Source organism: Pezoporus flaviventris, unplaced genomic scaffold (assembly GCF_033815535.1).
Source record: "Pezoporus flaviventris isolate CSIRO_AGI_PZ_B2104156 unplaced genomic scaffold, CSIRO_AGI_Pfla_v1 ptg000107l, whole genome shotgun sequence".
Lineage (NCBI taxonomy): Eukaryota > Metazoa > Chordata > Aves > Psittaciformes > Psittacidae > Pezoporus > Pezoporus flaviventris.
In genome coordinates this window covers 188,843-323,856 of record NW_026892655.1, presented here as the reverse complement: position 1 = coordinate 323,856, position 135,014 = coordinate 188,843, and the positions used below count along the sequence as shown (strand labels likewise).

General features: G+C 48.4%; 11 protein-coding genes across 13 annotated transcripts; all 11 read left to right on the top strand.

Moving 5' to 3' along the window:
• The first annotated feature begins 6,046 nt into the window (after window positions 1-6,046).
• On the top strand, window positions 6,047-21,387 carry LOC133281866 (keratin, type I cytoskeletal 14). Of its 3 annotated transcripts, none has more exons than XM_061477721.1 (8): window positions 6,453-7,319; window positions 18,669-18,751; window positions 19,063-19,219; window positions 19,479-19,640; window positions 19,730-19,855; window positions 19,965-20,185; window positions 20,519-20,568; window positions 21,077-21,387. In XM_061477721.1, exons 1-8 carry the CDS (start codon window positions 6,798-6,800, stop codon window positions 21,172-21,174), a joined length of 1,419 nt encoding a protein of 472 aa, XP_061333705.1. In that variant the 5' UTR covers window positions 6,453-6,797; the 3' UTR covers window positions 21,175-21,387. The 3 variants fall into 3 exon arrangements, with proteins under 3 accessions (XP_061333707.1, XP_061333705.1, XP_061333704.1); XM_061477720.1 differs by lacking the exon at window positions 6,453-7,319 and adding an exon at window positions 16,239-16,945; XM_061477723.1 differs by lacking the exons at window positions 18,669-18,751; window positions 19,063-19,219; window positions 19,479-19,640; ... (2 more) ...; window positions 20,519-20,568; window positions 21,077-21,387 and adding exons at window positions 8,678-8,760; window positions 9,305-9,461; window positions 9,977-10,138; window positions 10,228-10,353; window positions 10,463-11,772 and having other exon boundaries at window positions 6,047-7,319.
• A 4,334-nt stretch (window positions 21,388-25,721) lies between these two features.
• LOC133281771 (keratin, type I cytoskeletal 19-like) lies at window positions 25,722-30,366 on the top strand. Its single transcript, XM_061477578.1, has 7 exons — window positions 25,722-27,323; window positions 27,689-27,771; window positions 28,042-28,198; window positions 28,297-28,458; window positions 28,797-28,922; window positions 29,042-29,268; window positions 30,174-30,366. The coding sequence occupies exons 1-7, from the start codon at window positions 26,796-26,798 to the stop codon at window positions 30,259-30,261; spliced, it is 1,371 nt and encodes a 456-aa protein (XP_061333562.1). The 5' UTR covers window positions 25,722-26,795; the 3' UTR covers window positions 30,262-30,366.
• Window positions 30,367-37,421: 7,055 nt separating this feature from the next.
• LOC133281880 (keratin, type I cytoskeletal 13-like) lies at window positions 37,422-42,666 on the top strand. The gene is made up of 8 exons (XM_061477752.1): window positions 37,422-38,153; window positions 39,095-39,177; window positions 39,685-39,841; window positions 40,072-40,233; window positions 40,652-40,777; window positions 40,892-41,118; window positions 41,416-41,561; window positions 42,308-42,666. The coding sequence occupies exons 1-8, from the start codon at window positions 37,569-37,571 to the stop codon at window positions 42,331-42,333; spliced, it is 1,512 nt and encodes a 503-aa protein (XP_061333736.1). The 5' UTR covers window positions 37,422-37,568; the 3' UTR covers window positions 42,334-42,666.
• Window positions 42,667-47,145: 4,479 nt separating this feature from the next.
• LOC133281881 (keratin, type I cytoskeletal 13-like) lies at window positions 47,146-52,455 on the top strand. Its single transcript, XM_061477753.1, has 8 exons — window positions 47,146-47,860; window positions 48,720-48,802; window positions 49,628-49,784; window positions 50,183-50,344; window positions 50,790-50,915; window positions 51,070-51,296; window positions 51,768-51,889; window positions 52,162-52,455. Exons 1-8 carry the CDS (start codon window positions 47,372-47,374, stop codon window positions 52,185-52,187), a joined length of 1,392 nt encoding a protein of 463 aa, XP_061333737.1. The 5' UTR covers window positions 47,146-47,371; the 3' UTR covers window positions 52,188-52,455.
• Window positions 52,456-57,861: 5,406 nt separating this feature from the next.
• LOC133281882 (keratin, type I cytoskeletal 13-like) lies at window positions 57,862-63,664 on the top strand. Its single transcript, XM_061477754.1, has 8 exons — window positions 57,862-59,489; window positions 59,845-59,927; window positions 60,480-60,636; window positions 60,888-61,049; window positions 61,364-61,489; window positions 61,663-61,889; window positions 62,441-62,751; window positions 63,231-63,664. Exons 1-8 carry the CDS (start codon window positions 58,845-58,847, stop codon window positions 63,389-63,391), a joined length of 1,872 nt encoding a protein of 623 aa, XP_061333738.1. The 5' UTR covers window positions 57,862-58,844; the 3' UTR covers window positions 63,392-63,664.
• Window positions 63,665-71,020: 7,356 nt separating this feature from the next.
• On the top strand, window positions 71,021-75,959 carry LOC133281695 (keratin, type I cytoskeletal 10-like). Its single transcript, XM_061477477.1, has 8 exons — window positions 71,021-71,764; window positions 72,435-72,517; window positions 72,945-73,101; window positions 73,696-73,857; window positions 74,212-74,337; window positions 74,561-74,787; window positions 74,900-75,258; window positions 75,638-75,959. The coding sequence occupies exons 1-8, from the start codon at window positions 71,021-71,023 to the stop codon at window positions 75,661-75,663; spliced, it is 1,884 nt and encodes a 627-aa protein (XP_061333461.1). The 3' UTR covers window positions 75,664-75,959.
• A 3,232-nt stretch (window positions 75,960-79,191) lies between these two features.
• LOC133281696 (keratin, type I cytoskeletal 13-like) lies at window positions 79,192-82,218 on the top strand. Its single transcript, XM_061477478.1, has 7 exons — window positions 79,192-79,650; window positions 80,431-80,513; window positions 80,697-80,853; window positions 81,037-81,198; window positions 81,434-81,559; window positions 81,651-81,877; window positions 82,038-82,218. Exons 1-7 carry the CDS (start codon window positions 79,192-79,194, stop codon window positions 82,183-82,185), a joined length of 1,362 nt encoding a protein of 453 aa, XP_061333462.1. The 3' UTR covers window positions 82,186-82,218.
• A 6,103-nt stretch (window positions 82,219-88,321) lies between these two features.
• On the top strand, window positions 88,322-91,731 carry LOC133281762 (keratin, type I cytoskeletal 16-like). The gene is made up of 8 exons (XM_061477566.1): window positions 88,322-88,792; window positions 89,189-89,271; window positions 89,422-89,578; window positions 89,735-89,896; window positions 90,132-90,257; window positions 90,349-90,575; window positions 91,099-91,190; window positions 91,494-91,731. The coding sequence occupies exons 1-8, from the start codon at window positions 88,322-88,324 to the stop codon at window positions 91,511-91,513; spliced, it is 1,338 nt and encodes a 445-aa protein (XP_061333550.1). The 3' UTR covers window positions 91,514-91,731.
• A 7,976-nt stretch (window positions 91,732-99,707) lies between these two features.
• On the top strand, window positions 99,708-105,117 carry LOC133281691 (keratin, type I cytoskeletal 19). Its single transcript, XM_061477471.1, has 8 exons — window positions 99,708-100,357; window positions 101,996-102,078; window positions 102,396-102,552; window positions 102,782-102,943; window positions 103,065-103,190; window positions 103,313-103,533; window positions 104,302-104,330; window positions 104,825-105,117. The coding sequence occupies exons 1-8, from the start codon at window positions 99,911-99,913 to the stop codon at window positions 104,860-104,862; spliced, it is 1,263 nt and encodes a 420-aa protein (XP_061333455.1). The 5' UTR covers window positions 99,708-99,910; the 3' UTR covers window positions 104,863-105,117.
• Window positions 105,118-109,539: 4,422 nt separating this feature from the next.
• LOC133281684 (keratin, type I cytoskeletal 15-like) lies at window positions 109,540-114,676 on the top strand. The gene is made up of 8 exons (XM_061477463.1): window positions 109,540-110,591; window positions 111,041-111,123; window positions 111,595-111,751; window positions 112,203-112,364; window positions 112,512-112,637; window positions 112,774-112,994; window positions 113,837-113,862; window positions 114,311-114,676. Exons 1-8 carry the CDS (start codon window positions 109,992-109,994, stop codon window positions 114,388-114,390), a joined length of 1,455 nt encoding a protein of 484 aa, XP_061333447.1. The 5' UTR covers window positions 109,540-109,991; the 3' UTR covers window positions 114,391-114,676.
• A 3,272-nt stretch (window positions 114,677-117,948) lies between these two features.
• Window positions 117,949-128,578, top strand: KRT23 (keratin 23). Its single transcript, XM_061477462.1, has 8 exons — window positions 117,949-118,551; window positions 122,131-122,213; window positions 123,383-123,539; window positions 125,123-125,284; window positions 125,373-125,498; window positions 126,229-126,449; window positions 127,349-127,380; window positions 128,047-128,578. The coding sequence occupies exons 1-8, from the start codon at window positions 118,135-118,137 to the stop codon at window positions 128,148-128,150; spliced, it is 1,302 nt and encodes a 433-aa protein (XP_061333446.1). The 5' UTR covers window positions 117,949-118,134; the 3' UTR covers window positions 128,151-128,578.
• The last annotated feature ends 6,436 nt before the right edge of the window (window positions 128,579-135,014 follow it).

Genomic DNA, 135,014 nt, shown 5'->3' with positions numbered 1-135,014 from the left:
ACACCCGCTCTGTGGAGCCGCGCCGTCTGCCGCCAGCAGAGGGCGCCCGTGCGCAGCGGTTGCGCCCCCCAGCGCCGCCCTGCGGATCCCGGCAGAGACCCGGGGCCGGTCCCGAGAGGCAGCGATGCACCGAGAGCAGCGGGGCTCCTGCCGGCCATGCAGCCCCAGCCCTGCAGCCCCAGCCCTGCAGCCCCAGCCCTGCAGCCCCTGCACATTGAGCCCCTGGCCACGCAGCCCCTGGTCATGCAGATCCAGCCATGCAACCCCTGGCCATGCAACCCCTGGCCATGCAGCCCCTGGTCATGCAGACTCCAGCAACACAGCCCCGGCCATGCAGCCCCAGCCATGCAGCCCCTCTCCTGTGCTATGTGGTGCCATGAGAGGCGGATGAAGCTCAGTCCTGGCAGTTGCTCCTCCCTGCAGTGAGTGGTTGAGCACAGTTATTTGGATTAAAACCAAACAATAACAGGGGCAGAGGAGCCGATCCCAAACCTGCAGCCTATAATTACTGTTACAGATCGGGCGCTTCAGGCGCGCTCCAGGCGGGAGGCAGGCAGCGCTGCACCAGGCCCGGGCAGGCAGCACCGGCTGCGCTTTGAACTCCGGCAGAAAACCATTAGCGCAGCGGGGTGGAGCGCAGGCTGTGAGCCAGGAGCGCTGCGGGGCACGGCACCCCGCGGGTGCTGCGGGGGGTCCCAGTCCTCGGGGGAAGCCGGGGATGGGCGGCGGGAGGTCGCAGCGCTGGGGCTGGTTGGCGGGCGCGGGCGGCTCCAGCGTTGTCAGTAGCCTCAGAACGCTTCCTGCCGGGTAGGGATGAACGAGCGGGCAGGTAATGACCGTCATGGGGGAAGCTGCCCAGCACAGCGGCTCCATCCACTCCCCACAGCCACAGGGGATTCCTGGGAGATCCCCCCCCGCAATGTCCTGCCGTGGGCACAAGGTGATGGGCACAGCGGGAGCCTCGCCGCCTTCTCACAGGCAAGATCCATTGCAAACGTCAGCCCTCACGTAGCAAGACAGGGAGTTGGAAGGGGTAAATCCCGCCAGAGGGGCCACCTCAAAGCTCTCCTCCAGAGGGGACCAAGCTAAGAGCCAGGGTCCCACCCGGAGAGGGGCTTCTGCCTGGGAGAGTGCCAGGAAAGCACAGTTCATGGGGACCGTTCCCACTGCTTGTGCCCATTGTCCCCTGGCATCAGGGCTGTGTGTGCAGGGTGAGTCTGCACAGAGGCCAGGATGGGCCCTGGAAGTGGGAGGGTACTAAAAGCCATCAGAAGCTGTCATGGGGCTGGTGGAGTCCCTGTCATCAACCCTGGCTTTGGCACATCCACCCAGGCTCCTTCAGAATGACCGGCCAGGAGGAAGATACAATTCCTGCCCTTCTGCAGGCATGAGTGTCTCCAGTCTGATTCAGTACCTGCCTCACCCCGCTGCCAGCAACAAGGGTGTCCCCAAGCCAGGATTCCCATCAGTGGCTTGGAGACCTGGCCTGGAGTCACTGTAGGTGCAGTGGGTGTGGGCAGTGAATGGATGCGGGAGCTGCTGTTTGCCTGCCGTCAGCATGGGAAAGTATGTGTGCAACTCCCTGCCTGCTCTGCTGGGCGCAATGAGGGGAGAGGAATGAGCAGACAGGGTGTGATTGTATTTCCACACTGATGGAATGAGACACGAGGAGATGCAAGAGCTGCTTGCTATCTGGAAGACAGACACTGACAAAACAACGTGGGAAACTCCGAAGGTTGGAGTTGGCTGTGGAGATAGAGCTGAAGTAATTTGTGATAGCTTGGGAGTCTGGCTCTGCTCAGACACAAAAGATACTCATAGAATCCCAGACTGGTTTGTGTTTGAAGGGATGCTTAAAGCTTATCCAGTCCCAGCCCCCTGCCACGGGCAGGGACACCTTCCATTAGAGCAGCTTGCTCCAAGCCCCTGTGTCCAACCTGCCCTTGAGCACTGCCAGGGATGGGGCAGCCACAGCTTCTCTGGGCACCCTGTGCCAGCGCCTCAGCACCCTCACAGGGAAGAGCTTCTGCCTAAGAGCTCATCTCAGTCTCCCATCGTTAGTCTGGAATACTGACGCTGGCTGGAATGGGTTCCTCATTCGAGCCAGGCTTTGGAGACAAGACTGTGATTGAAAACTGTTCAGTGTCTATTGGTAGAAGTGCAGCAGACAGCAGTGCTCAGAGAGCTGCCAGCACTGCAGGAGGTCACAGCTCCTGGGAGGCTGCGAGGATGAGTAACTGCAGCTGGTCCAGGGGAAAGAGCTTGAAGGATCTGTTTAAACACTGCCTAGTGCCAGCCAGGTCTGTGATCCCTGCAGCAGCGCAGAGATAACCACACCGCTCTGCACTGCCCAGCCATGGCTGAGCTGCTCCCATAGCCAAGTGAACCGGCTGCACTCACAGCTGATTCATTGGGAATCACTGCCGTAAGGGGAGCTCCTTGGCACACCTTGTGCTGAAACGGGCAGAGCGGGTCCCAGGCCACGGGGCAGGTCTGAGCTCCAGCAAGGTGCTGATGGAGGTGGCTCCTGAAGCACCAGCTCACACAGGGCCAGGCCTTCGCCTGATGCTCTGCAAACAGGTTATGGCTTGGGCCATCGTGGAAGAAGCATCACCCTCTTCCACATTCACCGAGAGGAAGTTCAGGTTAGATGCAAGGAAGAAGTTCTTTACTGTGAGGGTGGTGAGGCACTGGAACAGGCCGCCCAAAGAAGTGGCAAATGCTCCATCCCTGGCAGTGTTCAAGGCCAGGTTGGACAGAGCCTTGGGTGACACGTGTGAGACACCCCTGCCCATGGCAGGAGGTTGGAACTGGATGATCCAACACAAACCATTCTATGATTCTAAGAGGAGAAAAGGGCTTGTTGAGGACTCAGCGTTGCCCTGACCCAGCCTGCCAAGTCCCACAGGAAGAGCGAGGTCTGTCTTTGCCATTGCAGGACCCAGTTTGAGCCCAGAGAAGGACAAATGAGTCCCTCCCCTTCTCTCCAAGCAGCCCTTCACCCTCCTGCGCTGTCACTGCCTCCCCCTTGTGCAGCTGAAGGAGACCTGGCCGTGCTGCCTGTCTCCTGCACCCTGCAGGCATCCCAGTGGGCAGGAGGGGTCAGACAGGGTGAGCATCGCCCATCACCCTGCCTTTGGGCCCAGCCGTGGCTGCACTCGCTGAGCTCCTGATGGCAGCTTGCCCTGAGCCTGCCCCACAGGAGTTTCCATTGCATACACACCAGAGAGTTTCCTTTCATGGTAAGAGATCTAGGATTGCTTTCCTCCAGATACAGGGGGGTCTGTCAGGACATGTCCTAGCAGATGATAATCAGCAGCTGAGATAGAAGCAAAGACAGCATGTTTCACTCCACACCTTGATATATTTGTTACCCATTTTGGTGGTGTTCAAACCTTCAGAGAGAACCCGTCAGCAGGGGTAAAGCCGGTGCCTGACATTCCTTACAGGCAGGAGACGTCTCTCCCAGGGTTGCATCCTTCAGCTGGTTTCTGCTGAGCTGTGAACTGCTGCAAGAGGCACTGGGGAGAAGCTGGCCCACAGGGAACCCCAGTGATTTCTAATTAGCTCCGATTCATGCCATTAAAGCACAATTAAGTGCTATTGTTTGAGGGAAATGCACCACACTGGCCTGGCCTTTTCTCACCACCCTCACCACAAGGGGTTACTGCGGGTGCTGCCTGTCCACTCCTAACGTATAATTTCATTCACTTCCCTTCCTATGTGAGTTCAGCTCTTCCTTTCCCCCTGCAGCACAGCAGAGGCAGAGATAGCATCTACGGCATGCTTCTCGTTGGAACAGCCCCTGATACCATCTCCTGAGCATTATGACACGTTTTGTTGGGGTTTTCAAAATTTATCTCAAGGGAATTTATTGCGGGTGAGCGTTTCAGCAGAGCCTGGGAGCCTGAATTCTTCTGGTAACATAAAATAGCTGAAGTGGGGCATGTTCTGCTCTATAATCCTGCCCTGTCGAGCCAGTGCAAGGGGAACTCTGCTGAGGGTTTCTCACGTCAGAGCAGGGCTGGTCTGGGGATTGCTGCTCAGGAGCTCAGCCATCGGTCAGGGGTAAAGCTGACCAGCAAGAACATCCATTGGGAAAGACCAGAAAAAGCTGATATTGCAGGAACCTCCAGATCTCCTCTTAGGCTCCTGTGCCAGCTGTAATAAGGGAGCTCAAATGTGGGCTGAGGTTGTGAGAATACAGAGAGAAGAGCCCTAAATCCAGGCATTCCCTGCCTGTGGCGGGGCTTTGCCTCATTTCAGGGCAGTTGTCACCTTCAGGCTGTCTTTAACTCGCTCTAAAACATGGGGGCAACCTGAGCAGGAGGACAGAGCTCACAGCAGTTTCTGGTCCACGTGAGGGGCTCACAGCCAACATGGGAATTGCCTGGAGCAGGTTTGCTAGAGCAAACATGAGCAAAGCAAGCACGTCTGGGAGAGCCCGGAGCAGGGGTGGCCAAGGGATGGCTCCTGAGCAGAGCTCCCCCATGGCGGCTGTTGGGCAATGCCGTACCCCCCACCACGGAGGGCAGCGGGCCAGGTTGCCCCAGGACTGTGCTGGAAGCCTGGTACAGGCGGCTGCAGGCTCTGCCCTTTGCCAGCGGTGGGGTGCTCGACATCCCCCCCCCATTAACCAGCTCACTGAGGGATGGGGCACGTGCACATCCCAAATCCCAAGAGTTTGCAGCTTGCAGGGGGGTCAAGAACCCAAATCTGAAGCCGACCAGGTCTGAGGCAGCGCTGCCCAGAGCCTAGAGCCCTCCGCTCAGAGGTCTCTTTCCGGTTAAGCATCTTCCTTGGTGGCCACCCAGGAAGATCACACCACCCCTCCTGGAGCTGCTAAAGAAAGAGAACGTGACTCCCTATTAAGTCCTTGAGATCTAACAGTGATGTAGATAAAGCGCTGTTGTTATTGTGTCCTTCAGGGAACAGATGAAAGCAGGGAGGCACTATGAATTACCAAGGGTGAGGCTCTGGGAACATCAGCAACTCCAAAACCAGTTAAGTGCATTAGAATGTGAAAACAGCCAGAAGTGCCCCGGGAAGGAAGGAGATCACAACAGGAGGGCGAACACAAAAGGCTTCCTAATCCCTCTAACTCTTTCACTACCTCACAGGCACCTCTGCTCAAAGAAAACATAACTCCTCTTATCCGAGGATGACATGGCTGGAGCCAGGCAGGCCGGGCTGGGCGTGCGCTTTCCACTGAGCACTTCAGCAGTAAAGGGATTGGTTTTTCCCAACAAAGAACACAACAGAGCAGTGTCTCCTTTCCTGGTTTCTGTTGCCTTTTTCACGCTAATACCTGTCCGGCTGCATCACTCTAATCGCTGTGCTCAATCCTTTAATAGCCCGGCGCAGGCGTGGCTATGGGGTGGCTGCGCTGCCTAATTCTGCACATATCCTCTGCATTGTCCCGTTTAAACTCCGCTTTGCAGGTGCCCACAGTGCTCTAACCCCTCACTAGTCCATGTCTTGCAATATGACCCCAACATAAGAAGGACATGGGGCTGTTGGAGCACGGCCAGAGGAGGCCACGAAGATGCTCAGGGGCTGGAGCAGCTACTGTATGGAGCCAGGCTGAGAACACTGGGGCTGTTCAGCCTGGGGAAGAGAAGCTGCGTGGAGACCTCAAAGCAGCTTCCAGTGTCTGAAGGGGGCTATAGGGATGCTGGGGAGGGACTCTTCATTAGGGACTGTAGGGACAGGGCAAGGGGTGATGGGTTCAAACTGAAACAGGGCAAGTTCAGGTTGGAGATAAGGAAGAAGCTCTTCCCTGTGAGGGTGCTGAGGCGCTGGCACAGGGTGCCCAGAGAAGCTGTGGCTGCCCCATCCCTGGCAGTGTTCAAGGACAGGTTGGACACAGGGGCTTGGAGCAAGCTGCTCCAGTGGAAGGGGTCCCTGCTCATGGCAGGGGTTGGAACTGGGTGAGCTTCAGGGTCCCTTCCAACCCAAACTGTTCTATGATTCTAAGTCATCAACTGCTGCAGTGGAGTTCTCGGGATGTGATGTAGCAAAGCAAACACTGGGAAACATCAGGCACCTGCCTTTTAAACTGAGTGAAAGCCCCGGTTGTGGGGACTTTCCAGTCTCTGTATAGAGATTCACGCCAGACAAGTATGCAAGCAGAAATTACTCAAGTTTCTTTTCTTTTGAGCTACAAGATTTCTGCCAAAGGTAGTATCATCAGAGCATAAATACCTCCAGGTCTGTGCTTGCCCTGGGACAGAGGTCCTGACGGGAAAACATCCATCTGGCTTTACACTGGCCCGTATAAAGATTATGGATATGCCGAGCTCTTAAGTCAGCAGTTTTCATTGGCTTTAGACTCCTTAAGAGCAAACAAATAGATTTGTAGATTTTTAACTATATAAGGCACTGGCAGGCGACTTGGCATGACAGAGGAGTCACTTGTGTTACTTCATGGAGGAGCAGTGGGGTGGAGCTGGAGCGAGCACCTCTGCGTCTCAGGTGCAACGGTGGAATGCTAAAACATAGCCATGAGCGAGGAGCCTTGGGTCTGAGTCACGCCGGGTGCTGGGAACCCCAGCGGAAGGAGCGGATCCTCCGTGTGCCTGGTGCTCCCAGTGGGATGTGACAAAAGACATGAAATCAGGGAGAGAGAAATGATGATTCTGGAATTTGGCTCTGGCTGTCACGGGTGACGAAAAGCACCGGCAACGCCTCCTGCCCGGGCTATAAAGGGCTCCAGGCCAGGGGGGAGCCAGCACTCGCTGCCTGCGCTGCCGAGCCTCTGCCTCTCTGCAGCCCTACAGCCTCCAGCAGCCTCGGCCATGAGCACCACTGTCAGGCAGTACTCCTCCTCCATGTCCCTCAAGGGGCCCGGGGGCCTGGGTGGGGGCTCCACCAGGCTCTCCTCCGTGCGGGGGAGCACCGGCGGGTACAGAGCCCCCAGCGTCCACGGAGGCTCTAGCAGCTACTCCGTCTCTTCCCGCATGGTCTCAGGCTTCGGGGGTGGCTATGGGGGCAGCTACTGCAGCAGCGTAGGAGGGGGCCTCGGCGCTGGCTTTGGGGGCACCTATGGGGCTGGCTTTGGGGCTGGCCTTGGAGCCGGCTTTGGAGCTGGCTTTGGAGCTGGCTTTGGAGGCGGCGATGGCATCCTCCAGGCTGGCGAGAAGGAGACGATGCAGAACCTCAACGACCGCCTGGCTGTCTACCTGGACAAAGTGCGTGCCCTGGAGGAGGCCAACACTGACCTGGAGGTCAAGATCAGGGAATGGTACAAGAAACAGGCACCTGGTCCCGAGCGTGACTACAGCCCCTACTACAGGACCATCGAGGAGCTCAGGAACAAGGTAGGATGCTGTGATTAACAGTGGATGTCTGTTATCAGGGAGGAAGCAGGAACAGCGACTGCTACCTGTGTAATTAGTAAGCACTAACTAGGTCATAAAAAGTGTGTGAGATGCACATGCAGATTGCCAGGCTGGAGGTTCAGAGATGTCTCAATGTCAGCTTTTGATTACATCCCTCCGGATGGAAAAAACAGCAGTTTTCACTGGAAGAAGCAGACGTAAAAGGACATAATGCAGAAGTGAAGAATAAAAGACAAGTCTGAATTGATAATGATTGGTTTGGGGCAGTTCAAATGAATGTTCAGGGCAAGCTGTAGGTGTGGGCAGGCTGTGAAACATTGATGTCATATTGGGAAACATTCATCAAAGCATTTGCAAACTTGCTTTAGCTCCTTAGTACTGAGGTGATTTACATGCTAAAGAGAATAAAGACCTGACCCATAATGAACTTGTTGCCTCCAGAAGTAGCCCCTGCCCCAGGACCAGGCTTGATACAAACCCATCCACCCAGGCAGCTCTGGAGGGATTCCTCTTGGATCCCACCACCCCATTTAGGGAAAATACTCGAGTTGACTTTGTTCTTCTCTGTTGGTGCTCATGTATGAATTGTCTCCAGTAAACATGAAGGAGGGCAATGTACAGTTTGAGCTGCAGGAGTGCTGGCAAAAGGTGCAGGGAATCCATTTTCCTTCCCTCTCCTTTGCCCCATAATCAACGACCTCCCAGACTCTGACCTGAATCTTCTCCCAGGGTGGATTAGCTGCTCCTGGCTTTGTAATACAAAACCTCAGAAGATGTAGGCACTTCCTCACTGCCTTGTTCTCCATTTCTGCAGTCAACAAGGCAGAACCACCCCAGACCAGGACAGGTTGGACAGGGCTTGGAGCAAGCTGCTCTAGTGGAAGGTGGCCCTGCCTGTGGCAGGGGGTTGGAACTGGATGAGCTTTGAGGTCCCTTCCAACTCAATCCATTCCATGCTTCTATGATGCTGTGAAACACCCTGCTGGTCCATCTGTTCTGCCTGCTGTGCATGAGGAGCAGGTGGCTCCTCACTGACTCTTTGCACCATCAGCACCCACATGGGAACAAAAGCCATCATCAGATCTCACCCACCTTATGTGCCTTCATGCTGTCTTTTGAAATACTTCCTGACAGATTCTTGGGAAGAGATGTCCCAGAGTAACCAGCCCCTTCCTGCAGCCAGTCCCACCTGTGCCTCCCTTGCCCTGGTTCAATACACACTTCTGCTAAGGATATTACTCCTCTCCTGATGGTCTTACTTGTGCTCCATCTCTTGCTAAGCCAGGAGAAGTTCCTGACACTCATTTAGTGCTTGTTCTTTATCCTCCACACTCCAGGTCCTGGTGGCCACAGTGGACAATGCTAACTTGCTCCTGCAGATTGACAATGCCAGGCTGACAGCTGATGACTTCAGGACCAAGTAAGCCACTTTCCCTGGAAAAATGGAACAAAGTCTCCATAGGCGTTTGATGAAATGAGGAGAAAATCCCGTCCAACCCCCAAAAAGGGAATATGGAAACAAAGCCTTCAAAATGAAGGTGTAATTTCCAAAGCAGATGGTTATCTAACACTTACAGGCCCTTAGGGATTGTTTTGTTTCCATCCAAAACTTCACTGAGTGGAAACTTTTATTCCCACTGCTTGTTCCTGTGTGGTACAGCCTCTCCTGTGCAGAGAACCTGGACTGTGCTTCCGCTGCTCATTTAACTGTGTGTGCGTAGCAGAGCAAAGCCCAGCCCCAGTAACAAAGCCCACTGACACCAGGGTAAGGTGATGTTACAGGCTCAGATGGACACTGGTTTATCAGTTGTTTGCTAGCATTCACCATCAGAAGGGTGTCCTGGGGTCAGGCAGTATTGCCACGATGCCAGCAGCAGCATGGAGGAAGTGAACAACAAACCCAAATGCTCTGTCCCCAGCTGGGCAAGATCCGGTGCAGCTCTTCTGACTGTTCCTGTCCCCAGGTTTGAGACGGAGCAGGCTCTGCGCCTCAGTGTGGAGGCCGACATCAACGGCCTGCGCAGGGTCCTGGATGAGCTGACCCTGGCCAGGGCGGACCTGGAGATGCAGATCGAGAACCTGAAGGAAGAGCTGGCCTACCTCAAGAAGAACCACGAGGAGGTGAGCACACAGACAGGCTCAGAAAATTCCTCCCTGGGCCCAGAAATACAAGGTGTGGTTCAACCTTTAAGACTACCCTGAGTTTGGAATTGCTGGGAAGGAAATGAGAAGTGCTGGTAAGGAATTAGGGATGATTTGCTCTGGATGACAGCATCCTCTCCAGACCCTGTATAAAATCCATCCAGCACTTGTCATTTCAGGAATGTCCACTGTAGCTGTTAGAGATGTATTAAAATCCTAGCAGCTTCAGGCCTGGAAGATCTGTCTCCTGAGAAATGAAGCCAGCTCCAGGCTCTGATTTATTATCTAACAAATTAACTCAAGTGCAGATTTATTAAAAATTTGGATTCTTTGATTTCTGACTGTGGAGCAAAGGCCCCAAATCATTCCTGTTGATCTCCCTCTGAAACACCCATGGAAGGATGCTACCCTTCCTGGAGGACTCTGTCTTGAGATGAACATCTTTATATGCCGGTGGCTGGGTTGTATGAAGATGTGTTTCTCTTTTGTGCCAGGAGATGAATGCCCTGCGCGGGCAGGTGGGCGGCGAGATCAGCGTGGAGATGGATGCTGCCCCTGGAATCGACCTCACCAAGATCCTGGCTGAGATGCGGGAGCAGTACGAGAGCCTGGCGGACAAGAACCGCCGGGATGCTGAGCAGTGGTTCTTCAGCAAGGTGAGCTGCTCGACGCTGGGGCTGTGGGGCTGGGGCTGTGCCGCTCACCGGTGCTCTAACGGCACGGCTCTGGTTGTGCCTTGGTGCAGACGGAAGAGCTGAACCGGGAGGTGGCCATCAACACGGAGCAGCTTCAGAGTGGCAAGACAGAGATCACGGAGCTGCGCCGCACCATCCAGAGCCTGGAGATCGACCTGCAGTCCCAGCTCAGCACGGTACGAGGGGCCAGGGGCACGCGGGGCCACGGGCAAGGGGACACGTGGATGCTCCCGTCCCTCCCGCTCCCCATTCCCCCCTGAACCCGTCCCTCTGCTCCACATGCAGAAAGCGGCGTTGGAGAGCACCTTGGCTGACACAGAAGCCCGCTACGGCACCCAGCTGGCCCAGCTCCAGGGGCTCATCACCAGCGTGGAGGAGCAGCTGGCTGAGCTGCGGTGCGACATGGAGCGCCAGAACCAGGAGTACAGGGTCCTGCTGGACGTCAAATGCCGCCTGGAGCAGGAGATCGCCACGTACCGCCGGCTGCTGGAGGGCGAGGATGCCCAGTACGTAGAAGGGCTTTGATGGGAGGGCAGGAGATGGGGATTAGCGAAGGAAATAGAAAATGAACCACCTGCATTCCCTGGAGGATCCTGTGAGCCCCTCTCCTGACACGTGGAGTGCAACAGGGTCTCCCTTTTCGGTCATACGAGTCTAGAACAACCCAGGGGTTATCACAGCACTGCAGCATCCCTGGGATCCATCCCCATCCCTCCAGTGTCTGTGTGATCCTGTGGAAGGAGCAGGTACCAGTGCTGCTTATTGCAGCTGCCTTTGTGTCTGAGTCACTGTGGCACACACGTTTCCTTCTCGTTTCCTTCCTTACCATTTTGACACTAGGCCCTTCTCAGAGGCATTTTAATCACATGGCGGTACAAGAAGAAAAGTCAGGGGGGTAAATAATGATTTTGTCTCAGATTACTGAGTTTTTCCCCTTTTTCTGACCACTCTTTCTCTTTTCTCCTCCTGTAGCATGTCTTCTCACTTGAAAGAAGGTAAGAACATGTCTTGGCTGAAGCACTGACCACAAATTGCTCTGTCACATCCTTAGTGACCTTCTTAGCACAGTCTTTTTACTAATTTGCTAAAATCACTGTTTCATTACGTTTTCAAAACGTGAATTGACATAAACCACTGAGGATTTGCCAAAACATGTTTCAGAAGTTCCTCTGTGCAGACTGAACTATGTAATGAAGCGTGTAGGGGTAGGAACATGGTGGTGATGCTGGGTTTCTAAGGCAGCTGTTGGTAATAACATGGAGATCTTTAAGACGCTTGCTCCTTGGATCCCTGTAAATAATGGTTCCTTCCTTCTCCACTGCAGTGCCGGTCACCACCCGCCAGATCCGCACCATCTTTGAGGAAGTCCAGGATGGGAAGGTGATCTCCTCCCGTGAGCAGATCACCCAGGCAGCCCACTGAGGCGGCTGCAGGCTCGCTGCAGACCTCGCCCAGCAAAGCCAAAGGAGATTCCAGCTTCTGTGCTCCGGCTCTGAGATCACAAAAAGCAGCTTCTCTTTTCTCACATCCACTGCCCTCCCCCTTTCTCACAGCGCTTAGGAATCAAATAAAGCTCTTCTTCACACTCGTGCAAACCTGGCTCTTGTCTTGGCGCTCTGAAGAGCTGGGCTGTCCCACTGCTGGAGCTATAGGACAAAGCTCCTCTCTGGGGAGAGAAATATTGTCTGTCTTTGGTACCTAGAGAGTGGGAGCAGGTCACCTACACTGCTATCATACCAGAGCCCTGGCTGCTCAGCAAAGACAGCTGATGTGCTGGAGGTCTAGAAAAGAACCGATTACATGGGTCATGGGAGGTGGAACTTTGAGAGTCTGTGGGTACCCTCAGATGTGGCACGATGACCTTCAGGTTGGGCAAAGTGCCCCTTCCCCGGTTGCAGTGTACAGCCACAGCAGAGCTGAAGCTTTGAACTTGGAGAGCCCGAGCAAGGAGGTGAACAAAACCCAGGTCAGACAGGACCTTGCCAAGAATTCCCTTCCCTGCTCTGCTCAGCAGTTCCCCTGTTAAACAGCTTTGGGGTCACATGAATTAAGCAGAGGAGGTGGCAGGATGGGCTGGCTGATACCCCTCCAGAAGTACAGCCTCAGCTCAGTTTAATTCTCACTTCCAAAGGCATTGCTAAAGGGTGAGGAAATGAGTGCTGGTGACTGCTGGGTATGGTCTATCCAAGCAAAAAGATGGAAAGTCTCCCAGGCTGCCAGGGCTGGCCCTGGCACAGCAGCTCACGCTGCCGTCAGCCGGCCCAGCCGTTCCTTGAAAGCCAGTTCAGACGCATTCTTGGCTGGATTCCACCCCAGTTATTACTTCATAAATCCAGCTCCTAAATCAATGGGATGATTCAGGGAGACACCACTGAATGTGCACAAGAACAGAGCTGGCCACAGCACTTTAAGACCCATGTCCAGATAATCTGCTTGAATTTTATGGGCTGATAACAGAGAATTCTTTGGCAGGGTTTAAACATTGAAAGGCTCCCTCCAATGCATCACCCACACCACGAGCTGGGGCAGCCCAGTGCATGGGCTTGAGCTCTGTGCAGTGTCAGTGGTGGCTGTATCCCCCCGTGCATGAAGAACAGATCCCCACTGATCCTCAGCCACCCCAGACCGAGCCACCTCTAAGCACTGCACGCCCGACTTGTGGTAAACACGGCTTTGGTTCTGAAGCTTACCACTGACCAGCAGTGATCTCGTTTCCACCCACATTCCACCAAAGGACATGTAAACATGGCCCAGTGGTCAGGAGAACGGCTCCCACTGCTCAGCTGCTGCACACCCTCATGGTGCAGCCAGGACAGGCCACGGGTAAACACCAGGCACAATTCCTGACCCGAGGCACTTCCAGGCACAGCATCCCTGCAGTGCTATAGACTTGTGCTGCCTCTGCTCCCAGCCCCTTGAAGGAGGGAGCCCTGCACATCCCGGAGCCTCTCCCCAGGCTCCAGTGTGGAGCAGCCCAAGCTGAGATGCCTGGGAAGGGCAAGGACAGACTCAGCCGGGGCTCCCCAGGTCACCTCTTAGGGACACGCTGTTCTCCCCATTGGTGGTGCAGGGGCCATCAGCACCTCTTGCAGCTCCTCTCCAACAGCCACCTTTGCAACACCCACCGTGGGAATGCTAAAGGTACCCCATGGCTTTCCCCCGGAAGAGTCCAGGCACACAGGTGTTGCCATAGAACCAAATAACGCTTTGCTAACAAACCCCCCTGTTTTAATTACTTCTGGTACTGCAAATGGGCAGTCAGGTGTGGAAAATACACCTTGATTCTTTCCTGCCTTAAGCATTAATAATTAGGCCTGTCTTCAAGAAGGCGCTGAGGAGGGAGCTGCAGGTGCTGGCTTATGCAGACAGGCAGCGGCAGCTTGAGGCAGGTTTCAGAAAGTGGGATTTTATTCCAGAAAGATGGTTTGCCTCTCAGGCTGCACTGAGATAACCTGACATAAAGGACCAGCAGAAGGAAGCACTAAGGGGTGATTGTTCTAGGGAACCTTCCTATGATAATGTGATACCAGGGCACATTTTATAAGCTCATTAAAATAAGCAGAGAGATATTTTTGTCCGGGTAGTTTCACCTACCAGATCTACTAATAGGTATGTCTGGAGCCAGAGCCTCACCTTCGCTTTCCTCTTGAAGTAAGACAGAATTGCATGTTCAACCACCAATGTGCTGCCATGAAATCACTGTTACGCCACAGCACTGCCATTCTGATTTTGAAATGTATAAAGAAGAGGCTCGGAGTGTGCATGTACTCACGAAACAGAGGCAGAATCTGAGTTAATAGTCAGCCTTTTACTTAAAAGAGTGTGATACAAACAGCATGCAGTCATTTGTGGTTGTTTTCAATGGGAGGTCATGGAAATCATGTCTTAGAATTTTTCATGTGGTTTTAAGTCTTAATTAACACTTCATGACTTTAATTGCTGCCTTGTGGTATTATCAACATAGCGCAGATATTTTGAGCAATGTGTATTTTTATGACACAGCAGTTAAATAGGAAACAAAAGATAAAAGAAAAGGTAATTTCATGTAAAGGATGAATCCAGAATGATAGAATTATAGAATCCCAGCCTAGTGTGGGTTGGAAAGGACCTCAAAGCTCCTCCAGCTCCAACCCCTGCCACAGGCAGGGGCACCTTCCACTGGAGCAGCTTGCTCCAAGCCCCTGTGTCCAAACTGGCCTTGAACACTGCCAGGGATGGGGCAGCCACAGCTCCTCTGGGCACCCTGTGCCAGCGCCTCAGCACCCTCACAGGGAAGAGCTTCTGCCTAAGAGCTCATCTCAGTCTCCCCTCGGGCAGGTTAAAACCATTCCCCTTGTCCTGTCACTGCTGTTAACCTTGTGCATTGTGACAGTTACTCTTCCTACAGCCGACCAGTGGGAAGACAATCACTCCCTCTGGCTGGCTGGCCCGAAAGCCCTTGCCCAGGTCAAGGTCTGGGCTTCACGAGGGCTCTGAGCTGGTTTTGTCACTGACATTCCCCTTTCCCCGTGCCACTGACGCACTCTGCCAGGACAACCCCAAGTTCTGCCCCTTTGCATCACCCAGGTGAAGGTGAGGAAATGCAGACAGGGGAACGCGTGCTCCTTGGAGCTGCCGTGCTGTTCCCATCCTCACCGGGGAGGACGAGCAGGGAGTGGGTGCCCGCAGGCTCCGCGCTCCATCCCCTCGCACTCATGTGACAAGAAGATGCTGTTGCCAAGAGACTGAACCCATCCTCTGGCCAGAGCAAACACAGCCGAGATTCCAGCTCTCCAGGTCTCCAAGTTGTACAGACTTGTCTCTATTCATGGCCAACTCCTGATATTCCCAGGACTCTTGTATCGCTTCCAGCTTTCTTCAGATAAAGTGGAGGGAGTCATGCCCTTTAAAGCTACTTACAAATGTACCTTTGCTGCTTATTTCCATGTTCTTTCCCCCCTCCTTTGGCAAATGATCTAAGGCAGAACTTGGCTGTTGGGAAGGGGCTGTTGGGGCCTGTCTGTGAAGACAGTCAAACGATTCACCATGTACACACTTGAGAAATATCTTCTCCTCCACACCCTGCATTACTAGCTAGTGACACTTGAGATGTGGTTTCTGCCCGTGACGCAGGTCAGTGCAGACAGTAGCCAGAGGAGCTTGACCATGCTGTGTGCACTCATTCTTTGAGCCGCTTCGCTCCTCAGAGGCAACCCGCGTCTCTCCTTGCAGCTCTATTTACATGGGAGCTGAAAAATCCAGACTCACACTGAAGTTTGTGCTCCCTGGTCACAACTGAAATGTTCACCACAGAAAGTATCATCAGCATTAGCTGCTAAGCTTTGTCACTGTCAACTCCGTGCTCTTGTTCACTGTGCTTAGAGAGCAGGAGCTTTGCTCTTTACATCCTTTATCTACTTTATGCTATTCCACGTTATTTCCTGGAGCATCTCGTAGGTTTTACCTCATGCCAGCCAGTAGCCATACCCTGCCTTCTTGAATGGTCTGCTGGGCTCTCATTCACAAAGAGCAACACAAAACATCCACTGCCTATTGCCTTTTCATATTCCTCCACTCTTGGGTGGTCTCTGAAGCAAACTGAAGAACTGGATGAGCCCTGAAGCATGAATTCCCTTCTCATTGCTTTTTCATTACAGAACATCCCTCTCCCTGTGGATAAAAAAGCGGACAGGTCTTTCCAGGATTGGTAGCCAAGTTCCTTCTAGCACCGCTGTACTTACAGGATGGGGATGTACATTCAGGGCTTCACGACACAGTGGTTGTCCCTGCATGTGCTGTGTATAAAGCCTAAATGGAGACGGGAACTGTAGTAGCTGGGACAAAAAGACATAGCAAAAGGTGCTAAATTACTCTGTTAAAGCGCTGCCTCAGTAGCTGTTTCAGAGCTAACAGTACAAAGCAGTATTAAAATGTAGCCCTGAGCGAGGAGCCTCCTCCTTTGAATCACACCTGAATATTTACTTGGAAACGGAAGAAGCATAAAGACGCCCTTTGTGAGATAAAACATTTCTATTGGAATACGGCAAAAAGCATCAACAGAACAAAGGCAGAAATGATGATTCTGGAAGTTGGCTCAGATTTTCGGAGTGATGAAAATCATCGGGAATGCAAGAGGAAAAAAAAGCGCGGGCAACGCCTCCTGCCCGGGCTATAAAGGGCTCCAGGCCAGGGGGGAGCCAGCACTCGCTGCCTGCGCTGCCGAGCCTCTGCCTCTCTGCAGCCCTACAGCCTCCAGCAGCCTCGGCCATGAGCACCACTGTCAGGCAGTACTCCTCCTCCATGTCCCTCAAGGGGCCCGGGGGCCTGGGTGGGGGCTCCACCAGGCTCTCCTCCGTGCGGGGGAGCACCGGCGGGTACAGAGCCCCCAGCGTCCACGGAGGCTCTAGCAGCTACTCCGTCTCTTCCCGCATGGTCTCAGGCTTCGGGGGTGGCTATGGGGGCAGCTACTGCAGCAGCGTAGGAGGGGGCCTCGGCGCTGGCTTTGGGGGCACCTATGGGGCTGGCTTTGGGGCTGGCCTTGGAGCCGGCTTTGGAGCTGGCTTTGGAGCTGGCTTTGGAGGCGGCGATGGCATCCTCCAGGCTGGCGAGAAGGAGACGATGCAGAACCTCAACGACCGCCTGGCTGTCTACCTGGACAAAGTGCGTGCCCTGGAGGAGGCCAACACTGACCTGGAGGTCAAGATCAGGGAATGGTACAAGAAACAGGCACCTGGTCCTGACCGTGACTACAGCCCCTACTACAGGACCATCGAGGAGCTCAGGAACAAGGTAGGATGCTCTGATTACCAAGATACCTTCATTAAAGTCACTTTTAAAAAGATGAGCCTGTTTCTAAAAGCTGAAGGGAAGAGCATTAACAAAGGACAGATAATTGGCCTGAGATGGGAAAACAGAAGGAGCACAGCTGGAAATAATAGTCATAATTTATGGTGAGCAGTTTCTTGATCATATCCTCCAGAAGGCACAAAGGTGGAGTTTCTACTGGCTGTTTTAATGCAGGGAGAAAGATGGGCAGGAAAGCAGGAGTCAGGAAAGCAGGAGCAGGCTCTCAGACATTGGTCCAGGCTACGTGATGCTCCGGGGTTCATGCTGCCACAACACTCATTTCCTGCCTTCCCTAGATGCTACTTATACCCCAAGTATGTGCTCCCTTCGCCAGGCTCCTGATTAAGCACTCTGCAGGCAGGGACACGTTATCTCTTTGGCAGAAGTTCCCCACTGAATGATATGCAAATGGAGATCCAGGCTGTTCTCACGAGCATCCTGCAAAGCAGATCTTTTTGAGCCTGTTAGGAGGCTCAAGGTAGAGGTTCATAAAGAAAGAAGCTGCACTATGGGATGGCTGCACTTTGAGAGGTGCAAACAGATATTTGTGAAATCCAGGAGTCAGAACACACTGGGCTGTGGTAGGTGGCTTCAGAGATGTTGAATAGAGTGCGTGCCCTGCTCTAAATGCAGTAGATGAAATCACGGCCAAGCTCGTTTCTCTGCTCTTAGCAGCTCTGGCTGATTTTAGGCAAAAGTCTTTGAACAAAAGCACCAGAATCCTTCCCTCCCTATCCTGTCACCACTGTCCTTCCTCTGCTCTCATTACTCATCGAGAGCTGATTGCCTGGTCCTTCACCACCACCTACACGAGGTGACAGCATTCTTAGTAAGCTCAGGTTCCACAGGAGGGGATGGAGGGGTGGGGTTGGGTAATGACTGTACCTGCTCTGTGAGAGTAAATGCCAGGGAAAGGAGGCTGACAGGCTCAGGGGTCAAGCCCTGGGGAAATCCCATTTCTGGAACCTTTCAGCTGTGGGGCTTCACCCTGGGGTGAAGGGCTCCTGCCTGGATGCACAAAGCTTCTCTTCACCTGGCAGCTTGGCAGGCGTGCTCTGATCTGGAGCACAGCAACGTGGAGGCAGAAGCTGTCTCCAGGTCCGAGCAGTCAAAGGGAGGCAGACCCTTCCCTCCCCTCCCGCACCACGTCACTGTTCCCGGATTACTGCTTGGACGTTCCCCAAAGCACCAGAACTCAGTGAGAGCTTTCCATTAGCCTGTGGCTACAGGAATTACCGCTCATTAAATGGCCAATCATTTCCAAAATCCCAGAACAAATATTTGCACCTCGGGTGTTGTTTCGAAAGCAGAACAATGCAGGCACCAGACACTCCTTCCTCAGCCCTTTTTGACTCCTCGGCTGGGCTGTTCATTGCCACACAAATCCCAGGGTGCTGCCAGGACTCCAAACATGGTGTGAGTGCCTGCAGGTGCCACTCTGAAAGGGCAACAGGCCATAGCATGTGCCCGTGCCACTGTCTTCACACTGCATCAGTGCAATGGGAGACTGAGCATGAGCATCCTGCCTCTATCCTTGGAAGTCCAGCCCAGCAGGCAGGAGATTCAGTGCTGCTCCCGTCCTGCTCCTGAATGGGAACACAGGCAGCAGTGTGTTATTTCTTGGAACTACTTTTTCACTCTTTTGATTTCTTTTATCCCCTGCCAGATTCTTGCTGCAACTGTTGAAAATGCCAACATCGTCTTACAGATTGACAATGCCAGGCTGGCAGCGGATGACTTCAGAACCAAGTAAGTCCAATGCCTTGGAGAGCTCTTATGAGAAAGAAGGAGAAGCCAGCCTGTTTGAGGCTTTGCTTTGCTTTCTGCAATTGAAATTGCTCCAACCAGGTCACTTCTCCCTACAAAGTGTGTCCTTTGGGAAGTGTACATCTCTCCCTGGACACAGCGTTGTCCTGACATTCCTGCACTGTGGAGAGCTGTGCACACAGGTTTAGGAAAAGATGCTCGGCAGAAACACATATCTGGGGAAGGAAACAACATGGAAAATCCCTTTTCAGCTGGGCTGGCATGCAAGTTTGTGTGTGTGTGTGTGTCCCCAGGTTTGAGACGGAGCAGGCTCTGCGCCTAAGTGTGGAGGCCGACATCAACGGCCTGCGCAGGGTCCTGGATGAGCTGACCCTGGCCAGGGCGGACCTGGAGATGCAGATCGAGAACCTGAAGGAAGAGCTGGCCTACCTCAAGAAGAACCACGAGGAGGTGAGCACAGAGACAGGCTCAGAATGAGACCTACAAAATGTACCTTGTTCTCAATGGAAAGGGTTCAGGGAAAAGTGCAAGAGCATCTCTGCAGTCAGGCCTGTCAGGAGACACTCCAGTGGGCAAGGGGAAGGGAACCAATCCTTTCTGACAGGACCTCCAGGAGGGGTCTGTGGGCTGGGTGCAACCAAGGTATTTGACATGATGGCAATATACCAACTGCACTCTGACGTGTATCCCGCGTGTCTTTTTGTGCCAGGAGATGAATGCCCTGCGCGGGCAGGTGGGCGGCGAGATCAGCGTGGAGATGGATGCTGCCCCTGGAATCGACCTCACCAAGATCCTGGCTGAGATGCGGGAGCAGTACGAGAGCCTGGCGGACAAGAACCGCCGGGATGCTGAGCAGTGGTTCTTCAGCAAGGTGAGCTGCTCGACACTGGGGCTGTGGGGCTGGGGCTGTGCCGCTCACCGGTGCTCTAACGGCACGGCTCTGGTTGTGCCTTGGTGCAGACGGAAGAGCTGAACCGGGAGGTGGCCATCAACACGGAGCAGCTTCAGAGTGGCAAGACAGAGATCACGGAGCTGCGCCGCACCATCCAGAGCCTGGAGATCGACCTGCAGTCCCAGCTCAGCACGGTACGAGGGGCCAGGGGCACGCGGGGCCACAGGCAAGGGGACACGTGGCTGCTCCCGTCCCTCCCGCTCCCCATTCCCCCCTGAACCCGTCCCTCTGCTCCACATGCAGAAAGCGGCGTTGGAGAGCACCTTGGCTGACACAGAAGCCCGCTACGGCACCCAGCTGGCCCAGCTCCAGGGGCTCATCACCAGCGTGGAGGAGCAGCTGGCTGAGCTGCGGTGCGACATGGAGCGCCAGAACCAGGAGTACAGGGTCCTGCTGGACGTCAAATGCCGCCTGGAGCAGGAGATCGCCACGTACCGCCGGCTGCTGGAGGGCGAGGATGCCCAGTACGTAGAAGGGCTTTGCTTGGGAGGCTACGTCGGGAGGGGATGGGTCACAGACACAAAATGCTCCCTCTGGGGATTCAGTGCAGTTGCAGCTTTCAGGGTTCATCTTCATCCTCGACCACGCTCAGATGCCCAGTGGCTCTGTCCCTGGTTTCTGCTGTATGTGATGCTGTAACAGGCACCTTGCCCTGCTGGAAGGGACACTGGTCCCTCTACCTCTGGGAGAGGAGCAGTAGTTTCAGCCTTTTCTGTTTTCCTTCTGCCTGAATACAGAGCCTGTGTAACAACAAAAGACCGTCCCTAACTTCTCTTTGTTTTCTCCCTCTCGTGCAGCATCTCTTCCCAGTACTCCTCCGCGATGTCCTCACACTCTGGCAGAGATGGTAAGAACTGACCTCCTTACACCAAAGGCTTTGAGACCTGCCCTTAGAGCAGTGGCCACACTGATGGAGTGAAAACCACCCTTGGGGTGTGCTGTGCCACCTCTCTGGCTGAGCCAGACTGACAGCTGTCAGGAGAGTTTGTGTGCACTGTACAACTGCTCAGCACGGGACAGAGCTGTCAGGAAGGGCAATTCCTGGCACTCCTTGACCACAAGGATTTGTCCTCAACGGGCCTTGTGATGTTACAGCCAGTGGTCTGAGTTTATGGAGACCTGAAAAACCAAGTGACACCACATATTTAAGGAGTGTGCCTGTGGCCTTCTTGAGCTTTCCCATCAGCCTGGCTCTTCCCCCTTCCCAGCCGGCATAGGGTTGCATAAAACAAGGTTTTCCAGTACCTTGTGGAATTTCTGACATCTCCTGAAGCACACGTGATATCTGATAACGTGTTAAGTAATTCCCATCTTTCCTGCCCCAAGAACAATGATTCTCTGCCTTCCTTTCGCAGTCATGTCATCGTCCCGCCAGGTCCGCACGATCGTGGAGGAGGTGCAGGACGGGAAGGTGGTCTCCTCCCGGGAGCAGGTTGCACTCACCACTCGCTAGGAGGGCGAGCAGCTTCCACGGACCCTCAGCCCTGGGCTCAAGGGAACTTGGAGCTGCACCAAGCACCATCTGGGCCACGTGTGATGGGGCTGGGTCACAGAAAGTGTCTGCTTCAGTCTCCTGCTCCTCCTTCCCCTATTACCCCAATTACCCGTGGGTGCCCCCGCGCACTCTGTACACATTTAATAAAGCTTTTTCCCCTTGTTCTAGCAACTGCAAACTTGTCTGTCCCTGGTATGTGATCCCTCCAAGCCTCCGGCTTGTGTGCTCATGTCAGGGAAAGTCCCAAGAAACCACAAGAAGGAGCAAGAGGAGGGGAACAGAGGGCTATGGGTTTCACCTGGAGCAAAAGTAAGGTGATACAGCTTTCAATACTGAACTCACTGCTTGTAAATACACAGGACCGAGACACAAACCGGGTAGGTTTGATAAAAAATGAAGGCAATGATGGAAGGATGATGTCTGATACCAACGTGCCACATGACTGATAAATAAAGCCAACAAAATAAAGCTCGGTTCTCTAACTCTTGGTACCACAAAGAATCACTTTCTCCTGTAAACTGAACTTAAATATCTTCAGCAGGACTACTACGTACCATCCCAAGACATGCACTCAATGTCAGGCTGGTTGGCAGATCTCATACATACATCCTTCTGTCTTACTTGTCTGTCTTTAAATCACATTATTGTGCATGATGAAACTTTATACAGGCCTTTTCATGCTGCCTGAGGCTGCATTAACAGGTTGCACAGTAGGAATTGCTTAATCCACAGAGGGATGAGTAGCAGTAATTGTTATCACCATAGCATCTAGTAGATCACTGCTCAAATCCTTCTTAAAACACGCAAGCTAGTTCTCGTCTGCCCACAATGTCTGCAGGCAAGCTGCCATCAGGAGGAGATGACATAGTTTGGGTGCTGGCAGCCAGGCACCAGGTTCACCTTTGCCCACTCACTTCCTGGAGAGCAGCAGAGGAACAAAAGGATGCTGCCCTGGTCTCACATCACCTGAGGGCTAGATAGGAGAGGAAATCATTTCAGACCCAAAAGCCTGATGGAATCACTTAGATCCAACTTCATGCTTTCCAGCCAGTGGTACTAGGTCCAGTCTCAGGCCATGGCCTCATGTTTGGCCTTAGACTAAGGGAAAAGGTGATAATTTACAGTAAATTGGCTTCCTTTCGCTTATAATGCAGCACAAAGAGCTCCTGGGGCTGATATGGAGCACACCTTTGGGACCATTATTGATGATTCACTGCCAGCCTCCTCAAAGACATCACAGTCCTCAGGGAACAATTACAGAGGCACCCTGCAAAGGCTCTTAGAAAGTGCTGATGGTGTCACGCTGGGCATGCCAAGACAAGCAGAAGAGAGGGAAGGTGATCGAAGAAGTGGGGAACCTGCCAGGTCTTTCCAGAAAAGGGAGTGTGAAGAGATGCTATCATTCTGCATCACTGCTGAGCAATTACAGAAAAGGGTAGGAAATGAAACACAGACCAGAGTACAGAGGTCACTGACAGCGCCACAGAACCCTGATATCACAAACAGGAGACAAGCTCAGGCAGTGCACAAGTAACCACTGTGGTACATTACAGTACTGTGAAGAAGGAAAAGACCACCTTTTTGGTACCCCCAGTTTGTGTCTGTGAAACACTGACAAACTATCACGTCCAAGAGATGGGTAGCACTGGTTTTGGAGAGCATTTTTCAAATGCTCTGTAAGGTGCAAACACAAGTCCCTGGTAGGGTTCAGCAAGGAGTTAGAGAACCAAGTCCTCAGTGAATAATGGTGGAACTTTTATGGACAACAAAAGAGAAAAGGAAGCCCAAGAATGTCTTTGAAAGGTATTTCATCAGCTGAGACACAGAGAAACATGTAGGATATGCCAGTGTCAAACTTAATATGTAACAGCAAAAACACGTACAACAACTAATACTTAAAATGTGTATCGTGTTTCTGATCTTTAAAGCCCATGTTTGTAGCAGATACTTGTTTTGACAATGCCCTTGAGAAGGTGGATTACTGTGATTATTATTTCCAGCCTACAAAGAATGAAATTGAGATTTGGAGAAGCTGAACTATTCGCCTGGAGTGATTTGCAAAGGTGGGATCAGAACCCTGGAGCATCTGGTGTCATTAGCGAGATGGAGATCAGCTTCACAACAGCCAATAAGGAGCAGAAAAGGAGTGGAGTGACAATGACATCAAGAGCTCAATAAGTATCACTTTGTAAACAGCAAACACAAGGATTTTCCATAGGAATTCAGTGACAATGAGCAAACAGGAGCCAGGGCTGCTGCAGTTCTCACTCTGTCGCTGTACCTAGCCCTGCTCAGGCTGCAGGGACATGCAGGAGGCCGAGCCGGTGCCCGGTGTCGGCAGTGCCCGGCTCCAGCTTCCCTCCCCTGGCACTCCCTGGTGGCCACAGGATAAAAAGCAGAATGAACCCAAATAAATGACTAAACTGACCTAAACCTAACTTGGGCTGGCAGTCCCACAAGGGGACAGCAGCAGCTTGGCACCGGCAGGGACTCGGGTTCTGTGTCATGTCTGGGTCCCCAGGGAAGTTCTCTTGGACATGAAGACAGGCGGTGATTCAGGGAGTGTTTGTAATAACGTGAAATGCTGGCTCGACTTCTTGGGGGCACGTTCTACTTTCCATAGTCCACATGCATTAGCTCAAGAAACAGTCTTAAGTCTTAAAGTATTTCTGCTTTGGAGCCAGGCTGAGAGAGCTGGGCTGGTTCAGCTTGGAGAAAAGAAGGCTCCGTAAGGGAAGACCTTAGAGCAGCTCCCAGTACCTAAAAGTAGCTGCACTCACTTCAGTGCACTAAAGGGTGCACTGAAAGAGGTCTACAAGAAACTGGAGAGGGCTTTGGACAAGGGCCTGTAGGGACAGGCCAAGGGGAATGGCTTTAACCTGCCCGAGGGGAGACTGAGCTGAGCTCTTAGGCAGAAGCTCTTCCCTGGGAGGGTGCTGAGGCGCTGGCACAGGGTGCCCAGAGAAGCTGTGGCTGCCCCATCCCTGGCAGTGTTCAAGGCCAGGTCGGAGCAAGCTGCTCCAGTGGAAGGTGTCCCTGCCTGCAGCAGGGGTTGGAGCTGGAGGAGCTTTGAGGTCCCTTCCAACCCAAACAAGTCTGGGATTCTATGAAAATATCCTGAGATTACCAAAGGACTTCCTCAGGGGAAATCTCATCTTTCCTTCTCATTTTCATTGCCCTTTTTAATCTGACAATTTGGTGCAGTAGAACAAGCCTCGGGAATAAAGGCCACAGCACCCATTTACCACCATCCTGCTCTCCTTTACAGAGCCCAGGACAAGACGCAGATGCAAAGCTGCAGAATAGTTTATTTCTTGTCATTTTTCACAGTGTTCATTAAATGGGAACAGCACCTTTGCCTAGGGGATGCTTTTCTGCTCATTTGTTACTTGAAGTAGCAATTTTCCCTTGTCAGGCCTGCACTGCTGTTCCTGGAATGCCTGTGGGAACCCTCGTAAGTCATCATTCCTCCCCTCCTCTTCCTCCCTCGGGTGCACGCTGCCTGCGAGGGGCTCCAGGTCAGCTGAGGACGCTCATCTGAGGCATCGCCTGTGGCTGGCTGCAGGGCTGCGGTGAGCAAAGTGCTGTCTGTGGACTCCAGTCTGGAAGCCAGTAAAAGTTAATAATGGAAAAGCCTCCATGACACATGTAGAACCCATCATTACCAGACCTCCTCATCAGGAAAGGAAAATCTCTTTTAATAAAGTGAGGGCTGTAACTGCAGTCAGGTCTTGAGGTGTGAATGGGTGCAAAAGCTGGTTTAATAAAAATGTCAACTTTTGGGTACAAAAAAAAACTACCACAAAGTCGACGCAAAACCAACAGAACCAAGAGTGGAATTATTCTTCTCCTTTACAAAAGCTGCAAAATTCTCATCACCTTTGGCTGCAGAGACCTATGGTAACGTCTGAAGTTCAAACTGTATGGAAGAAACGTGGACATTTCTGCTTCGTTTTCATCAATAGCTGAATAAACTGCACCCATCCGTGTTTTCACTTTTCTCACTGGAAACCAAAGGACTGTGCTTCCCCAGTTACATGAAATGTGGTGTTAGCTCAGCACCAATTTCTCAGCAATTCTGTGGGAAAAGGACAGACTCTGGCCACTTCTGCTCCTGCTCCGCAGCAGAGGCTCCAAGGCGTGCCACAGCACCACGGCACCAGCTCCTCCTGCTAATTGCGGCTGTAACAAAGCATGGGCCCACACAGAATCCACACCACATCGAAGCTGCTCTGTATTTACAGTGCCAAGATAAAATCAAGACTAATGAACCTGCTGCAATGGCATAAGCAATATTTCTGACAGAGGCTGGACCTGACGCATCCTTCATGCCATGTACGCAGGTGACCTGGGTGCCAAACCCAACACTGAGCCACACACGGGGAAAGGCAGCCAGCATTAGCATGGCTGTATGAAAACTATTAAACAAATGAAAGATTCAGATGACAAAACATTTTAATTATTTCCCTTCCTCCTCAATTCAGCATTCCAAGAGTCAAAAAAAAAATTAATATATTTTTCTAAATGAGCTTTTCCAGCGTTTTTTCTAAATCTAGCACATTTTCCTTAGATTATATTTGGAGAATTCCTGTGGTGCTGGTTGGAACTGGGTCAGACTGATGAGGATCAGGCTGCTTCTGAGATTCTCCATGTCACTGCTTTAGGGATCTTGTGAACCCCCTCACACGGCCGTCCTCGCTTGGCAGCGGGCACTGGCAGTGAACTGCAGCATCTGGTATTCAGGAAATGTCCTTTCTCTTTTGGTTTGGGTAACTACTTGGATGCTTTGTCTGCCCTGGAAAGCAACAAAACAAATCCCATGGGATCTCCCCTCTGCAAGGGGATGTTCTGATGCACGCTGGAGAAAGACAAGTAAAAAGTCATCCCTGGTTCACTCCAGTGCAAATATTCATCCGTGCTCCCCCGGAGCAGCGCATTTCCCAGTCAAATGACCTGGAGCTCGGCAGGTTCTCGCTCAGCTCCAGCAGGATGGGACAGACCCTCACGGCGAAGCAGTGCAGGAAGCAGTACCCCCAGGGTGCTCTGCTGGCTCTGTCCCAAGGCTGCAGGGCAGCTGATGGAGGGGGCACCCTCGCTTCTGGTCACAAAGGGGTCGAACAGGCTCCGGCAGATAGGACAGCTTTCCCACAGCTTTCCCTTTCCGGGTAGACTCGCCCACGCCGGGGATGGATAATTGCTGTGGTGTTTCACTCCCCGGGCACTCTTGGGTATCGTCAGGTTTTGTGTCACTCTTGTTTAGTTGTCATCACAAGTCAGACCTGATGATTCAGGAAGTAACGTTTTTGATGTAGTTTTGAAACACGCTTCTGTTAACCAAAGCACCTTTCTGTTGTGGGATTTCTGGAGACAAACGCCTTTGGGGAAATATTTCCAGCTGAAAAAAAGTAAATTAGTACTAGCCAGGTCACAAGGAGGAAGAATAAACAGCCCTTCTCCGGTAGCAGGATCCACAAGGGCTGGTATAAATAGAGGACTATGGGGACAGAGGGATCACAATCGGCTCCTGCAGCGATCTGTGCAGCTCGTCCTGGGCGCCGGGTCGGATCCACGCTCGCACGATGAGCTGTGCCGTCAGGCAGGTTGTTACTGCCTGTTCCCAAGGCAGGAGCAGCGCGGGCAGCTCCGCGGCTGGCAGCGGAAGGAAGGTCTCCTCCGCCTCCCCGGGGAGACACGCTACCTATGACCTCGGTGCTGTGATGGGCAACTTCTCTGGTGACAGTTTAAGCGAGGGATTACTTGGGAAGCAGCTGAGCGCCGGCAGCGCTGCTGGTGGGAGCTTCGGAGCTACCCAGAGGGCTTGTTCTGCCCTTGGATTCGGCGGTGGAGGCATCTGCACGCGAGGTGGTGGTTTCACCAGGGCTAGTGCTGGCTGCGGTGATGGGATCTTATTTGCTAACAACGAGAAGGCAACGATGCAGAACCTCAACGACCGCCTGGCCTCCTACCTGGACAAGGTGCGGCTGCTGGAGGGAGACAACGCCGAGCTCGAGTGCAAGATCAGAGAGTGGTACGCCAAGGTAGGGCCCAGCTGCGAACCACGGGACTACAGCTGCTATCATAAGGAGATCGAAGACCTTCAGAACCAGGTAAACCTGTCTTCTTTGAGAAAATCCTAATATTCCTATGGGTTTTGCCTTTATGTGTGGACAGAGCAATGTTACATGCAATAGCTCTGCCTCTGGAGGAGCAGTTGAAGCCATAGTTTATATGAAAGGACGGTTGGAGGGAGGGGGACACTTGTGTTTACAAAGAAGTTTCAGCCCAGCCTGCCCTGCCAAGCTGGCACATGAGTTTCCCCACTGTGATGCCATCTAATTGATTAATAATCCCAATATATGGAATTGTTATAAAGAGTGGGATGCACTACCTCAAGCAGCTGTTTCCTCTGGGGGCCCTTGGGAGCCAGAGGAAGCCACAAGCCAGAATCCCTCTCCTGCATTTTCCTTTCCAGATCCTGTGTGCAGCCATGGAGACTAACAAAATCCTCTTGAATATTGATAACAACAGGATGACTGCTGATGACTTCAGAGTGAAGTGAGTACGGCCCTGTGCTGGGCTGGGGGGTTCACACTGCCTGCGGAAGGGTTGGTGAGCAGTGGTGATGGGGAAATCCCAACCCTCTGCTTGTCATGCTGCCCTACTAAACGGCCCATCTCTGTGAAAGGCCTGGCTGCCACTGACAGTGTTGGCAGCATGGCATGCCTGAAGTGAAAGGAGAGTTTGATCCTAAATGTTTCCCCCCACAAACTCAACTCCAGGGCTCGCCATGGGTTACTGACCTCTCTTTGTTGGCTGTGGCTCAAGGTACGAGGCCGAGTGTGGTCTCCGGCAGAACGTGGACACAGACATCTGCAACCTGCGCCCGGTGCTGGACCAGCTGGCGAGCTGCAAGACCGACCTGCAGCTGCAGTGTGAGGCCCTGACTGAAGAGATGTGCTGCCTCAAGACGAACCACGAGGAGGTCAGGTTGCCCCATAGAGAATGAAGGAGCAGGAAGAAGGAAAGTGTCCCCAACCCCAAGTGTCAGTATGACTGATATGGTGCACCTATTCCATGCAGGAAATGAGCTGTCTGAGGAAACAGGCCACTGGAGATGTGAGTGTGGAGGTCAATGCCTGCCCTGGCCCCGACCTGAGGAAGATCCTGGAGGATCTGAGGTGCCAGTATGAAACGCTGATGGAGCGCAACCGCAAAGAGACTGAGCAGTGGTACGCCTGCAAGGTACGAAACACATCTAGGGCCGTCCCCTACTCTGCCTCTTGGGAGGAAGGGAAAAAAGATTTAGAACACTTCCTGAGATGCCTTAATCTGTGTCACAGATGTGCTCAGCTTCTGACTGCACTGCCCAGTCCCTGTACTCAGTTCTGTTTGTGGCAGAGGGGCCACCGCATGGCACTGCAGGGTCACAACGGAATAAATGGGGGGCTTCAGATTTGGAAATGCCCAGGTGCAGTGCAGGGTGTGCAGTGCAGGGTGTGCACAAGCAGGGGGAGCACAAGCAAGTTGTGCACAAGCAGGGTGGTGAAGCCCCTGCCGCAGCGAGGGGTCTAACCTTGCAGGTGGAGGAGGTGAACCTGGAGGTCGTCACGAGCAGCCAGGAGATCGAGTCAAGCAACAAACAGGTTACAGAGCTGAGACGTCAGCTGCAGGCCTTGGAAATCAACGTACAAGCCCAGCTCACTATGGTAGGTGATGCCACTTCAATTCACATCTTGGCCCCCCGGCTCGCTTTGGAGCTGTACCTGTAACCAGACAGGTGAAGCTTGCAGCATCCCAAGTACCTCTGTGATGTTCCCATTGTCAGAAAGAAAACCTGGAATCATCCTTGGCGGAAACCGAATGTCGCTACAACAAATACCTGGCTGAGCTCCAGAACCAGATCTCCTGCGTGGAGCAGCGGCTGGCTGAAATACGAGCAGAAATGGAGTGCCAGAACCAGGAATACAAGACCCTCCTGGACGTCAAATGCCGCTTGGAGCAGGAGATCCAGACCTACCACTGCCTGCTGGAGGGGGGACAGCACGACATCATGTATGCAGACCACTTGCAGACCCTCACACAGTAACACCTCTATGCTTTTTACAGGGATATGACAATTCATGGTGCCAGTGGTAAAAGCAACGTTGTGGTGAGGAACCAGCACTGACCTGCTACAGACAGGGCCTATTAGCAAACCATGAGGCATGTGAGGATTTGGCTCGGAGCAATGCCCACAGTCCAAGCCGAGACCATTCCCCATCTTGGGCCAACGAAGGTGGTGGCATTGGCCCCAGAGCTGTGCAGCACCACAGGTCCTCCGAGGGTGGGTTCCCCTCTGAGCTGGGCAAGGTCCTTTATGAGCACTGCCACTGAGTTTTATTGGCTCTGTCACAGCGAGACAGGCTCAGGGACTGGCAGGGAAATGAAGTGAAACAATAAATTATCTACTACACATTTTCAGTTTCACACAACAAGTTAATTAAAGTCTGGGGAGATTTAATTTGTATGCAAAGCAACTGGCTCTGCCCTGCCTCCCATTGACCGAGATTTTGAAACAGTGAGGCACACTGGTAAGCTCATAAACGCCTCATGCACACAGAACCAGCCCCAGCACCCCCTGCTCCACTAGCTTGGAAAAAGAGGGATTTAATGGTGGTGGCCTGAGGTGGCTGACTTACATAAAACATCAGGGTTTGTTCCAAAATGCCGGTTGCAAAGGATGAAATGACACTGTTAGAGCTTGTCTCAGAGCCTCGGGTAATGCTCAGTGTGTCACTGAGCTGGCAGCAGACAGGCAGGGTGGAGGATGCGCTAATTAATTGCTGCTCTTAACGACCTTAATGGTTCGAGGGGGAAATGACCCGCAGCGACTGACTAGACCCAGCTAAGGGCAGTGCTCAGGTCTGCAGGGTGTGAATGCCGGGGCTTCGGTCACCGGAGCTGTCTCCTTCCCACAGAGGGCCGGGGGCAAGAGGAGTCCCTGCAGCAGCAGCTGGAAGAAGCGGTGGGCTGAAAGCCGGCATGTGCCAGCCCTGCGTGCCCTGAGCCCGTGCGCAAGGATGTGCGAGGTGAGGTGTGCTCCGGGAGGCTGTGAGCATGACCACGAACTGCTTTAGTCCTGCTACATACGTGGGGAGGAGGAGGACGAGGGGTCTCCAGGCTTTCCTGGGTGGTGAAGAGGGGCCGGAGGTGGTTTCTTCTCCCTGGAAAGAGGCAGCGCAAGGAGCTGGGTGTGCAGGGTCGCGGCTGTGACTGTTGGTGGTGGAGCACTGGGATGAACTGGGCTGCGGCAGAAAGCAGCGGCAGAGTGTGCAGCTATGGGGCATTTATAAACTGCATAGAAAATGTGTTTGACAGTGGGGGTTTATTAGCGGTAAGTGTGCTTAAATAAGACTTTCAGCACCACATGAACATGAGGAACTGGCAGGGGGAATCAGTCAGCCACGAGTCTTTCAAATGTACAATTAAGCAAGCAAGGGGGGGGAGAGGGAAAAGAAAGGTCAGTCCCAGAGCAAGAGGGATGCAAGAGCAAGGCCCGGTGTGGAGGTGAACCCTGCAAAGCCCCACGTCCTGCTCTCCCTCGGCAGGTCACCTCAGGCAGGAGAGCTCCTGCCAGCCCCATCGCACCCGAACAAGGCACGAAGAACCTGACAGCGCCGCAGTCGGAAGGGTCCCTGCAGACCGGCTGCCCCTGTCCCCTCCCCGTCCTCACCCACTGCCCCATCCACCAGCCACTGGTGTCCACTGGCACTAACCTGCTTTGCACTCAGCTGTCACACAGCCACCACAGCTTGTCTCTAATAAACTTCGCTACTACTGACACAGCCTCCAGAGAGACAAATGATTTCTACAAGTAAGTTACCATACAAGTATTGAAAACATCGTTACACAGGTCGTTATATTTATCACACACCCTTGGTTAGAAACCCACCTTTGATCTATATCCCCAAAGCAATCGCTGTAAGGGGACAAAACAGCCTCTGCCACGCTGCTCCTGCTGAATTCAGGTGGATGCAGGGTGGTGACGGGGGAAAGGGCCCAGCTGATGCTGTGCAAAGGGACATTTGTTGGATGGGACCTTGAGCAAGCTGCTCGAGTGGAAGCTGTCCCTGCCCATGGCAGGGGGTTGGAACTGGATAAACTTTAAGGTCCCTTCCAATCCAAACCAGTCTGGGATTCTATGATTTGCTACCAGAGGAGGAAGCATAAGCTAAGACATGAAGTAGAAGGTGATGAGGAAGGAAACACCCAGGGAGGGTTGCAGGGTGCAGGGAAGGAGGCAGTCTGACCCACAATCTCCTACTGAAAGAGACTTCGGAGCAAAAATCGAGTTTTCATTAAAGTAGGTGTGTGCTAATATAACATAATATAACATAATGTAATGTAATGTAATACACAACACCTTTGAGTTATTATGAATGTGCACTAACAGGATTAAATCAAGAACAACAAGTTTTCCCCGATGCCCTTGGAGCAGTAATGTGGAAAGCCGGGCTCTGCTGGGCTCGACACACCCTTCTGGTGGAGGGCAGCAATTCCCAGAGAAAATACTGAATAAAGAACATCAAAATGGGTTGGTTTAGAGAGGCAAACAGGAAGAACCAGCTGGCAACGTGGGAAGATAAAAGGGCAGACAAATTAATACATGGGAGAGGGCTTTTTTTTAAGTAAGATACAATAAACAGACAGGGGAAAAAATACGCTGCTGGTTTATTGCCACAGAGAAAGGAATTACAAACCCAGTCAGGAGCACAACTGCTTGTACAAGCAAAGACCTGGGATCCAGCCTGTCCCTTCTCACCCACAGCAGAATCTGGAGAGGGGCTTTGGACAAGGACCTGTAGGGACAGGCCAAGGGGAATGGCTTTAACCTGCCCGAGGGGAGACTGAGATGAGCTCTTAGGCAGAAGCTCTTCCCTGTGAGGGTGCTGAGGCGCTGGCACAGGGTGCCCAGAGAAGCTGTGGCTGCCCCATCCCTGGCAGTGTTCAAGGCCAGGTTGGACACAGGGGCTTGGAGCAAGCTGCTCCAGTGGAAGGGGTCCCTGCCCGTGGCAGGGGTTGGAGCTGGGTGAGCTTTGAGGTCCCTTCCCCCCAAAACCAGCCTGATTTTATGGTTCTGTGGCTCTGTTAGTTTTCTCTGTAATAAAGTGTTGGATGGGGTTTGATGACTAACCTAACAAGAAGACATCAGGGGATACAATGAGTCTGAATTAGGGTCCGTTGCTAAAGAAAGGCACAGCTCCAACACTTCTGGAATGACAGCACGGTACGAACTTGGCCACACAGAGCTGTTCTCTCAGCATAAATCACAGCAGCGATGGGGCTTTTGCTTCTTGCTCTGGTCTGTGCTCTGCAAAAAGCCTGGTCTGCTCCTGGGTCACCTCTGGTGCTCTAACCCAGCCACACATGGCTGACCGCACCAGCACCACAGGGCAGGGGCTGAACGATCCCACTCCAAGTGTCCCTTCCGGAGGTGGACTCTCCCCAACCTCTGTCCAGGTCACAGACACTTGTTAGCCCTTGGGGTAATTAATTGCTCTAATGAGCTGCTGTTAAATACTTTTACTAAGTCCTGTATCTCCCATTCCCACCACACTAATTACACTGTGCATCTCAGTGTTACTTAACCTGCCCCACTGTTTACGTGGCACCTCTAAGGCCACTGCATTAATGCTGTGCAGCAATAAAAAGATGCCTTCTCTCCCCAATGAGTTTATAGTGATGGGAAATGAAAAGTGTGGAAACAGCACAGAAAGAGACAGGAAAGAGAAGATCAATGAAATGCAGAAGATGCAGTGCGTGGGTTAGAAGGACAAGAATCACCTGGGACACTGACCGGAGGCAAACCTTGATCACACTCCCCTTATGCAGCCACTGGCACCAGCACACAGGGAGCACAGCTCCGTAAGAGCTTCTCTTGTCTTTTAATGTGCAAATCTTGTAAAGCAAGAGCAAATGAAGATCTCAAAGGGGAGTTCTTTCAGCACTTGGGCTGGTGGCAGAAGCTCTCAGCATCACTGCCAGGGCTGCAGATGAAAGGCAGCCTGTGATTGCTCAGGCAGATACGGACTCTGTGGTACGGAGCAGACACATGGGAACTAGAGCACCATCAGAAAAGGTCCCTTAGGACTGAATATACCTTAAAGGATGAAGATAGAGAAGAAACAGAAAGAAACCAACCAGCTCTGCAAAACGCCAGTGCTGGAAGTGAGCTGTGAGGTCAGGGCTGCGCTGCACAAGCAGTTAGGGCTGATGACAGTATTCTGCTGTGGTGTATAAACTATAATTTCTCTATAAAGTCTGCTATATAAAGTCTGCAGACGGGTACAGTCTCACTCACACCCACAGTAACTGTCTGAGGGGTTTATGTTTTTTACTGGCTTGTGTAACATGCATAAAAAACTACATAGAGGAGTGAACTACTGCTATAACCATGCAGGAGATTTCTCAGCTCCGTACCCTGAATAATGTAATTTAAACTGCCACTACGAGCCTTACATTGAAAGCACATGGAAATTAAGAGACTTTTTAGTACAAGATAAAGATGAAGACACTCGGGGGAGGCTCTGGCTGGCTGGTGTCCTGGCTGCCTGTCTCTGCTGCCCCTCTGTGCAGTGTCTGGGTGCAGGAGGCACCTGAATGCTCCCATTCTCTTGGCAGGTCCTGGTTTGTCCCCCATGGCTCTGGTGCAGGGACCATGGGCTGAAGCCATTTCTCCTCCCGACTTGCGCTGCGCTGAGCTGCCCATGCAGGAGGGGAACTGCTGGAGTTTCATTCTTCCATCAGTATTCAAAACTGTCCCAGTACAAATTCCCTGGTTCTCTTCTTCGCCATGATAATCAGCAGCGCTTCCAGGGATGCAAATGTGGGGAAGCCTGGCTACACTGTTATCATCTGGTAGGTGCTGGAAGGAAATGAAAACCCTTCACAAAATGAATCAGGGAACATTGTGAGCTTCAGTAGGAAGAAACCTGGTTCTGTTCACCTCCATGTTCTGCTGAACTTCTACTTCACCACTAGCAAATGCTCAGAGGTAGTCTGAAGATGTGAACAGTCAGCAAGAAACTGAAACAGTCATCACCTTGGTCTCTGAGGTGTATTTAAGAGCTGGGATCATGCTGTTACCAAACCCATTGTGATAATTATTTCTCTTGCCTTACAGGAGTTTTGCTAAACATGGTGGTATAAACCAATGAGTCACTGGCCAGAAAAAAGTCATGGTCTGCATTTGAAAGATGGGAGCATGAGGTCTGGAGCTGGCTCAGTATCACATCAAAGCAGTGTTTAATAAGTGATGCCTAATGGCTATTATGCAAATTATTAATAGTAATTACAAGTGACAAGATAAAATCATATTCCAGTGTGGTTGCACAAACATCACTGAAGCAATGCTTATGAAAGCAAAGCTCTGTCAAATTAGACACACCTTTCTTGTAGTTGACACAAGAAAACATTATCAACCTTGATAAGAGAAGGGAGCAGAGGGTGGGAGAGATGAGTTGATGTTCTGCACCCAGGCTGGGCACGGGGACAGTCACAGCTCCCACAGCACCCAACTCCACTGCCCACAACATCTCCTGGGACTGTAACATCCTCCTGCCTCCTCCTGAGCTGCCCATCGCCATGTGTCCATATTTACACTGGGTACGTCTTGGTCCGCTTCCAGATCCCTCTTCTCCATAATGCCCACAAGACTTCACAGTGTTTGTGTGACACAGACCACTGCTGCTCGGCCTGGATAACGGCCTGACACTGCTTCCCTCACTTCCATCCGCGTGAAACCGTTTGTTTCCTCCTGTCTGACATTTAGGTTGCAAATCCTCTGGGGACATTTTTCCGTCTTCAGCCTGCACAGTCCTTTCCTACACAGAGCTCTGCCCGAAGGCTGTGCCCCTGAGCTATGGGAATACACACAGTTACACAGAACTCAGTGGGGAGCACAGCCGGTGCTGATGGAACAGAACATGATGGTGTCTCACAGCTAGGGAAAGCAGAACCCTACAGTCAGAAGACACACACACAAGCCTCTGCCAAGGCTGTGGTCATACAGAGCTGGGCAGTACCCCAGGTGCTCGAGCACAGGGAGCTGCAGCCATGCAGCCAGGGCAAGGAAACCCTCATTGGTTCAAAACTACAGTCTGGGCCTGGCTTCTGGATGTGCCACGTCCCAGTGAAACCGGCAGGAGCCCAGTAAAGCTCCAAAGGCTGTCATTATATCCCAAACACGAGTACTTCAGAAGAATTGCGTACTGCAGCCTGTGGACCTTTCCACCAGCATGTATGGAGAAAGCTGTACAATGCTGCGAACCACTTTGGTTTGTGGAGCAAGATCTATTCCTTCTTGCTACCATGGAACTGCTGAAACAAGGGGGTGGAGGTGCTCCTTGCCCACCTGGAGAGATCATCTGACATCTGCAATATCCCATCCTAAACCTGACTCTGAAAGGGAAAGAGAGTCAGTGAGCAGTGCTTGCTGTAGGTTACTATTAGGTAACTTGTGAAAGCCTTCACAGCAGAGCAAAGCTCCAAGCAATCCAGACATTATATTAATTTCTGTTGGCTCTTACAGCCACACCCTGCCTCCAATTATATTCCTCAAAAAGACAGATGAAAGCCAGATTTACTCCCCATCCTCCTTTCTGCTCCTGATTTTCACCGTGGCGAGTCTCGGCCGCGCGGGGATGTGTTTGCAGGGGGAGGATGGACTCGTATTTCAGGCACTGCAGTCTCAGCCAGGATCTGAGCTCTGCCAGACTCCAGCTCTGTCCTTGAGCAAGTTATTTCCCTACTCCATCCGAATCATGAATATTCCAGGGTGCTGCCAGCCTTGGGTAGGCGCCTTTTTATCATTTCTGATCTAAGTGAAGAAAGAAAGAATCTCACTGGAGAGTGGAGAGGCCTCACTTGAGCTGGTGAGAAGATGATCACATCTGTATGTGCTTGGGGACACTCTCCTCTCATGGTGACAGAAGCCACCCAGCTTCTCCATCCGGAAAGGAGAGGGGGCTGAGATGTGAGCAGAGATTTCCTCTGTCCCTCTTCGGAGGTGACGGTGGCACTCAGGGCTCCCTGTCAGGTCACACTCCCAGAGGATTTATCACCACGGCTCCTGTATACATGGACGTACTTGAGTCAAAGGTCACTTGTGAGTAAGAGTTGCCTGAAAATTCCACCCCGTGGGGAACAGAAGGCTCCATTCCCTGGAGAGCAGAATATCCTCTCATTACAGCGGTCTGTCGGGGAAAGATACTCGCACTGGTGGAGCCAGTTCTCCAAAGGCTCCTCTGGCTGGTGCCTGGTTTTGGAGACGGTGCTCCCATGACCAGCCAAGCTGTGCCAATGCCTGCTGCTGCGCTGACAGCCTCAGATCAGAAAGGCAGAAAGCTTTTCTCCTCCTTACTTTGTGCTCAGCACAACCTTGGTGACGGCAAAGACCTACGGGATTACATCCCAGTCCAGGCTGGGAACTGGATATATCGCCCACGGATGCTCCCTTTCCTGTCATCTCTTTATCTACAGTCACCACAGACTGATGCAGCATGGACAGCAATTAAAGTAATTGAAAAATAACTTCAGAGAGGTACTTCATGCACTTCCAGCAATGCTGTGCAACATCCAGGGACAAGGACTTCAACACTCAGCAGGCCTCATCTCCACACACTGCGAGCAAGTCAACTTTTTGGGTTTGCACGACCAGAGAACTAAATCCACGGGGGAATTTCCTCTGAGATTTAAGAAATCTCACAGTGGAGCCTGTGCTAGACCTGTGTGCCCTTGTGCAGGTGACAGACGCCAGCACCATGGGATCCCTGGTCTTTTCACTGCTGCTGTCACTGTTACTCACACTTGTCAGAAGTGAGAATTTATAATTTCCCATTTTTGCTCCATGCAGTCTAGCACAGCACGGGACACAAAACTGTTTATTGGACTAAGAATGAAATAAATACAAATTAATAGAAGATAAAAGGCACTTTGATGTTATAAATACCAATGTTTCTCCTTTGTACATAATCTAGGGCAACTTTTTTTCTTGACTTGTTGTAAAGTTTGCATCATACAAAAAGCTGATGACTCATAAAACATTATTTTACTTTTTGGAATAAGCTGCTGACATGTAAAGTATCTTCCTTGTGAACTGGGATTTCTAGAGGGAAACTGCCTATGGGCTATTTATTCTTGGCATAAACAGCAAGACTAGCCAGCCCCGTGGGAAGAAGAAACACCCTTTAGGTGACACCCCCTTTGGAAGGTATAAATAGAGATCTGCGGCAACAACCAACCTGCAGTCTGATTCAATATCAAGCTGTGCATCTTGCTTTGGGCTTTGGGTTGGAGCTGCAGCTGTCCTCAAAATGAGTTGTAGTATTAAGCAGACAACTGGCTCTCTCAGGGGCAGGACCAGCGGGGGCAGCTGTGTGATTGGTGGCGGTGGTGGTGGTGGAGGAGCACGGATCTCCTCAGTCTCTTCTGGAAGATACACCACTTGTGGGATAGGTGGTGGCCGAGGGTTTTCTGGTAGAAGCTACTGCGGTGGCGTGAATTATGGAGGAGGACTGAGCACCGGCAGTTTGGTTGGTGGAAACTTCGGAGGTGGCTTAGGAGCCACTGTCCTCGGAGGATGTCCAGGCATGGGATTCAGCGGTGGCAGCGCTCGCTTTGGCGGTGGCATGGGAGGTGGCATTGGTATGGGTCTTGGTGGAGGGGTAGTTGGAGGTGGTTTTGCTGGTGATGGCATTCTTCTTTCTGGTGACGAAAAGGTCACCATGCAGAACCTTAACGACCGCCTGGCTTCTTACCTGGACAAGGTGAGATGCCTGGAACAAGAAAACGCGGACCTGGAGTGCAGAATCAGGGAGTGGTATGCCAAGCAGGGCCCTTTTTGTGAGCCACGGGACTACAGCTGCTATTACAAAGAAATAGAAGATCTTCAGAATCAGGTAACATCACTTCCCAGCTGCTTTCTCCCTTGTAAGCTTCTCCCACGGCTGGTTCACAACTCCAGGCAGTTCTCAAGAGTAACAATTCACTGCTGTAAAATGCTTTTTATAAACAGCCATTACCAGCCTGCAGAACGCCCTGGAGCTCACGGGTCAAACCTCCAGTGTTTGGACTGGTTCCATTGCTTTTATTCATCAGAGAGGTTTGAAGGGGGAAATGTTACCTTCACGGGATACATGCAGATTGGCTCTGTAGTCTTTCTGAATTAGGGTTTGTGCCAAGGTGTTTAAATAGGTACATGCCAAGAAAGCAACTAAAAGAGAAATAAATAATGGATTACATAAATTTGCCTGAATTCATATTCTCCTGATATCAGTCTTGCAGAATTCCCGTTAAATGTTATTTCATTTGTTACAACTTTACTTTTCCATTCAGAATTGGGGAAATATGGGACAGCTCATTAAAAACAGGGGCAAAGAAAGCATTGCCAGCCCCATCCTGAGTGCGCGATTTGCAATTACAAACACTTGCAAAAAAACTCTTGGATGTCAATGCGCGAAGAAGAAGAAAGGGAAAAGAATCCAGGAAACAGATGGAATGAGACAGACTTATAATTAAGCCTTGAAACAAACCTTTAGATCTCTTATCCATGAAAGTAAGATTTAGATTTCAAAGGGTAGGTGGATTGGGGCAGGAGCTGGACAACACTGATTGTACCTCCCTGGATGTCTGCATCAGCACCATGTGTTTTATCATTTTATTGCCTTCATGTCACAGAACACTCCCCCCTGTGACTGCTGCCTTCCTCAGCTCCCCCATGCCTGCACCCAACAGTAAAAAACAGAGCGAGGGCAGGCTAGGTCTGGTAGCACTGCTCAGGGGGTACACTTCAGCCTGAGGATATGGAGGAGACTTCAGGAGTGAATATTCTTTTCCCCAGATCGTCTGCGCAACCATAGACAACAACAAGATCATTCTGAACATTGATAACAGCAGGATGACAGCCGACGACTTCCGAGTGAAGTGAGTATTCCCCCGCTGCCCCTTCCCCTGTCAATGCTCACACTCGCAGAGCTGGTAAGACGGAGATCTCAGACAGGGCTCCTGTGATCCCCTGGCCAGGACAAGCTCTTCCATCCATTGCCTCTAGAGCTGCCTTAATTAGTGGCAAGTTTGGGACAAGAAGATGGTTTTGAGTGGAGATTAGAGTTCTTCAGAGAGCAGAAGGGCTCCGCAGACAGGGAGCAGCATGGGTTCACCTGAGCTGCCATTCTAGCACGTGGTGTCTTTCAAAGGGAAAGCTTTGGATTTTCCCGTTGGAGCGCAGAAACATGGTGGGTGACAGCTTGAGCCAAGTGAAGAAGCTCCCGAGAAGGCAGACTGAGGGCAGATTTGGCAGAGCAAGCCTCAAACTGTTGTTAGCATCCTGCTAGGCCAGTCAGGGAACTACTGCTGTGAGAAAGATGGGTGGCCAAATGAAAAGAGCACACGGTGCTGTCACACACACTGACAGCTCCTTCTTGCCGGCAGGTACGAGACGGAGCTGGCCCTGCGCCAGAGCGTGGAGGCTGACATCAACGGCCTGCGGCAGGTCCTGGACCAGCTCACGCTCTGCAGGTCTGACCTGGAGGCGCAGCTCGAGTCGCTGCGGGAGGAGCTCTGCTGCCTCAAGAAGAACCACGAGGAGGTAGGATCCTGCCCGCGCTGCGCAAGGATCCATCAGCCTCCCTCACTGGGGTCCCCACCCCTTGGGTGCTGGCTGCAGGGAGCAAGTGGCTGATGGGGACAATACACGTGAATGGGAGCTGTGAACGTCCGGGCTCTGCCAGGGGTTCAGCTCTTCCCTACCAGGGAACTCGGCTCCTGCACTTTATTCCTTCTCTTTAAAAACTGACCTGCTCTGGGTGGTGTTTGCAGGAGATGAACTGTTTGAGGAAACAATCGACTGGAGATGTGAGCGTGGAGGTCAATGCCTGCCCTGGCCCAGACCTCAGAAAGATCCTGGAGGAGATGAGGTGCCAGTATGAAACACTGATTGAACGCAATCGCAAAGAGGTCGAGGATTGGTACGAGTGCAAGGTGAGTAAAATTACACATCTGTCACCTTCCCCAGCTAACACAGAGCAATGGTTCCACAGTCGTTTATCACACATCGAAACCACACAACATACTGTAACAGCCTTTAACATTGATTTAACTGCACCAAGTGACACAGGGGATGCTGCCACTCTGGGTCCCAGCCATGGGGTGATGGGAAGTGCTGCATGTTAGTGACACTTGAGACAGAACTCTTTACAAAGCAGTCAGTGGTGAGAACTAACTGGACAGCAGTACTATTAGAAGAAGAAGAGGGTTTACTCTCCATTAGGATGAGAGAGTTAACCCAAACCTTTCCCATGCCATGCTTTTGCTAGCTTCTCTGCAGTTTCCTTAGTACGTCATCTGACTTACGTTACACATTCCCTGATGCTCTTCCTTCTGGATTGGTGATTTTCAGATTGAGGAGGTGAATCGGGAGGTTATTACAAGCGGTCAGGAGGTAGAGACGTGCAACAACCAGGTGACTGAACTGAGACGCCAATTGCAAGCCCTGGAAATCGATCTCCAAGCTCAGCTCAGCCAGGTGGGTGCTGAGCTGGTGTCAAGCTCACCCTCCTCACAGTTATGTCTGATGTCAGAACTCACAGTTAAAAGCAGTGTTTCTCATCCTGTCCTGCTGCCTCCTGTTACCCCTCAGAGGGACAACCTGGAGTCCTCACTGGCTGAGACGGAGTGTCGCTACAACAACCACCTTGCTGAGCTCCAGACCCAGATCACGTGCGTGGAGCAGCAGCTGGCTGATCTGCGGGCAGAAATGGAGTGCCAGAACCAAGAGTACAAGATCCTGCTGGACGTCAAGTGCCGCCTGGAGCAGGAGATCCACACGTACCGTTGCCTGCTGGAGGGGGGACAGCAGGACCTCATGTAAGTAAGCTTGAGACACACCAAAAGACACAGTGAAATGCCCTGCCCTGGGTAATTTAACATACCAGGAAAGTGAACAATAGGTGGAGGTACTGCACAGCCCCTTCACCCTCACTGCTCTACCTGGCTGCCTGGCAATCGGGGCAGATAATCCACTTCCCACCCCCTGCCAACCATTGCCACAGGAAAGGTCACCACAATATTCTGCCAATTAAGAGCAGCAGGGACAGTGAAAAGCTGCAGTTCCAGTTCATATGTCATTTCCACCACTAAAATTCTATTTTCCTGTCCCCTTAGTCAGCAAGGAGGAATTGGTCAGTCCTCAGGTCTAGGAGGAGGAGTTGCAAGAACAAGTGGAATAGGAGGAGGAGGTATCATTCGAACAAGCCACACTTATACTTCGTCTTCCCAGATGCCATCCTGTGCAGCTGCGGAGATACAAGGTAAGAACTGCAACACTCAACAGGATTTCCACAGTGCAGCAAGCACAGGCAGCAACAGGAACCTTTCCCACGTAGCTTATAGGTGCTATTTGAAAGCTTCGTGGCGAGGCTACTGGGAAACACATGATGGGAGGCCATGGGGGAGTGGTTACAAGTGCTGCCAGGAGCTGTGACTCTGCTAGGATGCAAAAGGGGATGAGGGGGAAGAGGGATGGAAAGGAGAGGGACAGGCTGGCAGGCAATGGAGATCATGGAGAAAGGGCTGACATGAAATCTGGGACAAAGGAAAGAACAGGAGAAAGCAAGTGCCCAGAAATCAGGGGAAAAAAACAGGAATCATGGGAATACTGGCAGAAAACTGCTCACACCAATTCAAGGGGAAACTTCCAGGCAAATTGTAAAAGAAATAAAGAGACATGGTGACAGCTGGTCCATGAGGAGTGTGAGCAGGGCACTGTGCTGGCAGGGACCTTGATGCCATTCCCACACCCGGACTGCTGTGGGGGGCAATGGCTGCAGCTTCCACCACTTGGTGTGTTTATGTACGAGGGCAGAGCGTGCTCCAGCAAGCTCCCCACCCTGTCTGCCTGGCTGGCAGGCAGCAAGCAGGCCTCTCCAGGAAGGACAGTGTTTATCTGGAGTTCTGATCGCACTGCCTGGTGGAATGAGCACGGGTATAGAGTGACAGTGTGGGAAAAAATCTATTTTTGCTATAAACAAACTCACGTTTCCTTTAATCTCTCCAGTGCCTTGCAGAAGGATTTGTGATTAAGCAGAGAAATGAGAACGTCCAACAAGAGAACCCTGAATCTCTTCATCCAGCGCCATGAGTGAAGAGAGAGGATATTTAGCGTATGCCCCTGCAGAGAGCAGGGATGTGCTCTTCTGTGTTACTCAGCAATGCTAAGCCATGTGTCACAGGGATAAGCAGAGCGTTGGGCCACATTCTGCTTTATTTTGCTATGTGCTTTTTCCAATCTGTATTGCTGCATGTGCCCAAGCACCATGACTATTGCTGGAGCTCACCAGTGGTGTGATCACTGTGTACCTGCTGGTGAAAAAACTTCTCTAATAAAACCTTGCTTCTGCCTCATGCAATCAAGAACCCTGTGTCTGGAAACGGCCTTCCTTTAGAAAAGCAGGTGCTGATCCATGCACAAGGGTTGTGTGAGCTGGTTGGGATCCCACCCCACTGGGAACAGAGCTGCTTTGCCAGTGGGAGCCAGGGAATGGCCTCGCTGACCTCGCAGGTCCTGTCCTTCTCCTCCCTGTCAAAGCCTGTAGCACAGGTGGCCTGTTCCTGCATGACATCCCCCATGTCCTGCATGAACAGATCAGGCAGGGGCCTGTGAGCTGCCCACAGAGCATTGGGCTACAACCCAGCTCTAGACACATTCTGAGAGTCAGTGATGGAGACAGATTGCCTCGGCCCCAGCCCAGTGCTGACACATGTGGGCTGAACCTCTCATACTACATCACCCAGCCTGGGGACTGTGATTAGGCTGAAGAAGAAATCTTGGTCTCCAGAATGGTTTCAATTTCTGCTGACACAGCTTATATTCTGACCCGCTGCCTTCAATTTATAGGAATTTTCCCATTGGGAAAAGGATTGGAAGCAAAAGGTTTATATCCTGCCTAGTTTCACATAGTGACTGAGTCATTTACTGGTCATCCTATTTCAAAGAGTTTGAACTTGAACATGAGGAGCCACTGAAAGATCATCTTTACACGAAACACACCTCTGTAGAACTGGAGAGAGCAGGATGGGAGCTGAAAGAGTGCAGCTCAACGGAGAATAGAATGGGAAAAAGAGCCAGGTAGGGCCTTTGGATTCCCTGAGCCAGAATGTCTCAAACCTCATGAGCATGGCAAAGGTCCCTCCCTGCTTGGGCCTCAAACAGCAGCCCCGTAGCTGGGGCTGAGTCAGGAGGGCTGGCATGGTGTGGGCATGCATCCTGACACTGACCTGTGTGGCAACACGAAGGCAGCAGCTTGGTAAGTCAGGGCCCTGCCACACTTGTGGTGGGTGCAGCCCTGGGAACCAGCCCCGGTGAGCTTGCAGAATGTTCAGTTAAAAGCCATCATGAGCTGGACTGTGTTCTGAGGATTGGTCCAGGAAACCAAGCACTCATGGGTTTTACATGTCCACCCCACCCTGCAGGTTCAGAGCTGAGCAGCAGCACTGGATGCTGCTGCTGTTCCTGCTACGCTGTGATGTGGCTGTTACAGTCACAGTCACTGCTGAGATGACCTGGCAAAGCAAATCTCCTGGTTACTGATTTCTGACAAAAGCTGGAGGTTATGGAGCAGCCAGCCCCAGGGGGGAGGAGAAAGGGTACGAAGACAAAAGCATTTCAGGACCATATATGCAGCACAGTGGCACGCTTTGCTAGCATCAGGTCTTTTATGTAGAAGTTCATTTGTCTCACTACAGAAACAGACTTAACACAACCTGAAACTTCCCAGGACAGCAGCACCTCCAATGCCTGTAGCTGGCAAGCATCTGAAGCAGCCCAACCATTAAGGTATCAGGGAGTAGGTGAGAGGGGCCCTTCTGCTGTAAAAGGCAGAAGTTTTTAAACGAAGACCGTGGATCATGTCTTCTTTAAAGATCACTTCCAGCCCTACAGAAAGTCCCAGACTTGATGCAGAAGTCTCTCGGTAGCCATGTAAGGCCAGTGCTTCACAAGAGACCAAACGAGATACTTATCATGGTTATAATGGCAAAGTTCCACTGGTTGGACTCCTCTGTTTACACCCCAGTTGCTCTCAGAGAAGAAGCCAGAAAGCGTTTCCCTATTCCTTTCCCGTTGTCTTCTCCTGCCTTATTCAGTGCAAAGACACAATGCAAAAACCCCACTGCTGCACTTCCCAGCTTTGGTTCTTCCCAATCTACGAGTCCTCTCACTCCCATTTCTAAAAATACAAAGCTACTGTACTGATGCTCTTCACCAGATGCTTCCAGCCTTCTGGAAACTCAAGGCAACCTACGACACCTAAAGCTTGCTGCTTTCTCCTGGGAGCCCCGGCTGATTCCCACCGGATCTGGGCTAGTCTTCTCTGCTTGCGAACTGCTGCTGACATCTAGCTGCTCCACCTGCTTCCCTGTGCTGCCCCAAAGGCCTTCCCACCCTTCCCACTGGGTCCGGCAGGCGCCGACCATGAACTTCCACAAAGCAGCTGTCCTAAATTCCTGAGAGGTGAAAGAGACCTAATGACAAGGGCTTCCAATGATCCAGACTTTATGAATATGCCTCTGGAAAGCCTCTGGGGCTGCACAGACTTAGCTCTTGTTTGTGGTCCTACAGGTTGGGATGGGTCTGGAAAGCAGTTCATGAGAAGGTACCTTGTGATAAACTGTTCCCCAGCAGAAAACACCCTGGAAACGACCTTTATATTACAGAGCTGCAAATTGTGGAGCTGCAAACCTCAGTCTGGAAACTATATTTCCATGAGATTTACGTATTTTTTTGTGCTAATGAGACATACCCGGGAAGTGAGCTGAAATATCTGAATGAAAGTAGGAGGAAAAGCTCAGTTTACTTTTTTAAGGTCTTCAGAATAATGATTTCATTCTCTCTTAGCTTAACCAGTGCACCCATTTTCTGACGACAAAAAGGAAAATGGCAAGAGAGAGGCCAAGTGTGTGCCAAGTGAGGATCCTGGGCAAAGGAGCCTGCTGAAGACAGCAGGAGGAGCTGGGTTTAAGGGATAAAGCTCTATGGGGTACCTCAGAAAAGCAGGAGGCATCCTCTCTGCTCTCCACAATAACTACCGCAATAGGCATGTAGGCATCCTCCACTCCCACAGCGGAGTAAAGTCATTCCATGTTTCTGCCTGCGTTATTCTGATGTGCTAAAATGATAAGTGTGGAGCCGGGGAAGGAATGCGTGCTCACTCCGAAGAGATGCTTGCTGCAGACAGCTGTTGGGAAACTCCAGAGGAATCATACGCGGGACAGGCAAAGCTTCAAGCGATGCAACATTACATCAGTTTCGGTTCATTCTTACCACCACACCCTGACTCCAATTATGTTCTCCAGTCCTAGTAATGAAATCCAGGTATTCCTTCCTATGCACAATAAATTTATTAGAGTTTTTACCTATCCTGAGCTTTGCTCCTTTGTATTTAGGGGCTGAGTGGAGCAGAACTTGAAGGAAGGGCAGGCTGACATGCAGGCGTTGAGATCTGACACAGGAGACCCAGGTCCAAGGGCAGACTCTGCCAGAGGCAGGCTCTCAGTCTTTGAGCAAATCTCTTTGAGCAGGTCTCTCCACACCTCTGTCTCCAGCTTGCTGGAGATACCACCGGAATGCTGCTGGCTTTCACTCTACTGGATAAGCAATATCCAAGGATGAAGAGATAAAGGCACACATCTTTTAAACAGAAATAAGGAGAATAAGAACAATAAAATCATGGGCTAATCCATTAATACTGGGCATAATTCACCCCTTCAGTAAGTGGGATTATTTACTTGCCATACTAACAGCTATCCCAGTCCACAACCCTGACACAGAGGAGGATTTGAGCACTTGCTCCCTGGTGAAGCAGTCTTGGAGAACTCCTTGCAGTGAACGCTTAGTTTCAGAAAGCTCTGGAACGCCTGTCTCTTGCTCAATGTCAGCAGAAGCAGGTTCTCCCTAGAGAGAAGCCCATTGCTCTTGAGCCTTAGCAACACACATGAAAATCAGCTTAGCCTGAATTGTGCTGTCAGAAGAGTGAAAGGATTCTTCCTTTTTCTTTTCTCTGCCTAGTTAAGATTTGGAGACATCAGTGATAGAGAAGAGCCTCTCGTTTGTGCTTCATCCATCTTCTCCGAGCCCGTGGAGAACTCTATCTGGCCACGACTGCTCTGCCAGCTGTATCAGCAATCCTGCCTTTATATTTCCTAGCACCTGATCCCAAACCTCTTATTAGAATGCAGCACATATAGACAGAGAATTGGCCATAGGATGTTTCCACTCCCATTCACCATTCCAAAGCACCCACCCCTTGCTGGAACAATCACTATCCATAATGACGAAAACTGCAGAAATACCTTTCACTGAGCAACAGGAAATACGCAAAGTGCTTTTACCTCCCTTTACACTCTCTACATAAGAAACAACCCCTTTGTGCGTTACTGGAGAGCCACGATCATACATGAAGCACCTTTCATCCGTGTCCATTAAGAGATCACTCCACAGCCTCGTCTCGTAGCAGTGTTCTGGATTTGTCATTTTGCCAATGGAGAGACTTAAAGGTTAATCTCTGCGTCTCTGATCTTTCCACAACTTTCTTACATCATTCCTCATACATCATTCGAGAGTCAAACTTCGTATTTATTCGCTCTTTTTCATCTTCCATATTCCAACATCAGCACCTTGCATGAAAACTGCTTATTCAACTCAAAAGGAAAATAAATTAATGAGAGATAAAGAGCTCTTTGATGCAATAGCCTTTAATGATTTCTTCCTGGTATATAATTTAGGACAGTGTTTTTCCTGGCTTAATGTTGTAAAGTTTGCATCATAAACAAAAAGCTGATGATTCATAAAACATTATTGCTAATGTATTTTTGAAATTAGCAAGAGACATGTAAAGTATCTTCCTTGTCTACCAGGATTCCTAAAAGGAAACTTCCCTTTGAGAAATTATTCTTGGCACCAATGGCTGGGGTAGCTGGCCTTATGGGAAGAGGATTCGGTGGTGACACCCACTCTAGAAGGTATAAATAGAGTTTCTCGGCCACAGACAGCTTGCAGTCTGATTTAATATCAAGCTGTGCATCTTGCTTTGGGCTTCTGCTTGCATTTCCAGCTGCTGTCACCATGAGTTGCAACGTTAAGGAGACTATTACTGTGTCTAGCAAAGGCAGGAGCAGTGGTGGCAGCTGTATCATTGGTGGTGGTGGTGGAGCACGGATTTCTTCCTATACGATAGGCAGTGGCAGAGGTTTTTCTGGAAGGAGTTACTGCGGTGGAGTGAATTATGGAGGGGGACTGAGTGTTGGTAGCTTGGCTGGTGGGAGCTTTGGAGGTGGCAACTGCTATGGCAATGGCCTTGGTTTTGGCCTTGGAGGCGGTGTGGTTGTTGGTGGTCTTGGTGGCGACTGCTTGCTTTCATCTTGCGATGAGAAGGTCACCATGCAAAATCTCAATGACCGCCTGGCTTCCTACCTGGACAAGGTGAAGTGCTTGGAGAAGGAAAATGCTGAACTGGAATGCAGAATCAGAGAGTGGTACGCGACACAGGGCCTCTCCTGCGAGCCCCGGGACTACAGCTGCTATTACAAAGAGATCGAAGATCTTCAGAACCAGGTAACCCCTTTTTCAGTTGTTGCTTCCCCATCTAAAGCTCATGTCTGAATTTGTATTTAGAACCTACTGCAACTGTTAGAGGTAACTTGGTGCTGCTGAATGTCTCTGCAAACAAATTTTGGCAAGCTGCCCTATGGCATGTTGTGGGTGCACATCAAAGACATGCTGCAGGGTGATGCAGGTGGGGTGATACTCTTCAAAAGGAAAAGGCTGCTTTGTTATGCTGGGTTTGGACTATACAAGTATGAATCTGATACCAAATGTGCTCTGAGATGTAGGGGTGTCAGCCCAGTAAGAAAAGCAAAGCAAAGAGAACTGTAGCACCAGAGCAAAACACACAAATGCCCTACCAAAGGAAGTGTTGTGAATTCTAGGTGAGACAAGCTGAGGATCTGAAATTGACTGCCACAGTGGCACAAAGAGCTTGATATTAACATGTCCACGGTGAAAGTTACGGCTGATCTTAAGGCTTAAAGATACCTTCCAAGTATCTTTCCCGAGGATCCTTAAGCTTGAAGCCCAGAACACATTAGCTTCAATGTCAGCTGAGATGCAATGTCTTAAGGGAGGTTCTTTAGGTTCACTTCTTTGTGAAGCACCTTTGGGACTTCCCTTTATATCTTGAAACTGGAAAGTTCCATCTGAGAGCTCTATAACTCTCAGCCTCTACACAGCTGATGTCTTCACTGACTGTGAGTGAAGGTGGCAAAGCTGCTGCAAACTGCTCAAGAAACAAGGTTACTTAATTCAGAAGGTAACAGGAAAAAGACCTGGTGAAGGGATCCTGCCTAACTGCAATCTACATAGAGTAAAACAGCAGAGGGAAAGGAGACATCTCTCATGGTCTGCTCTCTTCCAGATTGTCTGCGCAACCATTGATAACAACAAGATCATTCTGGACATTGATAACAGCAGGATGGCTGCTGACGACTTCCGAGTGAAGTGAGTACACCTCTGTGCAGATGGACCCTGCTGCCTCCTCCCTTCCCCTTCACATCTCACCTGTGGAGTCTCAATGTGTAATTACAGACTTCAGACGAGTCTCACTCCAACACCACATTAGGACAGGGTGGCGTGATGAAAGGCATCTTGCTCTTGGTCACCAGCCCTCCTTAATTAGTATTCTTGGGTAAAGCATTCGGCAAGTGTTTGTGGTGAGGGTTGGGGACCCAAACTGCAGGGAGTGGTCCTTAGTGGTGTGGTTGGTGCATTTCCATCACAGACAACGTAGATTGGGATCAGCAAAACAGAAACACAGCTGGATAAGTGACTTTTTACAAGGGCCTGTAAGGACAGAACAAGGGGAATGGCTTTAACCTGCCCGCGGGGAAACTTAGATGAGCTCTTAGGCAGAAGCTCTTCCCTGTGAGGGTGCTGAGGCGCTGGCACAGGGTGCCCAGAGAAGCTGTGGCTGTCCCATCCCTGGCAGTGTTCAAGGCCAGGTTGGACACAGGGGCTTGGAGCAAGCTGCTCCAGTGGAAGGGGCCCCTGCCCTTGGCAGGGATTGGAGCTGGATGAGCTTTAAGCTCCCTTCCAATCCAAACCATTCCATGATTCTATGATACCAAACACACAGTGATCAGGAGCATGAAAAACAAAGATAAGGAAGAAAAGCTGCCACAGAACAGACATCAAGTGCAATGCAGAAATGCAACGCACAGAGCATTCAGCTGAGAGAGCAAACTGCAGTTCAGAGCAGGCAGTGAGGCAAGGAGAGAGCTCTCTGCACGCACGGAGCACGTGTGAGATGTCACTGCTCTCTGGCAGGTACGAGACGGAGCTGGCCCTGCGCCAGAGCGTGGAGGCTGACATCAACGGCCTGCGGCAGGTCCTGGACCAGCTCACGCTCTGCAGGTCCGACCTGGAGGCGCAGCTCGAGTCGCTGCGGGAGGAGCTCTGCTGCCTCAAGAAGAACCACGAGGAGGTAGGATCCTGCCCCCACCATGGGAGCACCACTGCCGATGTGAATGTACTTTAGGTTTAAAAGTGAAGAAAAGCTGCTTTCACCCCACAGCTTCCCATCAAACCCGTTGGGGTTCAGACCTGCCTGGGATGGGGGGAGCTCTGGCAGAGATGTGGCCTCCTCTCTTGCCAGTGCTGGGAGTGCCAGAGGGGGGTGAAATTGCTGCTGACTCCAGTTGGATGAGGAAAGAAATTACCCAAGAGATTTGTTGGGAAAAACACTTGCACCATCTTCCAGTGCTTTCTGTGGCCACAGCTCCGGGGCACCCCTGGCAGAGGGCGGTCCTCAACCACCCAGCTCTGCTCTTGTGTGTGGTCTCTGAACCCCCAGTATGCATCTGATCTGGGTTCTACTTCCAGGAGATGAACTGCCTGAGAAAACAATCCACTGGAGACGTGAGCGTGGAGGTCAATGCCTGCCCTGGACCAGATCTCAGGCAAATCCTGGAGGATTTGAGGTGCCAGTATGAGACACTGATAGCGCGCAACCGCAAGGAAGTTGAGGATTGGTACGAGTGCAAGGTAAGCGACATGTGCCTGCTCCCAACAGACACACAAACTTCAGGGCACAGGAGGGCTGCGGGAAACACACCTGGAGACAATAAGCAGTTCTTCCCCTACAGTGAAGCCCATGATCAGCACTTATTATCCACTGTGCTCCACAGGAGACACAGGCCTGTCTGACCAGTTTGCTGTGTCCCATCTGGAAGAGCAGACTTTGCCACAAGGCCTTGTGGTGTGTTGTTGGAGCTGAGCTACTCCACAGTTGGATTAAAGAGACTTCGAGCCACAAGCTTAATGTGATGCGTAAAGCAAGCGAGCCGCTGAAGCTGGCGGTTAAAGCCCAGAGCAGGGAACGTGCCCCGCTCACTTTTCTTTATGCCAGCAGTATTCTGCTTCTGTAAAAGCAAGTCCAATTTACACAGATATTCCCTGATGCTCTTCCTTCTGCACTGGTGATTTTCAGATTGAGGAGGTGAATCGGGAGGTTATTACAAGCGGTCAGGAGGTAGAGACGTGCAACAACCAGGTGACTGAACTGAGACGCCAGTTGCAAGCCCTGGAAATCGATCTCCAAGCTCAGCTCAGCCAGGTGGGTGCTGAATGTCCCTACAGCCGTGAAGAGATGACTGCTGGTCTTCTTGAACAGCCAGACCGAGCAACCAGCGTGGTGGGGGGGAGCAGCTCTTTCAACTCCAGGGTGACACTTACATGAATGTTGTTTCTTTGCTTATCTTGTTTATCAGAGAAATAACTTGGAATCCTCTCTGGCTGAGACCGAGTGCCAGTACAACACCCTCCTCGGCGAGCTCCAGAACCAGATCACGTGCGTGGAGCAGCAACTGGCTGAAATAAGAGCGGAAATAGAGTGCCAGAACCAAGAGTACAAGACTTTACTGGATGTCAAGTGTCGTTTGGAGCAGGAGATTCAGACCTACCGGTGCTTGTTGGAAGGAGGACAGCAGGACCTCATGTATGTAGATCTCTAAATCCACTAGGGAATAAATGAAAATATCAAGGGTCTGTATGACAGATGGGGAATCCAACAGAAGCTTTAGTCTATCTTAATGCTCTCTTTGAGATGATGAAGTTGTCTTATGAGCTGCTTCACTGTGATGAGCATTCAAATCTGAACTAATGATGTTGCTCCTTGGGATTTGCAGCAGAGAAACCAAATCTGTTAACTGCTAGTTACAACATCATAACTACTAATATTCTGTCAGCAGAATGTCAAAATATGAATTAATTGCAATGCTCTGCATTGCATTTCCATGCCAAAGGGGAGCAAAACTGTGAAAGAGCCCTGAAAGTGCAAAAAGAACACAATGTAAAATACCCCAACCCCTATAAAGGACATAGTTTGAGACTTCTGTCATGTATTGAGCCAGTGTCGTGTAAAGTTCTAAAATTCTCTGTTTGCTCCCCCCCAAATCTATCCCACCAGTCATGGAGGAGGAATCGGAACTGGTGTAGGAGGAGGAGTCATTAGGACAAGCCACACCTATACAGCAACTTCATCGTCCCACTGCCAGCCCCAGGTCGCACCCTGCAAGACTGGGGACATAGGTAAGAGCTGTGATTTCTCAAAAGGAAACCCGTTTGAGTCAACGTTGTAGCTTTAACTGATCTGTGATTTAACTGATCTGTAACTTTATAAGTGCAAATTCCCATTAAAATAAAATTATTTAGGGAATCTCTGGGGTTTTCTGGGTTGTCGGCTAACCACTCTGGTTTAACAGAGTATGCTCTTGAAATAAGGGCTACACAGAGCACAGTTTTGTTATTTGAAGGGTTTTCTCTCTGTTCCAATCAATAATGCTGCTATATTTCTTCTCCAGTGACCTGCAGGAGAATTTGTGACTGAGGAATGGACTAGAAGATGAAATACAAAGAAACCCATAGAAAAACCAAGAACACTCAATGTTCACTGCGCGTCTCTGCAGAGAAAGTAGAAGTAACTCAGTGATGCTTTGCCATGTATTTAAGGGGCCTGTTGGGAGCCACCTTCTCTGTTCTGCTGTTTCTGTTCTTTAACGCTGTAATCTCTAGAAGTTACTGGAATTAGTCAGGATCACTGTGTACCTGCTGGTGAAAAACTTCTCTAATAAAACCTTGCTTCTGCCTCATGCAATCAAGAACCCTGTGTCTGGAAACTGCCTTCCTTTAGAAAAGCAGGTGCTGATCCATGCACAAGGGTTGTGTGAGCTGGTTGGGAAAGGAAACCAGGGAATGGCCTCACTGACCTCACAGGTCCTGTCCTTCTCCCTGTCAAAACCTGTAGTACCTGTGGCCTGGTCCTACATAATATCCCCCATGCCCTACATGAACAGATCAGGCAGGTGCCTGTGGGTTTCCCATGGAGCATTTTCCCTAAATTCATTGCAAAACAACAGAGAAGGAAGCAAGTGGAGCTGGAGCTCATCAGTGAAAGGAGAAGAGAGAGATCATGGACAGGAATTCCCCTGTAGAAGCAAGCTCAGGGCAGTCTATATCCACAGACAGTTATGGCCTAGCAGCCATCCCTGGTGCACATCTCCAGCTGCTCTCCTGATGTGGCAGGCACTAAACCGTGAGTCGTGTTGGCTGCTGGGGAGGACGATGTCAGTCATGTACCTCTTAACAGACCTGCACTGCAGGGACGTGCCTCCTGACTCCTCCTGGGACTCCTGTTATATGTATCTGCCTCTCTGCAGAGCACATCCCATCTTGTCTGCTCAAATTATCTGCCTGGGGAGAGGGACCATGGGGCCTGAGTACCTGGGTGACAGTCAGCAGAGCCCAATGCAGATGCTGAGATAGCAGATTCTGTTATGAGTCTCTTCTCTTGAGATGGCCAAGGGATGGTTGGATATCCACAGATGTGCAGTGACACTCACAGGATGGAGACAGCGAGTGGCCTGGAAGCCCTTTTTATAACCTAACACGACACCAGCGCTTCTCACACGTAACCACACGTAAAGTTATTTTGGAGCCCTGTGCTGAGAAATTGAAAAGCATTTGAAGCACAAAAGCGAGTGCATTTCTCCAGATCCCACTCCTGAGCAGGGCACCCAGCTGGGTGAACAAACAGCACCCCTGCCTGGGCTGCTGCTCAGCCTGAGCGCCGCAGCGAGCAGGGAGCGGGCCGGGGCCAGGGGAGGTGCTTGGGCTCCGCAGCAGAGAAGCAACACGACTGATCCCTGGCGGACGGGGCCGTGCGGAGCAGCGGGACACGGCGCAGGCAGGGCAGGGAGCAGAACCGCGGGCACCAGGCTCAGGCTGGGTTGGTGCCCGCGGCTCCCACACCGCGTTGCTGGCCCAGCTTCGCACCGCGCTCTGCCCACACCGAGATTTCCCCCCATGTACAACCCCCCGTGTAACACCCTGGAGCTGCGCAGCTGAGCCGCCGCCTGCTCCCGAGCACGGGAATCAAACCCGAGGGAGAGGCAGCGTCCCACTGGAACTAAAACCCGTGGCTTTGGCAGCTGAGTTTTCCCTTTGCACCGCTGTCGGCGCTGGCATTTCCCTGCTGCGACCGCGGAACGAAGCATCAACCTGGAGAGCTTGTGAAAACATTTATACTGCCTCGGTTTGGGCTTGCTTTCCAGAGGAAAGTGAAATTGAGCCCGAGAGCTCAGGGCAGGGCTGGCTGTCATCCCCTCTGTAGCAAGGCTCAAGCAAGAGCTTTTCACTTGATTTCAGACAAAAGCTTAAGAGCAGCTGCACTAATGAACAACGCGGACACACAAAGGCTGCTTGTGCCAAAGAACAAGGAACTGGTGAAAGCTGCTGATAAACGCAGCCTGAGCGACGCTTCAGTACTTCCCAAGTCTCTCCATAAGGTGTCAGCTGTACTTAACTGGCAGATCCAAGAGCAACATGCTCCCAAGTGCCTGCTCCCACACAGTCCCCTCCTGCCTCTTTTGCGCCTACCCATGGGGTGAGCAGCTCCTGCAGCGCCGGGCTGCGACCGATGCCCTGCTGAGAACGGGACTAACACTTCACTGAGAGGCCAGGAGGTGCAGATGGGTTGGGCTGATGCTGTCTGTGGCTAAAAGGGAGCTGCTGTTGGGCTACACACCGAAAGCACAACAATATGTAACTGAAATAACGTTCTATAAAGGGCAGTGGTAGCAAAGGTGCAGTAACAGCAGTGGCCGGCTGTGAGGGGAAGCATTCCCTCCTGCCCTGCCAATCCCTGTGCCCACAGCGCTGCAGGATTCAGACCCGTGTTGTTGCACTGCATGTGATGTCTGGTGATGCTGGAGGAGATGGAGGCCCTGCACCTCGGTCTGCAGCTGCTCTCTAGAGGGCACCCAGCTCCCAAAGGTGCCGAAGGGTGTGAAGGCGAGCGGGAGGCGTGCGGCAAACCCAGCTCCCATTGCCTGGGCTCCTCCTCTAGCACAACTCCACAAACACTAAACAGACGAAGTCGTGCCTGCGGTATGCGCAGGGAGCTCCTGCTAGCTGAAAACACAACCCGCTGTCAGCCCTGACATCCTGCTCCAGTTCCCTCATCAGTATTCAGTGGGCGCAGCCGCAGTGAGGTTGACATGACCTGGTTCTGTGTGTGTGACTCTTGCAGGGGATGATGCAGTTTCCTCCCTCCCTCCTTGAACCCCCCACTGGGTGCTCCTGTGTGTAAGGGATCAGAACTGACGCCAGGTTGAAACTCATCACAGTAATCCCTGTGCATGTGACGATACCACTGCAGTATTTTGCACCCTGTCATTAGGCAGGAGCACAGGGAAACCCAGGCTCTCCATAGGGGTTATAAGTGGGTTAGAATGACCCTTTGCTGATGAAGGTCTTGCCAATGGAGTAGAATTAGCTGAGACCCAGAGTCAACTGTGCAAGGGGCTGCCTAGACCCAAAATGAAGAAGTTCCCAGCCAAAGGGTTCATACTCTAAATGGGTTCGTCTCTCACAGCTGTGACTCACCTAATTACTGTTCCTATCATAATCACCATCGTTCCATTGGGTGGTGGATCTTTTGAAGGTGCCCTTTAATGTTTCAACAGTACCAGTCTCTGCAATAACGAATGAGTAATAGATCAAGTACAATGGAGGCAAGAATTTATCTCCAGGAGAGGTGTTTGCTGGACTGGCCACTGCTGACCATGCTCTGTGGAGGGCAGCAGGTCCCATCCTGATGCTGCACACCAGCTTTCCCTGAGAGGTGCGTGAAAGGGCCATGTTTGGACCATTGGACACAATCAGGACACATTCCAGGGATATTCCCCATGCCCACACATCTCGGGGTGTGGGCAGATGCCAAGACTCACACCCTGTCTTGCAGAAGAGCACAGGAGAGGTGGGACTTACCCCCTCACTTCAAAACAGGTACCTTAAAAACCTTCACTTGAGGTTTTAAGGCATGCAGGGAATCACAAACCCACAGCCTGGTCTGGGTTGGAGGCACCTTAAAGCTCCTCCAGATCCAACCCCTTGGCACAGGCAGGGTAGAGCAGCTTGCTCCAAGCCCCATCCAGCCTTGAATGATCACATGCAAATGGTTTGTGTAGAATTTGCACTGCTTTATTTTATTAATGTGGCCATAAATACACACAGGAGAAAGGAACAGAATGAACAGCACATCCCATACTGTCGCACTAACTGGAAATGGCAAGGTAGGAATTACTGTTCAGAACTCTCAGTTAATCTACTCTTACAGTAATACACGTGATGGAGCCCTGATATGTTTCAAATAATCTGAACTGAATTTTCTCAGATTTTTCCATTTTCAAACATCTAGCTTTTTACTGGGATGAGAAAAAAGCCCTTATCATGTAAATACCAGGGGAGAGGAGAACAGTTTCATGCTAAATGTTAGGCAGCCAAACCTCAATGGGAGGAAGAGCAGTGTCCAGAACAAGAACAGTGTTCTCCCTCCAACAGTCACGCCACAGGGACTGTTTCTCCTTTACTATGGAGAAATATTGTCCTATGGGATTATCTGGTGTTAATACAATTGCTTGTTGATTATATAATGGAAGTTAGTTTATAAAGTGCAATTATGAGAATGAATCATATTCCCCAGATAGATCTTCCCCAGTTTTTCTCTGTGTAGCGACATAAGCAAATTGAATTTCCCTGACCAGACCTGACCAGAAGTGGGAAGGACGGAAGAGGGAAGCACTGCAAAGGGGGGGAACAGGCTGCTCATACCCCACCAGAGTGCTCGGCAGCCTCAGCAGTTCAATGCAGAGCTCAGAGATGGGCTTGTGTGTGCTCAGCTCCCCCTCAGCACCTCACCCCAGCTCAGCCTCACCCCCTGCTGCTGCCACGCGCTCCAAAAGAAAGATGCACACCCTTTGCTGCTGTGGACATGGTGATTCTGCTGTTCAAGTGCACTGGGTGAATTCGGGCCCACACTGGTGAGCAGTGCAGGCTTAAATAGTGGCCCAACCTCCTCTGGACAGGAGCTCCAAACAGTTTCATCACAGGATAAGAGAAGAGGCCTCATTGCAAACAAACAACTGTGGTGCCATCTGCCCCCAGGGCATCCTCCTCCTCCTTCCCCTCCTATTTTGTCTCTGACCTCAAGCAGGTCTGTCAATGTGCAAGGGCAGGTTTTCCTGACTGCCACTGAACGCTCAGCGCTGAGGGCACGCTGGGACCGTGGCCTCTTCCATTAGTTATGCCCAGTGCATAAAAAGCAATAAACCTCAGCTTTATTCACCTGCCCATGATGGAGATCTGTCCTCAGCAAGGTCAAACGATCTGTCAGTGCCTGTTCCCAGGCCCACTGACGTGGGCAGGGAGAGGAAAGTGTGTTCGGATGCTCAGTGGACTGGGAGCATCCATCACCTCATGGGGTGATGCCAGTGGTCCAGAGCCTGGGCAATGCCACAAGATGCCACGTTAAATGGAATGCAACCCAACAGTTTCAAAACACAATAGCTGTTAGTATAGAAGAGAATTTTGTGCACTTCAAAAGGATTTCTCACTGGAGCTAGCAAAAATTATGCCTTGGACCCCACTAAGTTTTGGGGCCACTAATGGACCCCACCATTTACACTTCCACAACCCAGCAATGGCCTTGCTTCCGTGGACATTTCAGCAATGGAAGATGAAACCCGAGGTGTGTCCTCCAGTGTGGGCGAGGGTGTGCTGGGAGGGGCACTAGAAAAAGATGTTTCCATAAACACTTGCTATAAGCCATAACAAACAAATGTCTAAACTAGCAACAACCAAATCAATACAGGAAGCTGGGTATCGCACAACAGTTCCACTGACAAAGGGTGGCAGCTGCACACTTCACGGACAGCATGTGGCTGGAGCCCCCAAGGGGAAGGAGGGCAGACGTGGGGGGCACTCGGGTTTGAGGCGCAGGCTCCTGTAAGAGCTCTAAAGCTGAAGTACCCACTGCTGTGCGTTTGAAAAAGACATGATCTTGGAAGAAGAAGATGCAAGACAGGAAATATTTCCTACTGTTGGTCATGCCATGTCCATGAATTGCAAAGAAAACTGCGAAGATGCTATTCTGATGTACAGCTCAAGGACTGAATCCCCCAAAACAGGAGCTTAACCCTTCTCCTCCGAGCAGACACTTGTATTTGCACTGTGTGAGGAAAACATCCTGCCTGGAATTCTGAAACCCTTTCAGGCATGGGAGTGTTTCCTCTCCCATCCACAGACATGCCAGGAGAGCCCAGTACAGAGCCAGGCACTTCCCGGGTCTCCCAGCCATCCCGCACTGCATTTGCTCTGAGCACATAAAGAGCTATCTATTTCCTGCAACAAACATCCTGTCACACGTCCTTTCCTTGCAGTCTTACTCAGAGCTGTTTTCCAGTCGTTGTCAGACAGTTCTTCGTGATTAATTTGTTATTTATAAATCATAATTGTGGATGGATGTTTGGAATAGATTGATGGGGCGTGTGGTGTTGGCCAATGGTCACCATGACAAAGACATTGGAGTGGTTCAGAGCACTCACAAAACACACCCTGGGATATCCAAAAGGTATAAACCAATAAAGGACTGAAAATAAGGAGCATATAGCATCAGATACCCAGAAACCAGAACCTGGTAAAATATCACTGAAGTATAACAAAACCAGCCAGGATTCCTTGACAACATTCTGAAAGGCAAAAGAGCAGAAGAAATAGAGTCACATTCATCGCTGACCCACATTGTGACAGTTCACGGTTGTGCTGAAATAGATGTGAACAGGATGAGATGAGTGGGATGAGGTTAATTCAGATGACTGCAAATCAGTGACTAGATCACAGAAAAGATCTGCCTAAATCAGAGCCACCCAATAGAAATTACATGTTTTGTCTTAACAAACAAATGGTCATGGGCACTCTGAGCATGGGTTAAGCTTCCTGACATCCTCAAACATCTCCCTTTGGCAAATTACCCTTGGCAGAAAAACAACGGCTTACAAACACACGAGAAGAAGGTACTCCCTTTGAGGGTGACACCCACTACCTCGGGTATAAATGTGGACCAGGCAGGGTGGAATTTGGAGCTATGATTCCAGAACAACTGTAAGACCAGCTTGGAGATTTCACGCGAGCCACTGCCGCTGCCACGATGAGCTGTGGCTCCAAACAGACCTCCAGAAGCTGCCTGCGCGGGAGCAGCGGTGGCGGCAGCAGCAGTGCTGGGGGTGGAGGGGGCAGCACGTATTCCTCCACAAGAGTCACTTCCAGGACAAGCGGTGGGGGCAGGAGCTCTGGCAGCAGTTGTGCTGGAGGAAGCTCCAGGAGCAGCTATGGTGGCGGAGCTGGTGGTGGTAGCTATGGAAGGATCAGGCACAGCAGTTACGGAGGAGGAATGAGCAGCAGAAGCTGTGGAGGAGGAATGAGCAGTGGTTATTATGGAGGGCGAATGAGCAGTGGTGGCTATGGAGGGGGCATGAGCTTTGGATCAGGTGGGAGTGGGTTTGGTGGTGGTTATGGAGGAAGCTTTGGTGGAGGTGGTGCTGGTTTCAGTGGTGGCAGCTTTAGCAGTGGTGGCTTTCCTGGAGGGATCGGGGGAATTCTCTCCACCGATGAAAAGCTGACCATGCAGAGCCTCAATGAACGCCTGGCTTCTTACCTGGACACCGTCAGAAACCTGGAAAGGGAAAATGCTCAGCTTGAGCAGTTAATAAGGGAGTGGTACCAAAAGCAAGCTCCTTCTGGCACAAAGGACTACAGCCACTATTATGGAGAGATTGAAGACCTTCAAAACCAGGTAGGATGCTCTTTGTCAGAGAAGTTTAAGCACTGACAGATGTTTTGCGATTGAGTAAAACATCTGTGGCCAGCCCTGGGCATGGAAGGTGAGACAGAGCTATGGCACTGACACAAGCGTCTTGACAGGACTCCTGTACTCCCAAAACAGTTCCTGCAGTTCTGATGCTGCTTTCACACAGGTCCCTTTTTGGTTTGCACTGTACACGACCTTTACAGGCCTCTGCATGTAGGTCATGCTGTTCCCCTCAGACTTCTAGGAATTACAACAAGATCACATCCATATTTCTGTCTCTTGTGCAAACCTGAGAGATTCACAGGGACATTCTTCCTCAGCATGTTGTCTTCTCTTCTAGCTTGTGACTGCAACTGTGGAGACCAACAAGGTACTTCTGGACCTAGATAACACAAGGATGACTGCAGAGGACTTCAGGATAAAGTAAATATATAATCCTCTTTTCCAGGCACTGACTTCCTTTCTCCTACTTTCCTCAACTTAGTTTCATTCATCCACTCCATAAGCAAATATCAACCCACAGAGACCAGGGTTCCTCCCGGTTCCATAGCAGAACAACTGATATTATTTGTAAGGGTTCAAACCTATTATTCCTATAATGATCTCCGATGGGAGCACTCCCTATGGCTGTAGAGTCAAAGCTTAAAAAAAGCTTTATTTGAAGGAGTAAAAATTGTGATTTTCCCTCACTGAAAGTCAGATGAAACAGAGAGGAAACCTGCCCAGAGACTACAGCAAAAGGAAACAATGAAAAGACCACAGAACACTTTATGAAACTTTAAGTACTGGCTGCTGGTTTCGCAGTTCTGCTGGTTGAGGGATGCTGTGTGCTACGGAGTGCAGACACCAAAGTGGGACTGGGAACCTGAGAACAGGGCTGACCTCTGCGTTGTCCCTGGCCCTGACCTCTGCGCTGTCCCTGGCCCTGACCTCTGTGCTGTCCCTGGCCCTGACCTCGCACTGTCCCTGGCGCAGGTACGAGACCGAGCGTGGGCTCCGGCAGAACGTGGAGGGCGACATCAACAGCCTGCGGCCCTTGCTGGACAGTCTGACTCTGAATAGGTCTGACCTGGAAATGCAGTTTGAGTCTCTGAAGGAGGAGATGATTGACCTCAAGAAGAACCACGAGGAGGTGAGAGCCAGCTCCTCGCAGTGCAAACCGCAGGGGAGAACAGGAACACTTACAATATCAAAATGTGGGAGGGTTTGCAGGTAGCATCCTCCACACGAAATAGTTTCCCCTGTTCTCCTCGTCAAGGAGATTCAGCATACACACAGGTGGTGTTGAAAGGGTCAGGAAGGGTTCTTATGTCAGAGCAAATTAACTGACTTCAAAACTGTTTTGCAAAGCAATTTCCCCCTTTTTGTTTGCCTTCTCTGCAGGAGATGAAATTGCTGCACACACAGTCGAGCGGTGATGTGAACGTGGAGGTGAATGCTGCTCCAGGGGAGGACCTGCTGAAAAAGCTGAATGCCATGAGACAGGAGTATGAAAATATCATTCAGAAAAACCGGGAAGAGGTTGAGAGCTGGTATGAGAGCAAGGTAAATAAATGGTTCTGATCTGAAGGTTCACATCACAAAAGAAAACCCATGCCAACCTTTGGTAAGAACTTCCTGTAGGTGAATGACACTTTGAACGATGACATCCATTGCTTTTAGGATATAATGGTAGAATCCCTTTGGTTAAAATAAAAGACATCACAAGTGGCCTTGAACTGCACTGGCAGAGCCACACAAGCAAGTTCTAACAGCCCCCCTATTACAAGTGGCCCTGCTTCAAGCTGTTAAGGAAATGATAACTGACCATGCTGCCACTGTAGGTAAAACTCAAAAACTCCAATATATTAATTTTTCAGATGGAAGAAGTGAGTCAACAGGTCCACTCAAGTGGCCAGGAAGTGGAGGCAAGCAACCAACAGATCTCTGAGCTGAGACGTGAATACCAGAGCCTGGAGATTGAGCTGCAGTCGCAGATCAGCATGGTAGGGAAGGGTTGCTTCTGATCCTCTGATACACAAAGAACATGTGAGCTGCTGGAATGTACCCAGCACTCCATTTAATGAAGATGCTTAGTGCATAAGAATGATCTGATCCTGCCACATTCCCATAACATGCCACATTCCCATAAACACCATCTTGTGCTTTCCCTTTGCAGGTGGACTCTTTGCAGTCCAACCTGGAAGATACGGAACGTCGTTACAACATGCAGCTGCAGCAGATCCAGGGGATGATTGGTCCCTTGGAGGAGGAGCTGGCCAGCATCCGCTGTGAGATGGAGAGTCAGAACGAAGAGTACAAGATGCTCCTGGGCATCAAGACCCGCCTGGAGCAGGAGATTGCTCAGTACCGGGCTCTGCTGCAGGAGGGGCAGCATGGCATTGGGTACGTACTTTCAGATTAACCTTTGCAAACAGGCAAAGATGAAAGAAGCTGTATTTATATTAGGAAATAGTGGTCAATCGTCAACATATCTACTGCAGTCACAGGAATCTGGATGGAATCGAAAGCCTAGCTGGCAGTGTAAAAAGCTGCAGTGTTCTACAATTACTGTGAACTGCACAAAAACAATTGCAAAAGACTATAATTTGCCATTTCGTCTCCTACGTGCAGTCAGGAAGTACAGTTATAGATGAAAACGAAAGGTCAGACAGAAAAAACTTCTTTAGAATTCTAAATATAGAAGGTACATATTTTGAAAGCCTTCTAAAGGCATCCGTTATCTTTCTTTTTCTTCTTCCTTAATCAGTTAGTTTGTCCTTTACCAAGACAGTTTCAAAGCAGTTCTCTAGAACATGCTTCACACAGCAGCACTTCCTCAGTCATATAAGGAGTTCAGAAGGAGCCAGCAAGTGGCTTTGGTACAGATGACAGGACACCAGACACCGGTCACATTGCTATAAATGCTACACATTCATGGCCTTTCCTCCTTACAGCACCTCCCAGGGAGGAGCTGGTGGTGGATCTTCAGGAGGAGGAGGAGGTCATGGAGGAACCAGCTGGTCTTCTGGAAGAGGCAGTAGTGGAGGAGGAAGCAGTTGGTCCTCAAGTGGAGGAAGCAGCGGAGGAAGAACTGGAGGATCCTGCAGAAGAACTTCCTCATCAGGAGGTGGAGGAGGAGCGAGCGGAGGAGCAGGAGGTGGGGCCTCTGGTAAAACCTCCAGTGGAGGAGAAGGAGGGGGCAAATCCTGCCTCTCCCGCTCATCATCCTCCCACTCCCAGCCTGGCAACTCTTATGAAAGCCAAGGTAAAAATCAGGATAGAAGGGTACACCCTCCCATTCCCTCTTCTCTATAGTAGGAAAGGATGTGACAGCTTCTGTCCTGATTGGAAATCAGGAGATATTTGTGCTATTTTTTGCCAGCTGTCCCAAAGTCCGCTCTGACATTTGTCCCTATGCAGTAACCCATCAATAGGGCAGGATTTTCAGAAGTGACACGAATGTCATGAAGAGTTGTATGAGGACATGTAGAAAGAGGAAATGAAGAGGGAAAGAGAAAATGTCCAATGCGAAGCATGCAGGGAACTGGGGAAGTCAGTAGTTTGGGAATGAAGCCACACGTTAGAAATGTAACTGGTATTAAGGGGGGAAATAGTTAAAGCAGGGTTAGAACACTCAGGGCAGTTAAAATCCATGGGGTATTAGCTGCAAAATCCTGACTTAGCAAGAGATAGGGAATGCCCAGAAGGTCTTCTCCATGTCTGATTTCACGGCTGTGGTTCCAGAAGATGCTGAAAGCATGAAGCTCTGCCTGGAAGGGAATAAAACACTGGATAGAGGAGCAACAATGGAGGAAGTGTCTGAAGCCATAAAAACGATGAGACGGGGTAAGGCTCCAGGTCCCAGCAGCAGCTCCTCAGGCAATGCCTGGATATGCTGCAAATGAGAATTTATAGATTTAAAAAGATGGAAAATGATCCCACTTTGAGGCTTCCATTGAGTCCTTCTTATCCAGGAAGCAACAGGGCTATTAATCTTGGTTGAGTCTGCCTCACACACATGCTGTTTTCCCTCCCAGACTGACAGTTGGTCATGACAGTATTGGCTGTAGACCAAAGGGCCTGAGGCCATCATTAGAGAAAGTAAGAATACCACAGAGCATCTCTCAATGCTGAAAACAAGGGCAGTGATTTCCAAGGCCTTTGTGGAATGAGTAAGATTATTTTGGTAAGATTTGGAGTAGATGAGATGTAGTTTTTAAAACTGAATAGGCTTTGCAAGCTCCTCTGATCAAACATCCGATCTGACTTGCAACAGTCCTACGTACGCTAATGCTTGGCAGGCAAGAGTAATATATTACCTGCAACTTATAAACATCTGCTGTAAATATCCACACACACATAAATACAGATTCCAAATTCATCTGGATTTGATTCCTACTGCCACAGTCACTCTAAATTTAAAGACTCATTTCCAATGGCACACTTGACAGAAGCAGGTCCATGTATTTAATACAATGGAGCTGCACACATACACTTGTACAAATACTAAGTCTGACCTGTTCTAACCTTGCCAGAGTGCTGGGAAAAAGCCCAGAGCAGTGAGAAGTGCACACACTATAATTACTTAGTAACATGAAGATTAAGAACACTGAATGAGAGAACACTTCTTCAATAAAGCCTTGCTTCCCCTAATCCTTCAACAGGGAGTCTCAGAAGGTCTGAGGAATGATGGGCAAAGGCAGTATCTTCCACCTCAGGACCTTACCTGTGGGCCTTTGGACCAAGCAAGACTGTGCTGAGCGTGTCTGATCGTGCCTCTGCAAAGAGCAAGAGCAAACACCTGCTTGAGTTACTCAACACTCCTCACTCCAGGGGCTCATCCGAACGCTCTGGATGACCCATCAGCTTCTTCCCTCTGAATTTCTGTTCCTGATCACTGGCATCTGAGTTAATCTCCACTGTGATTGTTATTCCCCTGAAACCAACAGAAAAAAAAAACCAAATAAAATAAACCCCCAATCCCCTCAAAATAAACACTAATAAATCTTTGCTTCTGTCTGCTGCAAGCACAAAGCCATGTCTGGGAGAGATTTCCTTTAGCAGAGATTTTTTCCTTGAATCAAGTCCAAACATTAAGCCCCACCTGCTGGGGTAATTCAGGTGTGGGTTGTGCTTAAGCAGAACTTCCAGGGGCTGCATTGCTGCAATGGACTATTTAGACAGATCTTAGGCAGAAGCTCTTCCCTGTAAGGGTGCTGGGGCCCTGGCACAGGGTGCCCAGAGAAGCTGTGGCTGCCCCATCCCTGGCAGTGCTCAAGGCCAGGTTGGACACAGGGGCTTGGAGCAAGCTGCTCCAGTGGAAGGTGTCCCTGCCCGTGGCAGGGGCTGGAAACAGATGAGCTTTAAGGCTCCTTCTAACCCAAACCAGTCTGGGATTCTCTGATTCTTTGCAGTAACTCAGAGGGCTTCTCACACACACACCTGCTCTGTAACACACACTTTATCCCTTGCACTTCCCAGCTCATCTACTTAAACACAAAGGTTCCAGATAGGAGTATCACTGCTACGAGGTTTTCTCTCTCTGTTTGACAGTCACGAGTTCTGTTTTCTCACTCTGAGGAAGGCATCACCCAGTGCAGAGCATTATGAAACACAGGCTGAGTGGGAGACCGTGGGAACGGGAATCCTGAGCACCCGAGTCCAAGGCAGATCTGTACCAGTGATTCACGGCGTTGCCTTACACCAGGCTCCCAGCCAGTCCTGTCACTGTTTGGAAAGAAACAAAATCGATCAGAAATTCTCCTTCTGACCTAGCAGGTCAGTCTCTGGTAGGGTCCGATCTTCATTAAGAGCTGCTTCATACACAAACATGCACTGATATCCCTGACTGATGTGCAAAGAGGCAGCGCTGGTGATGTTTGCAAGGATACCCTCATCTCCCTCCTATTGCAAAATCACCTACTTCATTTTTAAAACCCTTGCAGGATCAAATCCAACTTGTCTCTGTTTCTAGCTGTCCTCCAAACCTATTTTCTCTGATGGCTCTGCCAGTTTGACACCTTTGGCAGACAGTGACAATTCTTTCTTAGACCTGTGTACTGAAGATACTAAACTAACGGCCCAAGTTAAAGAATATTCCCAATATAGGAGCCTTGCTTCTCAGACCTCCTCTAAGAGCCTGCAAGTTAACCTCATAGAATCACAGAATCCCAGACTGGTTTGTGTTGGGAGGGACCTTAAAGCTCACCCAGTTCCAACCCCTGCCATGGGCAGGGACCCCTTCCACTAGAGCAGCTTGCTCCAAGCCCCTGTGTCCAACCTGGCCTTGAGCACTGCCAGGGATGGGGCAGCCACAGCTCCTCTGGGCACCCTGTGCCAGCGCCTCAGCACCCTCACAGGGAAGAGCTTCATTCTCCAATTTCAATGTCAAAACTGCTGCTGCTGGGTGATGCTTCCTGGCTGTTACGGGTTTTTTTTACTGGCCATCACCTGACCTCTGGCCCTAGAGCAGCACCTGGGAGGCTCTTAAGGAGGTTAGGTACAATTTACTCGAAGGAGCAGCCTGTGCTAGAGCTTGCTGCTCTGCAGCACCACAGTAGCTCTGAGGACTACTGGTACCTCTGGCTCCTGTCCTTTCCAACATTACAACCTTCAGTAGTTTTACTGCCAGTTACCTAACAATCATCATCTATGCATCTAACCTTGCAGAAAAAATTCCACTGAAACAAGTCTTGGTGAGAGCAAAGCAGAATGAAACTGGCAGAGTTGGAAGTGTGGGAAGGAGAATCCCGACAGCAGTTCTGTGCTGTACTGGAGCAGCCAGTACTGCAGCCGACACGCCAATGTTCAATGCGATCTGTTGTAATACACTGTGCAACTCTGCTGCTGATTTAAATGCTCACATTGATGTTATAATCAGGCACAGCAAGAAGTAAACATTTCTGAGCAATTAGGACCAAAAATATCATAGAATCACAGAATGGCTACGGCTGGAAGGGACCTTAAAGATAACATCACTAGTACTCCTTTTACTACTCAGGTTGATTGTGCTGTGTTCTTCCTTGCCTAAGATCTGTACTGTCAGTACCAAGCTGTTCTTGTCCTGTTTCTTACATTTAATGAGTCTGCATCTATAATGCCAGTAAACTTCATAAGAAAGTTTATTTGCTACACGTATGTGATGAAATAAATACAAGCCACCAATAAACTTAAAAGAGACCTATTTAATCATGGCATTCGTTACGGACAAAAAGAAGACTGAATTCAGATGGTTTCTTGCCATACCCTGGAAGGAAGGGTCTTTTTCCATGTTGTATATACAAAACCTACATCTAGGTTACCACTATCACTAGCATTTGCCTACTGGGAGACCAAGCTTGTGATAACAACAGTGATGCAAAAACCTCATGTGGAGGAACAGCTAGAAACCCCAGCTATTGCAATGCAGGAGTAAGAAATAGGGATACCTGTAGTGAGAGGTGCGTGCTGCAAGTGGGACCCCAACGACAGAAGAGCAGCGAGGAGCACTCTGCGCTCTCATTTGCATGCACTTTGTTAGGTGCTAATCAGCATAATGAGCTTTAATTTTATGAGCAAAAAGTGTTGCAATTCGGATACTTATCTGGTGTTCCTGTTAGAGCTCTGAGAAGAAAATTGTGGTACGTGTTAAAACAAGACCTGCAGAACAACCTGGGGCAAAAAGAAATGTGCACACACACTCCTGCGCGGCCGGCTCCAGGCCCAGAGCAATTCAGTGTCCATTCGAAGGCACAGATGTCATTTCAACATTGCCCATGCAGCTATTCTGCTGATGTCTCTTTTGTCAGCCCTATTAGCTGCCAGTGCTACATGGGTGATACTCATGGGCTGTGCATCCAGTACAGTAAAGTCTGCCATTGCACTGGGGGGGGAAGGATCTATTGTGACTTTCAGAGCCCCCCATCTCAACAGGAATGTCCTGGTGGAGTTTCTTGCATTACTACATTCACTGAATGTCACTTGTTGATGACCAAGGTCTTTAGGCTGCTTCTGGACTTGTTCAGAGCAGGCTGAAGCTAAAGGGAGCCAGCACCAGCTCCTTCCCCCAGCAGAGACCATGCAGGGTGTCCCTGAGGTGAGCCCAGAAGCACGACCTCCCAGGCACTTGGGGAAGAGCAGGTGCCTTTCACGATACAACATACCCGTGGTAGCAACACAAGGTACCTACGCAGATTCACAGAGTCCCAGACTGGTTTGGACTGGGAGGAACCTTAAAGCTCATTCAGTTTCAACCCCTGCCACGGGCAGGGACCCCTTCCACTGGAGCAGCTTGCTCCAAGCCCCTGTGTCCAACCTGGCCTTGAACACTGCCAGGGATGGGGCAGCCACAGCTTCTCTGGGCACCCTCACAGGGAAGAGTTTCTGCCTGAGAGCTCATCTCAGTCTATGCAGTCATGCACAGATGTATCACGGAGGCTGGTTAAAAGGAAAACATGAACAGTGAGAGTGAAGGAATGTCTGTTGCTCCTGAAGTGTGGCCTGTGCTGAGCTGGGCAGGAAGCGGTACATAAAAACATCCCAACACTCCACAGGCTGAGGAACGCTGGTGGCTGTGGTGATAAATGTCCTTATCCTGGTGCCTTGGTATTGCAGCCCAAAGAGTTATGCGACATTATTGAGAACATAGTGACTGTAAAAGAAACAAAATACCCCAAGGGAAAAGCTCCAGCTGTGAAGAACACAGCGATTCCCACCAGCCAGCAGGACTCTGGAGGAAGCACTGAGATTGCACTGTCACCAAAATTAAATGATGGCAACACTAAGGACAGAAAAAGAACATCCTGTGAGCACAGGACTTGAAGGCTACGTAAGACCTATAGGCAGAATCTTTTACCTGTGTCCCTCCCTTACATACAAAAAAGCAGTAATAATATAGAGCCGAAATGAAATGTTGAGGCCATCTAAAGTTGTGCACTCTGTTTTCCTAGCAGATGGTAAGATATGCCCCTTATCAGAAGAACCTTCCGGTACGGACAAGTCCCTGCTGAGAATGAGTCCATACAGAAAGTCAATGGATAAATAAAATAGGAAGCAATGGAGGTTCTCAGACAGTACATAAACAGATTAAAAGACTCCTTGGGCCAATGGTTTTACTCTTTGTTTTAGTAATTCCAGAGAATTTTTTGCTCTCTATCCCTAACATTTCATAGACTGTTGGAGCTTGTCTGTGAAAAGCACCTCTAAGGAGTATCACTGCCCGCACTGATGCTGTGTGCTCACTGAAACTGTGTTTACACGCTGAGGTGACACTACCATCCTCCAGCTGTGAATCAAGGAGAAATTATCTCATCATCAAGTTACTTGAAATCTTTCATCACCTTTGAGCCATTGAGTATATCAAACAGCAAGATAAAATCAGAGAGCTTTTGAAAGAGATTGCATAAGCAGCAATAAAGCAAAGCTGGCAGAAGCACAGTGCAGAGGACATGACAATGGTTTCAGTCAGAAAATGTGAAATAATCCTGAATTTAACAGAAAAAAGACCAGAAGTTAAGAGGCAGAAATTTAGTTTCTGAAAGAATCTTGCACGTGGAGACTGACAGCAGCATGTAAAAAACCTGCAGCAACGCAGTCAACTTCCAAGTCAGGGTGGCCTTGGCCTTTTTGAACATGTTGAGAAAAGGGCAGCAGAGAAGTGAGGAGCTCCTCAGGTGGGTGCTTCTTTGTTCCCTGCTCCTGAGGTTTAGGGGGAGATTTATTAACATTAGCGGGAGATTGCTAAATTTCATAAATACCTTACAGTCATCAGAGGATCAGTAATGAAACAAAGAACAAAGCTGTCACTGGAAACGTGTACACTTCTGCCTAAGCACACTGTAACAGTCTGGATCCCTGTACGGCAAGTCCACGGGTGCTGAGGGTTTTGTTGTTGTCTCCAATGTGTTGGTGGGAACAGGCTGTTTGCATGAATCAAGTCTCTACTGTATTTAAAAATATGATGGAAATCTCTCATACAAGCCTGCAGTGTAAGAACAGAGCTAAGTGGGTGCTGAGGAAAGAAGATTCTGCATTTCATCAAATCCCAGACTGGTTTGTGTTGGAAGGGATCTCAAAGCTCACCCAGCTCCAACCCCTGCCACAGGCAGGGGCCCCTTCCACTGAAGCAGCTTGCTCCAAGCCCCTGTGTCCAACCTGGCCTTGAACACTGCCAGGGATGGGGCAGCCACAGCTTCTCTGGGCACCCTGTGCCAGCGCCTCAGCACCCTCACAGGGAAGAGCTTCTGCCTAAGAGCTCAGCTCAGTCTCCCATTTGAACCGGAATATTTACTTTATGGCCAGGACAAAGGTGAGGCTAAAAACCACTCCCCAGTCCACGCTGCGGATCAGTGCAAGACTGAAGTACGGCTGAATTTCTTTTGTGGTCTCAACAGATTTCAACTGACTACTGCAAAAGCCTTTCAACATGTCTCTCTGATGACTATTTTAGAGTCTCAAGGATCTCTGCATTAAGAGCAGTCTATATAATTACTCTATCACTTGTCATATATGACAGAGTAACAGCGGGGAAAATGAGCAGTTTTATATTAAACCATAAAAGGACTTCCTACGCAGTAGTTTATAGGTCATTGTCTGCATTAATTCAGCTCCTAATTGTGCTCTAGTTGTCATTATAATACAATTCAAGTATCCTTAGCCTTCTTACTAGTTTAGATAACAGCTCTTTGATGAAGAAAAGCCTTTTTTTCTCTTTGATTTCTAGGACTTGGCTATCGACCTAGAAATCCCAAGTGAGCTGCCCTGTCACCTCCTTCACACAGGAAGGATTTTGATTTTTAAATATGAATCCCATTGCATTGCTTGAAACAGACTTCTCATGTAAATAAATATGTTGTCTAAGTGATGGCAGGGATACACAGGTTGGACAAGTGAAACAAGTTACACAGTCCTAGTATGAAAACTCTTACTCTATCATGTATAGTGAGAAAAAGAAGATAAGCAGAGTAGATCTTAAATGCACAAAATATGAAAGAGCAAAAGAGAACAACAGGACAACAGGAGCTACAAAAACCTCAGCAATGAAAGTAGAATAATAATGGAACAAATAATGCACAGTCTAACATGAGAGATTTGAGCTTCATCTTTCATTTAGGGGAGAACTGAGAGCAAACCCTCTCTCTGTATAGGTCCATGAAGTACACATTGTCTCCCATTAGCTTCAACAGGATCCTGTATAAAGTGGCTTTTCCATCCTAAAGCAGATCCAGGCTGCTTGAGGCAACAGGCAACCCATTCTGGAGACCATGCCATGAGAATGCCACCCGAGAGAAGCAAGATGTTCGGTCTTAACCAAACACCCTGAACCCAGCAATGGGCCAGATTGCGTGAGATATCAGCACAAAAATAGTGTTCAGCAAATTATTCTTGGCACAAACAACAAGGTTGGTAAATGCCCTGGGAGAAGGAAACACCCTGATGGTGACACCCACTGTCAAAAATATAAATAGAGAGAGCTGGGGATGAAAATTTACAGTCCTGACTCTTATCAGGCTGTGCACCTCCACTTGGGATTGCGGTCAGACTCACCTGCTGGCACCATGAGCTGTGGCACTAAGTCCTCGACTAGTACCACTAGAATTAGCAGTGGAGGTGGTGGTGGTGGTGGTGGAGGATACAGTGGTGGAGGTGGTGGAGGGGGTAGCAGCTGTGGAGCACGGAGGTCTGGTGGATACTCCTCAGTGTCCTCTAGAAAATACACCTCTTCTGGAGGAGGTGGAGGCTTTTCTGGGAGAAGCTTTGGTGGAGGAGTTTCCAGGAGCAGCTATGGAGCGGGCTTCAGCAGTGGCAGCTGTGGAAGGATTAGCCGCAGTAGCTATGGAGGGAGAATAAGTGGTGGTAGTTATGGAGGAGGAATGAGCTGTGGAAGTATGGGAGGAGGATTTGGATCAGGTGGGGGTAGTTTTGGGGGCATGGGAGGTGGTTATGGGGCTGGCCTCGGTGGAGGTAGCTTTGGAGGCGGTGGATACAGCGGAGGTGGATTTAGTGGCTTTGGGGGTAGTGGTGGCTTTGGTGGTGGCAGCTTTGGAGGTGGTGGCTATGGAGGAGGTAGTTTTGGTGGAATGGGGTTTGGTGAAGATGGTGGCTTGCTGTCCACAAATGAGAAGCTGACCATGCAGAACCTCAATGATCGCCTGGCTTCTTATATGGATAAAGTGCGACGCTTGGAGGAAGAAAATTCTCAACTTGAGCAACTGATCAGGGAGTGGTACAAGAATCAAGGTCCCACTAGTGCCAGGGACTACAGCCAATACTACAGGACCATTGAAGAACTGCAGAACCAGGTAGGATGGAATGTGACTAACTTTGAGCAGATCCTCATTAGAACAGCAGTTGCCTCCTGCTGTTTGGGGCAGTACGTCCCCTCCTTTGTGCCAGTGGGAAGCAGGCTGGGGTGGTGACAAACCCAGCTCCTGGCTTTTCTCTGTCATGGTGACACAGGGATCCTGGCACACTTGTATTCGGTGCAGGCAGCGTGGTTTGGCGAAACAGCAGATCTTTACTCAAGCACTCATCATAGCTCAGCACCCATCATGGGGCCTGTCCAGTGCTCTCCTCAATGCTATTGTTTAAGGTCCCTTCCAACCCAAACCATTCTGTGATTCTATGATTCAGCCATCTAAGAGTCCCATATGTCCTAGATGACATGACTGTTGCCAAACACAATGGTTATTCTGTTTTTCCACTGTTTTATTTAATACAGGGGATTTATTTAGCTATCCTTTCCAGAAAGGTATTTTAAATGGATATTTGTAAACCAAAATTGACAGCAAAGGCACTTTCTTTTAACTGGAAGCAATAAACTCTCTATGCATGGCTCATGCAGCATTAGTCAGGCTTGACGTTGCCGTAAAGATATTCTGAGCTGTATTTCTGCAAAGCAATTTCTTCCCTCTATCTGTGTGTCAGACTGAAAAGCCAACTGACCGAACACATCTGCCCTCTCCCTTTCAGATTGTTGGTGCAAATGTGGACCTCAACAAGATCCTCCTTGACATCGACAACACCAGAATGACTGTGGATGACTTCAGACTGAAGTGAGCCTTTCCTTCCCTTTACTCCCCCTACTTTCATATTGTCTTTGTAGGTGCTACAGCCCCTTGGCTCCAGGGACAGAACAGAGAATTGCTGGGGAAAGCATGCTGTGAATGACTTGTTTAGCTTCTCATTAATATTTTTCTCCAGACAAGAGACTGAAGGTGCCATTTCTAGGACTGCACTCTAAGTTTCTCCATCCTTGCATGCAGATTTATAAGCATAATACTCATCACAGAGATCTGATTGACAGAAATTCTACTGAAAGCAAACAAACATGTTAAAGATGGAAAGAGAATAAGAGCCTTTCTTTTAAGAACTGAGCAAGGGGTTAAAGACCAAAGATGTACTGATGGGAACTCTTCATAAGCAATCCACAACCAAAGAGGTCTGGCAGCACTTTTACAGTCTCTCTTGTCTGTTGTTCAGGTATGAAACAGAATATACTCTCCACCAGAGTGTGGCAAGTGATATCAATGGCTTACGCCCACTTCTGGATCAGCTGACTCTATCCAGGTCTGACTTGGAGACACAGTTTGAATCCCTGAAAGAGGAACTGATCTATCTCAAGAGGAACCATGAAGAGGTAAGTTTCTCCACCCTTTAAAACAACAAAACACTGAGAGGATTTCCTAGGGGTTTCTTCCACCAGCAGTAACCAGATTTTGGCTGCTGGCTTTGACCATTCAAGTAGACACAACCTGGCTTTGATTCTCAGGAGCATGCAGCACTCACAGCTGCCCAAAGTCACTGTAATAAGACACGTGGGTCACCATGGACACAATGAGGCCAGGGAAATGAACAGCTCCAGTGCAAAGTACAGTTTTGTTGCTGAAGTCATGGAGGGAAAATTGGAGAGAATATATGGAGGAGTCAAAAGGCAATACTGATACAACCTGCAGGGATATTTCCCATTGAGAAGAAAAATACATAGAAGGATTTTCACAGAAAAGCACGCTGCACAGAATTCCTTGTGCATGTCCAGGTCAATGTGTACATGGTGCCTGGCTGTTGTGCACTGCAAAGTCTGCCTTAGGAATGGCAGAATTGCTCCCTTTCCTGATGAGGCCCCTTTGCAGAAGCAACACGGCTGTGTGAGGATTTGTGTCCCTTTCTTTTCCTTTCCTTGAAGCCATGACATTTCTCCTTCTCTTCACCTTTTATGTTTTCTTTTTCCCAGGAAATAAAGGGTCTGCAGACGCAGTCTGGGGGGGATGTCAGTGTGGAAGTCAATGCTACCCCTGGCATCAATCTGATGGAAAAACTGAATGAAATGCGTACCGAATATGAACGACTCATTGAGAACAACCGGAGAGAGGTGGAAAGCTGGTACGAAACCAAGGTAAAGCACAGGGGGTTGGTTACTATGTCTTTCACAAAGAACTGAACCTATTTCTATCCAGCAGCGGAAAGACAATTTATCACCTATTATTGAAAGGACACTAACTGGAAATGACTTTAAGGAGTTTACTGGAACAGACCAGTTCTGGAGTATACGGGTTATGTGGAAAAGCATGGGGAATGTCTGTGTGAATTACAAAGACTTAAGCTAGCAGAGCGGCCTGTGGGAAACACACACCACCAGTCTACGTTACACCTCTCTTTATTCTTATTAGTTGCTTTCTCAGTGTTTCATGATACCTCCTCCAGTGTGTTATTATCCAGCCAGCCTCAATTATGTATGTGAATTTTTCAGATGGAAGAAGTTAACCAACAAGTCCACTCAAGTGGCCAGGAGATACAATCAAGCAACCAACAGATCTCTGAGCTGAGACGTGAATACCAGAGCCTGGAAATCGAGCTGCAGTCGCAGATCAGCATGGTAAGTGAAGACATCTGATTCTGTTTCATTGGTGACACAGGCTGCATGCGTCACCAGAATGAATGGTTGCACTTAGCACTCCACCTCTAGAGAACGGGAATCCAGATCACTTATTTTCAGAGACAGACTTTTTGTCTGGTTTGTGATGATCTCCAGTTTTCCACAAAAGGGAGTTGAACGTGCCACATTCCCATAAACACCATCTTGTGCTTTCCCTTTGCAGGTGGACTCTTTGCAGTCCAACCTGGAAGACACGGAACGCCGTTACAACATGCAGCTGCAGCAGATCCAGGGGATGATTGGTCCCTTGGAGGAGGAGCTGGCCAGCATCCGCTGTGAGATGGAGAGTCAGAACGAAGAGTACAAGATGCTCCTGGGCATCAAGACCCGCCTGGAGCAGGAGATTGCTCAGTACCGGGCTCTGCTGGAGGAGGGGCAGCAGGACCTTGTGTATGTAAACTGGAAAAGAGCACAGCATTGTGTGAACCCCGGGTTGGTGGATCAGTCACAGAGACAATGTATTTGATGATTAACTTTTTTTCTCCTTTCTCTCTCTCTGCAGAATCCCAGCAGGAGGAATAGGAGGAGGAATGGGAGGTGGTAGAATAGGAGGTGGTGGCTACTCTTCCGGAGGAGGAGGAAGAGGAGGAGGTGGTAGCATGAGTGGTGGATATGGAGGAGGTGGTAGCATGAGTGGTGGATATGGAGGTGGTGGCATCTCCTCTGGCAGCGGAATGGGAGGAGGAATTGGAGGAGGATCGGGAGGAGGAAGTGGAGGAATAGGAGGGGGAAGCGGCGGTGGATGCAGTAGCATTGGAGGAGGAGGAGGAGGAGGAAGGATCTCTGGAGGCGTCAGCAGTTCCCACTCCTACTCTTCATCTTCCCAGTCTCAGTCCTGCAGGAGTGGTGGTGAAAGCCAAGGTGAGAGCTGTTGTACCTGCACTCTGTTCTCTCAGTCCTGTCCTCACTGATCCATGCACTCTATCAACAGACTGTTCCAGAGGTGAACAGTGCCGAGGATAAGCTGGCATTTCTGGGAAGAGTTAGATTTACTTCTATTAACAGTCCTTTCCTACTTGTGTGCAAAGGATCAACTCCACTTAAGAAACCCACATTCAATTACTATTCAGTTTTGTGGGTGACACCAGCTATTGTACCACACTGAGGTTTTCCTTTACGCTTTCAGAACACATATGGTCACCTATCACACCACCAAGCTTCTCTTCTGTCTGGTAGATACTGGTGCCTCAGAGTCAGTACCAGCACTGCAGAAGTTAATGATTGCTTTGTTTCCAAACAGGGTACGGAAGAAAATCTTTTGACTAAGAATATACCTCGAGGATCCTACAGTGCAACACCTTTCAAACCAAAACTGGCTCAAATCCTCTACAATCCCCTTGCTCCTGAAGAAACAGAGATGCTCTTCACAGTCCCTCAGCCTTGCTGATGCCATCTATCCAAAAAGGCCCATCAGAGCTACCCAGAAGGGCTGCTCAACCTCCTGCCCCACATGCTGTGTGCTGCTTCAGCCCAGAACTTTGATGGCTTCCATCACTGTCTCCTGAGCTACTCACTTTGCACCTTCAACCTGGTTGTTACTTGGCTTGCTCTGTACGAGGAAAATGTCGCTAATAAAACTTCATTTCTGTCTGATGCAACTAAATCTCGTGTACAGGTTTTCTTCCATCTGTGGTTGTAAGCACTTAAACAGAGAAGACAAAGCACAGCAATACACGCCTCTAGGTAGAAAAGCTGGTGATACAATAGTTGCTAATGAAATTTAGAGTTAAAGCACAATTTTTAGGCACGTAGGGCAGATCCTAATCTTCTTGGAGCATCCTGAGCCGTGCCTTTGCCTTTCAGTTACATGCCAGATACTCTTGTGGAGCTGAGCTCTAAGCTCGGTGACAGTTGAGCCCCAGGCTGCAGAACTTAGCACAGCACTACACAGGTGCTAACATCAAACCAGGGCCCATCCAGGCCTGACACAAAGAAACAGGAATGGTTACAGATGAGGACTGTAAAATGAATGTTTCAATTTAAGTGACACTCGCTGGCTTAAATTGGAAATGCACAAACTACGGGTCTGGTTTTGAAAAGACAAGAGAAAAAAAATTGAAGGAAATATGATTTACAGGATCTTTACAAAATTCTCCTCCATAAAACACTAATGCTAACAGCAGTACGTGCTTCCTACCTGTGCAAATGAGTTACATGGGAAAGTACCGAGGCTATTTACTTCTGGATATAGGAAGATCCGTGCTATGAAGCAAATTGACATAAATGTTAAACAGTGACAAATACTTCCAGCGACACACAATAGGAAGAATGAGATTCCACTAACGGTGATTTCTAGTTCTTCGGTTTAGATCCTTGGATGTTTGGATCCTTGGATCCATCATCTGGAGAGGGAGGATGTTCACAGCAAATGCAATGTCAAAGCACCCACCAGTGCCATGCTGGAGCCCTCTAGAGGGTACTATGTTGTTACCTCATGCACCTTGTACATTACAACCACCTCTACAGATGTCAATCTACACTTTAACCTTTAAAGAGGATTTGTTTTCCTGCCTTGTAAATACCCTGCTGGCCCACAGGCAGCAAGTGCTACAGACCATACGGTGAAGTTCAGAAAGGGGCAGAATATAGACAGCAACTAGGGAGAGACCCATTTAGAGGGAATGAAGAGTCTTCAGGAGGAAGTCAGTGGTATGCGAATGAAAAGCATGGATCAGAGGACCAGTGGGAGCAGGAACCTTGTCTGTAAGCAGTTCCTTGGTGCCTGGTCCAGTGGGTGCTGGAGAAGCTGAGTGGCAGCCAGTACATGCTAAGAGCAAAGCACAACCTAGAGGTGCTCCTGTTCAGGACTTCAGCTCTTTTTCCATCCACAGGGCACTGTATTGGGTTTGCAAATCAAGGGTTTGGCAGTGGGGGGCTATAGGGGTCACTTACGTGAGAAGCTTCCAGAAGCTTCCCCCATGTCCAACAGAGCCAATGCAGCAGGCTCCAAGACAGAGCCACTGCTGGCCAAGGCTGAGCTCATCAGTGATGGTGGCAGCACCTCTAGGGTAAGGTATTTAAGAAAGGGAAAAACTGTGCAACAGCAGCAGAAAAAGGAGTGAGAATGTGTGAGAGTAACAGCCCTGCAGAGCCCAAGGTCAGTGAAGGAGGAGGGAAAGAAGTGCTCCAGGCACCAGAGCAGAGATTCCCCAGCACCCCCTTGGTGAGCTAAGTCTGCTTTGCCCATGACAGGAACTGGTGAGTGATACCTCCTTCTCCTTATCTCAACCCATGAGCCTTTTGTTGCATTTCTGTCCCCTGTCCAGCCGAGGAGGGGGAGCAATCGAGCAGTTTGGGGTGTCTGTCAGGGTCACTCCAGAGCGGCACATCCAGGCACTGCTGTCTTCAGATTTAGACCATCCTGCTCCCTCCTCCGGTTCATCCCTTCAGGTGTGAAGTGACTCAGTCCCTTCTCACTCTTCTTTGATAATTTTAATGAGTTTATTTCTTCCCCTGTAATATGGAATCTCTTCCTAAAGTCCTTTTACATTGAATTCATCCTCCCTCTCTGTGGATAAGCTGATTTTGAGGTGGTCATTTACAGCAGACCCCTCCTTGTGCTTCCTTTGTGCCAGCCAGCGGCTCTTCTGCAGGAGTTACAGTGCCAGTGCTTTGCTCACAGCTGGAAACCTGAGCTCGTTTCTGTTGAGCCTTTTCTCAGTTCCACAGGAGCTTGTTTGGTAAGGATGGAAAAGGTGGCTCAGTGACCATCCCACACTGCACAGGCAGTGGAAAAAAATACACAACTGCTTCTTCCCCTGCTGTGTGTTGCAAGACACTCTCTCATGGTACAGTGACGGAACAAGTCACTGGAACAACTCGGATAATGATTGTATTTTCCCAGATCTAATCTTTGTCACCGTATCTTTGAATCAAACTCATTTTTTAACAGCATTCTATAATTCAAGGACATATTCCGAGAAATGCCTATTTTTAATGTATTATGAGAATCGGAAGTTTCAAAGATTTCTCCTGTAAATTTCTTCTGGGTCCATTTAAAACCGCTAAAATAAAATGAATAGCTGTTTGATAGGAAAAGGTGAAATACATTATCCCTTGCTAAGTACTAATTTTGTGGCTGTCACCCAGTTTTCTTCATCAGCAAAGTGACTGCAATCACCATCCTCTACCAGACACCAGCAGGACCTTCTGAAATATCAACGGTGACAAGAGAGTAAAACGTTCGGTGTGAAGTTCTAGTCTGTAACAGACATGGAATGCACTTTTCAAAGCTAATAATTTATCATCTCAGTAAATCACAGTAGATTTCCAAATAGCCAGTATAAGTGGTGAATAAATAAAGGAGTGTAGAGCCCCTTGGGCTGCTGGTTGTACAAATCATTGTCTGTGATCACAGGAGGAAGACAAGGGCTGAAACACGGCATTTCGCCACCCAGAAGACTGCAGGAGACAGACCAAGGTGGAGCCGTCATTAACTTCAGTTACTGGCGATATATTGCCAGATTAATAGAAGCTGTGAGATATTATATTATCCAACAAAATATCCAAGAGCCACCCACATGAATTATAGTGCATGCTTTGTGTGAATCAACAGACATACTTGAACAGAAGGGTAATGCGTTTGCCTTACCTCAGACAAAATTTCATTAGCACATCACTTTTGGCATGAGCACTGGGGCTGGCAAACCTCCTGGGAAGCTGGGCTGCCTTCAGCTGACACCCACCCAGCAGGCTATAAATGCCCTCAGCGAGGACACAGACTGCACTCGCACTGTCTCCATCAAGCTTGCAGCGGGCTTTGCATTTGGGGCCGGATCTCTGATTCCTTCCACCATGAGCTGCAGCATCAAGAGAACATCCAGCACCTCTTACCGCAGCGGCGGCGGTGGCGGTGCCTGCGGTGGCGGGAGCGGCCGCAGCTCCTCCGTCTCCTGCAGGCGCTACGCCTCCTCCGTCGTCGGCGGGGGCAGCTATGGGGGGGGAGCGTGTGGCACTGTCTATGGCGGGGGCATGAGCGCAGGCAGCCTCACTGGGGGCTTTGGGGGGGGCTTTGGCGGCGGCTTTGGGGGAAGCTTTGGTGCCGGAGGGGACCTCCTGCTCAATGGCAACGAGAAGATCACCATGCAGAACCTCAATGACCGCCTGGCCGCCTACCTGGACAAGGTGCGAAGGCTGGAGGAAGAAAATGCTCAGCTGGAGCACCACATCCGGGAGTGGTACAGGAAACAAGCTCCCGGCGTTTCGAAGGACTACAGCTCCTATTACCAGACCATTGAACAACTCCAGAACCAGGTAGGACAGCCCTGTCTATTGGGGCTCCATCTCCAATATGCTCTTCTCCATTGTAAGACCCTCCTCCTGCCTTCTGGCAATAGCTCCAAAGGGCTGGAAGGGTGCTACTGGGTGGCCTTTCTGGCGTTGCTTCAGGCAGGGAGCTGCTGAGCTGTGCCTCCCACCTCTTGGGCCAGCAAACCCCCACACGAGCAAAGGGGATGTGCTCTGAGGTCAGCCCAAGGCACCAAGTGCTCCACCAGGCCCAGACCTGCTGGCGCACAGAACTGAAACCCCACATTGTAGAGGTGGCTCCAAACCAGGTGTGTGTGGTTTCCAGTTCTTCCACCTGCTCCCACCCAGCTCAGCTGGATGGAGCACAAAGCCAAAGCACCTGGACTGCACGATCTGAACTCCCTTTGTCTCTGTACATTCCTATGTCTACTCGATGGAAGGACCCAGGCTGTCTTTACAGTGAGGTTACACCAGTACCAGGAAAATAATAGGTTCAACAAACCATGAAGAAACACACTGCAGCAAAAGGCTTCAATACATTCCCTGGGACATTTCTCTAACTTGAGAAAGAGAAGCAAAGAGTAGGGATTCAGGAGGATGGTCTGCAATAGCCCAAGTGTCCTTGAAAAGCAAATCTGAGGTGTTTTCCCTCTCACATGGCCTCTGCATTAATGCAGGAAACAATTCCAAGACCCTCAACAACACCCTGACAAACCTTTGGGTCTTCTTTCTTCTTCTGGATGCCTGGAATGCAGAAGGACTTCTCTTCACTTTCCCCTTTTTTAGATCATTGCTGCCACAGTGGAAAATAACAGAATGCTTCTGGACATCGATAACAGCAAGATGACGGCTGATGACTTCCGAATGAAGTGAGTACCTCTCCAGAACCTTACATGTCTTTCAAATCCTGCTCATAACTTCAGGCAGCACTGCCCTAAGTGGTGTTACTGAGTCTTCATGTTTTATTGGGATACTGATCCTGGAAAGATGTATGGCACTGACAGTCATAATCTCATTTCTCCTTTTCTCTGTCTCTCTTGTCTGTGGTAAAGGTATGAGAATGAGTTGGTGATTCGTCAGACTGTGGAGGCTGACATCAATGGCTTGAGAAATCTTCTGGATGACCTGACTCTGGTTAGATCTTCCCTGGAATCCGAGCTCGAGTCCCTGAAGGATGAGCTGATTGCTCTAAAGAGAAACCATGAGGAGGTAAGATTCAATGATGAATAGCGTGTCCAAGACACAGTCCTGTTATTCTTCAGGGTTCCCAAAGGCAATTCAGCCTAATCTCATGTGATTGTCATTCCTTTGTGCCTTCACACTGCTCTCACCACAGACCCCAACACAAGCAATGACCCGGCCTCTTTGCTTCTCTCTTCACTCACTCTGCAGGAGATGAGGCAGCTGCAGTCTCAGACTGGAGGTGATGTGAGTGTGGAGGTCAATGCTGCCCCTGGACAAGACCTCACCAAGGTACTGAATGACCTGAGGAACGAATACGAGCAGATCATTGACAAGAACCGCAGAGAGGTGGAGCAGTGGTATGAAGTCAAGGTATGTAGCAATGACTGCTCCCATGATGGAGCACGGATGTAGCTCTGATGTAGGTAGCAGTGACTAGGGCAAAGGGGGGTGGAATGTCAGGATCTAGGGAGCAATGACTCAGATGAATCCATGAGGACAGGCTGAAAGGGAGAGCCTCCCTGGCTGTCCAGCCTCTCAGTCTGCCAGCCTGCCCACTCAAGGGACTTTCTCACCCACAAACTGTGCTGGGCTTTGCCTCCTGCAGATCGAGGAAGTCAACCGCCAGGTCACTTCGAGCAGCCAGGACATCCAGACAAGCAGCCAACAGCTCACGGAGCTGAGGCGTGAAATGCAGAACCTGGAGATCGAGCTGCAGGCGCAGCTCAGCACGGTACATGGGGCACGGTGCCTGAGGGCCCTTCCCTCCTCCCAGCGGGCACGGGCACAGCTCTGGTCCTCAACTCCTGCATTCCCACTTGCAGAAAGGCTCTCTGGAGAACTCCTTGGCAGAAACCGAATCTCGCTACGGCTGCCTGCTGCAACAGATCCAAGGGCAGATCAACTCTGTAGAGGAGGAGCTGGCCAGCATCCGCTGTGAGATGGAGAGTCAGAATCAGGAGTACAAGATGCTCCTGGGCATCAAGACCCGCCTGGAGCAGGAGATTGCTCAGTACCGGGCTCTGCTGCAGGAGGGACAGCAGGACATTGTGTATGTATTCCACATAATAACAAGAGAATAGAAGAAATCTTTGTGTACTTAATTGCTAATAGAGAATTCTTGTCCATGGAGCTACATCAACACCTTTTTTTGACTGAATTTCCCTTGGTTAGGGGCTTTTTTTAATGAATCAATTTCTCTCCTTTTACAGTGCCTCTCAAGCAGCTTTCCAAGGAGGTGGAAAATCCTCCCATTCATATTCTTCTGCTTCCTACTCTCATTCCCAGTGTGGTGACATGTCAGGTAAGACAACACTTTGTAAAGGTATGTTTGTTAGTGGGTTACATCTGCCCCAATGACTACATTGGGTTTTATCAGAAAAAAGGTTTGTATTTGGGCTGGGTAAGAACCCAGGAATGAGAGAACTTCATTGGCAGTGTCATGGAGGAATCAGGGGTTCAAATACAGTAAGTCTTGCCCTTCCCACTACCTAAATGAATACAAACTACAGATTAGAAGCTTTGCAGGACAGGGTTGGGTTTTTTGCTCATTGTAATAAAAAAAAGAAATACAGATCTGAGAAATTTCCAAGGGTAGAGCTGGGCTTGGAGCCACTGAGCTTCTCTTGCTAAAAGAGCACGTTAGGTGAAAGGATTAAGTTCAGCAGGAAAGATCAGATCTCCCCTAAGGCCATGATTTGTTCTGACTTTACACAGGACAGGCAAGAGTGTGCTAGAGCAAGAGCACCAGTGCTGGCATCCTCCAACCAGACACATTGGACATGGACCATGAGAGCCTGCACCAATTGCTTCTGCAGCATGGCTGATGCAACTGCAGCTCTTTGGATGGTGCACCCCTGCCTCATCACCTCCGGCCATTCTGCACCTCTTGCCTTGCTCAACTTGCCTTTGCTTCTTAGTTTAAGGGATGCAATTCTGCTGGCAACATGGCTTCTAATAAAATTTACTTCTGCAATGCAAAAATAACAGTGTCTGGAAATTACGTGAACAACCTCAATGGGTATTATCAAGCTCACCAGCCCATACCAGGCTGTCAATCGTCCTTTGTAACTCAGGACAACCTATTTTGCACTAAGAAAACTGACACCATGCTCAGATAATAACATCTTCCCAAGATGTCACCTCAATCTCCCTCTGTCAGGTTAAAGCCGTTCTCCCTTGTCCTGTCCCTACAGGCCCTTGATCGGTTCCTGACACAAGTCTTCTCCTTCCTCTGAAATTACAACCCATTTAGCACACTGTTTTCTAATAGCCACTAAGGGATTCCTTCCCGACCCCCTGCCCTGCTGCTGTTCACTAAGGACACTAGGAATGAAGAGTGACAGGAGAAAGAAAATGCCAATGAGGGGAACTCTCTGAAGATTCATTAATTGTTAATGTGCTAAACTGTGCTCAGTGCCACTACCATGACTCATCTGAGCCCATTAACCTCTGGCTTTACTCAGCTCAACATAGCCAGAGTTCCAAAGGGAAGATGTGACTCAGGGTAGGTTGTTCCAGTCCCTATGGATTTCCTGACATCAAATATTTCTCCACCTTAGAATAGGCAGAGAATTACGTATTGCCATCTTTTGTTAGGCAATACAGCCACAAGGCAGTGTGCCTGTTTCCTTCAGTATCAAGCACAAAAACATTCCTAAGGTTTATGGTACAATTTTCAATCTAAATGCCAATATAATAGCAAGAACCTGAACTGGTCAGTTCACTCACCTGGCTGATATGCCTTAGAGAAATGAGAGACATTTAATCTGCTGAAAGTATTTTCTATATGTATTTTTTCTGCTTAAAAAGATAAAATACAGAATAAAATAGGAGGTGAGAGGGCAACGCTAAATTAGAACAGATATTTTATACATATTTTGCTTTCTAAAGATCACAGGGAAGCCCCTTTTCAGTCTATGTGCCTCAGACACACAAAACCAACCAGGCCTCCTTCAGTTACAAGTGCCTGTACCTATCAATCTAGTAGCTGCTGTTCCATTTAAGACTGATGGTATTGTTCTGTCAGAGTAATGAAATGAAAAGTTTTCCCATCATAAACATCTTGCAGGAGTATTATTTAGGTCTTCTTTCCATAATCATGTGGATTACAATCACAATTACTCACAATTAATGCCATGATTGCAGTCTGTGGTAAGAATCCACAAAGAAGACACTTTCTATTCATGCTGAAAAACTTGGTTTCCAAGCTGACTTTTTTAGTCCAGTTTCAGGAATTCTTATGAATAAAAGCCCTTCTCCAAAGAAAGGAAAACCCATTTCAGGTTTTCATAGTATAGAAAGTGATGTAAAGCAACTGCAAACACACCTTTCATCTCCAAAGGATACCAGAATTCATTCAAGTCTCAGCTCTACTTACCATAGCCAGAACAGCTTAAGACATCTTTTTTGAGGTGGGATTACGGAAGCTTAGACTGCAGTTAGTGTGTATAAGTAAGTGCTGAAAGGTTATTTTACTTCCTTCCAATTCCCCAGAAGCACAGAGAAGTATCAGGATAATCAAAGCCACAGCCTCCACACGCAGAGAGCCGCAGGGAACACGAGAGCTGCACTCCCTTTCTCCCCTTCTGAACTGCCATGTAAGGGTGCGGGGTCTCTGGGAAGCAGTCTGAAGTTAAATCTGCAAGACCAAAGCTATGCAAACCCTTCAGACTGGAAGAAGTGGGTGTGCTGCGAAGCTGCCAGCAGGATTAACCCCATGGTGGAGCCCTCCTGCTGCTGACAGTGCAACACCTCTCCCCCCCCAGCACCGATTCCTGAGGCAATAACCCCCACCTGAGCATGGGGGTATGGCTGGCCTCAGGAAAACACAGGGAACATGGCATGGACAGGCCAGAGACACAGCACACCCCACTGCAGCTGGCAGGTCCTCCAGAAACCTTGTCCTGTGCTCAACTGGGTGTCTTGGTATCGCTGTGTGCTCCTGCCACTCACTTCACTCATCCATGGTGCTTAGAAAAAGCAATACAGCTGCTTATTGTTCTGAAAAGATCTATAGGAAAAAAAAAGGGCTTTGGCAAGGAGGAATTTAGAATTCCACTAGTTAACATCGTTGATAATAACAGCATATTCTAACAGGTAGAGAGAAGGAGAAGAGGAAAAGGTTGCTATAGGGAAAGAGCTTCATTTCCCCAGGGAATTACTTCTAAACTTTTCTTTTTCAGTGGTAGGAAGGACCACTGGATAACAGTGTAGATGGACTGTGGCACTAAAACAGCTCACACTTCATGGGAGTTTCTGTAGGGTTACACATGCGCAAGGGTATGGCTCCATCCCAGGGAGTTACGAAAGAGACAAGAACAGAAATCCCTCATCTCTGAACAAAGCCAAGAGATGCACAGGGCAGTGATGCTGAAGGGTGATGGGTAATGGATGAAGAAGGCACAGATGGAGCTCCTGATGAAACTCATGGGAGTAGTACCCTTCTTACCAAGACCTCAGTTGACTCATTTGTGGTAGAACAGTTAATTACCAGTAATTGTTTCTGAGGCTGTCCTCTCCCTCTTGTGTGACTAAAGACATATCCAGCAATGGCATCCTAGGTTCTACAAAAACCACTGCCTGCTTTTGCTTCTTTTGCCAATGTAAAGTATCTGTTTGTGGCTCTGCATCCAATTTCTCCGGTGAGTAAACAGCACTTGTGGTGTGGTGTAACCCAGCCGCAGCTCAGCCCCACACAGCCGCTCACTCCCCCCAGTGGGATGGGGAGAGAATCAGGATGGGAAATGTGAGAAAACTCCTGGGCTGAGACAAAGGCAGTTCCACAGGTAAAGGAAAAGCTACCTAGAGAGTAAAACAAGGAATTCCTTCAGCACTTTGCACAGGCAGGTGGGTGTTCAGCCATCTCCGGGACAGCAGGGCTCCATCACACATAATGGTTACTTGGGAAGACAAACACCATCACTCTGAATGCCCCCCACTTCCTGCTTCTCCCCCAGCTTTATATGCTGAGCATGATGCCCTATGATCTGGAATATCCCTTGGGTTACTCGGGGTCAGCTGTCCCGGCTGTGTCCCCTCCCAGCCTCCTGTGCCCCCCGACCCACCTACCAGTGGGGTGAGGCCTTGATGCTGTGTACGCACTGCTCAGCAGTAACCAAAACATCAAGGCTGTTTCCAGCACACATCCAAAACACAGCCCATGCCAGCTGCTGTGAAGGGAATTAACTCTCTCCCAGCCAAGCCCAGCACTTGGAAAGGCTTCATAACACTGGCACTACAAAAACTTCTCATTTACAGATGTTCCTAAGGTGCACTATGAGCAGAAAGTCTTGCAGGGGCAGGTATGATTTCAAAGCTCTAACAGTCTCCTCAAAGGGCTGAGGAGCCTCTACACCTCTACACCAGAAAACCTCCGACTTTTTCTGTCATTACAGGGATTGGGACTGTTGATGGCACCTTGGGAGACCTGGCTCTGGCTTGGGAAGTCAATTGGCATGTCCAAATGGACTGACAAGAGCCATCTCAGACCAACGAGCTGTGGCCACAGGATGGGGGGCCAAAAATGCACAGGACACATGGCAATGCCTACGAGTTACAAACTAGGAAGTCTAAGTCTTTGTGATCCAGTTACAGCAGTTAGCAAAGTTAGATCAGCTTTTCAAAGAAGAAAAAAGAAGAGATGGACGGAGGGACAGCGAAAGAGAAGGGGCAGGACACTGCTGATGGTACGAAATGACAGCATTGGGAAACGTCTGAAATCGTTGGGTCAGATGCTATGATGAAACACTACCGAGAAGCAGACATAAAATCAACACCTCTGGCATTAATGCCAATCAACAATAAGCATCTCATAGGGAAGAAGAAAGGTGCATTTCAACAATCTAATGAGGAAAATATGACTAAGGAATCACACCCTGTGAGAAAATAATTCTTATTTTTTAATAATGATGACTCAGGCTCAGTAACACAGGCAAAGCAACTGGTTCTGACGGGCAGGTCAGCAGAGAGCTACCAAGAGAAGAACAATCAGAGCTATAAAGATCAAAGTGTTGCATTATCTTCAGCATATCTATGAAAATGGGGGGGGGGGGTATCAAGGAGGAGGGTAAATGGTTTTCCACGAGTCTTCAGTCAGCCACAACACGCATCACAGATCTCATAATCCTTGTGGCTAAGAGAGGGAATGTTGCTCCAGCCACAGCTGCAAACTGTGTGCAAGCGAGATCATAAATGCAGAAAGGAACAGTGAAATCAGCTAGGAATATTGAGATGAAGTCTTATCAAAGGCTCTCATCTAAAGATGCCCCTTGTCTTAAGAGGCTTAACATTTATGTCTTCCAGAAGTTGCAGTGTCAGAGAGACGAGAGAGAGTGAGGGGATCCAAAGGGTCCTGAGGGCTGTCTCTGCTATATGAGGATAAAACCCCTACCACCAGTGGATCACAGTCAATCTCAAAACTCTTTCTCTTTTCCATCTAAAGCTTCCTCAATGGAGTCAGCTTCCAGACCCTTTTGCCTTCCATAGATAAAAAGCTCCCCTTAGCTTCCAGCTAAAACACACTCAAACCCAGATGGTGCCTTTCTTATGTGGGGACCAGGGTTGTCCTTTATCTTACAGAGGCCTGGTAGCTCCTTCCTCGAGAGCAAGCTGATAAACATCTGAGCCTCCATTTTGCTAAGTGGGAAAGAGGAATCCTTTTGCTCTCCTCTCCCAGGACAGAGCCAGTGATGCCTTATCCACCTTACACATCTATTTCAGTGTAAAACAATCTGAGAGTGAGGGGAAATTTGCACAAATCACCACTTCAAAACTCCATCACTGCGTACCTCTCACTGTGTGAGACATGAGATTAATTCCTGGAAGTGATACTACCAGAGTTTGGTGACAACAGAAATATCATTGTTTCTACAGACAGAGGTTATTCCATCAAGACTTACCACAAAGCATTCTGAAAGGCAGCACCCAGGGTGAGCTTTCTTTATAGAGAAGGACCTAAATTCATAGAGATTCCATTTCTAAAAGGGTCAGTCACTGGCAGTACTGGAGGTGAAATGGAACAAGACTCACTCTTGGGGTGCCTGAGTTCATATTTCTTCCACACTGAAACTAAAACAGAGTAACTAGGTGGTGCTTTCACCACCAGCTTGCGGACAAAAAATGACTCCAAAGAACAAAGAAGAGCCATTAAAATGAGTCTCTCTCACTAAGTAGCCAGCAACACACTATCTGAAACAAAATCTAACACACAGCCACCCACCTGAAATTACAATGTGTGCTTCAGGTGAATCAGCACACAGACACAATACCTCTGGGGAGGGCTGTCCCAAGCCCCAAAAGAAATTCCCCTTAGCACATCACTTTTGGCATGAGCACTGGGGCTGGCAAACCTCCTGGGAAGCTGGGCTGCCTTCAGCTGACACCCACCCAGCAGGCTATAAATGCCCTCAGCGAGGACACAGCCTGCACTCGCACTGTCTCCATCAAGCTTGCAGCGGGCTTTGCATTTGGGGCCGGATCTCTGATTCCTTCCACCATGAGCTGCAGCATCAAGAGAACATCCAGCACCTCTTACCGCAGCGGCGGCGGTGGCGGTGCCTGCGGTGGCGGGAGCGGCCGCAGCTCCTCCGTCTCCTGCAGGCGCTACGCCTCCTCCGTCGTCGGCGGGGGCAGCTATGGGGGGGGAGCGTGTGGCACTGTCTATGGCGGGGGCATGAGCGCAGGCAGCCTCACTGGGGGCTTTGGGGGGGGCTTTGGTGGCGGCTTTGGGGGAAGCTTTGGGGGAAGCTTTGGTGCCGGAGGGGACCTCCTGCTCAGCGGCAATGAGAAGGTCACCATGCAGAACCTCAATGACCGCCTGGCCGCCTACCTGGACAAGGTGCGAAGGCTGGAGGAAGAAAATGCTCAGCTGGAGCACCACATCCGGGAGTGGTACAGGAAACAAGCTCCCAGTGTTTCAAAGGACTACAGCTCCTATTACCAGACCATTGAACAACTCCAGAACCAGGTAGGACAGCACCAGTAACCAGCTGGAAGGACCAAGGTCTGCCCTTACAATCAGCTTTGTTTTTAAATGAGACACATTACAGCGTCAGGGACAGTGTATAAGGATGGTTCCTTATACACGCAGAGTGAAGAAGCCCAGAGAATTGGGCATCTCCCAGCACAAAAGTTCTTCTATTCTTTCCCCATCAATATATTCTTTCACTAGAATGTTTGGGGAAGCCAAAACCTTGTACACACCGGTTCCTGCGGTATGGCATAACTTTCTGCGGGCCCTGTGCAACCGCAGGAAACAACTCCAAGACCCTCAACAACACCCTGACAAAATTTGGGCCTCCTTTCTTCTGCTCCTGGAAGTCTGGGACACAGAAAGACTTCTCTCCATCTTTTCCTTTTGTAGATCATTGCTGCCACTGTGGAGAATAACAAAATGGTTCTGGACATTGATAACAGCAAGATGACAGCTGATGACTTCCGGATGAAGTGAGTATCTCTCTGGAACCTTCCATGTCATTTCATGAATCTTAAGGGATTCCTGAAAGCAGGGCACGAAACCCTGTCCCAGGTGGTGTGATCAAGCCTACACACGGTAATGAAATGAATGTGTAATGCTTCTTCTTTTCTTTTGTGCAGGTATGAGAATGAGTTGGTAATCCGTCAGACTGTGGAGGCTGACATTAATGGCTTGAGAAACATCCTGGATGATCTCACTCGCACTCGGTCTTCCCTGGAATCTGAGCTCGAGGTCCTGAAGGATGAGCTGATTGCTCTTAAGAGAAACCATGAGGAGGTACGATTCTTCAGGGTTCCCAAAGTCACATATCAGAGCAATTCAGCCTAATCTCATGTGATTGTCATTCCTTTGTGCCTTCACATTGCTCTCACCACAGACCCCAACACAAGCAATGACCCGGCCCCTTTGCTTCTCTCTTCACTCACTCTGCAGGAGATGAGGCAGCTGCAGTCTCAGACTGGAGGTGATGTGAGTGTGGAGGTCAATGCTGCCCCTGGACAAGACCTCACCAAGGTACTGAATGACCTGAGGAACGAATACGAGCAGATCATTGACAAGAACCGCAGAGAGGTGGAGCAGTGGTATGAAGTCAAGGTATGTAGCAATGACTGCTCCCATGATGGAGCACGGATGTAGCTCTGATGTAGGTAGCAGTGACTAGGGCAAAGGGGGGTGGAATGTCAGGATCTAGGGAGCAATGACTCAGATGAATCCATGAGGACAGGCTGAAAGGGAGAGCCTCCCTGGCTGTCCAGCCTCTCAGTCTGCCAGCCTGCCCACTGAAGGGACTTTCTCACCCACAAACTGTGCTGGGCTTTGCCTCCTGCAGATCGAGGAAGTCAACCGTGAGGTCACTTCAAGCAGCCAGGACATCCAGACAAGCAGCCAACAGCTCACGGAGCTGAGGCGTGAAATGCAGAACCTGGAGATCGAGCTGCAGGCGCAGCTCAGCACGGTACGTGGGGCACGGTGCCTGAGGGCACTTCCCTCCTCCCAGCGGGCACGGGCACAGCTCTGGTCCTCAACTCCTGCATTCCCACTTGCAGAAAGGCTCTCTGGAGAACTCCTTGGCAGAAACCGAATCTCGCTACGGCTGCCTGCTGCAACAGATCCAAGGGCAGATCAACTCTGTAGAGGAGGAGCTGGCCAGCATCCGCTGTGAGATGGAGAGTCAGAATCAGGAGTACAAGATGCTCCTGGGCATCAAGACCCGCCTGGAGCAGGAGATTGCTCAGTACCGGGCTCTGCTGCAGGAGGGACAGCAGGACATTGTGTATGTATTCTGTTTGCAAATAAGGGCATAAATCCTACTACAACTTTTTCTTTACTGGGACTCACAGAAGACAGAGCAGAATTTTACCAGTCTGTAGCTGAAATCTAAATACAACAGATATATTCTCAGGATCTGCACTAAAATGGGTATAACATAAACTTACTAAGCTCATCAAATACAGAGGAAAACACAGAGCACAGTTAGTGACATGTTCAGTTAATCTGTTCCTTTTGGCCTCTTTTGTGCAGAGTAATTCCTTCAGAGGAAAACCAAACTGTCCTGTACTGCCTTCTATAAGCAGATGGGCAAGCACAGCTGGGCTGTGAGAGCATAAGAGTTATTTCTACAGTCTTTTGTTACTTCTGCTTCTACCACTTTCTAGGAAAATAGAGCTGAAGGGAACAGAATATGCAATATAAAGAAATATTGGCAAGGTCCAGGAAAGGCCGAGCTGTTACCTGCACAGCAGCTCTTTGTGAATGTATTTATCATTCCCCTCATTAAAACTCCTTTCCTTGCACAGAACATCTCAAGGAGCTCTCCAAGGAGGGGGAATGTCCTCCCACACTTCTTATTCTACTTCCTACTCTCATGGGCAATCCAGTGAGAAGGCAGGTAAGAAACATGTTCCAAAGAGGATCCTAATTTATCCTGCTTCCCTGGCTTTCATATTTTTGCTTCATCCCTTTTCCTGCTGGTACTACCCAGTACCAGCAATCACAATGGGGATTAAAGCATTCACAACCAAATCTCTTAATTTCAAGGTGTCTTAGCTGCAGTTACAGGAGCAAGCTAAGCTGCTTTCCCAGGCTTTTGGTAACAGAGATGGACACTTACATGGATACATTTGAAACATCAGTGCTGCAAGAGACTCTTGATTTCCCCATCAGAGTAATGCTTTCTTCTTTCATTCCACAGGGCAGTCACGAGTGTATTAAGACACCACTGATGCACTGGTCTTCCCTGATTGAAGAAGTCACCAGAGCACCAGACACAGCAGCACTGCTCCCCTGCCCAGCACACACTGCCCTGCACATGTTACCCCTGAAGTCAAGATGAACCATTTCTAGGACTCTCCTAAAATTATCTCCTTTTTCCTTTTATACTGTGCTTCATGTGCAGCCACCATATGTACATGCACTTCTCCGCAGTGCAGTTGGTGATCTACTTTCTGCCTCTAATAAAACTTTACTCTTCTGCAATGCAAAGAAAACTGTGTCCGACAATCTCTTTGGTATATTAATATTGTATTTAAATGATATATATCTTCAGGGAGAAATTAAGGCTGGGTGTATATGTCAGATGGTCGCAAAGAAATGCGTGAATCCTAACTCCATCAGATGATGTAGGGATAAAAGATCAGAGAGGAACGAATACATTCACGTTAAACTCAAGAGTGACACCTGTAGGAAGAACAAGGGATGGGTAAAGCCCCTTTTCAGAGAGTGCACCATCGCAAGGGCTGTGCAAGTCCCTGCTCTGCCGGTTCAGCAGCTGATCTGAAACAATGAGGATACATTAACCCCAACATTTCACGCAATTTTTGTCATATCAAAACCATTTTCACTTGGGTCACTGAAGGAGGAATCAGTCCTCTCCTGGCAGCTTCCAGACGAGGGCTCTTCCTAAACTTGTTCAATAAAAGCAAAGGATTTGTTCAGGAAATGGGCGATGAGTGGAAGAAAGAAGCTCTCCTTATAACACTAAGTTCCAGTGTTAGGATGATTCCTCCTGACATGTCGGATGATCTGGGCTCAGGTCTTTTATCTGCTGATTCAAAATAAAGGAACTGTGTTCTCTTACTGCCTAGGCCAGTATACCCAGCTCCACGGTTCTAGTGCTCTGGCGGGATGGCTGGAGGGTGGCAGGGTAGAGGCAAGGCTCAACCATTCCTACTAAATCTGCTCCCCTTCCGGTAACACATTGACATTCTTTGGGCTCAGCAGGGGAAGACAAATGGGTGCAATATCCCACTCAAACCCCACAAATCCCTGTTTCACCCTTTGATCTGCAGTGGGAGAAAGCAGCTGAACAGGGTCCACCACCTCTGGGTGAGTGACTCAGCTGCCCAGGAACGCAGGGTGGGTCTCACAAGCTTCGTTGTTCTCTGAGCAGCACAAGAAGCAAGTTTTTATTTTGCCCAATAGCTTTTCCCTTGCCCATGGGTTTGCAAACAGGTTCAGGTCACGGAAAACATCACCTTCTTGGATAATTTATTTAAAAAGGCATCAAACTCTCTACATGTTACAAACCAAAGCTGAATCTTCAGCACAGCAGTGAAGAGAGATGAGTCAGAGAAACTATTTCCCTAGAAAACAAAGGAGATTTGTAAAGTCAAAGCAAAAATGCCTCTCCCGTGAGTCACAGCAGGACTCATGCTCTGACCAAGCTAACAGAGGCTCATCTTCTGCTTTATGCTCCATGTTACTTCTCGTATCAACCAGTGCTGATTACCTCAAAACCCAGGCCTAAACCTCAGCATCAGCCAGCTAGAATGGACTGTGGGATGAAATAGCTTCTCTGACCATAGCTGGAATAGAAAGAACATTTCTGATCCCAGAAAGGAGCTGGGCTGAGCCGAGCCAAGCACACCAGCCTCCGGCTTTCCTTTGGCTTTACTTGGTGGAGTTACCAGTCAGGACTTACCAGGGCATAGTCTGCTCACTGTAATATCAAACCCCATCACAACAAGACAGGGTGAGCTGGAATCAGTCTGCATTGGCAGCGTTGACACCAGGGAATGCAGTTCTGCTCCCCTGACTAACCCCACAGGAGAACGCAGTGCAAGCTGAGTCAGCCAGAGTGTGGCGGTTCCCACAGCATCCTCTAGTGACAAATACAGAGAACATACCACAGGATTTGGGACAGAAACTGTTCAAAACAGTCTCAAAGTTAAATTCAGGCCTCAGACCTGGGAAGCAGTTGAACAGCTCAAATAAGAATAAAATTGATATGTTTTCCAACATTGTGACACCAGAGGAGGTAATAAACCAAATGGACAGTAAAAAGATTAGAAATTAACTCATTACAAGGGACAGGGAAAAGAAAAAGGAAATACACGTTTCACATAATTCTGTCTGAAGGTTTTGAGTTAATTCCATGCGAAATCAGTAAACTCAGGTTCCATCCAAACCTCCTGGATTGTCCTTTCATGCATTGAGTTAGCCTTGAATTTGCTTTGTGTCCCTTTTCAACTCATTTAGCAGCAACAGGGCCTGGTGCAGCCAGCCAGGAGCATGGCAAGGAGCAGGAGTTTGTTAAGGATGAAGTTGAATTAAATGCTGTTGTGTTTTAAAAGGAGGCCTGTAGGGGGGACTGTGGAGATACAGACACTTGGTGCTGTCACTGTTGCCAAAGGTTGTGGACGTTATAATCTTTGGGTGTGTTTGAGTTTCTTAATTCTGGAAATTAATCATCCCCACCTGCACAATGCAACAACTTCAGGAGGTTTGATGAAGATGACAGGGGGAAATAAAGAAGAAACCAAACCGAGAACCTGAAATGAGTGGACTGAGTTTTCTGAGGGGCTCACGCTGGATGGGGCCATGCAGGACCTAGTCCCACGGGAATGCTGCTGTTTCCAAAGGCTGACAGGCACAGCAGCCTGCTGCTCCGGGGTCTCGCAGCTTTGTCTCCTGCACTCCTGGCTCCAAGGACATGGTACCCCCAGGCACAGCCTGGCCAGGCTCCTCCACTCCACTCAGCCCTTGCAGGGCAGGGTCCCCCCTGCACCTCCCACATCAAGGGATGGAAGCAGAATCTGATTGACTGGGCTTCTGGTGAAAAATCAGGTGAGAGGAAGCTACTTCTGTGATACTCCTCACAGTTACCAGCCTACCATCATGAAAACAGCAGCAGGAAGTTAAGCGAGTACAAACCTTCCTGTAGGAAAACCCTTTCTGTGTTCCAAGTAAGACATTTCTATGAAGTTCCATGTAATACAAAACATCCCAACAAACCTCCACATTTCTTAAGTATTCTCAGCCTATGACAGACATCGAGAGCAAACGCTCCCTGTGAACAAAGAGCAAATGCTCTCTACAGTGAACGTGCAGCTCCAAGAGTGCAGGGGCTGACTCCCCTGACTGGTTTAGTGCTGCCTAAAGAGAAGTTTATGGAGGCTGCAATTACTCCTAATGAGCCACATTTAGGAGCCCACGCTCGGAGCTGCCGTGCGAAGGTTGGCTCCAGGGAACACCTTTCCCCTGGCACACTCTCCAGCCCTGGCAGCCGGAGCCAGGCTGTGGATCAAAGGCGCTCACAGCCTTATTCACACAACGTTTCTGCCGTGAGTTCAGTTCTCTCCCACAACCCCACGTCACACTGTCAGAAGTTACAGCAGCACCAGAAAGTTCATGGTGATTCCACACAAAGATTTTAAACAAATGCCGATGCTTCCTTTCTGTTGAAAATGCTCTTAGGAATCACGGCAGCAGAATTTGAGAGGTTATACCAGTTATTAAAGATGAACCCATTAGAAAAGAGTGAAAAGGCACTAAGCAGGTATTCCAGTCAGCTTGATTTGGGGGTGATGGGCTGCCCCAAACATCTAGGCAGCCAACGCAGACCTTACTTTGTGCTTAAAGAAAGATTTAAAGCTAAATCCAAGTGTCTGAGGCTGCTGGGAAACCACAGGTCTCAGTGCCAGGGCTGCCCAAGAAGGGAATGCACCCAAAACACACTGACTGTGACACTGCCTGTAAGCTACTCCTGTTTGAAAACAGAGCAGACTGTTCAGCACAGTTAGAAATCCCCCCTCCTGTCCCCAGGGGTGTGGGACCACACTGGGCTGACACCCCAGGGCTGCTGAACACGTTTCCTGTGAGCTGGCAGTCACCAGGAGAAAAGCTGGTTTAAAACAGCTCCCTGGCAGCAGCTCCTCGAACCAGTGGCTCCACAACTTGCTCTCATAGAGCAACAGAGCTGGGTTTTCTCACTGAACCTAACAGAGATCTGGAGACTCTTAAGAGTTTCCCTCAAGCAAAAGCCAGTCTGAAACCACTGCAGGATCAGCAGAGCCCCAGCCCAGCTGAGAGGATCCATCAGCAGGGTACAAAGAGCTCCTCATTTCTCACGTTTCATGCTCACACAGCAAAATCTCTTCCCTTACTGGAAGCTGTGGATTGTCCCAATGACCAAAATATGCTCTCATAAAATTATTAAAAGAAATAATAACACATGGGCATATGAATACAAATCTATGCAAATCTATGAACCCATAACCATAGATCTAAATAATGAAAACACAAGTGTGCTCCCCACATGCTTTACAGACACAAACAGAATAAAGCAGCTCATCTCTCTGTGTATGAATCCAGCCTGCTCTGTGTTTCTAGCAAGTCTGGGATTATATTTTGTTTAGCAGGAATTTTCCATGTGGCCTATGGGAACCCCCGCCCCGGGGCCCTCCTGCATGTGAATCAGGCAGCCCTGCAGCTGGCCCAGCCAGCATCCAACACGGACTTGCTTCCTCTGAAGCCAGGGACAGGTTCAGTCTATTTGCTTTTGGCACTGCCTGTTGAGCTGCCTGCAGAAACCTGACTTTTGGAACCCAGCCTCTCAGCAGTTAGACCTTGGACTCAATAGTAGTTTCCAGCCCCATCATACCTTGTTGAGATGTACCAGCCAGATAACAGCATAAAGGAAGTATAAAAATACAGCCAGTGACTTATCTTTCATTCATCTGAGCATGGTGTCTTAACTGATCCTTTCTTCCCACACCAGTTTTAAACCTGCTAGAAGAAAATCTGCTTCCTTTCCTAGCTCAGGTACCTCACCCCCTGATGTGCACTACAATTATAGTTCTGGATTAAGAGGGAAGTCAAGAGTTTAAAGGTATTTCTGTTTCTAGGGAAACAGAGACAACACTGAGGTATTGCAAAAGCACACACCATGTCCAGCTTCAAGGAGTTAAGTATTTGCATTGCTCTCAGCTATTGAAGTGTTTTGAGTTCTTTATGATTTGTTGCCTGTTTTCCTCATACTGATCCCTTCCAGGACCTCACTTCTCATCCCTTTCACTGCAGACACAGGGCACCTCGTGCATGTCTCTTCACCAAATCACATTCCCTCTGCTTGGCAAAAGTAGCATTTTTGAGGAAGAGAACACTGCTACTCCCTGCCCCTGCACCCCCTCCTTCCAACTGCTCCCAGCCCGCTGCATGTGCTGGGACCTGCCTCGCAGCACATCAACACTCTTGTCTTTGGATCTGCTGGCACAGACAGTGAAAAGATGGCAACGTGAGGCTTGTGAGGATTATGAAAAAGATTAATGATGGGATATAAAAGCAAGAAAGCCAAGAATTGTAGCTTCAGCTGACATTCAACACCGTTATTTTAGTCCCAGCTGCAGAGAAACTGTTATCATTGGTTCTGCTCACAGCAAGGCTGAAAGAAAAAAAAACAGAAAGTTTTGTGTTTGAATTAAAGTGATTCAAAGGTTTCATGCCCACGATCTTCAGGAGGAGAGCAAAGCGTGTGAAGCTGGCGCTTTAAGAAGGCAAATGACCCGATCAGCAGGGTGGGACAGCCAAAGCTTTCGTGAGCAAGAGAAGAGATGAAGAGTGAGAATGTGCACACAGAAGAGCCCAGAAGCCCATTTTCACTGATGGAAGCAGAGGCAGAAAGAATGAATTCTCAGAAGGGATAAACACTTGAAGATTTCCAAGGCGAATTCAGAACAATAACCTGGCCTTGCTCATTCGTCCACAGAGGCATCTGTGGAATCTCAGGCACTGATAAAGTAGGTTAGAATGTTCAGAGAGTTCAATTTATTGTAAGTGCATTGGCGGTCCCTAGAAGCAAATTGAGCAGGATGTGAGAAGAGTGAAGGATTCACCAGTGTCACTCAAGGACAATAAAAAACGGGTTTCAGGACAATGAATAAAAATACCCTGAAACAATGTGAACACTGACAGAGCAGCAGTGACAAGTAACACAGAGCAGGCAAAGGAGATGCAGAACCAGGCCTCAGGCAGGAGCTTGGCCCTGGGCTGCTTCCACCAGCCTTCTGGATGACTTTACCTTAAAAAAATGTGTCTCTCCTTCATGTGCTTATCTCCCTCTGATAAGATGCAGATAAAGGAAATTCCCTCTCTTAGCCATCCCTTGTATTTTCTTTAGGGAAAAGCTGACCCTGTAATAAATTAGGTTTATTGCAGTGGGAGAAAAAAAGAGCTACGTGGAATGACAAAAGCGCATTCTTTCTTAGCAAATACTTTGCCACACTAAAGGCTTTTTCCAAGCTTTTAAGTTTATGTTATCACCTCCAGAGAGTCCAAACCAAAACAAGCACATGCAGCCATGGAGGTAAAAGACAGATGGAAAGTTAAAAGAAAACCAAAAGCTTTCTGAAAATTTAGATGCAGTTTTAGTGAAAATGCTGCTTGAAAGACTGATTTGATACTGGAAGCTTAGGATACGTTTGGTGGTACAAATGAGATTCAATAGTAACTCCACTGGACAGTGTCTCCCAAGCTGCTCCTCTCCTGACACTTCCAGGTGTACTTCCAAGCTGCCATGAAGAATGACAGTTCAGTCTGGGGGAGCTTTATACCCATGTGTTGAAGCAAACCCAACCTGCTGGCAGCACACTGCCAGTGTTCTCACAGTGCAGGCTATTGCACCTTCACTCAGGGGTATCAGAGGGAATGCAGAGCACTTCCTGATCCCAGCTGTCATGAACTGGATCATAAAATATTAGGCAGCATCTTACATGTGTATTTCACTTTGCAAAGCCCAAAATACACTACTTGGAGGTCCTGACATGGGAGGTGAGGCCGGAGTACCAAGAGGGAAGGATGTTCCTCTCTCCTTGAAGCAAGAGATGAAGCAGACTACGCTGGTATCTGTTCTTTAAGCTTCCCGCATGGCTGTGCAGTGAAGAAAAGCACATGGTATATTCCAACTGTGGATTTCATGTTTAACAATGAAATACCTGGTCTTCTGAAGCTCTCCTGTCTGCAGGCAGACTGTAACTGTCTGCTGCTATTATTCCACCTATGCACAGGCCTTGGAACAGTTACCTGCTGGGCTGGTTTTTCCTACCCAGGGCTGAGGAGGACATTCAGATCTATAGGAGATCTGAATGACAAACTGAAGGGCTCCTGTACGCCTAGGAAAGGCTGTACAGCCTCTGCAGAAAGAAAAGCACTGGGCTGTACTGTGCCCACGCTGCACAGCCCCACGGAGCTTGGTTTACACACTGTATATATCAAGTACTACATTGTGTGCCTGACTCACTGCACAATTCCTCTTCCTGCTCCAGCCTCAGAATTAGATACAGACCAATGGGGGTGCTGAGCAGGTGCCTTGGCCAGCTTCCAGTCTGTGTATTTGTTCTTTTACCCTCCCTGTATTTGCCCTGCAGTTGGACATTTCTCTCTGTACACAGTGAGCACAGCAGTAATGGGTGGTGCAGAAAGGCCCCTGCACAGAGTACTCATTTCACTTGGCTTATCTTTAATTCTTTCTGTTGGTATTAAATGAATTCCTCATTGAAACATCACTTCATGCATCTGTGCCTCTAAGTTCTGTTTAGTGGGAACACTTGCTGGTAGCAGAACTTCTGCTGGTTCTGGTGCCTCCCTGAAGCTGCACATGCAGGAAGGGCAGCTCACTTCCTCCTTCTTCAAAGAGCTCCTCTGAGGAAAACCAGGATCCTTCAGACCAGGCATGCTGTCTGTCAGCCCCCCTCTTCTACTGTCAGACCAAAGGAACAAAGAGCAGAAAAGAAAGAGTGAAGATGTTACTTCTGAAAGAGTTTTTCTGAGGGGAAGTAAGCAAAACGGAGGGGTGGGAACCTGCTCTATCCAGGTCTGCACACGTTGTTCACCATTTGGGCTCCTTTCAAGCTCTGTTATCAGTCTAACAATTACTAACTCCCTCTTTCCTGGGATCACATGAAGAAAGTCTTTGTGTGCCTTGGCTGTGGGTAGGCGCTGGCTGCAGCGGGACGGGCACCCCAGCCCTTTGTCTTCATGTGGCTAAACTGTAACTAGACTGAAGAATGCTCCTCGTGGGGGGGGGGGACCTGCTCTGAACCCCACCTTCTGCCTCAAGAGGCAGCAGTCAGGGGGAGGGAATCAGCACCTGTATGTGAAGGTATTTGGGAATGAAACAGCCCACTGCACTGCTGCTGACCAATGAGAGGGGTTGCCTTGCTGGCAGAAGGCTTAAGGCTGATAAATTCCATGGGTCTCAGATAACACATTCTGGAGACAACTCCCATTGTAGCAGGCATAAAAGAGCTGTGGTGGGGGAGCAGAGACACTCCTGCTGCAGGATCACCGACTGTGGGAGCCGAGGCTTCGGTCAGGTCCTTGCTGTTTCTTACCATGGCCAGTTACAGCTTCAGGCAGTTCTCCTCTTCAGTGGCAGGGGGACCTGGCATCTCCTCAACCCGGTTCGGAGGCTCCTTCAGGGCCCCCAGCATCCACGGGGGCTCTGGAGGCCGGGGGGTGTCAGTCTCTTCTGCTAGGTTTGTCTCTTCAGGCCTAGGGAGCAGCCTGGGAGGGGGATATGGAAGTACTTTCAGCAGCAGCTTCAGTGGTGGGTTTGGTGGAGGTCTGGGTGGTGTGGATGGCCTCCTCTCGGGCAACGAAAAGGCAACGATGCAAAGCCTGAACGAGCGCCTCGCATCCTACCTGGAGAAGGTGCGAGCTCTGGAAGAGGCAAACTCGGATCTTGAAACTAAAATCCGAGACTGGTACCAAAAACAAGGCCCAGGCCCAGCTCGGGACTACAGTGCCTATTACAACACTATTGAAGACCTTCGAGACAAGGTAGGTGCTAGTATTTATTTCAAATCATTTTAGATTTGCACTTAAGTGGGAAGCATAAAAACCCGAGAACACCCAGAAGGCACTGCGGTGTCTGGAAAGGAGAGGAAGATGAAATGAGTATGCAGGGATGGGGCAAGGAAAGGAAATCACCAGCATGGAATTACCTACTCTTCAAGTATTAGCCAAGAGGATGTGCAAAGCAGTCAGTCTGAGATGCCTTAGTACTTAATTCTCTGATAAAAGCATCTATATATTTATATATGCACACATATACACACTTGCTGGTCATCTACACGTATATGACCTCTGAATAGATACATGGCCATATATATTCTGATCAATATAAAGAGAGTCAAAAGTGACAGCAACCTGCCTGCCTCTGTAAGCTGCTACATGCCACACAGCTTGAAGGACCTGAGGCACACATACACTGCTTTAACAGGAACAATACAAATCTGTGAAGGAGTTTTGTAAATGTGGAGACAGTGGCTCAAGATTTCATCATCACAGATTTATTTTCCTTTCACGCTTCACTTCCTTAAGCTTGGAACTGAAGTATTGCAGTATAGGTGCTGAAACAGGCAGCTTATGCAAGAAGGAAGTGGCAGACATGCAGTATCAATCCCACATCTAAATGTAGGATTTGCCCCAACAGCTCATGGGTACCCGATAACAGATTACTTGGAGATGATGCACACCCTGGAAAACAGAGGTAGCAGCTGATTAAGCTATATAAATAAATGAATGAAAACTGGAGGTTCAGTTTTCCCAGCTCAGCCTGGAGGTCATGACCATTCCCACACTTTCTCCTTGCTTCAGTCATTCACATTCTGCACTGAATTTAAACCTGAGCTAACGGGACAGGCAGAACTGGCAATGAGATTTTCTCCTTATGTCTTTTACTCCCCTTAGTTAGGGGAGAGAAAATGTTGCTCCTGATGGTTTTGCGGGTGACTTTTTCAGTTTTAAAAGTGGCAGGCAAAACCAGACACGATTTCAAGGTAAGAATTAACAGAGATTATCTCTAAATAAACAAAATTTCCTGTAGAGGCTTTCATGAGGCATTAGAAGAATCAATAAACACTGTCCTGGATACTCTAGGAAATAAAAACGTGTTCAGAGACTGGGCAAATGGAACATGATCTCGTACAGTTTATGATACACAAAATGTCATTTGTTTTAAAACCATACAGACCTTGTAACCGCTTCCCACTGCTAAGAAAACACGGCATGAGAACAGATCCTGCTAGGAGGAGTCTGCTGGCCTGGCTGCCCTGCAGCTCTGCAGGGAACTGCTTTCTTGCTGCAGTCCTACCCCCAGGCTCACCCAAATCCTCTCAATCTAAGACAGCACATGGTTATGTCTCACTGCGGGACTTGTAGCTAAAAGCCTCTTCATATGCCAGATAAGAGGAAGAGGATGTACCCATACCCAACACTCGTGGCTCAAGTGCGGTGATAAACCTGTGCTATGTATTTGTTGTAGATCATTGATATTTCCCTACCGAGACCAAATGAAATACACTTTTATTTGGTGCAGCTGCAAGTGAACCAGGATCTTAACTCTTCTATCTTCACATCAGGGCAGAACACACACAGTTGTTTTCAGCCTCAGCAATGAACTCCTTTTGTTTGTAGATCCTTGATGCCACTATCGACAACGCAAGGATGGTCCTGCAGATTGACAATGCCAGGCTGGCTGCCGACGACTTCAAAACCAAGTGAGTCATTTCTCACAGGAAAAAAGTAAAAACCTGTGTTGAGCCAAAGGGCAGTAGCTGTGAAAGAGAAAGGAATGCCTATAAAACCTCTGTATGAGCACGAGTTTGAACCAGTCCTTGGAAGTTCAGCCTTAAAGCACCATCTCCACCATGGAAAATTTGGTACCGTGTAAGATACGTGGAGAAAAGTTTAATGCTGGGCAACATTTGCTACATCACAAACCCCATAAACTCAGAACCACCTACAGCAGGTGATGCCTGTGGTGGTGGGCTGGCTCAGTCAGCTCACCTCAGCAGCCTGGCTTTGCTTTGTCGAGGTTTGAGACGGAGCAGGCTCTGCGCATGAGCGTGGAGGCCGACATCAACGGCCTGCGCAGGGTCCTGGATGAGCTGACCCTGGCCAGGGCGGACCTGGAGCTGCAGATCGAGAACCTGAAGGAGGAGCTGGCCTACCTCAAGAAGAACCACGAGGAGGTAAGAAAAAGTGTGGAAGTAACATTAGAAAAGCAGCATGTTTAAATGGGGAGTCCCCCAGGATTGTCCTGGGCTCTCCAACAGTGAAGGCAAGAGTTCTGTGTAGACTGGGAAACTAAAGATCCCCTTGCAAGTGTTTAAGGGGAGTCAGTCAGAAAATATGGAGGGTTCGTATGTTTTCAGTTTATGATCGTACCCTCTTTTGTCTTCCTTTGCCATGTCCACACAGGAAATGAGTGCCCTGGGAGGGCAAATAGCTGGCGAAGTCAGCGTTGAACTGGACTCTGCTCCAGGCATTGACCTGTCCAAGATCCTGGCTGACATGAGAGACCAGTACGAAGTCATGGCTGAGAAGAACAGGAAGGATGCTGAGGCCTGGTTCCACAGCAAGGTAGAAAAATCTCCCCACTGTACAAATACCAAAACAATCCAGGGAACAAAACTGCTGTGAAAGCCTTAGGGCCTCTGCTTGGAGGCCCCACATTTCTCCTGTAATGGGTTCTCTGTTTCAGACTGAGGAGCTGAACCGCGAAGTCGCTATCAACACTGAGCAACTTCAGAGTAGCCAGTCTGAAGTCACTGACCTGCGTCGCACCCTCCAAGGACTGGAGATAGAACTTCAGTCCCAGCTCAGCATGGTACGTTACAACCCACGCTGCATGGGCATCCCCCCTGGGAGGGTACCTATTCCCCTCCCTCCGCACAGTCCTGAACCTGCCTGCAACCTTTTTGTGGTCTCCCTCCACCCCCCTGCACGCAGAAAGCGGCTCTGGAGAGCACCCTGGCAGACACGGAGGGGCGATACAGCGCCCAGCTCGCGCAGATCCAGGGCCTCATCGGCACTGTCGAGGCGCAGCTGGCTGAGCTCCGAGGGGACATGGAGCGCCAGAACAGCGAGTACAAGATCCTCATGGATATCAAGACTCGCCTTGAGCAAGAGATTGCTACTTATCGACAGCTCCTGGAAGGCCAGGAGTCCCAGTAAGTAACTGCTCACTGCAGAAAACCTGTCTGTTTAGCCCCATGCCATGGTGCTCCTTAGCCACAGCACCACAGCAAATGCAACCTGCAACAGTCCTGGGCTTCTACAGTTTTTCTGGACCACGGTGGAGCTAGAAATGTTACGACTCCCATTCACACTGAGCTCCTCAAAGAGCTGCTAAACAAAAAGGCAAACTGACAAGCAGCACTAGAGGTTAAATGCAACTAACAGTTAGAGTGGGAACTCGGAATTGTCTGCTTGACAGTCAGGAAACAGTGCAGCCAGTAATGTTTTACAGAGCAGAAGGATCAACACCAAGTTCCCATAAACTTCCCGTTACCAGTTAAATAGCTCTTGCCTCAGAGTAATCTGTATGGAAGAGGATACTCTCAAGGGAAGGCAAACAAGCCATTGCAGCCAGCCATGGAGTGCACCTCCCACATGGGAACCCACTTACTGCCAGTTCCCAGAAAGCTCAAGGAGGAAAATATCTCATAGCCTGGAACAAAAAGGAGGAGTTGAAAGATTTTTATTTCCTCTCTTCCTTCTTTTCCATAATTTTCTTTTCCCACTGCAGTTGTTAAAAGATACATTTCCTACAACCATGCTCTCTCCTGAGCTGAAAGGGAGAGCACGGAGATGACCCTCCCTTTACTGTCCATATACAAAATGTGCCTGATTGATTGTAGAGAATGTGCTTTCGTGCAGCCTCATCCCAGGCAGCATTTGATGTGTTTCATTTCAACTGTTCTCTCTGTGTTCTACAGGATGTTTGGCTCCTCTTCTGGAATTGCTGGTAAGAATCCCTGCTCTTTCAGGAAACCTTTACATTGTACATTATGGTAGTTGTGTCCATTATAGAGACTGGGCTGCTGCACTGATTTGTGTCACAAAAAAAAAGATCTGATAAGTAACAAATTATGACTCTGGGCAGAATTTAGCAAATTTCAGTCCTTAAAAGATGTTACACATCTGAAAACAATCTCTGACTATGCTACAGGAAACATCAAGTAAAGCCCAAAAGGGTTAATCATTCCCCCACATGAAAGGGTACAAGAGATTTAAGCTTGGCCAGCTCAGGGGAACTGTATGAACACGCAAGTCAAACTTGCCTTGAGCTTTTAAAGGTCTGCTATATTGTAAAGGTGATGCGTGATTCAAATCGATGCTATGAAGAAGCTTCTGAGATACGGGAATGAGAGATGAGACGTAAACTAAGCTCAGTGCCCACTGCAGTGTCTGTGTGTTACACCGAAGTAATCACTGTTCTTTCTCTTCCTATTAATGTAGACAAAAGAGACAAGCTGGCAGATAGAAAACAGCTCTGAAATCCTCCAGATGTCACCCTCAAAGTGAGAAAAAGCAGACACCACAGGGGAATTGAAACGGAGGAATCATTCTGCACTGCTGGAAATTACTGTCTGAAAGCACAGAGAATTCTTGGCCACACTAAGTTTTGGTAGATTGATCACGTAGTGGTGATTAGTTTGTGATTTGGGTTAGCTTTTCAATTACTTCTAGATCTTTCCTGTACTGAACTGCTGTATCTACTCTAATAAAGATGACCTTTTTCCGCAATCTTAGCTTCTCTGGGGTTATACAATAATTGTTCCTGAAGGTATTATTCCTGAAGTTTGGCTTTCATCAGGCAGTAAACAGCCAGCCAGCCTCCCCAAGAGCTTCATGTTCACAGTGGCTGGAGCTCCATCTCCAATGTCTTCCAGCCCCTCTTGCTGGTGGGAGCTCTGAATAGGGAGGAAATGAAACCCTCAGCTCCTCAGAGTGGGGGACAGAAAAGTGAGCTCAGCTCCTACCAGCAGCAGCTGTGCACTCTGCAGAGCAGCCCTGAGGTGTCCAGTGATTCTGGTTAAGAAGCAAGAGCTGGGAGATGTTTTGTTAGGGGGAAACGCGAAGCTGTTAAAATGACTTGAAAATAACTCCTGCAGAAACAGTGAGAGACTTCACTCACTGTCTGAGTTCACACCGGGGTAACAAACCTTCAGTATCAATTTTAGCCACCTTCGCTCTCACCACTGAGAGGATATTATATATTATCTGAGCTGAATTTCTAAATGTGATCACTTTTCACAGAACCCCAGAATCCCAGCCTGGTTTGGGTTGGAAGGGACCTCAAAGCTCATCCAGCTCCAACCCCTGCCACAGGCAGGGACAACTTCCACTGGAGCAGCTTGTTCCAAGCCCCTGTGTCCAACCTGGCCTTGAGCACTGCCAGGGATGGGGCAGCCACAGCTTCTCTGGGCACCCTGTGCCACTGCTTCAGCACCCTCACAGGGAAGAGCTTCTGCCTAAGAGCTCAGCTCAGTCTCCCCTCGGGCAGGTTCAAGCCATTCCCCTTGGCCTGTCCCTACAGGCCCTTGTCCAAAGCCCCTCTCCAGGTTTCCTGCAGCCCCTTTAGGCACTGGAGCTGCTCTCAGGTCTCCCCAGAGCCTTCTCTTCCCCAGGCTGAACAAGCCCAGCTCTCTCCGTCCCCAGAACTCTCAGTTCAGGACCCCAGAAGTCACTAACCGCATTGCCACCACTAAGCTCCCAGCCAGGGAAACTTTTTAGGGTTTGTGCTAAAAGAAAACCATGGCTGTGGCCTCTCCCATTGTGCCTCCCCTGTCACACAGCTCCTCAGCCAGGGGTGACACTGAACACCAACATGCCCAGACTGAGAAGACCCCAACAGCACAACTCCCCAGAGTGGGACATCTCATTGCCTCTGTTTCAGGAAGACACCATCAAATCCTTCAGCTCTTCTCTCCTCAGACAGGGAAGGGAATAATTATAGCACCCTTGCTCCTAACTAGATGTACCTTACAGCCAAAAGGAGCTTTGGGAGGGAAGGAACACCTGAAGCTGTGGACCTGCTCTATCCGGGTTGGGCAATTCTCTTCAGTGGGGAGGTGCTGGGGCTTGGGTTGATTCAGTGGTGACTCAGGTGACCTGTCAACATCAGCCGTCAAGCAGTGACATGGACAATCCCAGCTCAGGCTCTGGAAATCCAGCATGAGGACATGAGGCAGTGGCTGTGCTGTGACAGGGAAAAACTGTGACAGGAGAGAAGAACAGTCACCAAAAGTAGGGATCAGCAAAGACACAGAGAGAAGAGGACAAGATGGGAAGAACAGGGGGCCCAAGGTGCTCTGGTGGAAACAAGCAGGATCAGAAGGGAGCAGAGGCAGGAGTGCTGGCATGCACGAGATGCAAGTGGCTCCTCAGAAGATCACCCACTTACATGGTGATGCCTTCGGGAGAGCAAGGAGAAAAAAACTCTTGTGCATGGACACTTCAGCGCAGGCTGGTCCGGAGTGCTGACAGCTTGCTAACCAATGCTTCATACCAAGTTTATTCCCTATAAGTTGATTCCCTACAACGGTCAGACCTGGAATCCCTCCCAGATGAAAGAACAAACAAGTCCAGGTCTGGTTTTTAAACATAACAAATCCCATTCCCTGAGAGCAAGTTGTGGGGACAAACCCAGGCAGAGCGGGAGATGATGGTGCAGATTTCCTGTGTCATCCAGCTGCAAATGGGAAAACCTTATACGAACACCCAGAGTGCAAACGATAAGTTGTAAATTCACTTTTCAAATCTGTACTTTGACCAAAAAAGTTTTCTTTTCAAAGATTGCATTAAATGTGTGTTTAGAAAAAAAAGATGTTTAAAATGTTAACAGTTCAAAAGTGTTTCAGAGTTTAAAAGTGCTGAGAACTGAATGAATTCATAAACCATGCCAAAGAAACTGGGGACTTCCGAGACTTGGAAGAACCTTGAAAAGGCTCGAATTCTTGGTTTTATAGCCTCATTTTATATTTTCATTGATTTTGTCCCATAATTGTAGGGTAATGAAGGATTTCTGGTGAAATGTTTAATTTAAAGTCACTCTGAGACCCTAATTTTAGAGTTTGGTTCAGCAAAACAAAGAAGGTGTTTGCTAAAGGTATGTAACACCTGAGTGATAGTTTTATCAGCAGAGACCGGGATGATAAACAAGCTGCTTCTTGAATGGAACTCTCTGTCCTCCTGAAAGGAGAGGCTCAAGTGTGTCAGCTCCCCTAATCCCGTCACAGAAGCACTGAAGGAGTTTGGGCAGCACAGACATGTCTGGGGATGGCTTCCAGGAAAGCTCTCACAAACTGAGGGGCTCCTCATTGCCGAGCACTGGGGGAAAGGGCTGGAACCAGGATGAGGGCACGGGAGAAGAGTGAGGAGAGGGAGAACAGAATAAAGGCATAAGCTGGAAATAGCTCTTGATCATGGGGGACGCTGAAGGAGCTGAGTGCTGATTTACACGACATGGGAAAAGCCCCGGATCCCTGGGTTATGCTATAGGACATAACCTGTGTTGGCTGCTTGATTAAGTTTTGCCAACAGTAAATATTCCACAGGAAAAAAAACAGCTTTCTATCTGCTCCTTGGGTTTTGTAAGTGTTCATCTGATAAGGATCTAGGATAGTGCCCAGGGCTCTTTGAAAAGCGGCTACGTGTGCTTCACCACAAGCTTCCAGGGAAGTTAGAAGGGCTGAGTGAGAGAAGACTGGGTGAAAAAGCCCCGAAGTTTCCTGTGCAAGTTTACAGGGTTTTCCAGAAGGGATTTTGCTGGCTTGTTTTTTTCAATGGAATTTGATGCTGCTCCTGGTGGGATCAGCCAGTATCGAGCAGCGCGGGGGTCCCCAGACCTCGGCACAGTCACATCACAGGGGTCCTAAAGAGCCTTTTTTTATCTTTAGGAGTTTGTCTGAACGTGTCTCCTCAGATACCAACTCCTGGAGACACACAGAGTTGGCAAGCGCCGCAGAACCATTCATCTGCCCCACAGCCAAAGCAAACTGCTGTGGCAGAGCTCCAGGATCAGTCTGAGATGTGTTTCACCACTGGAACATCCCACCTCTCCCAGCGGGCTGAGGAAGGGGGGACATGCTCTGAACGCGCTGGGCACCTGCGTATCGCAGCTGGATTTTCCATGTTTCTTTTCTCCCAAATCCAAATCCTCTCCCAGCTAAAAGGCTGCACGTTCCCCTGAGGCTGAATTTCAGTCACAACTCCACTGCAGAATCCCTTCAGTTTATTCCAGTCATCAGAAACAGCCTCAGTCTCTCTGCAGTCATTCCATCCTGAATTCTGAGCTCACTCTCTGTTGATACAGACCAGTACAAACTGTGCTAAAACCAACACTCTCCTTATTCTGTGGCTAGCAAATGTACAGATCCTCATGCAGTCGTGTTTTAATTAATTTTGGTGGTTCCAAACTGGAGCCCAGAGACGGTTCCTCCCTCCTTTACTTCATCCCAGCTTTCCCAAACCACCCTGCCCCTCAGCATGGATTTCTTGTCTCCCCAAACCCCTAATTCTGCAGCTGTAGCTTGTGGCTTTCACCTGCAGGTCACCTGGTTGTACAAAGAGAACAAGCTCTTTCTCCACACTGCCCACCACTGCCGTGCTCTGCACACACACATCACAACACACACAGGGCAATTGGGCAGTCCATACCCCTTCAAAATCTCCCGAGTCTGTTTTCCCCTCATTCTGCAGTGTTGGATTGAGTTACTGCCTGTGAACCTCACTAGCAAGCGACCCGGTGGGGAACACACTGGTGTGTCGGACTTCTCACGCCTTCCTTTCAAGACTTACTTCATTTCCTAGCACATCCTGGCATTAAACACATTACTGCCATCTGAAGCTCCATCTTCAACCCAATTTGTTTTCATTTCCCAAAAGCAGGAACTCAGTCCTCCCACGTTTCTTCTTTTAATTTAATTACTTCAGTCTTGTATTACCCTTCTGGACCCTTTCACAAGCATTAGCTCTTCCTTGTTCATTGAGGGCTGCTAACTGCTCCTCATGCAATGCTATGATGATGTGCTTTTGTACTAAAAATTCAGACTCCAAACTCTAAGTATTAGTTCCAAGCAAAGAACAGGAATAAGAACATACGAGATTCAATGCCAAATTTTTAATGGGAAAAATGTGGATGGAAAAGAAGAAATAATGGTGCCAAGAACTGATGATTGAGCGTTTTGCAATGAAAGGAGGATTTGACTTCAAATTTGTTTGTAGAAAAAGCTGACTTTCTTAAAATAGCCCCCATGATGGCTGTGACTGGGTAAGTAGGTGTGGCAGAACTCACTTTGTTTTTCCATTCCTAAATGTCAGAGAAGTAAACTCCAAGTTTCAGAACTATAGCCTGAAGAAAAAACACTCATCTGAATCATCCCTTTTGTTTAATTAAGAAAAGAACCCCAGCCCCAGCCCCGGCTCTGCTGTGAGGAATGGCATCATAATTGGCCTCACCTCTAGGGAGGAGAAATTTTGGAAGGAGGGCTGCAGGTTGGGTTTGTCTCCCAACACCCTATCTTGAGGGTATAAAAGAAGCACCAGGGCACTGAAGGCACGACACCTTCCTCTTCCACAGCAAGCCGCACACCTGACCCTACTGCCGCCTTGTGCTGCAGCCATGGCTACTTCCTTCATGCAGAGCTCTTCTTCTACCTATGGTGGTGGCTTTGGGGGTGGTGGTAGCTCTCGCCTTTCCTCAGTCCGAGCAGGAGGAGCCTGCCGTGCTCCGAGCATACATGGAGGGTCTGGTGGCAGGGGTGTCTCCATCTCTTCAGCTAGGTGTGTCTCCTCCGCAGGAGGTGCATACGGTGGGGGCTTGTATTCTGGTTTAGGCAGTGGAGGAGGCTACAGTGGCTTTGGTGGTGGTGCAGTCTGTGGCTTTGGTGGAGGGGCTGGCTTTGGTGGAGGGGCTGGCTTTGGTGGAGGAGCTGGCTTTGGTGGAGGTTCTTGCTTTGGCGGAGGATCTGGCTTTGGTGGAGGTTTTGAAGTTGGTGGTAGCTTTGGTGGTGGAGATGGCCTTCTCTCTGGCAATGAAAAGATAACTATGCAGAACCTGAATGACCGCCTGGCCTCGTACCTGGAGAAGGTGCGAGCACTGGAAGAGGCAAATTCAGATCTCGAAGTTAAAATCCGAGACTGGTACCAGAAGCAAGCTCCCAGCAGCCCAGCCCGGGACTACAGCAACTACTACAAGATAATTGAGGATCTCCGAGACAAGGTACCACATTCATCTGCAGGGGAGTTCTGAGATGCATTACAATTGTGGAACTGCATATTCCACTTCTTTAAAATAAGCTAAAATAATCCCAATATATATATTGAATTCTCCACCCAGGTATTTTGTGGTTATGAACATTCTAGCAGAAAAGAGTAGCATTTTCTCAATTTAAAAACCAAATCTGTTGTACTGAAAATGTGCTGTGTGTCGAAATTAAAATGACTGCACTAGAAGTTAGCAAAACGTGCCAAATGTATTTAGAATTATCAACAGACTTACTCAGCAATCAAATAGCAAAGCCTGTGACAGGTAGGCCTCAAAGGCTGACAAAATAATTCTCGCTGCAGGTAAGATGGGGTGTACAAAGGTCTTTCCTCATCACATCTGTAATCTGGGTCACTCAAAGGTGTTATTCACAGGAACCTTTCTCCATGTTTCTTTCATTGCAGATCCTTGCAGCTACTGTTGACAATTCCAGAGTCATTCTGGAGATCGACAATGCCAGGCTGGCTGCAGATGACTTCAGACTGAAGTAAGCTTACGTGAAGCACATGTGGCTTCTCTCTTCTTTCTCTCCCAAAACAGTTTTCTGATAGGTGTTTTTCCTTGATAGCTTCTGATGAAAACCCCTGGCAAACAGAATCCACATGCTGAAGGATCAATTTGCAATGTACACCTGAGAGAACACACTATCCAGCTCACTAAGCTGTGTACATAATACATTCTAGCTCATGCCTTAGTTTTCTAGTGATGCTCCTATTTTTACTAGCCTAAATCCCAGGGGGAAAGAAGATAGGAACAGGTTGGGATTTTCACTTAAAAGGAAGAGAGTGGCATGAAGAGCTCACTGCTGGGTTGCAGTAGTTCTCTCACAAAGAGTCCGAAATTTAGAATTTTCATTTAGAACCCACTCCTACACTCACGATACAATCTCATAGTCTGATAGCTCTACTGAACACAAACCCTTACATATTTCAGTGCTTGTTTCCTTTTTAAACCACAGGTATGAGAACGAGCTGTTCCTGCGCCAGAACGTGGAGTCTGACATCAACGGCCTGCGCAGGGTCCTGGATGAGCTGACCCTATCCAGAGCCGACCTGGAGATGCAGATCGAGACACTGAAGGAGGAGCTGGCCTACCTCAAGAAGAACCACGAGGAGGTGAGTCCCCACAAGTGCAGAGAGGAAATTACCTCCCTTTGGAATTCATGATTCTCAGGGGGGGAAGGGGAAAATCCAAGCAAAAAACCCGAGGCAGCACTGCAGCTTCGTAAGAAGAAAACTAACATTAAAAAATCCAAAGTGTGTCCTGGGAAGCATTTCTCTGATTCCAAACTGCTCAGACCTATTGGTTTCATTGTGAAATTCATAAGCACATGACATGTTACTGACAGAGTTAAGCTGAGTAAAAGAAATATCCATGCAAGTTACACACAAGTTACATGCACATATGTGTTGTGTGTCAGTGCACAGAGAGCAGAAAAGCACGAGGTAAAATTCGATAAAGGTTATTATGTGTGTTCCATCGATACTTGATAACGATCCTGCAGCCACTGGGTGGATTGCTGATGGCAGAGGGAGCCTGATGTTTTCATGTCCTCTGCCCATGCAGGAAATGAAAGAGTATTCAAGCCAGCTCAGTGGAACAGTCAACGTGGAAATGGATGCGGCTCCTGGCATTGACCTGACCAGAATTCTCTCTGAGATGAGGGAGCAGTACGAAGCTCTGGCTGAGAAGAACCGTAAAGATGCTGAGGCCTGGTTCTTCACTCAGGTATAGTTACACCAGGAAAACAGCAAACTAATGCATTGCCTCGTTCTTGCTGGGCCAGCAGATGGGATGGGCTCCCCTTTTCTCAAAATACCTGAAAACCTTTTCATACAACACGCATGTGATTTTACGGTTGTTTTTAACTTTCAGACTGATGAGCTGAACCGTGAGGTAGCCACCCATACACAGCAGATACAGTCCAGCAAATCGGAGATCACAGAACTGAGACGCACAGTCCAAAGCTTGGAGATTGAGCTCCAGTCGCAGCTCAGCATGGTATGGAGCGGTGCCAAGCACACCCCAAGTCACAGCTAGCACACTCTCCCCTCCCTCCTTCCTTTGCCTCTCCTCAGATTCCCCCTCTGCAGGACAAACCTGCGTGCTAACCTGTTCTGACACGATTCCACTTCAGAAAGCTGGACTGGAAGCCAGCCTGCGAGATACAGAAGGCCGATACTGCGCCCAGCTGGCCCAGATTCAGGCCCTCATCACCAGCGTTGAGGAGCAACTGAGTGAACTGCGGTGCGACATGGAGCGTCAGAACCAGGAGTACAGGATGCTCATGGACATCAAAAGCCGCCTGGAGCAGGAAATCGCCACCTACCGCCAGCTGCTGGAGGGCCAGGACTCTCAGTACGTAACAATACACAGCCCCTGCGCTGATTAGATAAGGTTAATAACCTGACACATCGTAAAGCAGTAAGTTGTGGTTGCCAGGTTGACTCCAGATCACTAAATTGCACTCACTTCATATGCAGCCTTTGGAGTTCTGGCAAAGCAAATGCCCAGCAATGTTCCAGGCGCTGCTGCAACTCAAGCTGAATCTCCAGATCAATTGTGCTGATGGTTTAGAAATATAAATGCAACTATTTTGACTACAATGAACGAAAGAAGGCACCAGGCACCTTATGTGTGTCTTACATGATACTCTTGTTGCACTGGAATTATAGTCTTTAGCCTGACATAACTCATAAAAACCTGTTCTCAGTATTTCTTTAGCTTTTGGTGTTCTACGCTTGTGCACAGAGGTGAAAATACTCATCCTCATACACCAGCACTCCCAGGTAGAAAATAAATTGGCACAGACTACAGTTACTTTACTCAAAGCTACATTTTAGTGACCATTTCTCATATCTGCTCTATACATGGAATTCCTTTTGATTTCTGAAGAGGCATCAGCTCCTTACACTGTTTCTAGATTATGACATTTTGAGAAGAGGAGCATAGAGAGCCCTGTCAGAACCAAGAACTGGTCTGACTGCTGTTCCTATGTCCTACTGAGTACCTGGGAGTGCCCTTCAGAGCAGAAACCTCCTTAACAATGGTACTAGGAAGGACACACCTGAGGCGCAAGCCATTGAAGGAAGCAGTGTGAGATCAGGGCTGGGCACCCATGGCACTTCCTTGGTGGATGAAGGGTTTCAGTGGGCAGGGTCAGCGATGGTCACTAATCAAATATTTCTTCTTTCCTACAGGATGTCAGGAGTGAACCCTAAGGATGGTAAGCAGAATTTTGATTTAAAGAGGGGCTGAAATGGTTAAATAAACTCAGGGTTTCTTCTTACTAACACAGACTCCACTCTGTCTGCAATGACCACATTCCTTATCATTTCCAGACAAAAATGCAATACTTTATCTTAGCTTATGTGTACTTTTGAAACCAGTAGCTTACCAAAATGACTGCATGGTTTCCTCACGGGATTCTAAACTACTAAAATCTCCCAAAGATTCCTAAATTCCTTTGATTCACACACCATACAAGATACATTCAAATCTGATTTGTGATGTGCACTCTTAGGATTTACTGGGTTAAGATGGAAAGGCAGTTCCCTCTTTAGAATGTGAAAAAGATCTTGTGAGAAACAACACCCCCCCCCATCATGCAGCTCCTCACTGTTAGCACTACACTGGCCTTTTCCCTAACTGGCTTTGTTTTTCTCCCACAACAGCATCTGCAAGCAGTAGCAGAGTTCGCATCAGTGTGGAAGATGATGGAAAACATACTTCTTCTCGTGACAAAAGATACTAGGAAAGAAACACTGCATCCTCTCTTGCATATGGCACCATATATAAGCAGCGCAGCCTGCATGCTGGCTAATGCTGAGAGAAATCATGCCCTTGTACTGCTGCCATATCACAAGAATGTAATCCAAGAATGTGCACCAGCTTGATAGCTGGCCTTAAATTTGCTCTCCTCTTTACCTGCTTGTGTGACTCCGTGCTGAGAGATGACAAGCTTGTTTTCTGTCTGTAGCTATATGGTTTCCTTATAAAAGAACCTACATAATAAAGTTGCTGTTCTGCTCGTGCAAGTATATCCAGCCTATGTTGTTTTTCCTGAGGTCAGAATGACCCTACCATGCACACAACCATACACCCACCTTAACACGGGGCTTCCTGTCACCCACAAGAGATGCTCAATGCATAACAACAGCAAGAACAACTTTAACAAGAATTATAAAGATGATAATGAACAAACACATATAAAGTGCCATTAGATTCCCCCAGGAATCTGAAGCTAGTGCCAGTAAATACCTGAGAAGATAATGCAAACAGTCCTTGGGCTCTTTGGCCCTGAATTCCAGATACACAACGTCACTACAGTTCATGCACAAATAAAATGCACCATCGATGTTGTTCCATGTATGTATTTACGCTCCTGCACTTCCTTCAACCAAAAGGCAAATTCCTTCAGTGCTTGAGGAAGCACCAGGCAAGGTCCAGAGGAAATGGAACTGTTCAGCCAGAGTCTGCTGTGACTGTTTTGGTTTCCCTACATGAGGAACAGTCTCACCGGCCTCTGCCACTGCTGTGGCTGTTCCAGGCCACTGCCTTTGCCAGCAGCAGGTAGTCTTCAAGGCTGCACTGCAGTCATGGCAGAGCCCCGCTTGTAAAGACTTCAGAACCTTATAAAACATTCCCAAAAATGCTGTATTTTGCTAATAGAACCTTTTTGGAAAATGTGTCATTAGCCTCATCACTGCATATTTCAATGCACATCACAGTATCTGCAAATATAGTATCATTTCTAGAATTACCTATTTCTAGAATCATTTCTATCATATCTGTTTCTAGCATCATTTCTAGAATTATCTATTTTGTTTCCCTTCCAACCTCTCAGAGCCACCATTTTTCTGTCTTCAATTTTCTGACATTTAAAACAAAACCTTCAAGGCTGCTGGCCTCAGCCTCACAGCTGAGCCCTAAAGGAGGCTGCAGGGCCTTTGGTGTGCCACTGCTGGTATTCCCACAGGAAAGAATGGAAAGGAGCAAAGCAACACCACAATCTACCAGAAAAGGCAAACCAAACAGTACAAACGGTATTTTTCCTGATCCAGAAATGAGGTGACTATTATCTGTATCACTCAAACAGCAAGAGAGAGACCCTATGGCCCGAGGCCGTGATCCATTGTGTTGCTGATGGGGGAGTCGAATCACCCAGTGATGGTCGCTGGATCTTCACTTGTACAACGTAGGTGTCCACATATTCTGCCTATACTTAAACGGCAGCCTATAAATTCAGCTCAGTTCGTTTTTCACGTTCCAATTCAGTAAAACAAGTAGGAATCCCAAACAAAGCCACTGGGGACCAGGCAGTCCCGGTCCCGCCAGCCCAGGCCAGCTCCCAGCCAGCGCACGCTGTAAGTCCCCATCCAATGGTGCCATCTGCTGACAGCGGGTTACCTCTTCACTCACCGTCGCTTTCATGCAGTACCGTGGTTTTTTTGCTCTTTTCCATGGATCCTCAGCAAGCGTTGATGAAAACTGTGCGGCAACTTTTCCAGTTTGAAAGGGTTGAGCTTCAGATGAAACACATCCTCTGTGCCAGGGCACGACTTGCCAGCAAAACACCCCAATTCTGGTTTTCATGATGGCTCCGTATTCCATGAAACTACCGTGGAGTAAGAGAGAGGCTGCTCTGTGTCACACAGTCAGCCTCACTGCCAGGCAAGCTGTGAATCCCACTGAGTAATTCCACATGAAACAAAGGATTCATTTTCGTTCACGTAGTATTATTTACACATATACGTAGTTATATTTCAACGTCGTATTTCATAGAACATTAGCTGGCTGAACTGCCAGGCTAGAAAATTTAGTGTGAATGAGCTAATACCATCAGGATAGCATTGCTTCCATTAGAATTTCTTTAGGTTTCAGCTTAGGCCTTAGTTTTCTGGTTGGTGATTCAAGCTCTGCTACCTCTTCAGCTGCAGGGCTGACACCGAACTGTCGCTATGAACAGTAGCTGTTATCAGGACATTCTGTGATAGCCAAACCTCGGACTTACTGCAAACGCCTATCTTCAGTGATCCATTTCCCCACACAGTTAAAAGTGTTGGCATTTCTGTACAATGAAGTGCATGAGGAGAAAGAATGAATCTGTACTCAATGGAAATGTAACTGGTAAAAAGAAAACCAAGAGGTGAGGAGCAGAGCTGGGGAGAGCCACAAGGAGGAGCTCAGGACCTGCTCATTCCCAGGATGGGGACCAGGAAGCATCCCGAGAGGGATGAGGTGCAGCAGTCCTGTATTACTGAAAAACCTCAAGTGAAACAAACAGAGGAAATAACGATTCCTTCAGGTTTCTTCCAGGATGGTGCAGTTCTGGTCTGCACGGTCCCTCCAACCCAGTCAAATGAGTAACAGTGCTGGGTAAGCTTGGCACAGAGCTGAGCCTCCAACTCGGCACCATGTCTGGTGCTGAGAGCCCACGTCCAGCCAGCTTCCCACCTCTGCCCACATCTGCTTCCTCCCTCCTCTCCCTCCAAGGAGGATAAACCACATAACTCAGTCACCATCTCTTGAGCATCACGAGGAGTCACAAAACCTTTGCCAAAGCCAGACCTGCCCGCTCTGATAAAGTGTGACAAAAGTCACTGAAACTTCTGAGAAAGGCTTTTCCTGCTGATTGCCAGGTCAATATTTCAGGCTGGCAGCTTTAAATAATCACTTGAATTCTTTTAGTGCTGTTACAATCTCATATTCTAAATATTTTCTATAGCTAAACATAGTATTGACACTGGTAACAGCATATACCTGCATTAGTGTGCTCCAAAAAGACTATGGAAATACAACGGCACTTCAAATCATTAAAAAAAAAAATCATTAGGAAAGACTGTTAAGATCTAATTCTCCTGTATTTCACCAGGGATGGACCGCTGAAGGGACTAGCTGAGCATTACTCACTTTGGACTGCAAATGGCAAATGTTGGACAACCTCCTTAAAGCCGCTCACAGGCTGCAGCTGTGCAGTAGGTTAACAACAGCCTAATGGGATGTGCTTCGGGATTCACAAACTGTTGTAGTACTAGAGAAATACAACAGACAGACAGTGTCTTGAGAGCCCCATCCTCTCTATGTAGTCTGGAATGGCCGATCCTCTGCACCTCTTACACAGAAAAACATAACATATTAACTGCAGGGCCAGAGAAAAGTCTGAGGCAGAGCTGATCCTGTTCCACACCTCCTGATTGGAGCCACACCTCACCATTATCATATGAAAAGAGAAAGAAAAAAACAAAACCAAAACAACCAAAAGGAAAGCAGCCCGGTATGTGGCTGAGATTCCAAATAACAACAGTGTGTGCAGCCTCATAAATGCTTCAGAATTGACCAAGAGGAAGCACGTTTCATGATGACACAATCTTGTTGCTGTAGTCATTCATCGAAGGGAAACTCCCACAGGAAAAGGCATAAAGCTGCTTAGGGAAGGCTAAGAAGCTGCTCAGCGGCAGTCAGTCAAACATTGGGTTAGATTCACACCAGAGCTAACATGAGCACCAGCCAAGGCCCTTTCCAATTTTCTTCTGGGTCCCTCAGGGGTAGTTCAGGGTGTGGTTTGGCCCAGCCAGGAACTGCTTTCAGACCGTCAAGTGCAGGTGGCGGTGCCAGCAGCACACAAACCTCCTTCTCCTCCGCCAGACCCCTCTGGCTGGCTGCTGGCGGAGGGGCACCTTGGGGAGGCTTCGGCGAGCACCATGGGGAAAGCATCTTCCTGGGTGGGAATGAGAAACAGACTATGCAAAACCTGAATGACCGTTTGGCTGCCTATCTGGACAAGGTCCGTTCCTTAGAGGCAGCTAATGCTCAGCTGGAAAGCTGCATCCTAGAGTGGCACAAGACAAAGTCTCACGGCAAGAGGCATGACTTCAACCAGTACGAGCAAAACGTCACTGACATGCAAAGACAGGTAAGTCACAGCTGCAAGTAACTGTGTCATTCTATGCTTTTTTAAGAAATCTGGGTGCTTATTTATGCTGATGGCTTTCCTTTAAAGAAAGTTAAATAAAACCTTTTCAGTGCTAGAAATACTAATGCAAGTGGGTACAGGACCTGGGCATGAACATTCTTTGGGCTCCAAAAAAGGAGAGTGGGGTACTATGAAGTAAAGAAAGGTTGCAGATGGCAAAGGGGGGTTCTGCAAGAGCTGTAGCATAAAGGGGTTAGTATGCTGCCAAGTGTTCATCTCTGTACATGAAACTGTGGTTGGAGCAACTACATCTGGCAGAAGCTGGTATTTTTGACTGCACATGTATTCAAGCAACTTACAAAGCAGGCAAGCTGAGGAGCCTGCCTTCTTTCATGCGTGCTCTCTTTAGACTTACTGTTGCATTTTGGTTCTTTGATTCCTGTGGTGGCAGACAATGAAACTACAGGAGTTTTGGGTCCAATGAGCTTATGTAATCAGATGGAAAAATACTTCATTGTAATTAAGAAAATAGCAGTGACAAATTCCTTGTGGATGTTTTCACTATAATTAAAAGGAGAATTTCTGGTTCCTGCCAGTCGTTAATATTAACGTGCAACAGTAACTCTTTCAATCTCCCAAACTCACGTGTCCTCAAATTCAAGCATAGTATTAATCAGGATTCCTAATGAACATACTTAGCGCTGGAACCATCTGTGTGACTAATCAGTGTCATTAACTTTACACAGCCATACGGGGCAAAACCCAAAGCTACTCCAAACACGGTGCTTTGGTTTTCGCTCTACTTTTTCTAACATGGTTACCTGGCATTCTCAAGACCCTAAGGAATGTTTTTCAAGAGGGTTTGGAGATGGCATTATCCCGCAGCTTTGGGGACTAAGGCTGGGGACTTAATCAAACTCCCTGCTCGGCGTTAAATGTGTTGCCTCCAGGCAGAAGATGAGGCACTCCGACCACAGACAATGTGGAAGGAGAGCCAGAATTGTCATCACCTAGTGCTGTTTTAAGGATAAGGAAAGGTCATCTGTCTCCAGCCCTAGCACTTGAGCAGGGTTTTTTTTAATTGATCCAGAGATAAAAACTTGTTCATCGAGAATATAAATGTGTTCACATTGATCTGGCGTTCATAAGACTCAGGAAGACAGACAGTACGACTGAATAGTGCTGACTGGGGTAAAGCCTCACTTTTGAACAGGCTGTACCCAAACCACTTAATTTTAACCCTCACCACTTAAAGAGCTGTTGCTGGCTCTAGGCACCTGTGAGAGCCGAGGCTGTCCCGGCTGCGGTGCCCATGCTGGGAAGAGCTAGTGAAGGGTTATTTACAGGTGACAGCTCAGGGGTTTAACCCAGAATTTTTACTTTCTCTATAAATTATTGCAATTAGTACATGACAGCCAATAAAATGAGTGAAAATACAGCATCTCATTATTAACCATAATTAAAGCAAGCATTAATTAAGAAGGTGAAACTAATGGAGGACATAAAATGAAATTGAGACAGAATTTAGGTTCCTGCATCCGATAACCCAGAACATCTATGATATACTGGCTGACCAAAACTTGGAGGCACATAATCATCTGCGTCCTGCATTTTGGTCCACACTCTGCCCTGGATGCCTGAACTCTGGACAAATGGGTCAGATTGAGCAACAAATTGCCTGACTCCAGCCTGCCTCCATTCAAACCCTGATACACAGTAAAACAGCAGCAGTTCTTCATGGGTCTCATTCAAAGATTGATACCACTAAAGCAGCAAACTGATTTACAGAACACTCAAGGAGCGAGGCTCAGTGCTGCTGGATAAAGGACACAAGAAGTCAGTGCAGGAAGGCTTCTTGATAAAACCCTGTTTGAGAAGGAATTTGAGTGTATTTCACGTATAATAACATGTGAGTTCTTAATCAGGTTAGCTGTAAGTTTGGGGGTTGATATTAGTGATGCACCCATATTCATGAGGGATGTGGTGAAGAATTCTGTGTAATTCTAACCAGCTCAACAGCCACATGTGAAATGTGCTGTTGCTGGGATAGCAATGGGTGTCATCCAGCAAGTGACAGGACACTGACAACTGCTTTGATAGCAGACTCATAAAGCATTTCTGTAACTGTTGCTTTGTTGCTTTTCGATTACGAAATGGCACAAAGTGGAAGAACTCACATGTTGCTTCCTCAATGCCTTGTTACCTTCCATGGTAAAATACACCATTTTCTAGTGATGGATTCAAGAATTGCCTCTTCTCTGACAACAAATTCCAGGCAGCAACACACGAAGGGGATTGTTACACTTCTTCAGCTGGCCTTGATCATGTCCCAGGGCAGGATTCGAGGTGTGCTGCTAATTCCTCAAGAATGTGCAGTCTGTTAACAGATTAGTGAAAACATTCCACAGGCACCTTCTTCTTTACAGCGAGACGTAAACTTTTGACACTTCAGGACAATTTTGTCATTTCCTCATTTCTCTGTGATTCATTTAGGTGTGGGAAGTCTTCCTCCAAGGTGCTGAGAGCTCTCTAAATGGCTAATGATTTCTGCACAGCCATAGCACACCTTGGGTTGCTATGTCAGTGCTGAGCAAAGGCAGCTCTTGAAACTGCAACCCTGCTTCTCCTTCCTCTGTGCTAGAAAAGGACACAACATCCCTCAGTTATCGGATCCTACTAATTATGTATCAGTTCCTCCTAGAATTCTGTCAGAGATTTTGACTGGAATACTGAGGGGTGTGCATTGAGACCTATAGTTCAAAGCTATTTGTGTTAACAGGGCCTACAAGCCTTTTCAGTGCCTGCAGAGTACACTAAGTGAATGATGCCATGCACTCTCTCCTGCAACTTTTAGGGCAATTATCAACATTCCAAAGCAAAATCAGAAACCTGAATCAATCCCTCCGCACTGCTGGAGGATTCAATACAGTGAATAACAGGAATAGGTGAATAGTTGGATGGACCATGACAACTACATGCTAGCGTTATTCTCAAAATGACAATCATGCAACTCCAGACTAAGGCACATGGTAGACTGGAGGGCTCCTGCCATTCTTGTTGCACCACTGCACCCCACCACCACTGCAGCAAGGGGTCCCTGAACAGGCTTACTGATTAGCATGGGATTCATTACAGCATTTAGATTATATTCAGACACAACTTAATGATTCTCACTGAAATTTGCCCTCAAGATGACCAAGGCTGCTCTTCCAGCTATGCTAATCAGAAACAAAATCAGTTCACAAAAAAGAGAGGAAGACAGTGATTGTTATTCTACAATATCCTGTGAAGTTTGTGTAACATTATTCATACCCTCTATCTAGCCAGGAATAAGAGGACTCATCCTGCTTCATACCCAGAAAAATAAGACATAGAGGGAAGTAAGACTATAGACAAAAACTGCAGAAACATCTACGTGAATCAGGAAACTAAGCTGCTTTAATTCATGTATACTGTGTAACATGGGAATTCTACTATTTAGATGCTTCCTACAAGCAGCAGGGAGTCTAACCCAGCACAGATTATTCATCAGCACCATGGGGCAACGCTGAATCTCCTGTTGGATTCTCTGTTTTCCAGATTGAGGATAGCAAGATCACCAATGCCAGTATCCTTTTACAAATTGATAACGCCAACATGGCATCTGAAGACTTCAGGCTCAAGTAAGCTCTTCTTTGGTTTCCTGATCAAGTTGGAAAGAGGGTTAAGCAAAATATGGCTTTTTCTAGATAATCCAATATGAAACTGATTTTACAGAGGTTTTCTGGTGATACTGGGCAAATAAAACCAATGTAGAACAGGAAAAGAATCCAGAAAGGATAAAAAGGATGCAAAACCCACAAACGATTGCTGAACAGTCTTGAGTCACCCTGTTTATGATACTTAATTCAGGTCCTGAAGAGCAGGTTTTACAGCAGACACTTGATACTTGTGACAAAAGGCACTTAAAACTGTCACCTGGGAATACAAATTAACCCTTGCCTGCACTGCGCTTCCCCTGTCCAGTCCCAATCCATTTCCTGTATGCATCACCTCTTCCGTCCAGCTCCGCAGGCAATACCTGTCCTGCAGTAACTTCTGCTTCCAAGTCTCCTCAGTCAGACGTCTCAGAGGTCATGAAGATTTGTCTTATTTTCAACAGATGATGAGGAGCTATTAAATAATCTGCCAGGTTTTGGTGATATTGTAGCAAACCTAAAGCCTCTGAGCACTGCAGCTCTACCTGGCCTGGCCCTTCTTCCACTATCATTCAGTAGTGACACAAAAGGAAACTTGCAAAATGAGTCCGAGGGATTGAATGTAGACAACCTAGGAGAGCCCACAAAAATGAAGTAAAGGGAGAGATTCTGAGGAGCAAAAGTGCTTCATGTACCCAAGGGAAGACATGGTGGTGTCTTTCTGACCACCTCACTACAAGTGGCAAACTGCAAGAGGTTAGAGAGGGATGTTAAGAGCTGGCTCCCATTACATTATCCCTGTTTTTTGAAGGACTGAAAAGTGACCAGTTTGGAAAAACTACAGCAAGCATTGATTGTTGATGCTGTTATCACATCTTCACTGGCAAACTTTTGAGAAGCATGCTCTCAAAGCTTTCACAGTGAATGTTAAAATGCAAAAAGCAAAATGAAAGAAAGAGCAATTATTTCCTATGGTACAGGAGGAATTGTGAGGAAGAAAGAAGCCCAGTAATGAAACCCATCTGATTATTAAGACTATACAAGAGTATTCAAAGAACTATTTTAGAAACAGAATGTGTTTCCTTGGGTGCTTTGTTCTCTCTAGTTCCCTACACAGAAGACTCAAGCAAGCTGACTTCTTTTCCCTCCCAAAGGTATGAAGCAGAGAAGTCGCGCAGGCAGGGAGTGCAGCTTGATGTGGAGAACCTGCGGAAGGAGCTCGATGGCCTGACCATTATTACAACAGACCTGGAAATGGAAATCGAGGGCTTGAGAGAAGAGCACATCCTCAGGAGGAAAGGCCATGAGGAGGTAGGAAAAGTTCCACTTGGTAAAACCCTATCACATAAATCTTTGCTACCATGTAATTAACTTTGAGGAAGATCCACAGTCTATAAATGGGATTGATGATTCAGAACCAAACCGTGTTTCTACACAGGGCGATGACAGTCAGACGAGGCACAAACTTTGTGTGCTACTCTATCCACTAACCTGGGATTTCAGAGAGGATAACATTGCTGTATTTTCTCCCACTCTTTTCTAGTCACCTATCCACCTGTCATACTTAGCTAATAATATCTTACGTCTTTGACAGAAATGTCCTCAGAAATACTTAGATACAAATACACACAGATTGCAAGTAAGTAGGAATTATTACTGCTTGTTGGTGAGTTTTACTCATCACAGACTTTTTCCTCCACTCTGGATATATCATTCCACACAATCACAGAGCACAGAGGAGGGGCTGAGGTTGGAAGGGACCTCTCGAGTTCACATCAGCCAGCTGACCTGGCTAAACAGACCTTCATTCCAATAGGAATGGTTGCTGAAATCAAGTCAAAGGATTTACTCTTGCAAAACCCTGACCACAGTCATTAGATAATATTATTAATTATCCAAAAACACACCGCTCTGCATCCTCCTGGAGCTATAGCCCCGTGGGCCCTGTTATTCTCACATATACAATACCACTGCTTGACACTGTTTTCATTTTGCTTGATCGGACGTTGTTTTCAGTTATTACCTAAGGCAGAACCAAACATCCTACTCGGGATCTGTGGACTATTAGAATGGATAGTCGAAACATGAGGGTTACACAGCAGCAGGTGAAGCTGCCTTTGGCTGTAGCATCCTTATATCCTTACAGCCAGCGATACTACTGAACAGCTGGAATAAAAGAGTTCTTGGAAGCAGGGCAACCACCAGAGACATCGGTCCGGCCAGTTGATCTGCATTTTGGAGGCTGTGATGTCTTGGTCTGCATTTTGGAGGCCGTGATGTCATACCCTGAAATGCTGCTTTGCCTGGGTGCTTGTGAAAATGGTACCTAGCACATAAGATTGTGCTACAGCAACAGGAATGTTCCCAGACCTGCTTGACTTGTCCTGTAATTATGTTGTTTACACAGTAATTATATGCTTTAATCCAATTATTCCTTTAACAATTACACAGAACTTTTACATTGCTCTCCTGTAAACTTACAGTTCCATAAATATTAACATACAGGGGAAGAAAGATGAAATTACTGTTAGATTTTCATCAAAGGTTTTGGGTTCCTAAGAGTTAAATAAATAAAAAATGGCAGTCCTTCAGCAAGCATGTATCTGCCAGAAACATCCTATGAAGAGATCTTCTCACATGGTTTTTATTGAGCTCTCTGGCACAGTTTTGCCAAAGGACCAGATGTAAGTCACTGGTTTAAGTCACGTCACAGTGTTATTCATATATCAATTCTCCAAAAAGCGTTAACTGAATATAGATAACAATTAACCTACCATAATGAAAAAGCACTTGAGATACTGTGAGAGGGCGGAACTGAAGGAGACAAGACAGGGATGAAAACTTTCCACCTTCATAAACAAGTTTGCTTGTTTCCTCTGCTAATATATGAATAGAACATGGAAGCAAATCGCTCATCACAAGACTTCAAAGTCAATGTAAAAGTAAACGCAGCACCTCCTGAAGACTTAGCCAAGATTCTAGCAGAAATAAGAGAAGATTATGAAGCCATCATTGAAAAGAATCGTCAAAGCCTGGACAGTTGGTACAAGGAACAGGTAATGGCTGTTTCCTGCTCCTGTCGCAGATGTTGCTGTATGTGACTGACCAAACTCAGAAAGCTTTTCTCTTGCCTTTGCTCCCTAGAGCACAGCGATGTCTCTGGCAGCAACCCCGAACCCAGAGCAGATACAGCGCAATGAGACCGAGATCAAGGATCTCACACGTACGTTACAGTCCCTGGATATCGAGCTGCAGGCACAGATGAGTAAGGTATCAACTGCAGACATCTCTGGCTGGTTACCTCATATATTCTCAGAAACAAGCCGTGAACCAATGCTTCATTTAAACCCACAGAGCAGCACAACTTCACTGTACTTATTAAAGTATCAGTGAAATTGCTGTGAAATTTGGACCACACTTCACTTTACCAGAATATGTAAAATAGATTTGAGACCATCGACAAGAAGGGGAAACTTTATGTCTCGCCTTAGAACAAAATAAAGAGATACTATCATGGGATAGCTGACTCCACGCTCTAGAAAGAAAAAATGGCCTAGAAGTCAGATAGTAGTAAAAATTCATATTTATAACCCTTATTATAATACATGATATATATGAACTGTGAAAAATGGTGGGAAATCTTCAAAAGTGTTACTCAGCTCGTGTGGTTCAAGCTCACATACTCATGGCTTGGAGACTTCAGAGTAATTCTGGGCAGTAAATGCAAGACAGACAAAGAGTCACCAGTTCCAGGGGCGCAGCCTATGAGCAGAACCACGCAGGGGTAAATCACTCAGGTTTTGCCTCTCATTATGCACACACGACACAGCCTTATGATCCTGCTGTCTTCACAGGAATAGTCATGCAAATGTCTGAGTGTTTAAATTACCACAGTCTTAATTTTGCAATCTTCCAGCTAGAGACCAAATTTGCTGGCATTTCTGCCTTGTGACTACCACATAAACACTAATCATGGTATTGGTATTATCTGCTCCGTCAGAAACACATGCTGGAAGATACCTTGGCTGACACTCGGAATTACTACGCTGTTGCACTTCAAAACATGCAGCAGATCATCTCCAAATGTGAGGAAGACCTAAGCCAGGTTCGTCATGACATTAAGCAGCAAAATAACCAATACAAGGTTCTTCTTGGGATCAAAACCCGCCTGGAGAAGGAAATTTCCACCTACCGCCTGCTGCTGGAAGGGAATGCTGACGGGTAAGGCAGAGCCGCCGGGACTGGAACAGATGAGAAGAGAGTTCTCATATTCGGGTTATTTATTTGTTTGTTTGTTTATGCTTAATCAAAGCTTGTGAGTTCCAGCCTACATCAAGGGTTGGTATTTTAATGGGATGGATCATAATAAAAAGCCTGAACCACTTGGTATACAGAGAAACCTGTATCCACGGGATTGGGATTACCTAAATTAATATCACTTTTCATTAACGAAAAAAACAACCCTACATTCCCACAGCATGCCTGCCTCAGCAAAGGAGAAAATGCCAAGTTCAATAAAATTCAGAGCCATTTCCTGTATTTCAAACAAATTCTAGATCAAAAAGAAGCCTGAAGACAAGTTTCAATTTTTTTTTTGGCTGGTCACAAGCACACAAATGGGCAGAGCACATTCCAACACTGATGCTGGCTGCCCTCCCCACCCCTGCCCTGACTGAAGCCTCTGCTTGCAGCAATCCTGGAGCCTCTACTGCTTATTCTCTCACCTTGTATACAGAGTATTGTCTTCTTTACCCAAAATCAGAACAAGGAAGCTTAGCAGCCTTCAGAGCTGACAGTCTCAGAGAGGCAGCTGCACAGCACCGATAACAGGGTTATTTGTCAGAAACCAAAGGGGGATCAGGTTGAGGAACTCCTAACACAGGCAGAACAGGGCAGCTGCCCACAGCAGAACAACAGCCAGTGTCCATAGGACTGGCTTCAGGTCAGAGTATCAGTAGCTGAGACTGCCCCAAGAAGAAAAATTCTCGTGGTGTGAAAGCATTATGTTTCTCTTTTCCCGGTGGTGGGAGGTCTCCTTAGAATCAGGGAGCAGAAGGGAATGGAAAACTTTTGGAAATCAGCATAATCATTAATTTTTCTCTGTTTCATTATCTTCACAGGATCGCAAGAAAATGTGACGCAAGAGCTAAAGGTGAAAGCCCCCTATTTTGTTCTCCATAGACTCTCCATTATTGTTATTTCCAATCATATTCTACTCAGAATAATGTTACCCTTCCATGACTGAGCTGTGAAAGGTTTTCAGATCAGTTATTGTGCATGCAGGCCATATCAGAAAATAACTCCCATGATCCTGTGAAGGGCTGCACCTCAGAGCACATTCTGCTGGGGCTGCCCACTCATGGAGTACCTTCAGACTGACCTCTGCTACCCAAACACATGTGCAAAGCTCAGACTCAGGACTAAAGCTTTCATGGCATAGGAGGAGGCACAGAGACACTCCATTTAGTGACTAAAACTGTGTTAAGGCTTGAGAGCAAACAGTAAATCTGCATGTCTGGAAAGTCACATTCCAGCATGAGCATGACCTACAGACATGTAGGAGAATCTGCTCTGAAGTTAGATTTGCATTGGCTGGGATGGAGCTGTGTTATTCATTTGCCCTGACCTGGACAAGACTCGGGGTGACTTTCTGGCAGTACATTTCCCAAAGAGCAGTAATAAGTATTGACCTAAAGGGCAACACGTAAAGATAAATCAGTTGAGGAGGTAGCTGGTAAATGACTGTAAATGAAGCTTTCCCTGCATCAGCCTCTCTCAGCATTGCTTCTTGTCTAATTCAGCTCTCTTCTTCTTTCAGAACATGCTGGGCTGACCAAACGAAAGATCAAAGCAATTGTCCATGACAGTGTGAATGGGCAGGTGGTGGCCTCCACCATCAATGAGATCCACCACCAAGCATGAAGCAGAAAGCTCTGCTGACTCCTGGCTTTCTCGGCAGCCTGAGCTGCGACAACCCTTCTGTGCACCTATGTGCTGTATGTTGGTCTCCCTGTGTGTAAAACAGGGATCCTATTGTGAGCTCTCTCCTCCCATGGTGTGCAGCCCAATGATCAAAGGTGCCCTACAGAGTTAAGTAGAGCTGATATTGTAAATTTAAAGAGCTTTTAGTCATCAAAATGCCAAAGAAAAGCTATTCAATGAAAATGACTGGCTGAGCTGGTAATATATGTATTATGCACATCTCACTGGGGCATGAATCTCCATCTGTGATTCATTTATTGCTCTGCAAATTAACTATAATTTAAAGTGAATAATCTCTCAGCTTTTCTCCTGGTCTTATGTTTCTCAGCATATACCTCACTGCAGCCAATAAATTCTTTTCCATTACTTGTCTGGTCGTTGGAATTTCCTATTTTGCTTTTTCTTACACATGCACCAGCCCCAAGTGGCAGGTTACTGACATAGGTCAGGACTGCAGAAATCTCATTGTTTCAGGAGGTATAAAACTGGAAGGGCACAACAAAGAAGACAAAGAAGACAAGAGGTGATACAAGGTATACGTGACATTTGCATAAGCAAAACTATTAGACTTCCCTATATACAAGGTTTCAATGTCACCGTTTAAAACAGCATTATTAGTAGCATTATTGTAAAGTACACTCACTTTACTGCAGCAGTCACCTCAGAAACATTTCTTTGTTCTTCAGCTTTAGAGAAATTTTCTGCAGCTGCCTTTACACCCCTTCCTTCAGAGACCATAAACGCTTTTCCAGATACTCTCATTTTTTCTCACTGACACATTTAATTCAAAAAAAGCCATTTCAGTTATTTGCTTTCACATTAACATTCCCTGGGTTTGGTGATGGGCTCGGTGGTCAGGACAGACTGGTGTATGCAGCGAGTCCTATGGGCAAGGGAGAGGCCCAAATGCTTCAGCCAAGTTCAAGCTTCTTCCCCTTTCTCCCATCAGCCCAAGCACTGCCGAGCAGGAGACCCTCATAGCAACAGGAGAACTCCCAGTGATACACAAAGCCAAAAACTGAGCAAGAAAAAGAGGACTATTATTAGGCCTGTTAGAGGAAGACTGTAAAGCAGAACGAAAAGAACCAAAATGGAGCACAGTGAATGTCTGTACAGATTTGCATTCCAAAGTCAATGTCTGCATATAAACCAGTGTGTTCAGGGCAGTCTCATATTCATGAGCAAAACTGTCATTGTGCTCTTTCATACCCACTCCTAAGGCACTCTCAGACAGGATTCCCGCTCCCAGCTTTCCTTTGAAACAAGGCTTACAAAAGAAAGTGAAAATTTCAAAGAAAATGCAGATTTATTACAAACAAAGTCCATCTCCGTGATACAATGTTTTCCTACCGGCATGTTAGGACCAGCTCAGGATTCCCCTTTGTCGTCCCCCCCCCCCCCCAACTCTCCACCCTTGTTGCACAAAGAGATCCCAAAAGCATTGAATGGATTACCTAATGGTTTCTTTAAATTGGGTAAAACTCGTAGTACAGGATTAGTAACTCTTGGCTAATTAACAATGTCCTTCCTTATGGCTTACCAGATTCAACAAGCCAGACCTGGTGTTCGCAGCATCTGGACAAAATATGCCCAGGTTTTCTTGAACTGTTTTCTCTGTTATTTAAAGCTGTATTCCCTTATCACGTTTACACAGCATAACCCTAGCGCTGTGATACAAGTAATTAGTATTATTTCCAAATCAAAGGGAAGTATCTCTGCTTTGTGCTAGGTTCTGCTCGTGCTAAACTACAAGGAAAGAAGGAAAAACAAAAAAAGGACATACTTTATAGAACACACCCGTCCTTCGTTAACATTCCTGAGCAATGCACTGCCTTTACTCATGCCCTGGTGTCCCCTCACACAGTGGTAGAGATGCTGCACACTCCGGTGTTAGGTCTGGCTACACTCCCAATGGCACTGGCCAAGCTGTAGCAGAATTCCCCTTCCACACCACTTCCCCGATGGCTTTAACCTCCTGTCACCCCTGTGCCGGTGCATTCTGTAATGGTCAGACCAGCACAGCTCACACTGACCTTGCTGTCTGCTCTGTTTACAAACGCCAGTACAGGGCCATAGCTCTAACACACGAAGTAAACCAGGCAGTCCTTAGGCATACATGCACTAGTTACACTACATTCTGGTTTCTAAATAAAAGCAGTATTCTGTGGCAAAAGTGGGTTATTTCTGGGGGATTTGTCATGGCTTTAGAGTACTCTGTAGAACTGCGATTTCCTTTCTGTTCCAGTTTTTGATACCACGTCCCCTGCCATATGTTCCCCTGTATCCAGTGATTATTCAGTATTTCCGAACTTGTGTTCTGGCAGATAAGCTATGCTTTTCTAAATGTATTAGGGTATGTCTGCACCCTACATAATAACTAATGATACTTATAGTTACCACTTGCATGCACTGGTACCATTCTATTCTCATAACATGCCGAGAGATGAAGTTAGGGAGATAATGAAGGGGGGTAATATTATCATTCCCATTTTATTGCTTGAGAAACTGGAAAAGAGATGACACAAGTTGCTCAAGGCTGCAGAGAAAGTCACTGATAGCGACTAAATGAGACTTCATCACTTCACAGCTTCTACTTACCCAGCTATTAGATAATATAACTTCCCCATAGCCGTTCTCTAGTTACTGCAATGCTTTCTGTACCTGATGGCAGGTAGAGAGAACTTGATGGATTCATTTCCAGCATGTAATGCTGGGCAAGACGCTGCACACTGATGATGTTCTTCAATGTACATGTGCCAATAGCCCTACTCATCAGTCCATACGGAACACTGGGCCTGGGTGCCTTTGGTGATGCTGTACTGTTTGCAGGACTTTAAAAAAGAAGTGGCGTACATGTTCCCTTCTGTTTGTCTCAGATCAGCGTCTTGAAGGAAAGGAAACCTTAAGGAGTGTGAATCTGTATTGCTTGAAAAATAGTTTCATTAATTCTTGCAGTATTCCCAGCTCTCCAGTAGCTGGGATTTATTCTACTTCAGTATTAAATATACACAGAAGTGCTGTTTCAACATCAAGGCAGTGACTGACCCAGACCCAAAGAAACTGCAGTTCTAAAAGTCTGAAGTATCACACAAAACAACCCGCTTAAGGTGAATGTATACCATTTCCCATAAATGGAATAGGATAACAAAAAAACATCAAGAGAAGAGAATGTCCTTTCTCAGTCTAAAGGAATGATGTAACAATACTCCTGCAAACTAACAAGCCACAGGAGCTCACAGTCTATAAAAGGAGGCTGAAACCATCCGCATTCACAAATCACTGCTTGTAGTTTCACCTGCCATTTAAGGAAGTCCTGCACTAAATAATCCTCCAAGGTGATTTATAACAGACTTGACTGCACTCCAGGACATGTATGAGTCAGAGCTCATTTCACTTGTAGAAATGGTAAAACTTATTAAGCTATATTACAATACGCAGCTTTGGTAAGTGAATTGTTGATCCCCTGGAAGAAGTCTGCAATGAGGTAATGCCACAGTGGTTTGTGCTATTAATCACACATTCCTCCTGGTGATGTGGCCACACACTGGCAGGTTTCTTTCTTATTTATGAACAAGACATTTCTGTAGAATGCAAAATTTCTGCTTTCTGCTGCCTTGTTAATCCAGGTGCAGAGTTAATGAAGTCGTTTCAGAAAGAAGAAAAGAGAATCCAGCATTTATAGCACTGCTAAAACCACTGTTCACATGCTATTATTGAAGGAGAGAGAACAGGTAGAAGAGCCGGTAAAACATTTCACAATGTCCACACCCTGACCTATAAAGGTTTCTACAGTTTTGCTGGGAGATGCCTGGTCCTGTGGATGAATCATTTAGAAAAGGGAAGGATCTATAAACAGCGAAGCAAGGGAAGAATAAGGCTTGAGAGGCTTGCACCCCCCATCCTCCTCATGTTCAGACTTATGCGCCAAAAGCATCTTTACTATTGACTGTACTCGTACTTCTGACTCTGAAATGACACGTGAATTTTCAGTATGCATTGCTTCCTCAGAATTCCTTCCTCAGTCCGTTTTTTCATTCCTTCTCAATCCGGATTCTGAGGTACTTTTAACTGTATGACCACAATGAAATGAGCCTCTTAAGCCACACATCCAGGGGCTGGCATAAAAAAATGTTTGCCCAAATACTGTATTAAACAGAAGCATCAACATCTTACAGTCTGCTGCCCCTGTGACAGCAGCTCATAGCACTAGACATGACCTAATGGTAAAGCAGGTGCATGGCTGCTCCTTCTGGACATATTAATTTGCCTTTTGAAAGTCTGAATATGCATCAGAAGCTTAAAGGCATAAAATCATAACATCAGCTGTGGCGAAGGCACTTTCAATAACTATCTAGACTTCAGGGGTAATTGTTTTTTGCTTTCCAACATCCTAAGGACAAGTCAAAAGGACATTTGATAGGCTGTTATTAGGCCCTATAGAAAGCAATGAAAATGAGGAATATCATTTGAGAAACACGTATTCGAGTTGAGAGGAATAATTATTTGGTGCAGGCAGGGAAAAGAAGGAGGAACAAACCAGCTGCAGTAGCTGACAACTCCACAGTGCTTCTCTGGAGCAGACACTCATAGTCTGCTGCTCTTAGAGACAAAGTCCCCGTGCCGGCTCAGCCCTGCAGCACACACACAAGACATTAAAGCATGAAATGCATAAAACAAACACACTGGAAGCAATTCAGCTACCAAGACATTCTGTGAGTTTACACGTTCCACTGGAAATAACATTGCTGCTATGCAGGAAAAAAAAAAAGTAGAAACAAACCCAAAGAAACCTTTTCTTTCATGTCTAGAGTTTACTGCTCACTAAAAATTAAGATACTCAAGCATTAGTCATAAAGGAAGGGGCATAATTCAAAGGGATAATGCACATACCCATCCTTAGAAATTCAGCTTTCAAGATTTAGACAGCTGTATAGGACTTGTTGCCACTGCTTACAAGCTCACTGCCATACACAAGGCTGAACTCCCGTAATTACAGCTCGTGGCTGGGAAGAGAAATATTACTTCAAACATTTGGCCGCAGGAGTTATGCAAAATATTTTTCTTCTGGATACAGGCGCAGAAAAGTGGGTAACATGTGAAATCCTGTTATGTAACCTGTGAATTTCATTAACCGCGCTCAGGCCCCGGCACGGAGCCTCCCGCGGCAGCAGGCACCACGCAGATGGGAACGCGGAACTCCTTCCGAAGGCGTGTGCTGGCCTCTAGTGACAACCGGGCGGACACACACCGGGGCAGCGCGGCGGTGCGTCCTCTCCTGTCGGTACGTGTGCCCTCTGCGAGGCTCCTAGGACAGTGTCCAACTGGAAATCTGCTCAAGTATTTCTGTAATGGCCATTCCCAAAAGCGCACAGCCTTCTCCAGGGCAGTACCGCGATGGATTTTCAGCCTGTTTTCATTCTTGCCCTGTTGCTGTTTGGATACTTGGTACACAGATCCCGAACCTGGGACAGTATTTCTGCCCAGGCAAAACCCCCTGACAATTTTACCCTGTAAATATACCCTTGAAAACAAAAGGAGTGATTCTCCCGGTTCGGGGGTTCCGACATGACCCAAGTCAGGTCCCTAACACACAAGGTCTGGGTTTTAGAAAAGCTAGCAAAAAGAAAATGGGACACAAAGGTGAATACAGGCAGGACAGTGCGTGAGTGCGTGTGACTGTCTCCTCTGCTGTGCTATCAGTGTGTGTGACTGCCTCCTCTGCTGTGCTATCAGTGTGTGCATATATTTGCACAGGGCCATGAAAATCCTATTTGCTTACTGAGCCAGATAAATAGGTAATATTTTCTCACGCATACGGAGCTATTCCAACATTACAGAACTGAGAAAAGCAGGAAGCTGGAATGTTCTGCAGCTTGCTGGCTTTCTCATTCCACTGAGCCCTCAGCTGCACATAACTTTTACAAGGGGAAAAGATCTGCCTGGCAGTCTGTTAGATTGTATTAGAGCTGATACTAATGATCCTTTTAGGGGAGAAAAAGAGAAGGTTCATTTGTATGGCCTGGAGCTGTTGTTGTTGGCACTGAAATGTGATCCTGCTGCAGAAGAGCAGCCGGGACGGGAAAGGCAGCTCCTCACTTTATTTTCAGCCTGTGGCTGGGGAAGGATGTAACCAACCCCTGCCTTATGCATCGCTCCAAGATCTGGAACACATCTTCCAAGTATCATGCTATTTGATTTTAAGTTTGTTTTCGGGATGGAGGATTGTCCTAAGTACTTATTTTTTCACTCATTTCGAAAAATAATAATTTTAAATAATATCTACATGAAAAATTCACTCAGATTTTCCCCTGAAAGCTCATCTTACAACTGCTCCCTTGACTGTAAACCACTTGTCTGGCACAGATCAGGAAGTAACTTCTCACAAGTAAGTTAAGAAGAGGAGGGGAATTTCTCAGACACAGAAGTATTAAATACTGAAATATGGCTGGAATATTGAACAAGGAATTCCTCTTCCTTGACTGGACACTGTACAGTGGAAGCCCTTCAGGACTGTATTGTCAGAGATCTTTCAGATTCAAATTCTTATGACACAAAATCTAAACTGCGATCAAGAACACAGTTATAGTGACATATAAGTGGTCACCAGGTTTCCCTTCTGGGCTGGATCATCACTAAAGACTGAACTCAGGCTTTTCTTTATTTAAATCCTTCAGTCAGCCAAAAGACAAGCGATGTTTCACCTAAAGGCAGCCCAAATGCAGAACCAAAGCCGGGTGTGTCTTTTTTTCCTTGAGCTCTCAAGTCTGGTTACCCATGACTGGTTAGTGAAGGTGAGTAATATTA

Excerpts from the sequence above, each read along its gene's own strand:
- LOC133281762 (XM_061477566.1), top strand. The coding sequence starts at position 88,322 with ATGAGCTGCAGCATCAAGAGAACATCCAGCACCTCTTACCGCAGCGGC. Across the intron at positions 90,576-91,098 it reads GAGGGACAGCAGGACATTGT|AACATCTCAAGGAGCTCTCC; the intron begins GTATGTATTCTG and ends TTCCTTGCACAG. Across the intron at positions 91,191-91,493 it reads GCAATCCAGTGAGAAGGCAG|GGCAGTCACGAGTGTATTAA; the intron begins GTAAGAAACATG and ends TTCATTCCACAG.
- LOC133281880 (XM_061477752.1), top strand. The coding sequence starts at position 37,569 with ATGAGTTGTAGTATTAAGCAGACAACTGGCTCTCTCAGGGGCAGGACC. Across the intron at positions 39,178-39,684 it reads GCCGACGACTTCCGAGTGAA|GTACGAGACGGAGCTGGCCC; the intron begins GTGAGTATTCCC and ends TCTTGCCGGCAG. Across the intron at positions 41,562-42,307 it reads TGCAGCTGCGGAGATACAAG|TGCCTTGCAGAAGGATTTGT; the intron begins GTAAGAACTGCA and ends TAATCTCTCCAG.
- LOC133281882 (XM_061477754.1), top strand. The coding sequence starts at position 58,845 with ATGAGCTGTGGCTCCAAACAGACCTCCAGAAGCTGCCTGCGCGGGAGC. Across the intron at positions 59,928-60,479 it reads GCAGAGGACTTCAGGATAAA|GTACGAGACCGAGCGTGGGC; the intron begins GTAAATATATAA and ends TCCCTGGCGCAG. Across the intron at positions 61,890-62,440 it reads GAGGGGCAGCATGGCATTGG|CACCTCCCAGGGAGGAGCTG; the intron begins GTACGTACTTTC and ends TCCTCCTTACAG.
- LOC133281684 (XM_061477463.1), top strand. The coding sequence starts at position 109,992 with ATGGCTACTTCCTTCATGCAGAGCTCTTCTTCTACCTATGGTGGTGGC. Across the intron at positions 110,592-111,040 it reads TTGAGGATCTCCGAGACAAG|ATCCTTGCAGCTACTGTTGA; the intron begins GTACCACATTCA and ends CTTTCATTGCAG. Across the intron at positions 112,638-112,773 it reads TCCAGTCGCAGCTCAGCATG|AAAGCTGGACTGGAAGCCAG; the intron begins GTATGGAGCGGT and ends ATTCCACTTCAG.
- LOC133281695 (XM_061477477.1), top strand. The coding sequence starts at position 71,021 with ATGAGCTGTGGCACTAAGTCCTCGACTAGTACCACTAGAATTAGCAGT. Across the intron at positions 72,518-72,944 it reads GTGGATGACTTCAGACTGAA|GTATGAAACAGAATATACTC; the intron begins GTGAGCCTTTCC and ends TCTGTTGTTCAG. Across the intron at positions 73,102-73,695 it reads TCAAGAGGAACCATGAAGAG|GAAATAAAGGGTCTGCAGAC; the intron begins GTAAGTTTCTCC and ends TCTTTTTCCCAG.
- KRT23 (XM_061477462.1), top strand. The coding sequence starts at position 118,135 with ATGAGCACCAGCCAAGGCCCTTTCCAATTTTCTTCTGGGTCCCTCAGG. Across the intron at positions 125,285-125,372 it reads ACAGTTGGTACAAGGAACAG|AGCACAGCGATGTCTCTGGC; the intron begins GTAATGGCTGTT and ends TTTGCTCCCTAG. Across the intron at positions 127,381-128,046 it reads ATGTGACGCAAGAGCTAAAG|AACATGCTGGGCTGACCAAA; the intron begins GTGAAAGCCCCC and ends TTCTTCTTTCAG.
- LOC133281881 (XM_061477753.1), top strand. The coding sequence starts at position 47,372 with ATGAGTTGCAACGTTAAGGAGACTATTACTGTGTCTAGCAAAGGCAGG. Across the intron at positions 51,297-51,767 it reads GGAGGACAGCAGGACCTCAT|TCATGGAGGAGGAATCGGAA; the intron begins GTATGTAGATCT and ends CTATCCCACCAG. Across the intron at positions 51,890-52,161 it reads CTGCAAGACTGGGGACATAG|TGACCTGCAGGAGAATTTGT; the intron begins GTAAGAGCTGTG and ends TTTCTTCTCCAG.
- LOC133281866 (XM_061477720.1), top strand. The coding sequence starts at position 16,283 with ATGCAAGAGGAAAAAAAAGCGCGGGCAACGCCTCCTGCCCGGGCTATA. Across the intron at positions 19,220-19,478 it reads TCAAGAAGAACCACGAGGAG|GAGATGAATGCCCTGCGCGG; the intron begins GTGAGCACAGAG and ends TTTTTGTGCCAG. Across the intron at positions 20,186-20,518 it reads CTGGAGGGCGAGGATGCCCA|CATCTCTTCCCAGTACTCCT; the intron begins GTACGTAGAAGG and ends CCTCTCGTGCAG.
- LOC133281771 (XM_061477578.1), top strand. The coding sequence starts at position 26,796 with ATGAGCTGTGCCGTCAGGCAGGTTGTTACTGCCTGTTCCCAAGGCAGG. Across the intron at positions 28,923-29,041 it reads TACAAGCCCAGCTCACTATG|AAAGAAAACCTGGAATCATC; the intron begins GTAGGTGATGCC and ends TCCCATTGTCAG. Across the intron at positions 29,269-30,173 it reads GGGGGACAGCACGACATCAT|AGGGCCGGGGGCAAGAGGAG; the intron begins GTATGCAGACCA and ends TCCTTCCCACAG.
- LOC133281691 (XM_061477471.1), top strand. The coding sequence starts at position 99,911 with ATGGCCAGTTACAGCTTCAGGCAGTTCTCCTCTTCAGTGGCAGGGGGA. Across the intron at positions 100,358-101,995 it reads TTGAAGACCTTCGAGACAAG|ATCCTTGATGCCACTATCGA; the intron begins GTAGGTGCTAGT and ends TTTTGTTTGTAG. Across the intron at positions 102,944-103,064 it reads AGGCCTGGTTCCACAGCAAG|ACTGAGGAGCTGAACCGCGA; the intron begins GTAGAAAAATCT and ends TCTCTGTTTCAG.
- LOC133281696 (XM_061477478.1), top strand. The coding sequence starts at position 79,192 with ATGAGCTGCAGCATCAAGAGAACATCCAGCACCTCTTACCGCAGCGGC. Across the intron at positions 79,651-80,430 it reads TTGAACAACTCCAGAACCAG|ATCATTGCTGCCACAGTGGA; the intron begins GTAGGACAGCCC and ends CCCCTTTTTTAG. Across the intron at positions 80,854-81,036 it reads TAAAGAGAAACCATGAGGAG|GAGATGAGGCAGCTGCAGTC; the intron begins GTAAGATTCAAT and ends CTCACTCTGCAG.